This window comes from Perca flavescens, chromosome 10 (genome assembly GCF_004354835.1).
Source record: "Perca flavescens isolate YP-PL-M2 chromosome 10, PFLA_1.0, whole genome shotgun sequence".
NCBI classification, from domain to species: Eukaryota; Metazoa; Chordata; class Actinopteri; order Perciformes; family Percidae; genus Perca; species Perca flavescens.
Window position 1 is genome coordinate 23,678,101 of NC_041340.1, and position 112,594 is coordinate 23,790,694.

At 42.1% G+C, this 112,594-nt stretch overlaps 5 protein-coding genes across 10 annotated transcripts; 1 reads left to right on the top strand and 4 right to left on the bottom strand.

Annotated features, from left to right (window-relative positions):
• Positions 1-47,381: 47,381 nt before the first annotated feature.
• On the bottom strand, positions 47,382-57,507 carry LOC114562740 (uncharacterized). 3 transcript variants are annotated; one of them, XM_028589318.1, is made up of 2 exons: positions 57,104-57,507; positions 47,382-56,538 (listed from the first exon to the last, which is right to left on the bottom strand). In XM_028589318.1, the coding sequence occupies exon 2, from the start codon at positions 56,457-56,459 to the stop codon at positions 48,243-48,245; it is 8,217 nt and encodes a 2,738-aa protein (XP_028445119.1). In that variant the 5' UTR covers positions 56,460-56,538; positions 57,104-57,507; the 3' UTR covers positions 47,382-48,242. The 3 variants fall into 3 exon arrangements, with proteins under 3 accessions (XP_028445119.1, XP_028445120.1, XP_028445121.1); XM_028589319.1 differs by having other exon boundaries at positions 47,382-56,559; XM_028589320.1 differs by having other exon boundaries at positions 47,382-56,600.
• A 3,011-nt stretch (positions 57,508-60,518) lies between these two features.
• Positions 60,519-66,892, top strand: rmnd5b (required for meiotic nuclear division 5 homolog B). 2 transcript variants are annotated; one of them, XM_028590081.1, is made up of 10 exons: positions 60,519-60,689; positions 62,368-62,544; positions 62,739-62,881; positions 62,961-63,098; positions 63,304-63,404; positions 63,650-63,816; positions 64,032-64,197; positions 64,444-64,546; positions 64,627-64,781; positions 65,858-66,892. In XM_028590081.1, exons 2-10 carry the CDS (start codon positions 62,406-62,408, stop codon positions 65,919-65,921), a joined length of 1,176 nt encoding a protein of 391 aa, XP_028445882.1. In that variant the 5' UTR covers positions 60,519-60,689; positions 62,368-62,405; the 3' UTR covers positions 65,922-66,892. The 2 variants fall into 2 exon arrangements, with proteins under 2 accessions (XP_028445882.1, XP_028445881.1); XM_028590080.1 differs by having other exon boundaries at positions 60,627-60,733.
• A 2,159-nt stretch (positions 66,893-69,051) lies between these two features.
• n4bp3 (NEDD4 binding protein 3) lies at positions 69,052-93,703 on the bottom strand. Of its 3 annotated transcripts, none has more exons than XM_028590236.1 (10): positions 93,395-93,703; positions 74,160-74,431; positions 73,852-74,023; positions 73,055-73,264; positions 72,813-72,934; positions 72,468-72,663; positions 72,281-72,373; positions 71,924-72,175; positions 71,563-71,821; positions 69,052-70,812 (listed from the first exon to the last, which is right to left on the bottom strand). In XM_028590236.1, exons 2-10 carry the CDS (start codon positions 74,396-74,398, stop codon positions 70,421-70,423), a joined length of 1,935 nt encoding a protein of 644 aa, XP_028446037.1. In that variant the 5' UTR covers positions 74,399-74,431; positions 93,395-93,703; the 3' UTR covers positions 69,052-70,420. The 3 variants fall into 3 exon arrangements, with proteins under 3 accessions (XP_028446037.1, XP_028446038.1, XP_028446039.1); XM_028590237.1 differs by lacking the exon at positions 93,395-93,703 and adding an exon at positions 85,854-85,931; XM_028590238.1 differs by lacking the exon at positions 93,395-93,703 and adding an exon at positions 83,664-83,834.
• Positions 93,704-94,713: 1,010 nt separating this feature from the next.
• Positions 94,714-98,695, bottom strand: LOC114563067 (platelet-derived growth factor receptor-like protein). Its single transcript, XM_028589846.1, has 7 exons — positions 98,499-98,695; positions 98,123-98,280; positions 97,874-98,016; positions 97,016-97,167; positions 96,611-96,904; positions 95,523-95,662; positions 94,714-95,244 (listed from the first exon to the last, which is right to left on the bottom strand). The coding sequence occupies exons 1-7, from the start codon at positions 98,578-98,580 to the stop codon at positions 95,038-95,040; spliced, it is 1,176 nt and encodes a 391-aa protein (XP_028445647.1). The 5' UTR covers positions 98,581-98,695; the 3' UTR covers positions 94,714-95,037.
• A 1,158-nt stretch (positions 98,696-99,853) lies between these two features.
• LOC114562517 (cationic amino acid transporter 2) lies at positions 99,854-111,067 on the bottom strand. The gene is made up of 11 exons (XM_028588929.1): positions 110,698-111,067; positions 110,056-110,211; positions 109,806-109,971; positions 109,556-109,692; positions 105,298-105,520; positions 101,824-101,960; positions 101,627-101,729; positions 101,400-101,533; positions 100,596-100,762; positions 100,377-100,485; positions 99,854-100,285 (listed from the first exon to the last, which is right to left on the bottom strand). The coding sequence occupies exons 1-11, from the start codon at positions 111,065-111,067 to the stop codon at positions 100,155-100,157; spliced, it is 1,833 nt and encodes a 610-aa protein (XP_028444730.1). The 3' UTR covers positions 99,854-100,154.
• Positions 111,068-112,594: the final 1,527 nt, after the last annotated feature.

A 112,594-nucleotide genomic window follows, 5' to 3' on the forward strand; every position in this document is an offset into this window, starting at 1 on the left:
CTGAAACATAAAAGACTTTTATTATTTTCCAACACATTTTGTGATACACATTATAATTAGTAACAATAAACAGTTTTAAATTATAGTTATAATGTTTTAAAGATATAACTTTTGAGAAATAAAGTATACATTATGTGTGTTGGAGATTGTTTGCCTCATGCCAACCACCAACGTCAAGCTGTTACAGTTGAATCAGCTGCTTTGCTGATTACAGATTTTGTATCAGTGCAGCTTATGGGTAAACTGATAATGTTGCATAGTTGCAGCCGCCTAATATTTCTCTCTAAAGCTTTTATGAAAAGATCCATTAGCAGTAAGTAAACAACTCTGTTGTCCTGATACATTGCCAAATACACTTGAGTAATCAGATGCTACAGTGGTTGTATTGGATTGAATCAGTGTGAGGAGAGTGAGTTTGTTGTGAAAGGTGCTTCCTGCCCTGCTGAGGAGCAACAATGGGTAGTTTCCATACTGATATGGAAGTGCGCACGCCAACAGTTGGAAATATAATTATTTTGTGACCGGATATATATCATCAACAGGAACACATTATTACCGGAAGTGAATGAGTGTGTGTATGAGTGTCAGAATCTGCTTTAGATGTTAAAGTACAAAATTTGTTATTCTGGCAAAATCAAATGTGTTTGAATGATGCTAATCCCAACTGCTCATGTAAAGTCGAAATGAAGGGCCGGCACAGCCTCAATGTGTCACTCAGGCCTGATTGATGAAGTGATAACAGCAACATATTTATTACCGCATGACAAAAAGAGGCTGCAATGCCATCAGTGTATTGTGCAGTACAGCCTGTGTTGTCCTGTTTACACGGTGAGGACAGCCAAAGAGGAGGAGGGCGACGAAGATGACAGGAATGAAGAGAAGGAGTGAGAGATAAGGTCGACGTGGCAACATGAGAGGGGGGAGCGAGAGACGAAGAGAGGATAGAGAATGGGTCAAGGTGAGAACTTCTACTTAAGAGGGTGCAGACTTGTCTTCGCCCGCGTGTGGGTAAAAAGATTAAGGAGTTAGAGGGGAGTTGTCACTCTGTCACTGCCTATTATAGCTCTCACTCTTCCTATTCTGGTCCTTTGCTTGATTTACCCTTCAGTTCCCGTGAACTATGCCTTCTGTATTTTCTTTATTCCTGTCCTCATTACACCCCTATTCCCTCCACCATTTCCTCATCCTTTTCCTGTCTCCTTTTTCTTCCTCTTCCTTCAACCCCTAAAACTGACACGTGCTCAGAGTCAGTCCCGCTGTTAGTGCAAAGGAAGCCACATAGGTCCCTGCAGCCTGCAAATGGAAAAAAATCTTAAGTAATGAAACCTAATTTTTCATTAATTTAGAAGATATTTACTTACTGACCAACACCCCTCATTTGTTAGATAAAAAATGGCTCATTCTTGAGTCATGCTCACTCTCTCCACTACTTCATCAGGCTCAGCTCTTAACGTCAAACATTTTTCTTTACCACTGCACCGCTACAACGGAAAAAAATATTGACTACTGATAATTTATCAGTTTATATTTTTTCCCTGACTCAGAGGGCTGCCAGGAACACCTTACTGTATCTTATCAGTCAGCCTTTATATCTATACCCTGCCTGCTTGGACGCACCATTAATATAATACTTTGACATTTTGGAAAATACACTTATTCGCCTTTTTGCCAAGAGTTAGATAAGAGAAGATTGGTACACCTCTCATGTCTATGGGCCTTAACAATGGAGCTAGTGCTGGGAATGAATTATCTTAGTTTAGCATAAAGACTGTAAGCAGGGGGAGATAGTTAGCCTAACTCACTCAAAAGTAAAGAAAATCAGCTTAAGCACCTCTAAAGCTCACTTGTCAGTCATGGTTACTTTGACGTTACTTTGGTTAGTGGTGGTGGTAACATGGTTTTAATAATACACAATTCCTTTCAAAATGACACATGAAAAAAACATCATGTTTCACGTTGTCTACTGCAGTGGTTCCTAAAGTGGGGTCCTTGAGGGAGTTCCAGGGGGGTCCCCAGCAAAAAGGGGAATAATTACTTTCACTATAATATTCCATCCATAAGTAACAAAAGTTTAGGAACCGCTAGTCTACTGAACCACGTCTGGTTTGCGCATGCATTAGTCACTGTAATCTGCTGCTGTGTGGGTAAGCGATTTGAATCCAGACGACTGTAATGTATTAGCATTTTAGAATGTATATTCACTGAATGCTAGCCGTATCGCAAACGCTTTTTTTTCAGATAATTAAAACCTTAAGGATTATAACTTAAAGGGAAGATTTGATTGAAAAAAGGTTGGGTTCCCAATTTGCTTAGGAACCCTGGTCTGCCCCTGCTCAACACTGCTGCTTTCTATGTTAGTAGTGCAGCGCAGCTCAGTGCTGTCCCTATTCCACTTGCTCCTGATGCCAGCAGGAGTTGGGCGGGGATACCAGCAGATTCCCCTCTGCTGATGTCACCCTTCTGGACAGACACTTGTTATGTATCATGGTCACACTATTAAATTCTCACTGAGGTCTATTTAGGCCCCAAGGAGGCTGATCGCTGGTGGCATCGCATTACTTACTGGGTAAGAGGAGAAGAGAGAGTTAGAGCCATGAGAGAGAGAGAGAGAGAGAGAGAGAGAGAGAGAGAGAGAGAGAGACTGGGGTTGGGTTAAGAGGGGATGAGGTTAAGAGGCAGGAAGAGAAAGGAAGGAAGAAAAGAAAAGAAGAGGCAAGGGAAGAAACTGGATGTAACTGACCATTCCCCTAATCACCATCACCACTACCACTACCACACATACACATAAGCTATAAAAAAATAATAACACACAAACAACAGCATGCCGGCAAACAGACAGGAAGACTGGATGACTGCATGCTTGACTCATTTGTTTTCTCTACCCACTTACATTATGCCCTGCAGTTCTCTGAAATAAAAAAAGAAAAATCCTCCCATATCCGCCCAGAGTGTGTGTGTGTGTGTGTGCAGAAGCACCTAATGGTGGCTTTAGAGGATCAGCCTAACGCGTGCTGGCCAGTTGAGCTGGCTGACATCACAGCTTATGACAAAGGAGAGGCAGACGGATGTCACTTACCGCAAGGAGTGGGCTCCAGGCATTCTTCTTCACTGTGTTTCCTTTGTGGTCGGCTGCTGTTGAAACACCACACCCCCCCCCCCACACACACACACACACACCACACACACACACACACACCACCACCACCACCACCTCTCACCCTCAAGGCAAACACTTTAATCTTTATTGTTCCAGTTTCATCCTGAAATGATTGTTAGGAAAGAGTGGATGAATTTCCTATGTGGAGAAATACCTAAGATATGTGTATTTGATAGGCAGGTGAGGAATGCGCCTATCCCTCCAAAGAACCACTAACACTGGAGGATTTTCAAATCTGAACTGATTTTTAAACAAAAGACATAATGACAGCTGTAACCACTTTTTAATATTTTAAGAACGCACACACCAGAAGATCCAGTCAAGACAACAGGGACCACACACTTGGAGTTCTCCTAAAAGATTTCAGAGTGGCAATTCCAGGGACCTGGGATCTTACAGAAACTTGCGTCATCAAATATGACTTAACAAAAACAACAAAACATGGAGGCGGACTGTTGTTGTCTGATAGTTGCACAAAAAAATGGATGACAATAAACAAGCACTTATACTGTTGCCTTGAACACTGTGGGCGAATCGGACCCAAAATTTGCCCAATTATCGTGTGTGGCCAGCATAAAACAAGAATTACATTTTCTATCTCTCATGAAACGTGTCAGATATATACACATATTCACAGAAGACTGATTTGATTGTCGCATAACCTCTCACTTTACCAAATGTCATGGCAATCCTTCCGATAGTTATTAGTAAACCTCAAATGCCAACCTATTTCAGTCTAGACCAAAGTGGTGGAGTGACCAACGGACCACGCTGCTAGTGTTTGAATGTGTTGGACTGTCTACATGTACAGTCCTTTGATAGGCTGGCAAGGTGTCCAGGGTGACACCCTGCCCTCTGCTCAGTGCAGGATGGAACGCCCATGACCAAGAACCGGAAAACTGAAAGCAAATGAAGGGATGATTTTCCCCTCTTTTGAATTTCTTCATTCATCTGCCTCATCTCTCTGACTCCTCAACAAATTTACATTCCCACCCCCCCCCCCCGCGTTAGGCCCCCTAAGCAGCCCACAGACTATTAGTGGGGTCCCGTGACCTCAGCGAGACTTTCCCCTCTGCTGCTCACCGTCTGTCCGTCCACCCACTGGGACTCTGTGTGTTCCCTGTCTCCTGCCGCAGCCTTGAGACAGTGTGGGAGCTGTTCAGAGAGCAGGAATGCAGAGGGAGCGCTCCAAGCGTAGCTGCTGGAGGAGAGACGAGGGAGGAGAGGAAGGCAGGAGAGGGGGATTTTTCCTTGGATGAGGTCATGGATGATGGCTTCTCTCAGAGCATAAGCTGAGCTCGTGGCAGACGCGCCCCTGACCTCCCTCTGCCAGCACGCACACGCGTGCACACACGCACGCACACACACACACACACACACACACACACACACACACACACACACACACACACACACACACACAGACAGAGGGCTGAGCCCATGGAAGCACTTGGTGGGCAGAGAGATGACATCTAGTTTTCATCTTTGCCCATTACACCACAGTTAATCTCCCAATCCAGATTGCTCTGTCTTTATCAACACACCACACGCGACAGCCAGCTTTGCACAAGGCACTACAGTCAATTCCCGGCGGGGCCATGTAAAAAGCCCTGCTAAAATCTGCCCCATTACTAGCTGAGAGATGGATGATTACTAGCACACTACAATTAGCGTGCTCAGCACACACATACGCACCAGCACAGCTGATTCAAAAGCAATATTGTCTCATCTTGACGAGTGATCTGATTGTGTGTTAGTGTACAGATTGGGGGAGGAGTCCCGGTTAGTAGCAACTGTCGAGACGGCAGGATGATGGTGGTTATTATTGTGATTACTCAGCCCTTTTCCTCCCCATGTGTGAGTCACGGAGGCCGACGCTCTGTGGCTTTGTGTCTCGGTGTGAAAAATATCTCTCCTTAACCGAGCCCCCTTTCCCAGGGCGGATTTCGGGAATGTGAAAGCACCAAAGCTTTGTCGGGGCACAATAGGGCCCCCATCTGAATGTGACACATCCCTGTGGAAGCAGTTGTTTTTATACGTCCTCTGATCCTCTTCCTGTGAGCTGGATTAGTTGGAGTCACTCTTACAACCCAAACCAAACTGCCACAGTCTCGGTGTAAGACAACAACTTTCAACACTAGTGTCAAAAATCTGAGAGCCCTGACACATCAAGCTAACAGTGGACTGTGAGATGATGTTGGGCTGTTGTTGTTGAGTGTCTGCGGCTGACAGTTTTTGCACCGTGTCTGGCACTTTTGCCTTGTCCATTTCCGACTGCTGTTTGGCTGATTGAGTCAAATTGGCAAGGCCAGCAGCTGATGGAGTTCTCTAGGTGAAGATTTAAGAGCTGCAGTGTTCATTTTGTATGGGACTCATTTTTATCATATAAATGTAAATGTATCATAATAGCATGTTAACATTTGCTAATCAGCAAAAAACAGTACAGAAAAAAAGTACAGACGGGACTACTGGGAACTTCATTTGCTTATTCATAAAATGCTGGCTTACACTTAGCACACTTTCAGCAACAAGCAAGAAGTGACAAAGGCAGTTTTGTGAAGCTACCTATTCATCAAAAAACAACTGGCTGACAATGCCAGTGTGAAAAGCCAGTGCAAGCAGCATTTTTTTTAACAGGGATATTCCCAACTGGTTTTACAAGAAGGAAAAAAAGACTATTAAATAGTTATTGCCTCTGTGTCAAGTGCAACTTTAACAGAAGACGTGGGGCATGAGGGGGCAACACAAAGCATTTGACAGGTCAACCTTTGTTGCATTGGTTCTTTGAGGTTGGCTTGTGTGTCAGGGTTCAAAGTGAAATTTACCCCTTGAACTCTGATTGGTCTGAGTGTAATGTGTCAGCTGCTCAGCAAGGTCTAGTGTCTTTGAATGGCATTGAATACTTCTTTCAGTTCGTTTATAAAGGCTGTGCAACCAATTGACGTCTACAGGACTGTTTGAGATCACTAAAACAGATCAACAACTTTCAGGTTGCCCTTGGAACCACACAGTTTTTTGTGTGTTTGCAATGCTATTTTTGTATCTAACTATTCAGAGCTGTCAACTCTGGAATTCAATCACAGTCCACCACACCTGTTTTCATTTTCTCTTTATCACACACACACACACACACACACACACACACACACACACACACACACACACACACACACACACACACACACACAAGCTGCCTCCCCATGAGGCCTCTGTTCTCTTTTCTAAGACAGTGGTGTCATTGTTCGAGGCTGCAGGTGTGTTTGTGACTCTGGGAGTTCCTTCATGCTAATTACAGACTCTTCACTGAGATCTTTTTTGACATTGAATCCGTTCCTCCTCAAACACACCCTCCATATCTATGTTTTTTTTTTTGACCTTACATTCAGGTCAGGAGCTGCCGAGCGATTACATCTCAGTGCTGCAGAAGCCTGCGGAGAAAATGAGTTTGGTAAACCATGCAGCCGCACTGTGACCGACCACAACGTCCTCCTGCTTCTGGGCTCATTACTGTAACAGACCTCTTTCCTCTCTGGTCTCTTCCGACCTACATCCATCCCAGTGGGGTATCACCTCGCCCCCCTCGTCCACCAACAGAGGCCCCACATCAAACAGAGTTAGGTCTGCCAGGAACTGACATCCCTGCACTGTAAGTCATTGTTTGAGTAGTTTGATTCTCCATGGACTCACTTCTCATTCCCTGCTGAGTAAGAAGGTACCGGCTACTGTCCAGGACTGACATTCCTGTCACTCCTGTGTGTGAGTGAGTGTGTGTAGGATCTCATTATAACACCTTATATAGAGAAAACAGGGAGTGTAAACCAGCGGTAGAGCGTCAAGTGAAGTAAGTAATGGTGAAAGATGTTTTTGTCCGCTAATATGACCACTGAATTGGACACCATTCTCTAGAGTCAGTAGCAGCCTTTGCCGTCCATCTCTATAGTTACTGAAAGCAATGCAGAGCCTGGAAAAATAACACCATAAAATAAAATTGTTGTTGCGTTATACAGTCATTATTGGATTCTATAGCTGGGTGGGTGGGAGTAATTGATTGCAGATGTTTCTCTCTTTCTGAGACTGAGAGAAATGTTTTGTGTGATCATGTGTCACAGTAGCCTTACAGTAGACAGTCAGGGTGAGGTTAGCGTTTTCCTGATCAAGGTTAGTCAGTCATCTTTAGGAGCTCCCACTCCCTTTCAATAGGGTGTCTGTCTCTTATCGTTTTCTATTTTTTGAAAGCTAGGAGATAATATTTTCTTTATCCTGCTTTGTTGCCTTTGTCATTTTCTGTGAGTCAAGGTGGGAGTCTAAATGTGCTGAACAGCAAAATGTCCAAAGATATAACAAACTGCAGAGCAGCCAGATATTCATTTCCAAGATGCATTTGGTTTAACATTTTTATATGAACAATGGATCACATGTAATGTAATGCTCGATGGTGTTTTAAGCCCCCAACATAAACTTCAAGGCAGCGCTGCGACCGTCGACTTCAAGGCACCTAACCCTAACCTTAACCCTAAACCTAACCCTAACCATTGCCTAATCCTAGTGCCTTCCAGGCAGCGCTGCGTGGAAGACGACGTTGGGGGCTTAAAACACCAAACACCGTAATGTAAAATGTGACAGACTTATAGAATCATAACCCAACTCTGCTCAGCTCTACTGAGCTTGGAGGAGAGATAAAAACAGAGACTATTAGACTGTCTATTAACTGTCTGCTGGATGTCTAAACAGGCATATGTTTGCTAAAGCGTTAGCCACATCAACTTTTACAGGCCATAAGATGTCAAATGTATGTGATTTTTAGCTTGTTGGCGTTCCGCCCCCAAGAGGCCCAAAAAGTAATGAATGTATCTATAAATAGTCATTGTCTGTGACTGACAGCACCACATTTTCCTTGAAGTCTTAAAGGCAATATTAATAATTAAAAAGCAAACAAAAAGGTAGCTCCCAAAAAGCAAAACACAAGTTTTGTCAACTGTTTTCTCTTTAAATTTGATGGACAGGGATTAGCACTTGACTTGAAAACATTTCACTACATCTAGTTTTCTGATGCTGTACATAAATCACAACCGCTATTGAAAAAAGAGACAGATTCTACATTTATAGTTCTAATTTGTTACAGTAATGGGAGACTACCTCAAATGTACATGGATTGAGCCCTTACTCAGTAAACAGCATAGGAATGATTTTCAACAACAACAACAACAACCCTTGGTACAACTTGGCATTAAAGCTAAAACAGGAATTTTATTTTGTTTTTGTTTTACCGATATTTCTCTCACCCCACCCTAACTCTTGCCCTGCACATTTCTGTCCTCTGTGACACGGTTTTCCATTCTCTTATCTTCCTACGAAGGTTGCTTCACAGTTGATAAAAATAACCCTTCTGTCAAGATCATTGTGTCTACTTACATAGCAAACAGTGGGAAACTATTGTCTCACTTGCCTATTCCGTTTGATGACATTTGATGACTTTTCTTTTTCTTTTTCCTGGTATTTTTTATGCTTCTGTTACACTACACATTGTTGTCTGTAGTCTGTCAAATGGGGCCATGCATGCATGTGTTTATTGTGTGAGAAAACTGGTGGATCCTCAGGCCAGGGGAGATACGCTGTCTGCACTTGGACAGGTTCTTCCTCCTGGCTGATTAATGCACAGTCATAAGCACCACAAACGGAAACACAGACAGGCAGACACACACACACACACACGCACGCACGCACACACACACACACACACACGCACACACACACACACACACACACACTGACGACACAGTGCTGACCCTACACACCCAAGAAAAGGCCGGTCTTGCATAAACACAAAGATTGTTCTTTGTTTTCTTCTTCTTTTTTTTCCCCCAGTCGCTTACCAAGTTGCGTTTTATTCCATCTGTCTGTCAGTGGTGTTATTTAGAGAAGCTTTCTTTAGAAGTGGGTGTAAGTAGCCTAAAGTAATGGTGAATGCACTAAAAATACTAAATTCAAAATGACCTAAAAATAAACAAAAGAGGGAAGCAGGGGAAGAAGAGGATGTGGAGGGATAAAAAACTAATGTCTGAACATTAAGTTTGTTTATGTGCACAGCTGTCATCTGCCTTTATATGTACAGAAATACACAAACAGATACACACAGTATGCCAATCTATGTGACTAAATGCTTCATTCAAGCTAGCAGTTGTTTCCTAGTTTAAAAAAAGGCTAGCAGGTTGGTGAATTTACAAAAAATAAAAACACAATACATTTTGAGTGATTAATGCTTGGCTACTGGTGTTTACTCATTTAACCTTTTATTATGAGTCGCCGAGTATCGTCGCTGTCAATAGATAACGAATAGTGTTGCTGACACCTTGCTGAACTGGCTTCTTTCAGATCTTCTACACTGGAATCGCTGACCAGTGATGAGTAAACAAACTCAAGATAAACTGATGCTGTGTTACTCGAGCTGTAGTAATAGCAAGGCTCTTTTGTTATCTTTGTTAAACATTCCACTGTTTTCATCACCACAACTCAATGTCAAGAAATTCATACTTTAAAACTATAACATGTATAATTTGTATGTGATGATAACATTTGTTTAATGATTCTGACGCCATAGGTTTTTGTTTATAGAGGAATGAGACAATTCCGGTGAAAATCAGTGCAGTCATTCAGTTGATTCATCACCACATTTGTGTCAGCAACAGTGTCTCTTTCAATGCTACCATTTGGGGCACCGAAGTATGAACATTTAAGATTCCACTTATAACTATAACTGATTCCAACTCCAAAGGTGATCATTTTTGGACTCTGTTTAAACACTCTTGGTGTTGTTAAACAGTAATGATCTCTCATACACACTGCAACAGACTGAATAAGGCTTGTTGCATGCTTTTTGCCCTGGTCTCGGCAAACACGCACCCCCACGTGCAAACCTCAGCAATTACATAATTGGGACTGGTGTGTGCCCCTGACCCAACTTGCTTTTCCACCTCCTTTTAAAACACACCGGCAATCTGGTAACCCCTGTATTTATTGAGGGGAGGGGCGTGCTGTAAAAGTTTGAACATATCAGAATCTTTAAGTACTCTTTAATCTTTAATCATCTTTAAAGGCCAGAATCAGCTTTAAACTATGAACACATACAGGGAATATGACTCCGGCTTTTTGTTGTTCTCAAAGTACATACCAGTCCTTCCAAAAAAGTTTTTTTTGTGATTGTCGCGGGCAAAAATCCTTGATTATGCGGCATGTTTTCTTAAAAAATTGCGATGGAATATGCGGGACATTTATGCAATTTTATGCGAGGAAATTGTGAGAACTTGCAAAAATTGCAGGAACTTGCAAAAATTGCAGGAACTTGCAAAAATTGCAGGAACTTGCAAAAATTGCAAGAACTTGCAAAAACTGCGGTTTGATGAAAAAGAGAAAAAAAAGTGATTCCCCCAACACCCTGCATTTCAATGATGTTCACATCGCGTAATTACATCACTTCATAACGTCACTTCATAACGTCACTTCATAATGTCACTTCATAACGCCACTTCATAACGTCACTTCATAACGTCACTTCATAACGTCACTTCATAACGTCACTTCATAACGTCACTTCATAACGTCACTTCATAACGTCACTTCATAACGTCACTTCATAACGTCACTTCATAACGCCACTTCATAACGTCACTTCATAACGTCACTTCATAACGTCACTTCATAACGTCACTTCATAACGTCACTTCATAACGTCACTTCATAACGTTCCCATGGCAACGGGAAAATGGCTGCTCTTGTGTGAAGTAAACGCAACATTTTTCAACTTTCTGCTAAGATATATGTGCAACATTTTTCAACTTTATGCTAAGATATATGTGACTTTTTTGCAACAAAAATGCGGGGATTATGAAATCATGCAAGCCCTGCATATTTTGCGCAGAAATCTGCAATTTATGCAGCGAAAGTGCAGCGTATTTGAAAAATAAATAAATAAATATGCGGACGTTGGCTGATTATGCATTGAATTATGCAATCGCATAATCACGTTTTTCTGGAGGGACTGACATACACAGTAAAAGACATACGGCTAAAAACAAGGTAAACATAAAAATTTGACTATGCACAGATGTTTGCATACACAAAATGGGCAAAGACAAAGATCTATCACATGTGCCTTTCCCTGCTTTCTTTTTTTTCTCTTCCTTTCTGAGGGTTTATTGTTCTCTCCACAGCAGAGATCTATGGCAACTCCAGCACCGTATGAATATGTAGCTACATAATATTTGTTGATGGCAGAGAGTATGCTGAGAGCTTTAAATACAAATCATCTTTAATTTCAGCCATGCCCCAGAATGGATGCGTACACTCAACCTTTTGGAAACATGGAGCAGCTGCCATGGAAATGTTTTTTGCATAATATAGGCCAGGGCTTATAGTGTGGTTGGAGACTGAGAGAAAGTGGTTGGTCACGCAGTTGTTGCTATTGTTGTTGGTTTCCACACCTCCGCAGAGTAGGCAGAGTAGACATGGGGGAAAAGGCATTACTGCTATAGCTGCTGGTTAATCAGTTTCTATGATGGCCCCAAAGCCTTTGGTTTGTTGCAGTTTGTGGGCTTTAATAGTTTCATAGAAAGTGTTAAGAAAGTTCAGGGTCCTCTATATGTACCGCTTTGCTTTGTTCTTCCCCTGAGAGTCATGAGATCACAATGTGACCGAAATCCATTTCGGAAATATTCAGACATGCTCAGATTAGGCATTCTGGTGTGATGAGATGATTAACTGTAAGACACGTGGTGGTCACACCACGTGTCTTACAGTGTAAGACACACCAGGTACTGTATCACAAAACCATTACTCATCATTTATTACTCTCTAAAGAAGAAAAATCAAAACACTTTTGATTTTGCTGAGGAATAAATCTCACAAAAGTGTCATTTCGGTTTTTGGCCCTTTGTTTGCCCTCAAACCATAAGTGGAGTCTTGAGTCACTGTAAAAAGCAGCACAAACACACAAGCTCATACACCTGCATGCACTGTGTGTCTGACCTTTTATTCTGTAGAAAAATGACAGCTGGACATGTAGGAGGCAACACACAAACCACTTCCTTGGTTTATTTGAACCATTGTGGTTACATTAGCGTCTTCACTTCCTTCATACAATCATGCCACCCTCTGTAAGTGTGGTTTTCTCTTTAATACGCGTTAATGCTTTGAGTCAGAAAGTCCCAGCACCTCATTGACACCTCATTGTATCTCTCCCTACTAAACCCTACATCTTTCCACCTCCTTCTCTTTAAATCCTGTTGTGTGGGTGCTCCGTTGGTGTCATGCTGCTGTGCCACCACATTCCTCCCTGACCAGTTCCTGTGCTTTCTCAAAACAGTACTGACAAGGGACAGGGAAAAACAGAAGAACAGAGCGGGGGGGCAAGACTGGCAGCAATGACAAACAGAGAGACGTCAAACGAGAGGGTGGCCCAGTTAGATCACTGCTGCTGTGATGCCATGGAAATGCTGGTGGCCTCGACCCACGATCATTTCGAGCTTAAAATGTATAAACCTAACATGGCTGATGTTTATAGAGTGTTTGAGCTAATAGTAGAGTACAATTTTAAAAGGATATGGCCTCACTAGCTCTCCATAAACACAAAGAAGCTGAAATAACAGTGTTTGAAGTGAGGAAGTAGGATTGTTGTGAGGATAAAAGGAGAGAGGGAGGGGGTTTTCAGCCAGCGTTTTGTCCGCTGGCCTCATCGAAGAAATCTTTGTGTGTTTTACAGCAGAACTCTTGACCTTCAAATGAATAAATGGAGAGAAAAAAAGAAGCACTGCCTGGGCATTTGAAGACAGACACACAAACCTACACACAATGCCACAATGGGGAGGTGGTAGCACTTTCCCATAACCCCCTTGCGTATCGGCACAAGCGGTGGGAAGCTGCTATTTCAGTTTTATGTCAGTATTTTTACACATACAGTAGGAGTCAAAAACACACTTCCTGGTTGTTCCTAAGGAATGTGTGTAAAATTCTGCGAGGGCCTTACTATATTCTAAAGTATGCTCCCAATTCAGCCAACGCACTTCAGGCATGCTGAACATTACTTAGCAACATTACTATGTAACATTGTTATGTTAGGAGACGTCCGGGCACCAGGGCTTTTAAAACCTGGAAATATTATGCATTAACGGTGAATGTGTTGGGCATTTATACTCTGAGATAAGATCATTTCAAAGACTCACCTATGGAAAAATTAGTTTAATGGAAGCTATTAAGCATTGCCAGTATGGAATTGATATTGCTATTTGTTTCATGGCTTTAGTTTATTGCTTTATTTTAATATTCATCATAAATTATTCAATTAATCATTATTTAACAGTGTATAAGTGGTAATATACACTGTTACCAAATCTGTATTTTACTGACTAATCTTTTAGTAATTCACCTTCTACTTTAAGTTTAACTTTAAGTATACTTGCTACAGTTAATATGAATATCAATATGACTGTTGGTTAGGCTACGGAAATTTAAGGTTAGATTTAAGTATAAAATTAGGTTTAGGAACATAAAGAAATGCAGTTAGGGTTAGGGTTAGGGTTGGGGTTAGGTATGAAAGAAAGCATGGTTGATTACAACTTGGGTTTCATCTTTTTGTTGCTATTAGTTCTGTCAGTAACGATAACACTGTTACCCAAGTATTTGCTAAGATCTTGAAATTGTTACAATGGGACAACACACTCAAATGCTTAGATGATCAGACAGGTTCTAAACAAGCCAACAGTTTAGCCAGATTTGAAGGTAAAAATGAAAAGTGAGCATGCATGTAATGTCACTAATCTCGCACAGGAAAGTCGTGAGTGAGCACTAAGGTAGGTGTGGAAGGTCAAAGTTGAACCAGGACATTTATCTGTAACCTGATGGATGTTTAAAACAGACAGCTTGGGTAATAATTTTGAGCTTATTTAATTCTCTCTGTACTAATGCTCTTGACACTGTTGCACCTTTGAGATTTAAACGGCAGAAAAATAAATCTGAGACTTGGTTGAATAGCAACACTCGCCACCTAAGACAACTTTGCAGAAGAGCGGAGCGCAGATGGAAAAAGGACAGGCTGCAGGTGTCCTATGAGATTTTACGGGAATCCTTGATGACATACCAAAAAGCTGTGAAAACAGCTAAGTCTCAATATTTTTCAGATATTTTAGCTAAAAACTCAAATAATCCTAAAATCCTGTTTAAGGTCTTAAACTCTGTTTTCAACCCTGTAAGTAATAATCATCTCACTGACTCTGCTTCTACGTGTGAGAATTTTCGAAATTTTATCGTGGAGAAATTAGCAACAATTAGACTATAGTCTATAATGCCCTTGAATACTCACCCTGTAGATACTCCCTTGGCCATCAGGTTCTTAAACTCTTTTGAGCCAATTACCATAACTAGTCTAACAGATATAGTCGCTAAGTTGAAGCCTACTGTCTCATCTCTTGATATTGTTCCTACATGGTTCTTCAAACAGATTTTTTATAATGTGCGGCATTGGGTTTTGTCTATTATAAACAGATGCCTTCTGTCAGGTTTTGTCCCTGCTATCTGCAAACATGCCATAGTGAAACCTATATTGAAAAAGCCAAATGTGGACATTACTGATTTATCAAATTTTAGACCCATCTCAAATTTATCTTTTATATCTAAGATTCTTGAGAAAGCTGTGTTATTGCAGTTACAGAGTTTCCTTGAAGAAAATAGTATCATAGAAAAATTCCAGTCTGGTTTTAGGACTAATCACAGTACTGAATCTGGTTTATTGAGAGTTTTAAATGATATTTTGTTGTCTCTTGATTCTGGGGACTCTGTCATTTTAATTCTCCTTGATCTGAGCGCAGCGTTTGACACTGTTGACCACAAGATTTTACTTAAACGCCTTGAAAAGTTTGTGGGCAATGCTCTTAACTGGTTTAAGTCCTATCTTACAAATAGGACCTTTTCAGTTGGTATTGGAGATTCTGTTTCGTCCGTAGCTCCACTTACATATGGCGTTCCACAGGGTTCCATTTTGGCTTCTACTTTGTTTTCTTTATATATGCTACCGTTAGGATCAATCTTTAGGAAACACAGAGTGTCTTTTCACTTATACGCAGATGACACACAAATCTATCTGCCTTTTAAGCGTACTGACACAAAAAGACTTAAAATCCTGAATATCCTTGAATTTTTTACATTTAAACGAGAGTAAAACCGAAGCTATTGTGTTTGGCCCTGTTCTGGGAGATGGAAAAAATACTTTTAATACTGCAGACCTGTACTGTGACATTAAACCTACTGTCAGGAGTCTGGGAGTTGTTTTGGATTCCACTTTAAAGCTAGATAAACACATAAACACAGTGGTGAAATCAAGTTTTTATCATTTGAAGCTGTTATTCAGAGTTAAGCATTTTCTATCACCAATAGAGCTTGAAAAAGTGATCCACGCTTTCGTTCTATCCCGTCTGGATTATTGTAATTCTTTATATGCAGGACTGCCCCAGTTCTCTATTACAAGGCTTCAAATGGTCCAAAATGCTGCCGCCAGATTCCTGACTGGGGTTCGCAAACATGAACATATCACTCCCATTTTATTGTCTCTTAACTGGCTGCCGGTGCGCTACAGAGTTGATATGAAAATAATGCTGTTTGTCTTTAAATCTTTAAATGGTCTTGCACCAGCTTATTTTTCTGAACTGTTAGATCTGAATGTACCTGGTAGGTGTCTACGGTCCACGAGCAACTATAATCTGTCCCAGCCACGCTCGCGACTAAAGTCAAGAGGGGACCGTGCTTTCGCTGTTGTTGGTCCTAAGCTGTGGAATAGCCTCCCCGTCTCCTTGAGATCGCTGTCCTCTTTATATGAATTTAAGCTCAAACTAAAGTTTTATCTCTTGGAGCATGCATTTCTTTACATTTTTATTTTTTATCTATGTCTTTTTGTTGTCTGTAGGATGTTTTATTCTATTTTCTTATCTGACTCTTGTTATGTGAAGCACAGTGGTCAACTTCTGTTGTGTTTACTAGTGCTATATAAATAAATTGAAATGAAAAAAAAAGATAAAATATGAGAATAAAATTTACAGTGCAGTATAAGAAATTAACAATTATTTAAAGAAAGAACTGTAAAGGTAAGACATGAATGGAACTCAATTTACACAAGGACTGACTCACAGAGATTACACTGTTTCATGCAGCTGTTTTGTTGTCCTTTCTCTCTCTCTCTCTCTCTCTCTCTCTCTCGCTCTCTGGCCCAGTATGTGCAGGCCTTCGGAGCCAGCTGTAGTAACCTGAGTATGCGTGTGACGAGGCAGCGGCACTCAGGTAACTTCAAAGCTCATTTTTCAGCAAACATATCACATTTCTCTGCTGGAATGTTCCACTGCCTCTGAAACGCTTTCAGCCGGAGGCCGTGTTTAATCGCTTTTGTTTGACACCAAGGAGAATCAGCGGTGAAGCCTTTGATCACTATGAACACAGATCTTGCTCTCCAGGGTGGCAAAAACCAGATGAAGAGCTTGTTGTGGTCATGTAGGGTTTACTGAAATGTGATCTCACACTGACACACCTGGTGAATATAGAGGAAGACCAATATGGCAGAACAAGATGTTCACATGTCTTTACTATGACAGAGAGCGTCATGAATGTCTTGAACGAGGATGGAATACTTAGAGGTTTACAGCATTCCTCTAAATGCTTAGCAGAACAATCCATGGATTGTCTAAAGTGTTTGTCTCATGCCTTGCAAATGCATGTCAGGTATGTTGTCACATATACTGAAACTACAGTGGAGCACCTGACAAACCTGAACAGGGTTCCTGGTGGCGTGGACAAACAGCTAGTGACTCACTCGGTCATTGCATCACATCAGGAGGGGGATGTGATGCAACGCAGTGAAAATCGAGAAAGTGACATGTGGCACAATTCAGACAGATATTGCATTGATTGGATACAGAGGCAGAGAGACACAGCATGGGTAAGTATTATGGTCAAAGTAATAGTAATCATACAGGATAACCATATTTTTACCCATAAGCCTCAGCCACTGATTTCTGAGGAAAAGAATGTAAATCAGAGCTGAAGCAAATTGAGAACTCAGAAAGCCATCGGATCAAAACACTGCACCAGAGTTACAGCATGCATCTAACATTAGCCCATAATAATGGATTTAAACTGCTAAATCATCTTTTAAAAATCCATAGCTTCTACTCGTTAATTATAAGATCAGTGATTGTTTCTTAAAGAGAGATGCCTTCTTAACTTACATTTTTTATATACTCAAGCTTGTAAATTGTGTTACAACACATAAAACAACTGATTTTATATACTCAAGCTTGTAAATTGTGTTACAACACATAAAACAACTGACATTTTGTAATGCAGTTCCTCACCTTTGGCAATGATGATTCAACCGGGAGAGTTTCATACTCATCCAAGCTCTGGAAGTGCTCCAACTACAAGTCACCTAACATTGTCTATGCAGAAAATGAGCCACTCAAGTCCATGTTGAATGTTAAGGCGCTGTAAATTCCTAGCTATTTTTTATTTATTTTTTATCAGTGAGTGAAGGCCAAAGGGGAATATTCATATGGCCTACCGCAAAACTGGTCTGGGCTTTAACGGTTGGCTGCTAACTAGATAAAACCACCCTCACCCCATCTGCTGTCAGTTTACAGATTAGGGTTGGGCTAAGCTGAGCAGGCTGACCCAGTGATTCAGGTAGGCTGAATAGATTCAGACACACCTAGGAAGCACCGCTGGTCATAACTGTAAAGCCTCCACTATTCCTGAGTTGCAAAACTCAATCGTGTTACACTTGTTTGATTGGGGCATTGGTCAATGGCAGGGCACATAGAAACAAGTTCATTGATATCAAATGTACAAAAAAAAAACCCCGACAGAAATGGGAGTGATCAGAAGTTAATAGCCTTTGTGTGGATAAACAATATTTTGTGTCGATATCAGATCTCAGTGATCACACTGAAACGGAAAGTGTAAAGTGCAGCTGAAGTGCAGCTTAGTGACAAAGATCGATACTGTTCGCTCATCAGCTCTCTTTTTTGGGGGGGGGGCATTTCTGCCTTTATTAGGGAGGAAAGCTGAGATATGAAAGAGGAGGGGGGAGACATGCAGGAAAACCATCTGCGTCAAGGAACAAACCTCTGCACATGTGCGCCCGCTCTACCAACTGAGCTAACCGTCCACATCTGGAAATATTTAATCTGGAAATATACAGAGGGTCATTTACTAAAAAATGCATCATAAAATAAAGCATCATAGCACAGAGACGGCACTGGTGAAAATTACTAACGACCTTCTAACAGCTGCAGACAAAGGATTTGTCTCCATTCTTGTTTTATTAGATCTTAGTGCTGCATTTGACACTATTGACCATACTATCCTGTTACAGAGACTGGAACACTTAGTTGGCATTAAAGGAATTGCACTAAGCTGGTTTAAGTCCTATTTCTCTGAACGATCCCAATTTGTTAATGTTAATGATAAACCCTCCAAGCACGCTAAAGTTAGCCATGGCGTTCCTCAAGGCTCAGTGCTTGGACCAATTCTATTTTCCTTATATATGCTTCCTCTAGGTAATATTATTAGGAAACACTCAATTAACTATCACTGTTACGCAGACGATACCCAATTATATCTGTCAATTAAGCCAGATGAAAGTGGTCAGTTAGCAAGACTTCAAACGTGTATTGAGGATATAAAATCCTGGATGACCCACAATTTCCTGATGTTAAACTCAGACAAAACTGAAGTTATTGTGATAGGACCAACGCACCGCCGAACTTCGTTTTCGAAAGATATAGTTACTCTGGATGGTATTACCCTGGCCTCCAGCACTGCTGTCAGAATTATTCAGTTATTTTTGATCAGGATATATCCTTCAACGCCCACTTAAAACAAACCTCAAGAATAGCCTTTTTCCATCTTCGTAACATTGCCAAAATTAGGAATATCCTGTCTCAAAACGATGCTGAAAAACTAGTCCATGCATTCGTTACTTCTAGACTAGATTACTGCAATCCCTTATTATCAGGTTGCCCAAATAAGTCCCTTAAGACTCTCCAACTGATCCAGAATGCTGCAGCACGTGTTCTGACGAGAACTAAGAGAAGAGATCATATTTCTCCTGTATTAGCTTCTCTGCATTGGCTTCCAGTGAAATCTAGGATCGAATTTAAAATCCTCCTCCTGACTTACAAAGCTCTAAATGGTCAAGCACCATCATACTTAGAAGAGCTCATAGTACCTTATTGTCCCACTGCGCTCCCGGAATGCGGGGCTACTTGTGGTTCCTAGAGTCTCTGGAAGTAGACTGGGGGCCAGGGCCTTCAGCCATCAGGCTCCAGTATTGTGGAACCAGCTCCCAGTCTGGGTTCGAGAGGCAGACACCGTCACCACATTTAAGAATAAACTGAAAACCCTCCTCTTTGATAAAGCTTATAGTTAGGGAACGAGGAGTTGAAGCGTCCACCTAACCCGGCCCACTGCTTCTCCTTGTAGTCATCAGTTTTATATACTGTATAATTAATAATCTAGCGAGAGTAGAGGGAGGCAGGCCAGTACAGCTCGATCCGGTTGGGGAGAGTTCTAGCCCGACCAGGCACCTCTCTTTAACCTGCCTCTCTTAAGTTATGCTATTACAATTCTAGACTGCCGGGGAGGCTGTTCCTCTCTAAGACACACTGAGCTGCTCTCTCATCTCTACTTGTTACTTTTGTATGCATCCTGTCCCAGAAATCCTTGTTACTAATCTAGCTCTGGGGAGTTTACTCCCCGGAGTCCTTATGTTTTCCCGGCCGCATCCTGCTGCGTCCTGCTGCATCCGCAGCATCCACCCGTGCTCTGCAGCGCCACGTTACATCCCGCAACACCCTGCTGTGATGTTCCTATGCACAGAGTAGTCAGGATCCGGTATAGGAGACTGCACTACTCAGTATGACACGATGTGCCCTGCTATGACATGACCTTCCACGATAACCTTCGAAGTCACTGTGACTTCTAATGTGACTATTATCACCACTGTTCATCACGCCCCCAACCGGCCCGTCAGACACCGCCTACCAAGAGTCTGGGTCTGCTGAGGTTTCTTCCTAAAAGGGAGTTTTTTCTTGCCACTGTTGCAATAGCCACTGCTAATGCTTGCTCTTGAGGGAGTTACTTTAATTGTTGGGGTTTTGGAATTTATAGTGTGGTCTAGACCTACTCTATCTGTAAAGTGTCTCGAGATAACTTTTGTTATGATTTGATACTATAAATAAAATTGAATTGAATTGAATTGAATTCATGATAGACCTAGAAAGGAATGTAGGGGGAAGAAATACAGGGAGAACGAAAAAGAGGAAGATCCAGAGAGAAAGAAAGTGAAAAGGGCAGGGTGTGGTTCTCCTTTGACTTGTTTTGTAACATATTTTCTCTATCATGGTCTTTCCTGTGGTTTAATTTCGCAAAATCATCATCTTTCTCACCCCCCTTAACATTACGATATTGGTTAAGAGATTTTTTTTTTGAATCCAAATTACAAACAACACATTTTCTCACTTCCCTACTGGTATCTAGCTACGCAGATACTTTTATGTCCAGGATTTGACAAATCCTGTGTTAAACTTTATTTCTTTAAAGATGTTCAAAGTTCACTCATTATGAAACAAACCTACAAACCTAGCAGTCTTGGTTACATGGTGGACTTTGCAGCTTTCTGATGTCTATGGAGTTATATTCCTATCTTTATTCAAGAGCGCATTCTTTCAATTTGAGAGCATTTCTCACTGATATTACGTTCAGATTTTGTAATAATTTCCCTCAAAATCTTGCTCTCACACTCAAATGGTCATGCTCGCGCTTGGATTTGCTCTGCTTGTGCTCAAACTTTGTGCTCGGACTCAGATATGTTGTTCTGTGGACAGATTTCCTGCTCTCAGCTTTGAACCTTCTCCTCGCACTCAGCCTGATTCTGCGCGCTTGCAAATCTGCTGCTCTCGGATCTCTCCTGCGCGCTTGGATTTTTCTGTGTTACAACACTATCAAAATTCCACAACCAATAGAATGCCAGGTGTAGTGTTGACCAATGAAATGATCCCTGCCCCGTTGAGGGTGCGTTTGTTTTATGTGAGAACATCCGTTTCGGCCGGCTCCTATGTAACCATGGGTCTGTAACCCAAGTTTATTTAACCCCGCCGTCCATCGCTTTATTATTAGTATATGTCAATAATGTGCACAGAATGGTCAACGGTCTTTCACCTGCACCCATCAGGAAACGGGAGAAAGCTTTGAAGTGGGACATATCAAGTTACGTAGCTACACAACTATGAGACTGCGGTCAAGCCAGCCGACACTCGGATCTCCGTGGTCAAATCAGCCGACACTAAATTTGTAATGCGCTCTTATAACGGTACGCGTGGTAAATGCATTCAAACGGCCCAGCTCGAGTAGCGAAGTTAGGGAGATGATACACATGGGAATACTTCCGGTTTTCAAAATAAGGTGTTAATACAACATACATTTAAAACTAGATTAATGGATTATATTCACCTTAAATAAAATATATGTAACCTGTGCCTGCCCTTTATACAAAACAAATAAGTAAATTGTGAAAGGAATGTATATTTTGAGTTTTACAAGAATACAACATTTATCAAGGAATAATTCCAGACAATGATTTTTGTCAGGTGAAACCTCTGACTGCACCCATATTTAAAATCAAGCAATTAAACGGTATCAATTTGGAAATTTTAGGAAGTAAAAGTCCCATATTTCTAGGGTAAAATGACGTCAAATCTGAAACTTAAGGTGCCATAAAAAGACGTTGGTCCATAGTTCCAGGTAATGACTGACATATTTGAGTGGAGGACATCTTTGACTACACCCATGCTGAAAATCAAATATTTTTACTGTATAATTTTGGAGATTTTTGGAAGCAAAGTCCCATACTTGTGCTGTAAAACGAGTCAAAATAGGAAATTTGAGGTGCCATAAAAACACTTTGGTCCATAGTTCCAGGCAATGACTGATATATTTGAGTACAGGGCATCACTTAATACTATCATACTGAAAATGAAACATTTTTACTGTATAAATATGGAGATTTTTGGCAGCAAAGTCCCATACTTCTGCAGTAAAATTAGTCAAAATATGAAATTTGAGGTGCCATAAAAAGACTTTGGTCCATAGTTCCTGGAAATGACTGACATATTTGAGTGGAGGACATCTATGACTACACCCATACTGAAAATCAAACATTTTTACTGTATAATGTTGGAGATTTTTGGAAGCAAAGTCCCATACTTCTGTTGTAAATGAGTCAAAATATGAAATTGGAGGTGCAATAAAAAGACTTTGGTCCATAGTTTCAGGCAATGACTGATATATTTGAGTACAGGGCATCACTTAATACTATCGTACAGAAAATGAAACAATTTTACTGTATAAATATGGAGATTTTTGGAAGCAAAGTCCCATACTTCTGCAGTAAAATGAGTCAAAATAGGAAATTTGAGGTGCCATAAAAAGGCTTTGGTCCATAGTTCCAGGCAATGACTGATATATTTGAGTACAGGGCATCACTTAATACTAACAAACTGAAAATCATACAATTTTACTGTATAATTTTGGAGATTTTTGGCAGCAAAGTCCCATACTTGTGCTATAAAAGGAGTCAAAATATGAAATTTGAGGTGCCATAAAAACACTTTGGTCCATAGTTCCAGGCAATGACTGATATATTTGAGTACAGGGCATCACTTAATACTATCATACTGAAAATCATACAATTTCACTGTATAAATATGGTGATTTTTGGCAGCAAAGTCCCATACTTCTGCAGTAAAATGAGTCAAAATATGAAATTTGAGGTGCCATAAAAATACTTTGGTCCATAGTTTCTGGAAATGACTGACATATTTGAGTAGAGGACATCTTTGACTACACCCATACTGAAAATCAAACATTTTTACTGTATAATTTTGGAGACTTTTGGCAGCAAAGTCCCATACTTGTGCTATAAAAGGAGTCAAAATAGGAAATTTGAGGTGCCATAAAAAGACTTTGGTCCATAGTTCCCGGCAATGACTGATATATTTGAGTACAGGGCATCACTTAATACTATCATACTGAAAATCATACAATTTCACTGTATAAATATGGAGATTTTTGGAAGCAAAGTCCCATACGTCTGCAGTAAAATGAGTCAAAATATGAAATTTGAGGTGCCATAAAAAGACTTTGGTCCATAGTTCCAGGCAATGACTGATATATTTGAGTACAGGGCATCACTGAAAACTATCAAACTGAAAATCATACACTTTTACTGTATAATTTTGGAGATTTTTGGCAGCAAAGTCCAATACTTGTGCTGTAAAATGAGTCAAAATAGGAAATTTGAGGTGCCATAAACACACTTTGGTCCATAGTTTCAGGCAATGATTGATATATTTGAGTACAGGGCATCACTTAATACTATCATCCTGAAAATGAAACATGTTTACTGTATAAATTTGGAGATATTTATCAAAATATGAAATTTGAGGTGCCATAAAAAGACTTTGGTCCATAGTTCCAGGCAATGATTGATATATTTGAGTACAGGGCATCACTTAATACTATCATACTGAAAATCATACAATTTCAATGTATAAATATGGAGATTTTTGGCAGCAAAGTCCCATACTTCTGCAGTAAAATGAGTCAAAATATGAAATTTGAGGTGCCATAAAAAGACTTTGGTCCATAGTTCCTGGAAATGACTGGCATATTTGAGTAGAGGACATCTTTGACTACACCCATACTGAAAATCAAACACTTTTACTGTATAATTTTGGAGATTTTTGGAAGCAAAGTCCCATACTTCTGCAGTAAAATGAGTCAAAATATGAAATTTGAGGTGCCATAAAAAGACTTTGGTTTGATAGTTTTAAGTGATGCCGTGTACTCAAATATATCAGTCATTGCCTGGAACTATGGACCAAAGTATTTTTATGGCACCTCAAATTTCCTATTTTGACTCCTTTTATAGCACAAGTATGGGACTTTGCTGCCAAAAGTCTCAAAAATTATACAGTAAAAATGTTTGATTTTCAGTATGGGTGTAGTCAAAGATGTCCTCTACTCAAATATGTCAGTCATTTCCAGGAACTATGGACCAAAGTGTTTTTATGGCACCTCAAATTTCATATTTTGACTCCTTTTATAGCACAAGTATGGGACTTTGCTGCCAAAAATCTCCAAAATTATACAGTAAAATTGTATGATTTTCAGTTTGATAGTATTAAGTGATGCCCTGTACTCAAATATATCAGTCATTGCCTGGAACTATTGACCAAAGTGTTTTTATGGCACCTCAAATTTCCTATTTTGACTCATTTTATAGCACAAGTATGGGACTTTGCTGCCAAAAGTCTCAAAAATTATACAGTAAAAATGTTTGATTTTCAGTATGGGTGTAGTCAAAGATGTCCTCTACTCAAATATGTCAGTCATTTCCAGGAACTATGGACCAAAGTGTTTTTATGGCACCTCAAATTTCATATTTTGACTCCTTTTATAGCACAAGTATGGGACTTTGCTGCCAAAAATCTCCAAAATTATACAGTAAAATTGTATGATTTTCAGTTTGATAGTATTAAGTGATGCCCTGTACTCAAATATATTAGTCATTGCCTGGAACTATTGACCAAAGTGTTTTTATGGCACCTCCAATTTCATATTTTGACTCATTTTACAGCACAAGTATGGGACTTTGCTTCCAAAAATCTCCATATTTATACAGTAAAATTGTATGATTTTCAGTATGATAGTATTAAGTGATGCCCTGTACTCAAATATATCAGTCATTGCCTGGAACTATGGACCAAAGTGTTTTTATGGCACCTGCAATTTCATATTTTGATTCGTTTTACACCACAAGTATGGGACTTAGCTTCCAAAAATCTCCAAAATTATACAGTAAAATGTTTTTAATTTCAGTATGGGTGTAGTCATAGATGTCCTCTACTCAAATATGTCAGTAATTACCAGGAACTATGGACCAAAGTCTTTTTATGGCACCTCAAATTTCCTATTTTGACTCATTTTACTGCAGAAGTATGGGACTTTGCTTCCAAAAATCTCCATATTTATACAATAAAATTGTTTCGTTTTCTGTATGATAGTATTAAGTGATGCCCTGTACTCAAATATATAAGTCATTACCTGGAACTATTGACCAAAGTCTTTTTATGGCACCTCCAATTTCATATTATGACTCGTTTTACAACTTAAGTATGGGACTTTGCTTCCAAAAATCTCCATATTCATACAGTAAAATTGTTTCATTTTCAGTATGATAGTATTAAGTGATGCCCTGTACTCAAATATATCAGGCATTGCCTGGAACTATGGACCAAAGTGTTTTTATGGCACCTCCAATTTCATATTTTGACTCGTTTTACAGCACAAGTATGGGACTTTGCTTCCAAAAATCTCCAAAATTATACAGTAAAATTGTATGGGTTTCAGTATGGGTGTAGTCAAAGATGTCCTCTACTCAAATATGTCAGTCATTTCCAGGTACTATGGACCAAAGTGTTTTTATGGCACCTCCAATTTCATATTTTGACTCGTTTTACAGCACAAGTATGGGACTTTGCTTCCAAAAATCTCCAAAATTATACAGTAAAATTGTATGATTTTCAGTATGATAGTATTAAGTGATGCCCTGTACTCAAATATATCAGTCATTGCCTGGAACTATGGACCAAAGTCTTTTTATGGCGCCTCCAATTTCATATTTTGACTCATTTACAAAAGAAGTATGGGACTTTGCTTCCAAAAATCTCCAAAAGTATACAGTAAAAATGTTTCATTTTCAGTATGGGTGTAGTCATAGATGTCCTCTACTGAAATATGTCAGTCATTTCCAGGAACTATGGACCAAAGTCTTTTTATGGCACCTCAAATTTCATATTTTGACTCATTTTACTGCAGAAGTATGGGACTTTGCTGCCAAAAATCTCCATATTTATACAGTAAAATTGTATGATTTTCAGTATGATAGTATTAAGTGATGCCCTGTACTCAAATATATCAATCATTGCCTGGAACTATGGACCAAAGTGTTTTTATGGCACCTCCAATTTCATATTTTGACTCCTTTTATAGCACAAGTATGGGACTTTGCTGCCAAAAATCTCCAAAATTATAGAGTGAAATTGTATGATTTTCAGTTTGATAGTATTAAGTGATGCCCTGTACTCAAATATATCAGTCATTGCCTGGAACTATGGACCAAAGTCTTTTTATGGCACCTCAAATTTCCTATTTTGACTCGTTTTACAGCACAAGTATGGGACCTTGCTTCCAAAAATCTCCAAAATTATACAGTAAAAATGTTTCATTTTCAGTATGGGTGTAGTCATAGATGTCCTCTACTAAAATATTTCAGTCATTTCCAGGAACTATGGACCAAAGTCTTTTTATGGCACCTCAAATTTCATATTATGACTCGTTTTACAACAGAAGTATGGGACTTTGCTTCCAAAAATCTCCAAAATTATACAGTAAAAATGTTTGATTTTCAGCATGGGTGTAGTCAAAGATGTCCTCCACTCAAATATGTCAGTCATTACCTGGAACTATGGACCAACGTCTTTTTATGGCACTTTAAGTTTCAGATTTGACGTCATTTTACCCTAGAAATATGGGACGTTTACTTCCTAAAATTTCCAAATTGATACCGTTTAATTGCTTGATTTTAAATATGGGTGCAGTCAGAGGTTTCACCTGACAAAAATCATTGTCTGGAATTATTCCTTGATAAATGTTGTATTCTTGTAAAACTCAAAATATACATTCCTTTCACAATTTACTTATTTGTTTTGTATAAAGGGCAGGCACAGGTTACATATATTTTACTTAAGGTGAATATAATCCATTAATCTAGTTTTAAATGTATGTTGTATTAACACCTTATTTTGAAAACCGGAAGTATTCCCATGTGTATCATCTCCCTAACTTCGCTACTCGAGCTGGGCCGTTTGAATGCATTTACCACGCGTACCGTTATAAGAGCGCATTACAAATTTAGTGTCGGCTGATTTGACCACGGAGATCCGAGTGTCGGCTGGCTTGACCGCAGTCTCATAGTTGTGTAGCTACGTAACTTGATATGTCCCACTTCAAAGCTTTCTCCCGTTTCCTGATGGGTGCAGGTGAAAGACCGTCGACCATTCTGTGCACATTATTGACATATACTAATAATAAAGCGATGGACGGCGGGGTTAAATAAACTTGGGTTACAGACCCATGGTTACATAGGAGCCGGCCGAAACGGATGTTCTCACATAAAACAAACGCACCCTCAACGGGGCAGGGATCATTTCATTGGTCAACACTACACCTGGCATTCTATTGGTTGTGGAATTTTGATAGTGTTGTAACACAGAAAAATCCAAGCGCGCAGGAGAGATCCGAGAGCAGCAGATTTGCAAGCGCGCAGAATCAGGCTGAGTGCGAGGAGAAGGTCCAAAGCTGAGAGCAGGAAATCTGTCCACAGAACAACATATCTGAGTCCGAGCACAAAGTTTGAGCACAAGCAGAGCAAATCCAAGCGCGAGCATAACTATTTGAGTGTGAGAGCAAGGTTTTGAGGGAAATTATTACAAAATCTGAACGTAATATCAGTGAGAAATGCTCTCAAATTGAAAGAATGCGCTCTTGAATAAAGATAGGAATATAACTCCATAGATGTCATGTTGTATAAATTCACTGAACTGACAGCATCATCAGGATTAGCTTATACTGCAGTGTCGGCAAGTTAAGTTATAAGTTTGGGAAACGATAACCAACCCCCATTTCCATTAATATTTGATATAGAACTGGTATCGGGACAAAAACTTGTTTATGGAGCATGTGTGGTCTTTTTTGTGAAGACATCCTTTGAAGATGGCCGACAGCCGCCTGTGGCGTCCCCTCTCGTCGGCCCTCGTCGCCTTTGTCTGTGCCAAAAATTAGCACTGGAACACACCGCACAGACAACCTGTTCTAACTCCAAACTTGGAAAATATGGACGTTTGGGCAGTGGCTGTCAGCGTCAGATACAACGAAAAAAGCGCCCTTCAGCGTGTGTGTAGAATGCACTGGGGAGAGCAGCAGCTACACGGCGCTTGAAGATGACGTAACATTAAGAGCGACTACGGTAGCGAGAAGTATGAAAGCCCAAAAATCTGCAGAGGGAGGTTGGTTGGGTTGGGGGATGGGTCAAACAACACAACCCAGGAGAGCGGGGATTGTGTCCCGCGTTTCACATTTCCTAAACCCAACCGTTACTTTCTTCTTTTATTAAACCCAAACGTCCCATTATTTATTTCCTAAACCCAACCGTCCTGTTCTTCTTTTCCTGAACCCAACCGTCCCGTTCTTCTTTTCCTGAACCCAACCGTTACTTTCTTCTTTTATTAAACCCAACCGTCCCATTATTCATTTCCTGAACCCAACCGTCCTGTTCTTCTTTTCCTGAACCCAACCGTCCTGTTTTTCTTTTCCTGAACCCAACCGTCCTGTTCTTCTTTTCTTAAACCCAACCGTCCCGTTGTTGTCCCGTGTGTCATGGAAACGTAAGCCCACCCACAACCTTAACCTTAACCTAACTCTGTCAAAAGTGACGCCAATAGTCCCGATCAAACGCGTTTAGATATGACGCTAAAGGAGACTTTTAGTGTCAATAACAACGCAAAAGGCACCTGACCAAGCATCCGTATTTTACGCGATGGGAGTGAGAATGTGTTGGCACAGACTACAGCCGACTGCCAAGTACCATATACGTTTTGCGCACGTGTGCAATGAAATAACTCCCCATACCAGCAGGTGGCGGTAATCTATTCATCATTCAACATCAAAAGGTAAACCATATACTGTGTACCTTTGCTATGATATACCCACAACCAAACGTTTGCTCTAGCCAGCAGTGCAGCGGAGATGGCTAACTGGACAGTGCCTCTCCTGTTCTCTCAGCAAGTCTCCCTACAGTGGGAGCAGAGCGGAGCGACCGAATGGCCCGCTACTAGCTCGTTAGCTAACGTAAGCTTGCTAATTTCCTCCACCCAACATGCCTTCAACATACACTGGTTACCGTAAAATAAGACAAACAACCATGTCACTCATCTGGCGATAGCAATGTGCTTTGCTTAGATTTGACAACAGTGTGTGAATTAAAGGTCCCATGACATGGTGCTTTTTGGCTGCTTTTATATAGACCTTAGTGGTCCCCTAATACTGTATCTGAAGTCGCTTTCCCGAAATTGGTGCAGAATGACAGCCACAAGAGGCAGTCCCACAATGAGCTTTCTCAGTATTCGCCATTTCTGTGTCTGTAAATGCTATTAAGGAGAAGAGAGGGGGGGTCAAGCCTTGACCAACTGCCACTTTGCTCGTTTGAAAGCCATGATGTCTCTCTCTCATGGGTGGGCCAAATTCTCTGGGCGGGCAAAGCAGAGAAAGGGGAGGTAACCTTGCTCCTTATGACCTCATATGAGAAGATTCCAGATCGGCCCATCTGAGCTTTCATTTTCTCAAAGGCCGAGCAGGATACCCATACTCGGCTCACACCTATCACCATTTCTAGCCACTGGGGGAACTCATATTAATGTTAAAAAACCTCATAAAGTGACCTTTAAATATTAAGTTCTTACATTTTACTAATTTAGGGGCTGGCTGGTACGCTAGCTTGCTTGCATGCTATGCTTGTAATTTTTGACCCGCTCTTATGTGTATTGGATTAATCACATGAGATTAAAAAAATAAATAAAAGCAGCCTTGTGTGTGCCTGCCACAGTCGTTTCTTTGTTTTCCTCACTCTTGTTTCCAAGCTGAACAGCCAATCAGATGAATTGGATGTTCAGCCGACGGCCGACCGTTAGTTTGGTGTGTCAGGGCCTTTACTCACTCATCTTTGATCCGTCTGAAAGGCAGACAGTCATAATAAGATCAGAATCTCAGTAGTCACTGTCTCACTAATGCTCTCTGGCTTGTTCACACACACACACACACACACACACACACACACACACACACACACACACACACACACACACACACACACACACACACACACACACACACACACACACACACACACTCTCACACACACACACACACACACACACACACACACACACACACACACACACACACACACACACACACACACACACACACACACACACACACACACATAAAGCAAAGCTAATACACTCTATCCAGCTCTCCTCTGGTGCCTATGTAACAGGAGCTGGCTGCCCAGCCTTTCTCAAAGAATGGAGAATGTCACAACGATAGATCTCCATTCCACAGACTCTCCTGACCTTCACACAATGCTGCTTTTGAAAGACTAAATGTCTTTGTGCACGAGCCAGGCCGTTACTATGATGAGTGTGTGTGCGTCGTATGGGAATCCCTGAAACATATAGTGTTTTTTACAAGACCAGCAATTAAACAGTGCATTTTGCCAATATAAGCTAAATATATGCTCTATAGACTCTGCAGACTCTGCAGACTTTTTTCTTGGACAATGTGGTTTTTTTTACTCTTTCACAAGCCAGCATAAAATGGATATATGGAACAAAAGTGTGTTGATTTAGATAAAAAAAGGGAGAGAAAAACCATTTGTCACAAGTAAGAAACGTCTGTCTGCCTGGGTTTCCTCGACTGAGTGATGCCTCCCATGATGAAAAGCCTGGTTTGTTTCTTCTACCATGAACCACACTCACATCCTGCAGGGATGGAATACAGCGGCGGTCTCAGCTGCGCCTCATGGATTATGCGAAATAGGCAGAGGATGAGTGGGAGACAGACATATTCTGTTTGACGTGAATGATACTGGAAATAAAACCAATCCAAGCAGACAAACCGTCTGATGACTTGGCTGACACACAGGAGCTGGCCACTGCGATGAAATAGGGAAAGAGAGTTCACCCGCATCACAGATCATATCAGCGCTTGTATTTGTCACTCCAGACATGAGTGGAAATGTTATGGGTTTGACATTTTAGATATTGGGACATCATTTTGGTTCACACACCAATAACAAACAGCACACTTGTCACTATGCGTTTGATCATTTTGAACACCTGCAGCAACTCTCAATATTGACGTGCAACTCTACCAAGACGGTCTCACGGCAGTTTGTGAAATTATTTTTAATCTATTGATACGTGTTCACAGGGACGTTTTTGTCGTTTTTTTTCGTGGAGGCCAGCACGGAATGGTCTATACGGAGATTAACGGGGAAAGGACGCCTCACACGCCGGGACACGGCGGCAGGGGACGTGCGACAATAATGGGAACAATGGGGAAAGGACGCCTCACACGGCGGGAGACAGCCGCAAGGGAACGCGCGACAATAACGGGATGGTTAACGGGAAAACAAAATGCCACACACGGGACGCAATCCCCGGCCTCCGGGGTGAAAGTCCGGAATTGTTTGACCCATCCACCACCCCAACCAACGTCCTCACGCTGATTTTTGGCATTTCATACTACTCACTACCGTAGTCGTGCTGTGACCACGACATATGCTTCCCATTTAAATACATTAGTTTACATTTTCATGCTGGCCACCACGAAAAAAAAACGCCAAAAACGTTCCCGTGAACATGTATCAATAGATCACATAACGTGACCATTTCACAAACTGACATGAGACTTTGTTGACTCTACAACCATGCTAGCAGCTCTGGGAGGCTCTGCAGCTGTTCTCTGACTTAAACGCTAACACCAGTAGCCTATGCTAACATGCTTACAATGACAATGCTAACATGTTGATGTTTAGCAGTTATAAAGTTTACCATCGTCACCATCTGAGTTTAGTGGGTTAGCATGCTGACATAACACACTAACTTTTACCACCTCAACCAAGCGTAAAAACGTTTCAAAATAAAATTGTGCTTAAAAACAGGTTGACAGCACATACAGCCTTAACAAAACTAAGAGTCTACAGCTATGCTAGCGGCTCTGTGAGGCTGCACAAGCACAGTGTTCCATTAAGCTAAAGGCTAACATGCTCTCAATTACAATGCTAGCATGTTCACCTCATTTGCTTTATTAGCACGTAGGCTATCACTGAGGATGGGAAGAGCATTATGGTTTTGGCAGTCATGCATAGTATTTGATTAATTAAATATTTGACCTGATGATAGCGCTAGAGGAAAAGTCACTGCTGTTTTAGTGTATCTTCATTATTCATTTCTGTTGCTGTAATGTATCATGGACACAATGTTCTTATCAGACCACTGACGTGTAGAGCAAATAAAATTGTCCTGTCTGGTGAAGGTGTGTGGCCAGGTGTTGACATCGGTGCTCTGTCTGTACATGTTTGTGAGCGCAACCTATCAACCTGTCATGACATCACACTGACAGTGATTACTGTATTACTTATGACTCAGGAACGCAGCGCAGGCTTCCCCTGTCCTCCACATCTGAAAAGCACAGCTGGAGTAGTTTAGTAACACAAGAGGAATAACATATTTAACAAGAAACTTTGCTTGCCTCCTGTGTGTTCTTTTCCCTGTAGTTTTGTTTCTTGAGCCTGACACACTACTAATACCATCACACAAACACACACGTCACAGATTACAGCTATCAACACATGCACGATTTAGAGCACCTATACAGTATATCTGAGCCACTGTAATGTGTAATCTCTGTTCATAGCCCAGAGGTCGTAAAACAAAGTGCTCACTGGCTGAAGCAGCTGTGGCTCAAGTTTATTGCCAAGAAGACAATATTGGCTTTTAATGTTACATTCACAATTTCTACCTCAGTGCATCTAAAGAAATACACAACATGCAGTGCAGTTTAGCAACCGACAGTTTAAGAATAATACACACAGTAGGTGTTGTAAGTGGGAGTACAAAGATGACGGTAGGGTAACCAAACATAGCATACAGTATACTGGATGAGAATAGCCAGCATTCCCCCCAACCTTACTCGGTATTTAGCCCCCCCCAACGCTCTCAATAACATGGATCTGCAGACCATCATGATCTCACCATCCAGGAGGCTGATGCATTCACATGGTCAGGGGACGGCGGGTAGCAGGGGTGTTAATCTACATGATGTCATTAAACTGGACACATACACACACCCTTATCACAGCCCAAACTTGACCCTTACCTTGAACCCCATGCACTGCGTTTAAAGTGTGTACAGTATGCATGCAGCAGGGAAAGGGTGAAAAGGTGTTTCTGACTTTCACGATCCAAGGAATCTGCATGCAATAAAAACTTTTCTCAGCACTCATCAAAATAAAAACTTGGGGTGCTTGGGGTCATTGTTAGTCAGTAGTTGGATGAGAGTGTGTATATATGGGTGTGTTATTAATACCCCAGAGGCGGTCAGTTAGGGGGATTTGAGAGGCTTCTTTGGTTTCAGTGTTTCTGAGCTCACAGACAAATGTCCCTACATGGCGGGTTTCTTCTCCACTCCAATGTGCTAACGACTTGGCCCCACACTGAAAATGCCAGCCCATCGGACCCCATGCTGCAGGGCATTGGTGCAACCTATACGATCTGATACCTGAGCAAGCACGCGTGCACAACCACACATAGGGCAGAGTGCGAGTTGGATGCAAACTGGGCATCTTGTGACTGGAGGGTCACAGGTTTGCTTTGAATGTGATTCAAATCCCCTGAGGGCCTGGGGAAATCTGTGTGGGATGGATGACAACCACTGTCATCTACCTCAACAATGGTTATTGTGGTAAACAAGGTACTTAAGCCCCAACTGCTCCGCTGGGACTGTTCAGTGGTCAGCAGCAGGAGACTGTGGACTGGGCAGCTCCCAGATAGAGCATATATGCACAGTCAGCGTCTCTTGACTATGTAAAGGCAAAGCAACAACACAAGCAATAAAAACATATGCACAAAAACTACAGTTGAGGTTGAATTCTGTTGAATTTGAAATATATTGTTCTCCTTTCTCTGTGCTGTAGTCATTTTTTATATTGATTAATTTCTTGGTATTTTTCTTATTCAACCATTATGCTCTGTAATTGGCACAAAATGTATTAAAAAATCATGCAAAAAAAAAACGTATGTATTAAATACATTTATATATGAGAACCATCATGCATCCTTGGAATTCTCCACATAATTACACTCATGCTTTGGGTCAAACACATAATGCAGGAATGCCAGTCTCTGTCTCAAAAAGTGATACAGCATGTTTGTACACTTGTCTGTCAGTCATTCCCTGACCTTGTGCCTGTCCGTCTGTCTGTCTGTCTGTCTGTCTGTCTGCTCTAATACTATCTGTCATTGCAGGCTGTCTGTCTGGCCATCTATTTGCAGTATCAGACAGTCTATCCCGTTTGTATTTCACAGTCGATGTGTTATTTTGTCTGTGCCACTGAGTGATGTCATTCAGGTGCAGTGTGCCAAGGCAGAAAGCCCAGGTGTCACCATCAGCTTTTTTTTCCCCCTCTTGCCCTTTCTTCTGTCACAGGACACCTTCCAGTCTGGGTTTCCTGAGGATGCATGCACATGTGCATGCCAAAAAAAACATGCACATGTGCATATTAGATGGCATGGTGTAAGGATACAGATGTTTAGTGCTGCTCTGTAGGTCCAGTAGTACAGCGTGACCTGTGGCACTGTTGTGGTCAAATTGTGAGGTGTTTTAAATAGGCAAGCCCTGGGATTGGACTGTGGTGACTGATGGGCCACACTTTCCCTTCCTCGCTCTCTGCCTGTCTGTGCTTTTGAGTTGCGATGATGGATGCCCAGCCCTCTGTAAATATAGCCCTGCCCCAGCTAGTTAGCATGGTTGGCATGATCTGGGCTAGTGGTCACAACCTAAATATATATCCAAAATAAATACTTCCAGATTCAATTCTCAACTGTTGTTTAGACAGGCTGTAGCATATAACTCTTATAGAATAAGAGTAAGAAAAACTTGTTGTAATAAAGCGATGACCATTGTGTAAACATTGCAGAATCAAAACGGCTAGAAACGATAGCTACCTTTTTTAGAGACCAGTAGAGGAAAACACTGTGGTTCTGCAACTGTCTACAGAAGCTTTGCCCAAAGCTGTGGTGCCTGTGGTGGCGAGTCACTGCTGTGGTTACAAGTCATTGCCATGGTTTCCATCCAAACTCTGATTTTGTGTTCAAATGCACTGATACTGTGGAATGGATGCTGTGGGTGGAGAAATGGAGTCAGCCAGCCAGCAGTGACCGCAGTTAGTGACGCAAGTGGAGAGGCTATGATGTTAGTGGGGTACTCAAAAGTTCATTCAGGTGTGATTATACCAAACAGCGGTGAACAACAACACCTGCTTCATGCAGTTGATACAGACAGAAGAACAATGTCACTTCCTACAGGTGAGCTGTCAATACAGATGCTTTATCAGATCAAACAGGCATCAATGTACGCATTCACAAGCCCAGAACACTGTGCCAACCATCAAATCTGTGAGCTGTTGTCTGAAAACAAGCCACAGAGGTATTCAAAAAGGGGAAATATTTTAGATCTGGCAGTAAAGGACAACAGAGTCTTTGAGAATGGTTCAGAAGAAGCTTATCAGAGTACTGCCACTGTGACCGCACTGGTAGGATGGAATCTGGCTGTGTGAGAGTTTCCATTCTGTCCACAACAATAGAAGGCCTTTTCCGCCCCTGCTGACTCGCTGCCCTACACCCAAAAATGTCTCCGGTTGTTTCCCTCCACTGCTGTTTAGACATGCACCCTACATCATCACCTATTAAGGCCTATGCATGAGAAAGTATAGACGTGCCAACATTTTACTAAACTTATAAGGTTTTCCTAAAAATTGATTGTACACACCTGGCTGCAATCATTCCCTGCAATAACACATTACTATCTAGTAATTCTATCTGTTTTGAGCATGACACACTGGAAAATTGGCATTTTAAAGTGGCACTGTGGAATTTTATTGTAAACTGAAAATATTCAGTGTTACTAACCAAAAAGCATTGTATGTATTCTTGAGGTCTACTAAACCCACTATGAAACAATGCATAAAACATTTACCAAGCCGATTTAAAAAATAATAATACATTGTCTACAACCATGTTTACTAGCTATAGTCTCCTGCTTAACTTCTTGTTCGCTGCCAACTGTTGATCAATAGCATGAACCAGCCGTCAGACAACTATGTCTGGACTTGTAGCTATATTGACATTCATTAGTGCAGGCTTTGCATAATTATAGTGTATTAAAGATTATGGCATAGTATCTATTCAATGTATAGAGGCATTAGTTGATGATGAACATGTCTAGAGGAGTAACTCCACAAAGAATGTGCTGGGAACTGAACTTAGACATTTTGACTTGTTTAAGTACAGGTGTTTTTAATAACGTTAACGATGGCTCCATTTATCACAGTAAACCATGGCAGTGTGACAGATAGGCAGCGGGCACAATACCAGGACCCAATTCAGCTATCATTAAAGCTGCACTGCTTAAGATTTGATTTTTTTTTGCGATTTGGCGGCCCTACAATTTCAAAGTGCTATTCACTTCTACACTGCGGTTGTAAATATAGACAGCTAAACACATGCATTTCTAATGAAACCATTACTTATGATCGAAAACTAGCGAATCCACAACTTTGCTAACACAGCCAAACATTAAGCAAATGCAGCCACACAAAACACAGCAAGCCAGCTAATATTACTTACTAATCCAACAGCAAGATGGCCAGCTCTCTGTCAGTCTTGCAATTTCGCGAAGCTCTCGCCAATGACTAAAAGCCATCCTGGGGTTTACTTTTGCTCAGTCACTCTCTCTTTTTCCATTCCTAGCTTCCTCCGTGTCCTCTTCGGTCTCTTTGCCTCTGCCATAATGTCTCTAGGGGCTGCTGAACTCGGTTCAGTTTGCTCGTCCGGCTACGGTTCTAGCACGTGTAGTATCTGGACTTATAACGGACCTTTTCTAAACTTTGTCTTAAGTTTTTGGTAACAAAGAAACACGTATGAACTTGGCTTGGTTCCAAAAGGATGATAGCCATTGGTCAAAGTATTGTTTCCTCCCCCATCTATGTTACACACATTATAGAATATATACCATGTTAAAACAAAGAAAGTCAGAGGACCACTGGAGAATTGGGAAAACAGGTCCTCTCCGAGCTCTGCAGGGCTTGTCAAATGATGCTGATTTCTTCGATGTAAATAAACCTTTATAATCAAGAAACAGTGTCGGCGGATTCCTCTCCACACAGCAACGCAGCATCGCTACCAATTACACCACACACGACACCAGCGCTCCCCGCCAGTATTCCCCCCAGCACCAGGCCCAAAAAAACTACCATTCCCAGTGGACCAAAGCTCCTGTGCTAGCGGTGTAGCTAAACATCAACACTCCCCCAGTGCTCTGCGCTCCCAGTCCGCACGACTAACTGAGCTAATTAGCTAGCTGATGGCAGCTACAGTTAGCAACAGTTAGCGGTTAGCCTTAGCACTAACCGCTTTAGCAACCAGTAGCCTACACTCTCTCTCCATTAGGAAACTCCTTAATCACAGAGAGTCAAGGCTGAGTCTTACAGCACTTCTCCCGGGAGATCGTACCCATTTGTATTACAGTACATAGTGACAGAACAGGCGCTTGGTTTGGGAATGACAGAGGCACCACCATTCTCCTTGTTACGAGTCACTGTAGCAGAAAATTATTTAAAGGTCCCATGGCATGAACATTTCACTTTTCTTTGTTTTTTAACATTAATATGAATTCCCCCAGCCTGCCTATGTTCCCCCAGTGGCTAGAAATGGTGATAAGTGTAAACCGAGCCCTGGGTATCCTGCCCTGGTTTTGAGAAAATGAAAGCTCAGATGGGCCGATCTGGAATCTCCTCCTTATGAGGTCATAAGGAGCAAGGTTACCTCCCCTTTCTCCAGGGCTTAATTTGAGGCGCAACATGGCAGAACATTCAGCACCTCCGATGTTGGATCCGGAACCTTTTTTATTGGATCCGGCACCTCCTGTGTCACCAGGAAAAATTAACTACTGTTTGTGTAGTGTTCAATGTTGTTATCTGTCCTGTTAGTCTTTATTCCCCATTGAAGTTCCACAAAACTCTTGTGTTTGTATTTTCGATGCATTTTGAGGTGAATTTTCAGGGTAAGACGGAGGGGGGAGAGAGACGGAGGGAGGGAAGACACTTCAACAGCGCGGCGCTGCACTTCTAGTGACACGAGCACTTGTGCTGGTTGAGATTGCTGTTATAGCCTCGTTTCATTAAGGGGAAAAATGTCAAAAAGACAACAAAGTTTGCTTAACTTTTTCATATACGCTGGCAGTCGGATCCCAAACAAGCAAAATATGTTTCTGCTGATCAAGAATGTGGAGACCACGGTGGGTTTTTTGGTTAATTTAATAGTCCGATGGATAATTGCTACTTGTGAAAACGATTGTTGCAGTGTATTTTATTTTTTTTTTTACATTTCGCACTGATGCAGTGCATGTTCTGAAATAAAAATAAAAATTGCCCTGATGTACACACAGTGTTGTTTAGGTTTTTTTAGTCAGAGAAGCTACATAGGCAGTGTAAGTAGTTTGCAGTTTTTTTTCCGTTACCTCCAACCCTTTTGAGTTGCCGGATCAACCCCCCCTCTACGCTCCGGGACCTCTCACTTTACAAATTAAGCACTGCCTTTCTCTGCTTTGCCCGCCCAGAGAATTTGGCCCACCCATGAGAGAGAGACATCATGGCTTTCAAACGAGCAAAGTGGCAGTTGGTCAAGGCCACACCCCTACACTCCACCTTGCCCCCCCCTCTCTCCTCCTTAATAGCTACAGACACAGAAACAGCACATCCTAAGGAAAGCTCATTGTGGGACCACTAAGGTCTATATAAAAGCATCCAAAGAGCACCATGTCATGGGACCTTTAAGGTAAAATAGTTACATAATGTTGCTTTAATTTTATTATCTACACCTGGGCTTTTCCTGCTGTGACATGTCAATATGTTTTCCACAAGAAGGGCCCATTGTTAGTTGCTTATTTTGTTCTGCAGGGATTACATACCAACCTGCCTAACATTTTCCAAAACAGCTTTATGACTGATGTTTATTTTCTCTTGGTTGGCACTGAATGTCCTGTCAATGTAATATCAAAAATAAATGTTAAGCCTTAGCAGTGCCGCTTAGTGCTAAAGGGAAGGTATGACAGAGAGCTCATTAACCTGTTATCACACTGTACCTCCACCCATCAACGCAATAACAAACTTGACACAAGGCTGACTTCAAAACCTGAAATGAGATGTTCTCCATTCTACCTTGTGGTTTTTGGGGGAAATCACAGTCACATGTCTCAAATGGAAGATTATGGGAAACTTTTTGAGATTAAAAGCATTAACAAACTGTGTTTTTGCTTTTCTTAGCACTTTGCTAATATGTTGCATACTGCCAGAAAAAACATTACTTTGGCTCAGGGATGGACGAAAACACATCCGATACTGACCTCAAACAATCCCGGGGCGAAAACCTGCATGACAGATTATTCAGTCAACAAAACTATTAAATTGAGTTCCATGCACGTATTGTTTGTTGCCACACTGGCTGCTTATCTTGGTAATGTGTTACTGTGACCACTGGGATATCATCGGGTATTAGGCCTCCGACACATTGGCTGCGCGGCGTCAGTGTGGCGTTTCTGTTGTGTGTCAGTTGCGTGGCGGCTGCGTAGCATTTTCTATGTCTTTGCACACCAGAAACGTGTCTGTGGCACTGCTGCTTCTAGCCTTGTCTGTACACATGTATGTTTCCCATTGATAAAATGAAATACCATGTTAAACATAAATATAAACTGACTTGATTACAGCAAAGACAACGTGGGCAGTATTAACGGCAAAATAGGCTACAGAATATTTAGTTCTGTATTGACAGATGCAATATTTGAAAATCGATAATTATTTATTATTATTTTTTTAAATGACATTTATATCTGCATTTATGTCAAAACCTAGAGACTTTCAAACATCAAAATGTCATTTATTAAATGTATTTGTGTCAAAATGACATATAAACATCTTTTCGTATTCTATTTTGCCTGGAAATGCTTCCACCGCGCTTGTGTATCGTATGAAAATAGGCGTCGGTCCTATTTCTAGCATGCACGCACCTGAGACAGTGCAGTGTGCAAGCTCTAACCTGTTAACATGGGAGCCAAAATAAAAACGGACACGCCACGCAGTTGACACGCTCACGCCACGCAGCCAGTGTGGAGGAGGCCTTAGATCCAATCTAAAGGGTTCACCCCTGTAATTTATGTTCACTAGTCACTTAAAATTGGAATCTGTCAGTGTGTCAGACCCCCTCAGTTCTTTTATTTTAAAGATTATTTTTTAGGCATTTTAGGCCCTTTCCATCATTCACTAGCCACGATCACACCATTTACAAGATACGTTTAAGAATTTATTAAAGTGAACACATGATTAATAATAGTTGAGATTTGAGCTTGAAGAAGTGTGTTCGCTTTGCTTAATGCATTTGGGGGAAACTTTGATGGGAATCCGCCGTGGCACTCGGGCACAACGAACTCCTCAGGATTCTAAGAAGAGGGAGAAAGAGGAAAAAAAGGGTTGGAGGGGGGGATGCAGAATACAATGGCGGAACAGGATGAGTCGGTTAAACTGGTATTTATGGAAACGCAGGATATGACTAGGTTGATGGCAAGGACTATTTTCTTCTCCGGAGTTGCCCAGGGTGTGAGGCGCCGGGCGGGTGTGGGGATACTCACAAGCCCCCGGCTGAGCACCGCTACGTTGGAGTTTACCCCGGGTGGACGAGAGGGTCGCCTCCCTACACCTGTGGGTTGTGTGGGGGAAAACTCTGACTGTTGTTTGTGCATATGCACCAAACAAGAGTTTGGAGTATTCAGCCTTCTTGGAGACCTTGACTGGAGTCCTGCATGGGGCGCCAGTGGGGGACTCCATTGTTCTGCTGGGGGACTCCAACGCGCACGTGGGCAATGATGGAGACACATGGAGAGGCGTGATTGGGAGGAACGACCTCCCTAAACCAGAGTGGTTGTTTGTTGTTGGACTTCTGTGCTAGTCATGGATTGTCTATAACAAACACCATGTTCGAACAAAGGGATGCTCATAAGTGTACGTGGTACCAGAGCACCCTAGGCCAAAGGTCAATGATCGATTTCATAATCGTTTCATCTGATCTGAGGCCGTATGTTTTGGACACTCGGGTGAAGAGAGGGGCGGAGCTGTCAGCTGATCACCATCTGGTGGTGAGTTGGGTCAGGGGGTGGGGGAAGACTCTGGACAGACCTGGTAAGCCCAAACGGGTAGTGCGGGTAAATTGGGAACGTCTGGAGGAGGCCCCTGTCTGACAGACTTTCAACTCACACCTCCGGGCGGGCTTTTTCGGCATCCCTGTGGAGGCTGGGGGCATTGAACCCGAGTGGACAATGTTCAAAGTTTCCCTTGCTGAAGCTGCGGCAAGGAGCTGTGGTCTTAGGGTCTTAGGTGCCTCAAGGGGCGGTAACCCACGAACACCGTGGTGGACACCGGTGGTCAGGGAAGCCGTCCGACTGAAGAAGGAGTCTTTCCGGGATATGTTATCCCAAAGTGAGAGCTGTGTCCGGGTTCTTGGCAGTAAGTCGGACTCGTTTCAGGTGAGGGTTGGTCTCTGCCAGGGCTGCGCTTTGTCACCAATCCTGTTTGTAACATTTATGGACAGGATATCGAGGCGTAGTCGGGGTGGGGAGGGGTTGCGGTTCGGTGGGCTGGGGATCTCATTGCTGCTCTTTGCGGATGATGTGGTCCTGATGGCATCATCGGCCTGCGACCTTCAGCACTCACTGGATCGGTTCGCAGCCGAGAGTGAAGCAGTTGGGATGAAGATCAGCACCTCTAAATCTGAGGCCATGGTTCTCAGCAGGAAACCAATGGAGTGCCTACTCCAGGTAGGGAATGAGTCCTTACCCCAAGTGAAGGAGTTCAAGTACCTTGGGGTTTTGTTGGCGAGTGGGGGGACAATGGAGCGGGAGATTGGTCGGAGAATCGGCGCAGCGGGTGCGGTATTACATTCAATATATCACACCATTGTGACGAAAAGAGAGCTGAGCCAGAAGGCAAAGCTCTCGATCTACCGGTCAGTTTTCGTTCCTACCCTCACCTATGGTCATAAAGGCTGGGTCATGACAGAAAGAACGAGATCCAGGGTACAAGTGGCTGAAATGGGTTTCCTCAGGAGGGTGGCTGGCGTCTCCCTTAGAGATAGGGTGAGGAGCTCAGTCATCCGTGAGGAGTTCGGAGTAGAGCCGCTGCTCTTTTGCGTCGAAAGGAGCCAGTTGAGGTGGTTTGGGCATCTGGTAAGGATGCCCCCTGGGCGCCTCCCTAGGGAGGTGTTCCAGGCACGTCCAGCTGGGAGGAGGCCTCGGGGAAGACCCAGGACTAGGTGGAGGGATTATATCTCCAACCTGGCCTGGGAACGCCTCGGGATCCCCCAGTTGGAGCTGGTTAATGTTGCTCGGGAAAGGGAAGTTTGGGGTCCCCTGCTGGAGCTGCTCCCCCCGCGACCCGACACCGGATAAGCGGACGAGGATGGATGGATAGATGCATCCAAGTAACCAAAAGAATCTGTCCAAGCATGTCAATGCATGTTGACCATTTTATGCTCCTGTTACAGTTCTGAGTTAATTAAAGGAGCATGACAAGTTCACACTCAAGCAGGCTTGACTACTGTATTTTCAACTAAATGTCCTCTACAACAGGGCAGTTAATGTCTAATATTAAGTGTTCAAATAACACTGATGGGGAACTGTTTCAGGAATGATTTATTCTTTCCAAAATGTCTCCAATCCATTATTTCTACTATTCTAATAAAACGGTGGGATCATAAATTAGTTGCTGACTTCTTCTTTGCTGGTAACTTAGATATTTCACAAAATTAGATTCATGAAGAACTTCTACTTGTCAACTTTTACCCACTTAATAAATGAATAGACTTGATGAACGGCGCAAGCGTGACGTCCACCTCTTTCCCTATCATTGACTGATAATTTGGCACCCTCTATCTAGCTTGCACCCACCTCTCTACCAAATGTTTGGCACCATGGTGTTAACTTGTGGTAACACTGCATAGTTTCATGCATATTGTTGTGCTGCAGTTTCTTAAGTCCTCTAAAGCATTCCATGGAGATTCTTAAGTGAGAGAAGGATCTCATATATATATATATATATATATATATATATATATATATATATATATATATATATATATATATAATGTTTCCCAAGAAAACTGATGCATTACTGTTATTGGTTTCTGCTCTAATGTCTAATAGTTGCATTATTATATGTCTATGGCCGGGGCCACCCTTGAATGACTCATTACTTTTACCTCATGCTCGAGGAATCCAGTGACCCACACACACCAGCCAATAACGGACCTGACCACTGAACGAGACCAAAGGCCGATTCCCAGGAGATTCCCTCACGTTAATAACAAGCCAGACCTCTCTGCAGTTGGCTGCAGCCCATGTGGGCTAACATCGCTGTCCAACTCAATATGCAGAGCTTTAAGAAACAGTGTAGTGAATAGCTGACATGGTATCAATAAGAATTTAGACATGTCATCAGCTCTGAGTGATTCAGGAAGGAGGCAGCAAACAGCTTGTTCCTGTCAATAACTCACCTCTCTCTCTCTCTCTCTCTCTCACCAGCCACTTACACACACATGCACCAAGTATCTCTCTTCTCATTCCTTCCATTCCTCATTGATCTGCCATCCAGGTCCTGGGAGGAAGAGGAGGAGGAGGACGGGTAAAGTGATCAGGCTATTACATCATGTTTTGGCTACCTCATCCTCAACAAGTGTGTTCATGTGTATGGTGTGTGAATGTGTGAGTGTGCCCCAGTCTCGGAGACGAGGCTAGACTCAAACTATAAGTAACAATTTCCTCCCTAGACATGAGGGGTCCTGGGACACCAAAGAGACTAGACTAGTCTAGACTAATGAATTCCACTATAAAGGAAAACATTCTTACAGAGTCCATTATTAGTTATCTGTTGCAGATCATATAACAGTAATCTCAGGCTAGAGCTTCTCTGTGTATATTAGCACTTGGCCAAAATCAATAATTAGAAACAAATGTTGTAGTTACCGTACAGGTGAGTCATGTGAAGCTTAATAATTTCTGGCTGATTAATATTATTAAAGGAGTTTGAGCTGAAGCAATCACAGAACATGACGTGAAATCAGACAGGTAGGCACCCCATCTGGTGGAGAGAGAGGGACGTCTGTATGACACACAACACACAGTCATCATTATTATGCTCTGTGTTTGTTAGGCAACAAGGTGAATGCCGGAAGGCATGGTTTCAGGTCTCACATTATGCCCCTCCTTTCTCTTATCTCTGCTCTTCTTGCCTCACTCACCTTCTGTCACAATCAGCACATGCTCATGCATGGACACGTTGCCCGTAAGCCCTCCCACTTCCTCCTAGAAAAAGCCTTTCATGGGCATTGACCCGGGCGTAGCCTGCAGGTAGGGCAACCTTTGAGATAAAAACGGCCTTCTACTTTTTATGGACTGTCGTAACCAATTAGTTTGCCTTTGTGACACAGCAGTGTCAGGCAATGGAAGGTTCCCAGTATTTTTAGCTAGGATTGACCTCTCTATGTTCACACTAAAGGTTTCCAGCCAGACACAGGTTACTAATATCAATGTCTGACAGAGACCAGACATTTACCTCATGATCTGGTTTCCTCCCTTTGATCGATACATCACATACACACAGACAGTCATCGACAGACTGACCGTCACACAAAACGCTCCTTAATTTCTCTCTGAGTCTGCGATACAGTCATTACTTTGAATTTCACTTTTTATAAACTGTTATCTCTGGTCGCACAAGCAGAGGGCACCTGCTGGAAAATGTCAGGAAGCACTTTGCACATTTTATTCCAAACAACTTACTTATCATCACTTAAAACTGCCTTTTATCTAGCTGCCTGCCCATGCCACCCACTCTTTTCTACATTCCTGATATCAAGACAATGTAGAGAGGACTTTTCCAGTGACCAATCAGCCCCCCAGTCAGTCCACATAAATCGGGCTCCAAGGGTCAATCCCACCCACCCACCCACTCACTCCTGGGTGCGGCATGGATGATGGGACTCTTACACAGTGTGTGTGTGTGTGTGTGTGTGTGTATGTGTGTCCTCACATTGTGGGGTAGGAAAGTGGTCACAGAACCATAACAGATAACAATGGAAAGAGCCCAGAGCCCTCCAAATTATGTCATAGTGTCTGTTTAGTGTGTATGTATGATTGAAATTCACTGTAGTCACACACACACAAGATAGGGAGGATATGTCTATGTGTCTGGAATGTTGATTATTGTTAAATGATTATTAGGATGAAACTACATTATTAAAATAATTTCTGTTATTTTTCAAATTTAAAGCAAAAACCCTTGTTATAGCCAATTGTTATAGCCTTGTTATAGTGGTTATAGCACAAGTAAGTTAAAGCAATGCTGTCATCACTGTCCTGAGGGTATCAAGTAGTCTCTCTTAATAGACAGAGACTGCCTTTACAATACATAAAATAAAGCCACACTGTGCTGGGATCTGTTTTAAGAAGCAGGTTTGCTGGATTATCTAAAACATGTTGCAGAACAGGTCTTTTTACATTAGATATGTGCGGGTTCTGGGTTTTACTCAGAAAAGCTGCCTGCCTCTTGGAACAGGCCCAAGGTGTGTGGAAGTGTGTGTATTTGTCTGGAAGTGATTTATAATAGGTGTGCCAGTACATTAGGTTTATACAGATAAGTGTGTGTTCCTAAGGTATGTCTCTAATTGTTTTCCAGGTTGTGACAATGGAGGATCAAGGTAATGAATGTGACTAGCTAAACATTGCATTCCATTGACCAGGAGGAAGTTGAAGAGAGATGGATTGAAGTTCATTTTCTACAAACTATTAATAAACATGGGGTAATTTTGAGATTATTTTTAACCTGTATGCTATTGCTAGCTATTACGTGCTGTTGCTGTGCAATGATTACTTTTTAACTGATTAACTTGGTGGCCACCTCTCTTCTCAATAATATGACCTGCCATAAATAATTACACAGGTCAAGTATCCGCCTTAGTTACACGTTGGCTGTTGTGGGGATTCTGTCTCTTTCTAATCAGTAGGACATCACAGAATCTGTATTCTGATTCAGTAGGCATTCCGAATGATAAAGAGTTGTGGATAGGTTTCCAGGACTGACAATTACCCACATACAGACACCACACATTTTGCCAGGTGCTTTCAGTGTTATATCCCCATCCAGATGTGTTCCTGTAGGGCTTTGAGTTGCTTCTTTCAGATGAAACTGTTTTGTTCAATCATACACACAGCCACACAACCACGCACATAAGGCCCTCTCAGCTTCTGGTCAGACCTCTCATTAATTTTACTGCCATCCACATCAAAGAAAGGGGATACCCATTTTGTCCCTCTGGACTAACAAATTGGGCTCTGGTTTCAGTTAACAAGGCCAGGTTTTGATTAGGAAATCATTAAACTGTGTTTTACAGTGACTGGGTCTTCTCACGAGAGGTTGGTAGGTTTAGATGTACCTTCAGGATGGGACTTCCTGTGCTGCTCTGGTGGTCTGTGGCACCCTCCACTGGTCACGGTAGTACAATGTGCTGCTACAAATTCACAACAGCATGTAGGGGATACCTCACTCTGAATATGAATGCTTTCTCTTACAAAAAGTCCTGGGGAGTTATAATTGTTTTTCAATAACGTCCATGTCCTATGACCTAATGATTCCAAATCAGGACCAAAACCACTGGTTGATAAATTAATATTATAAACAGAGGTTAATTTCTGCTTTTGGTTTGTTGCTGTAATAGTGACAGTGCCCTCTAAAGGCAAAACAAGAAAGAGCTCAGAGGCACTTTCTTTCTTCTTTTTCTTCTTCTTCTTCTTCTTTTGTTCTGCTTCTTTTTGCAGAGCTGGTTTCAAAGCAGCAGCCAGGCAACATTTGATGCATTATAGTGGACATGTCTGGCAATAACTTCCTTTTACACACTTTATCAGCAAAGTCTCTGTATATTTTGTTTAATGGACTATTAAAAATAATATTTGGTTTAATATACCCCACATTGTAGCCTTTTTTACATTGTATTTATGTATAAATTTGGTGCATTTAGTTTGCCAATACCAGTGTCTATGCACACGCTCCATGTGAAAAAAAAAGAGTCACTTAAAATGAAGTCTTTACATTCACTCCCTGTTTTTATTGTCCATTGGTTTAACATTTGATTATTAAAACCACTGACTTTATAATATTTGACAAAGCATTACAATATTTTCCTGAAAACATGCATTAGACATTGCATAGTTTTTTTTCTGAAATCAATGCATCTCTAATGAGGTTACTGATTAAACTAACATTTTATAGGAGGGATATTAGCTTGAAAGCTGCAGTATGTATCACCTTACATGACCTGGCTAGTAAATAAATGCAGAGATAGTGAACTATTGAAATAATCTGTAGAAAAACAATTGACGGCCTGACAGAGCAGAGCAACCCAATATGTGACATATTTTATTGTCATTGTAGTTGCAGACATCATGTGCACAAAATCACTCATCCAATAATATAGAAACACAATAATAAAATAAATATGAGGTTCTTTCAAAACAGAATTTTCAAGTCTTTTTGGAGACATTTGTTGTTAAAGTACACACATCAGTAAATCAGTAAACCTATTGATTTGTGGTGCCTGTGCATTACTGGTGAACTTACAGTATGATGTAAAGTGACAAAAGTTGTAATAGATCATGTTCGATTTAAGTAATAATCTTAAGAACACCTCATAAAAAAAGCCTTACTGTCTTGTGTTTTCAAAACTATTAACTCAAGAATCATATACTGTATATATTGTGCTTTTAAAGCAACCTATAGCACAGAACAAGCAGCAGCAAATAAACAACAACCAAAGAATTGCTCTCTTAAGTTGCAATGTGAAAACTCAAATAACATTACAGGCTAACATTAGACACCCCCTTCATACACTGTGTATTTAAAACCCAACAGGCTCCAGGAAGGCGGCCTCTGTCCTCTATTTCAGGACCTTTTCCCTCCTGTTGGGGGTAGGTTGGGGAGATGTTTGTGGTAATAGTCTGGTGGGGTGGGATTGGGGCTCGCATTCATCCCTGTAGGGACATAATACATACTCTCCAGGTAGCTCTGGTCCAGTGGTGGATGGTTCTGGGGCTCTGGCTTGGACCCCTGACCAGAGGTATTCCTGTAGCTGACCCCAGGCCCACCTGGGTGCATTGTTGCTGCAGCAGAGGCCTCGGGATATCGGGGTGGCTGAGCCTGGGGGTGGGCTTGGGGAGGATGAGCTGCATAGGGCATGTACTGCGGAGCAGGAGCGTACATGTTGGGGTTGTGGAGAGATGTGTAGGGGGCTGCTGAAGGAGGATACAGGCCTGAATGTGACATTGCTTGCTGTGGGATGAGCACTTCCACATATTGCCCAGTCTCTGGGTCAAACAACATTTTCCTAAGGGGCTGTACAGGCACCTCAATGTAAAAATACTTCCCTGTCTCAGGATCCAGGAGCACTCTGCGAGGTGTCTGTCCATAGCTACTCTCTGAGTACAAACTGGAGCTGTCACCCCCATATTCAGAGCCATAGGACGGCCCCAGGCTTTGAGGGCCACACAGGTACTGGGGATCCATAGGAGGAAGGCCAGGAGAGTGGCCGTGGCCAGGATCGCTGTAAGGAGCCCCAGCCATGCCTGGCGGCTGATGCTGAGGAGATCTGTGGGCAGGGGGTCGTCGAGGGTCAATATGCTGAGGTAGCTGCAATTGGCGGTCAGGAGGACAGACCTGCATTAGTGAGGGGTGGGGAGGGCAGGGAGTAGGGTGGTGGAGAAGCTGGTACATGGCCGGTGGCTGGCTTGGACCAAGAGGACTTGATTTGGGAGAGCCAGGCTGGTAGCTCATTGGCTGAGGGTCAGGTCTGCACTGGTGGGGACGGAGAGGGGGGGGCTGGGCCACCGGGTAAGGTAGTGCCTGGCCTGGAGAGTGTGGAGGGGCAGGAGGGGTGAGGTTATGGGGGCTGTGGTGATGGTGAGGAGGGGTGAGACCAGGGTGGGAAGGGCAGCCAGCTGTGCAGGAGCAGGGAGGAGGGCGGGAGGAGGGTTGATAACGATTTGACCTCCTGGAAGTCAGATCTGGGAGCACAAGGGGACTGAAGCTCTCTCTTTCATCGTAGCTCGGAGGGTCATCTGAGGCATAAAAACGCAGGTCCTCTGTCCTTTGGGAGCGCTCGCTGGAGAGTGATCTGCAATATGGTTGGTGTGTGTATCCTGGCACTTGCGTTGTCGAAACAGCTGCAGGTTGTTTTGCATTGTTTGACGTTACTGGCATAGCTTGTTCATGAGGGTATGCCATCCTGCGATACTGTGGTTGGCTGTCTGGATCCATAACAGCTGGCTGGCTCGGCTGGTTGGCTCCAGCTGAGTCAGGTCCAGTGACAGGCTTTGCTTTTGGGTCAGACACTGGACCTGGAGCTGAGGTTGAACCTGGCCCAGTAGCTGATATTGGAGCTGCAGCTAAGGTTCTGGATCTTTGTGTATATCTAGAGCTCTGAGGAGAGGCCCCTGGCCTTTGCTGCTGACCTCTGTCATGAGATGCCTCGGTCTCTGATGGCGCTGTTGACTGGTTTGACAGATTGGAGACGGTGGTTGCTGTTGTTTTACAAGGTGGAGGTTTGAGGCTGGATACTGCAGACACAGCTAGTTTTCTTGTATAGTTTGATGTTGATGTGGACTCATTGGAGATCTTTCTATAGATTGTCGGTGAGGACACTACAATTGTTTGAGGCCTTTCCTCCCCTTGTGGGTTTACAGTCGATGTTATTGCTGATGGTCTCTGCCCTTCATTTGGCATTGCTCCTAAATCTGCAGGTTTAAATTTGCAGCTTGGTTTTGGAGGCACCACTGGTTTTTGAGAATTTTTAGCTATAGATTTGACTTCAATGGTTTGGGGCCTGCTGTTACCTGTAGAGTTTGTGGGTGTCTCTTGTTTTTGTGTTTCTTTAGACAGTGACTTAACCTCAATTGGCTGTGGTCTGAATCTCCTTACTGCAGGGGACTTTGGGGGGAAAGTTGGATCCTGTCTTTTCATTGCATCAAAATCTCCAAGTTCTTTCTGTTTGGTGAGAGGTGGTGTTTGCTCCTGTGTATTCCTTAGCGGAGAGGCACTTTTTTGATTTGCTGTGTCCTTTACTGTAGGCTTACTGCTAAGTCCCTCGTCTTCTCTGGTCTTTGTAAGAGTGTCTGTGTTGTCAGACGCCGCTGAGGGGCCAGACGTGGTGGATGAGGAGGAGAATGTCCTCTCTCTATGAGACTCAATCCGAACTCCATCTGAAGGAGTGGTTGTCTGCAGTGGGATCTGTAGGCAATTCACATGCTTCCGGGGTACGCCTTTACCTCCTGCTGCATTCTGGTTGGCCCCCACCACTGCTCCAATGTCAGCTTGGTAACCCTTTTCCTTTAATAACATGGAAACTGAGTGGCCACTGCTACCACGGGTACCACCAGGGATAGTGGGCCCAGGTGAAGGTGAAGCAGCTGGGTCTTGGAGTGAGGTGGGAATCTCTTCCTGGGCTGGAGATGCAGATGTCTTGGTCTTGCTTGATCCATCCCTTATTAACACTATAGCAGTGGACACCTCCCTTTCCTTATTGGGCAGTTTGGGGAAGCTCCCGAGCATCGGAGGTTTTCGGTCTGTTCTCACCACCACAGGTTTGTCCTCGTCTGACACTTTATGCATTTCTGTCATAGTCTCTTGTGTTTCTGCTGCCCTGTTTAGATCATGTTTACATGGCTTTGCAATTGCATTGTCTCCTGTTGTGTAATTCACTGTGTTTGCATTCAGTGGTGATTCTCTGCCTACCTGTTTGGAGAGCTTTGGAGAGGCCTGGTCACCTGGGTTCTCTAAGTCTTTCTTGCTGCATGACATTTTATTTTTGTCTTCTTTCCAGCAAACAGCCTTGTATTCTATTTGTATTGGCTGTGGACGAGATGGAGGACTTCCTTTGCTCTGAAGAGGTGGAGAAAAATGTAGCAGCTTTGAGTCTTTTACCTCCTCTTTCCACTCCTCTCCCCTCTCCTCCCTCCTCATCTCTTGCCTTGCCTCCCTCTCCTCCTGTGCTATGACCTCTTCCCTCCTTTCCTCTTTTATTTCTTCCCTCCTTCCCTCATTAATAATGTCCATCCTTTCTTCATCCACATTTGATGGCATTACAGCACTAGTTGCCTTGAAGGACAGATTATATGTATTTTTCACAAGCCGCCTCACATCTCTAACTTTGTGAATGGGGACCTTCATTTTATTATTCCAATTTCCTTCTTCTTCCTCTGTTTTCTCATCTACACCGGCCTCTAGCCTTTCCTCCTTTGCATCTGGCGAAGAAGCCTCAGGTTTATTTTCCGCTTCAGGTGTGAGACAGACATTTAGAGAGGCTTTCTTTTTCTCCACGGCTTTAAGTGTAATCTCCTGTGTTTGTGACATGAAGGCGCCCTTGGCACCCTGTTGCAGTTGTTTATGGTCCTTTGTGTTTTCACATTCCTGGTCTCTGTTTGTCACCCAGGCCTGCGTGCTGCTGGCTTTAGGGGCAGAAGAAGCTCCAGTGTTCCCTGCAGTGGCATTTGCTGAGTCACCACCTTCCCCTCCGTCCCATGTTTCACTGTCATCGGCTCGTTGTACTCCAGTTCCTGACTGTTTACTATCAAATGGCACTTTCAATTCTGATCTCATTTCAGATCTTGATGAGGTTGCATTCCTGCTCTGAGAATCAGCTTCTTCACTCTCAGTCTGTGAAAAGTTAACACTTCGGCTGCTGCTGGATGAACTTGGCCTGTTACTGGATCTCACTCCAAAGCTTTTTGGTGGTTTGGCTTCATCCTTTGTGCTTGGTTCTGATCTCACGGGGAGACCCTCAGATGAAACACTATAATCTGACTGAAGACTGGAACTGAGATTATATGGGTCAAGTTTTGGGGACTCTTTCAGTGGTGCCGCTGCACTCATTGTTGGTGGGCTGTTATCCTCCAAAGCAGCACTTTCTTCTTCTCCTGCATGCTCAACAGGTTGTTTATCAACACTCTGCATCTTCTTGGACAACACACTCTTGATGAGACAAGTGGCCATCTTGGTTTTAGTGCTTGTTTCATCCAGAGAAGCAGATTTCTGGAGTTTAGATTTTCTTTCCTTTTGTTGACTGGGCTCAGGGCTGCGCTCAGAAGGGTAACATTCTTGCATTGCTGCTGGTGTACTGTGTTGTCTAATGAATGTCTCTCTGGAGTGATTCTCTAGAGACGGGCTTTCCACCATCCCAGGACTACTATTTTCACTGCTTTCATCCTGCTTCCTTTCAGCATCACTCTTTCTTTTCAGCTGGATCTGTCTCTTTGGCACTCCTCTCCTCACTCTCCTGGAGTCCTCTCTTTCCACGGCCACATCTACACACTCAAAGCTGCCCATCTCGTGGCGCCTTGATGGATCTAGGCCATTTGAGTAGTATGCAGATGGTTGCTGGAAGGAGAGTTCATCATTGTCCAGCTTTGGAGCAGAACCCCTGAAGTCAGCATAGGCCGGCCAGGCAGCACTGACCGCAGCTGGGCTCTCCTGGGTAGATGGTTGAGAAATGTTGGTGGATGAACGGTGGCTGGAGTTGTACATGTCAAGGTAATCTACCTCAGGGCTTGACAGGCTGCGGAAAGCAAAGTCTGTAAACCACTTCACCTCATCGTCTGCCTCATCAAGCTCACTTCCCATGCTGGAGCTGGAACTCCGGCAGGGCCTGTTTGCAGCCACGCGTCCAGGAACACTGTTCTTGTTGTGGGGTGCAGGAGGTTGAAGCCGTCTGCCAGGACCACCACCCCTGGTGTCTTGTTGGGAAGCAAGTCTAAGCAGACTATGTTGTTGCTGTCTGGTCGCAAGCAAGCTCTCTGAATAGGAATGCACTGTTGGCAGTCCCTGACGGGTCTCTCTGCTTGTGGGAGCTGTACTGCGACTCACAGGCCCTTTTCTATTCCTGGCATTGAATGACAGCTCAACCTGTTCCCCTCTGTAACTGACATCCCCCTGCCAACCCTTCCCCTTTTCAGAAACCCGCTCCTCCCTCTTTCTCTCTCTCTCCATCTCCCTTTGCCTCTCCCTTCCTGCCTCCCTATCCTCCTCCAGCTGCATTTCCCTGTCCATCTCGAATTGCCTTCCTTGCTTGACCCAGTGGTCCTGGTTATTATTGTCAACATAAGCAACATTGGGGCTTTCCCTATTTGTCACCGCTTTCTTAAAATTACCACTCGGTGGGGCTGCTACAACCTGAGAGGGGCTACGGCTTCTGTTCTGCCACTGTCTGTATGGTTTCTCAGGGGCTATGATGTGGACAGGTGTAAACCTGGTGAGTGGCGGAGAGGGAGTCCGCCTCCTGTTTACATGGTGGGCCATGTCCTCTGTTATATTCTCTCTGTTTCCACGTTTAACTTTGGTTGACAGCTGTCTTCTCGCCGGCTCAGGTGTACAAGCTGAGCTTTTAGATTTTAATGAGTTGCTGCTTTCAGAAGTAAGGGGATGAATAGTGAATTGAGGCTGTGGGTTTTCCAGTCTCTGCACAGGTGAGTTAGATGTAGCCCTGTGGACAGGTGAAATGTTTGAACTCCTGTCTTTAGAGATAAGGAGATTAGGGGAGGGAGACTTGGTTTCAATGGGGGGATTATTATAAGTGTCTTTCTGAACAAAAGTGGGGCTAATGCTTTGTTTTTCCTCTGGGAGAGAGACTAAACTCAAGTTATCTTGAAGGTTGGCTTCCTTTGGTGTTGCGTTTGTCTCTGTGCGTTGTTGTTTCAGTGAGCTCTCTACCTTTTCCTCGGCTAAGAAAGGTGAAGTAGATACAGGTGACTGAACTGCCACCACTGGTGAACTGCTTTTGATTTCAGCTACAACAGATTTTTCTGCCCTGTCTAATTCAAATGAGGGTGACACAATGTCTTCTGCCAAATGTGTGGGGTATTGTGTTTCTGTAATATCAGCTAAAGTGGAATCCTCCTCAACCTCAGGTGTATTTCTTAAAGAAGGAGTGGGCTGTTTATACTGAGGGTTGTACTCAGTGGAGAGGGTTGCTGGTGAACGCTGCTGATACCTCTGCTCAGGAGATGGGGCCACAGGTGATGGCTCTCTACTTTTTTGCTGAGGTGACGGACTTTGATATTTGTCCGATGAAGGGGTTTGATACCTTGGCTCAGGTGAGGGAGTGTGATGCTTTGGCTGAGGTGAAGGTGTTTGATACCTAGGTTGGTGCGACAGAGTTATGTCAGGCTGCAGGACAGAGCTTATAGACAGAGCTGATATATGAGGTGAGTCTCTTGGTGAACCAGTGGACTCTGCTATACTGCTCTGTATACTGTCCCTGCTTGGGGTAGGGCTCCTTGCTTCAGGGGACACAAGTGTCCTATCAGGCTCAGGGGTGGAGAGACGAGAGAACTCGGGAAATGGGGGAGTGTCCCTGTCCTCGGGCTGAACAATGGAGTAAGAAATCCCTGTGATGTGAGGGGACGAAGTGAGGCTTCTTGATGAGACAGGGTCAGAGTCAGGGTGAAGCTCTAGGAAAGGAGACACTGATGGTGTCTCCACTTCAGAAGACCACTCTCGCCTTCTGACCACAGGTGAGGATGCTGTAATCCGGATTTCAGGTGAGGGAGCAGTATGTCTGTGCTCTATGGGAGAGCTGTTGTTCGTAACTTCAGGTGATGGAGATAAACTATAACTTACCACAGGTGAAGACACCTGGGTCCTGCTTTCAGAAGGTGTTGAAATGTGTCTTATTTTATGTGAGGGGCTGGGAGGGGGAGTTCTTGTGCCAGTCTTAGCCAGAGAAGAAGCGCTGAGCAGGCCAGGTGAAGGAGCTGTGTGTCTTAAGTCAGGTGAGGCACTACTCTCCACAAGCTCAGGAGATGTTGCTATTGAAATGACAGGTGAGGGGGGGGTGTATCGTGGGGCAGGTGTAGACCCAGTACTGACAGGTTCAGCTGATAACCTTGTATCTTGGCTCTCAGGAGTAGTCGTGGTGTCTTTTCCTGCAGTGGAAGGATCAGAAATCAGCTCAGAGGTGTGGGTACAATCCCTGCTGTCAGGTGTGGAGCCTCTGCTGAGGAGATCAAGCAGGGAGACCCTCTCTCTTTGCTCAGCAAAAGGAGATGATGCTTGAGAATTAGGAGAGTAGGGCCTATTCTTCAGCTCAGGGGAGGCCAGTGTTTCTCTCGACTGGGATGATGACTCTCTACTACTGTGTGAAGGTAAAGGAGATGAAAGGGTGGATCTCGATTCAAAGCCTGATTCTGTTAAATCGAGAGAAAAATCTTTGGATGTGGCCTTAGGTGAGGGACTTTTGTGTGGATTTAAGTAGCTACTCTCTGGCTTAGGCGAGCCGTTTGCGACCCTTAACTCAGGTGACGATTGGGTGTTCAATAATTCAGAGGAGGAGCGGAAACAGTTCCTAGGCTCAGGAGAGGGACTTGGAGATAAAGACTGATGCGAGGGGCTGTAATGTCTAACTTTGACAGTGGGAGTGGTTCTCCTTGGTTCAGTGTCTGAATGAGCTTGTCTAGGACTAGTTGAGGATGGAGAACATCTTTTTTCAACTGAGGAAGAAGACAAGGATGACGCCCTTCCCTCTGTGCTGAGGGTATAGGGGCTGTTATATCCAGAGGGGGTGCTCTCACCAGTGTTAAGGACTTCAGATGATGGGCTAGCTGTACTTAGCTGAGGTACTTGTGATTTGCTTTTTGTCTCTAAATTTGGGCTACCGTCCTCAGAAACCTCTGGATGCCCTGAGCTCAGTCCCTCGCCCTCTGTCTGCCTCCTCTCTGAAGACTCACTCTGCAACAGGGGGCTGTGAAGCCTTTCTCTTGAATCTTCAAAGCCCTCCTCTCCTTCACTGGAGCCAGGTGCAGTGTGGTAAGAGCCCGAGTCGTTCAGATCATCCACCAGAGGTGATGCAGCAGCTGTCCCATCCACCTCCCTCTGGGAAGGGACAAAAGCCCCTACAGCAGGGCTGCTTGAGAGGGAGGGCGACTCACAGTCGTCTCCAAAAATGTCACAAAGGCAGGTGGTCTCGGAAATGGCACTGCGCTGACTAGGGACGTTGATGATGTCGAAGATTTCAACGTGGTTGGGGGTGCCGTCACGATGGCACAGGGAATAGGTGTGGCGGGGTGCACTGCGCAGGAAGGAGTAGCTGTCCCCCTGGAGAGTCCAGCTGTCCATCGCTCGTCCACAAGCTCCAAATTCTCACTGCGGCCAGTCCAGTCTCCTCCTCTACTTTGCTCTGGGCTCTGTTCCTGGACTGGAAATCAGATATGGTCATCTGGAAGATGTGTAGCTCATTCATTTATATCACCAGTAACACTAATGAATATCATTGAGAGGCAAAAGCTTATTAATAGCAAATATCAGATTCTAAACTGTGCATTGTTTGTTTTGTTAGCTTGCCAACCGCAAATTTAGCTTTTAACCCTCACATGTTCTGAAAATACCAGCAGTACACAGAGATAATTGTAAACTTCCAAAAGGGGTTTAGAACGTAAATGTAACTGTCACTATGCCCTTAAGAGCAAGAAAAAAGCGGTAGCAAGCAACATGAAATTAACACAACACAATACGAAAGTTGAAACCATAAATTCTCTACATGTGCTTAAAAGCTCACACTATTTCATTTAGACATTATAACATTTTTTGAATTACAAAGACTAAGATTTATTCATCTTACATATGGAAACTGACAATGGTTAAATTAGCTCTGCCAAATACATGCCTTTATCTAAACCTTTCACATTGCCTTGGTGTAGGACTGACTATAGAGAGCCTGCTCCTCGTGTAAGCAGAGAAAGACAGATTGATTGGTACTGTACCTTTGGCCAAAGATGAGGCTTTCCCAAGTGCATGGAGTTCCTCTGTGTTGCAATATCTGCCCCTCATTCACCAAACTGTCTCTCAAAATCCACAGCACATTCCTCGTTTACAAGACCTCTGCGAATTTGCTGATCCAGGACTGAGCAGCTCTGCACAGTCTGGCAGAGCCACACTGGCTAGACAACTTCAGGATGTAAAAGGCACTGCCATGTTAGACTTGAATAGAAAAAGCAATGAGGGGCATCTCACTCAGACCCATTACATCCTCTAATGCTCCCATCTCTATTTCTGCCCCTCCCCTCCAAGCTGGCCCGAGGGAAACTGCTTACAGAGTAACCTAGATCTTCTTTCTTCTCCAGACTGGGGTTTGGTTGGACATTGGCTTTCCTGTGTGAGCTGGGCTAGGGGGCGGCGCTGGGCGTGAGTGGGTTTATAGTTAGCAGCAGGTGCTGATTCGGCCAGGACAGATGAGTGTGCCTGGAATCTGACACTTAGAGCCAGATCAGTCACAGGGCCCCTCTATATATAGACCCATACTGTCAGGGCCTGATAGCCATAGCTTTAGCTGTTTGCCTGGGAATGCTGGTGTGGAAAGAAAGGGGAAATACAAAGCTTGAAGTACAGCCCACATTGTCCACTTAACCTCTACATATGAGGTTATACTTAACATGAAGGGTGTGGTTAATGCTTATATGTGTGTGTGTGTGTGTGTGTGTGTGTGTGTGTGTGTGTGTGTGTGTGTGTGTGTGTGTGTGTGTGTGTGTGTGTGTGTGTGTGTGTGTGTGTGTGAATGCTACTGTAAAGTGTATCTGTGGTACAACAGGTCAAAGATTAACACAGACCACCCAACTCTGACAGCTCACATGCAGAACTCCTGCACTGCATGTTAACTGATAACATCTTTTAGTTCAAGTTTTTCCTTTTCTTGTCTGAATATTTTATGTTTCAGGATCACAACAGCCAATTATTATTTTTTGTTTCAAATTCACATTTGAGTTTTCCTGTCAACACATGCCAAACGTTTGATCAAAAGGGATCATGGTATTTTACTGTACTTATTGTTGCTACAATAGCAGTACCCTTTGAGCCACATTGTGGCTGTCTGGGCATGTTTAATGGTGGGGAGCTTGGATAAGCCCTCTGTCCCTAACCTAATACCTCATGAGATTACCATTCATTCTCAGTCATTAAGTCACTCAGGGCAAGCCAATGGAAAATCTTTGATTGCAGCCTGACTGAATGTTGCATAAAGCTGAGGGTATATTATATCTGTTATATCAAGCTCTTAACACTGAAAAGTCAACAATCCATTATATGTATGGCATCATACATACGTAATTTGGCCCCCTTTTCTGTCTGAAGTATCATTGCCTCAAGTGCACACATTATAGGTGTGTCTAGCCAAAATGGGAACTGATGCAATGACCTTGGTGGATGGCTCTATTCACAGAGCTATAAGATTAATTTTTTTTTTTTTACATAATTAACTGTTTAAACGCATTATTGTTTATAGACCTTTCAGAGATATCTTGTAAATGGTTTCATATTTCACTAATGGCTCTAATGACATGACAAACATTATCATCCCTCTGAACTCTTATGAGGCAATAAAGAGAGGATGGATGATATGATTAGAACTCATAGACAGACAACATGCATGTATGTGTGTGCTGGATATGAGATAGTGTGAACTAAAGTGCATTCACATGCTGATAAATTTGAACCTATGTGGCTATGGCAGCATAGTAGACTGGAGGAGGAGTCAGAGGAAAAGAATGATGAGCACCTCAGCAATGGGGAGCTTTAGTCTACATCACTGATAGATTAGTCACGCCAGCTTGCTCAAGTCCAAAGACCTCACCCACCCTCAGCAATGCAACACATACCATTAAGCTGTGCATAAACAATATGCTGTATGGGCATCTATAAGCGGACAAACATATACTAACCTTCTAAATCAAGGGGCTTGGCAGAGAGGCTGATGCTCAGCATCCACATGTGGAGCACTGTTATTCCAAATTAGTTGACTTTACTAGAAATGTGTGTGAAAACCTGTTGCCTTAAACCATCTAAGTTTTTACAAAAGGTGAACCTTATCAGGTCAAGTTGTATTAACCCAGAGCGGTAAATGGATGCAGTAGACAAATCAAGTTGACATTCGTAGCCATTACTAAAAATCATTAGTAAACATAAATAATTTTTTTTCTGGAGTCATATTGTCTAAAATAAGCATGTTAAGTTAAAGCTTTAATGCCTAACTTTTTAACATCTGTTACATTCAAGCCATTGCCCAACTGATACAAAGCTAATTAAGACTATCAGCTCCACAACACTGTCTCTGTATTTCTCAGTATGGCTGTGTTCAGAAACTGGTGTCATCCGGCAACTATTGCGGGCAGAAAATCAAGTGAAGATAATTACCTCTTCTGAAGAGTCCATCATGTTTTTTTAATCCTCCATGTCCTCCTTGGCTACTAGCAACTGCGTGGAGGAAGGGTGTGGGTGGTGCGCGATCACGGAAGGCTTGTATCAGGTTCGCTGACAGTTTTGTTGTCATTACTAGAATTCCTCATGGTGGGGAGACAGAAACTACAACTTTAAACAAATATAAAACATTAGGATACTTATCACTACTAACAAATTAATTTGTTTATATAAATATTGTTCATTTTCCTTTATGACAGTATGACTTTAAGAACAATGTATTCAATACATTTATTCTTTATTCATATTGAAAATAACCATTAGCGTCAGCCCTATTAAAAAAATATCAGCTCCATCTCAACCAATTACAAGAATAAAATGCTGCTTAAACATGAATGCATGAGTAATAATAATAATCTAATGCTATATAATAGTACTTATTATTATACTAGGCTATTATTATCTATACATATTTTATTTATCATATTATATTATGGTATGACATTAATACCATATACACTCATAGGGGCAATTTAATACTTTTACTTTTGATCCTTTAAGCACATTTTCCTGAGAATACATTTTCTTGAGTGACATTTCAATGCAGACTTTTTACTTTATGGAGTATTTCTACTTAAGTAAATTATCTGAATACTTCCTCTACCACTGCTAATATTAGCAATAGTTATACTGTATATTTTCAGTCCACTACATTTTATAATGAAACATGTATCTTTTACTACACTAAATAGAGTTGACTGCTATTACTTACTAGTTATTTTGCGGATCAAGACTTTACATACATTTATAGGATTGGCTTAAACAATATAATGCATTGCTAGAGATGGAACTACCCAATACAGTATATAAAATAGTTACAACTGGCTCTACATTGACCATAACATTAGAATGTTGTTTACATGATGACGCATAAGTATCCATACTCTGCCAACCTTTAAAGTATAGCTACGTTGTGACAGCTTCAAAACACCTGTGTGCAAGAGAGAAATCTGATTCAAGTGAAAATCATAATGTATGCTAAGAGGTGCAATTGTTTGATGTCGCAGAGAAAATTACTTTTATTGTGAAATGTCCAGTTAAGGCAGAATGCGACACAGGAAGATCCGCATTACGACTGCTGGTGAAGTGTTGCCATAACAGGCAAGTGGCTAACGCTAATGTTTGCTAACTAATTAGCAGGATAGGTGAGTGGCGTTTATTCAAACATATCGTATAATTCAGTTAAGGGGCGATAGATGTTTTAAGTGTTGGGGTAATGCAAAATAATGTAGACGAGCGGGTTGTCATTCTCTCCTGAAATTATTCCGGCCATGTCAGTCAGCAGCTGGCTAACATCAACTAGCTAAATAGATGCTAGCAATAGCGAGCTTCTGTAGCTAGCCAGCCACTGTGGTACCGTTTGTTTATGTTAGCTGTGCGACACCTTGATTTAATAAATTACCGCATCGAATCAAAATACATTGTTAGCTAGTAGTTTTAGACACCTCGTATTTATAATTTTTCGAAAGTGATAAAAATATGAAATCTGGTATTTCACTATTGGAATATAGCTAGCTAAATGTTGTTTGCGTTTATGTTGGTTAACGTTAGCTAGCTAGCTGTATTGCGGTAACGTTAACTGCTAGGTGGACATTTTCTGTATCCAGCTTATAAGCAATGAGTTACAGCAAAGCTCTACCTATCAATAATTTGATGTTGTTCTAACAAGAAACTAATACTATCTGAATGCAGACCAGCTGCTCAAACAAAATTCCTGATCCACATTTTCTGTCGTTGCCTGATTCTTAAATTACCTTCGTATTGTTGAGACTCTAGTGGCGACCAACGTTAGCTAGTAAACACCAGGCCGCAGAGTGCACTGTGCGCCTACGTTTAACGTTGTTAAGGCCTTGCTAGTTGTTGGAAGTGTTAACACCAGGCCAAACTTTTAATCAGGGCAGTACTGGGACTGTTTGCCTTTTTCTTCTCTTGATTAAAAAGAAATAATTAATGTCTTGTCGACCAGCAGTCAAAGGTCCTTTTTAAAACATTGTACCTCATCGCTTGGGCTGTCAGCTGTGTCATAATCATGGGGCTGTCAGTATGATAACAGTTTTGTCAAATGCTGCAGGTATGTGATATTGAAATAATGGAATGGAACATCTTACTGTAGGTTCACAATCCAGATTTGTAGGATTTTATGTTGTGTTGAATACACTGCAGCAAACTACAGAGAAAACAAAAACATGAATTGTGTAAGACTGACTAATACATCACCTGGGCTAATATATCAATATTGACATGCCTGTTGGCCGGTTGCTAGTTTAGAAACGGTTTTGCCATTACATTGCCCTGACAAGTTTTATTTTTCAACATCAAGGGGGTCCTGTCTAATACATTTTGGTCACAATTCTACTAATTTAAAGGGATTGTTATAAAAAAGTATATGCTTTTTGTATTTAGGTTAAAAAAAAGAACTGAATCGATTAGTTGATTGACATAACCTAGTTACAGCTTCTCAGATGTGAGGACTTGCTGTTTTGTCTGTGTTTTTTGTAATCGTAAACTGCATTATCTTTGGGTTTTGTGCTGCTGGTCGGACAAGAAAAGCAAAAAAAAAAAAAGCCGTCACCTTGGTCTTTAGGAAATTGAGAACAACATTTTTCAACATTCTTTGATCTTTGATGAAACGACTGAGAAAATAATTGGCACATTAATCTGCAATGAAAATATGTTAGTTGCAGCACTAAAAAAAATAAAAAAAAACACGTTTTATTGTTGTATTACTAGTTCACTGACTTTGACTTCTATCTTTCTCTGCTTTTATTCTTAAATCTAGGTGTTGTTGTTTTGTGTGTGAGTGTTCCAGTCCAAACCATGGAACAGTGCGCGTGTGTTGAGCGGGAGCTGGAGAAAGTGCTTCATCGCTTTGTAATGTATGGCCACCAGTCTGAGGAGAGGCTAGACGAGCTCCTGCACAGTGTCTGTGAGATACGAGGACAGCTAGTGGCTTTTGGTAAGAAAAAAACGATGTACACAAAGACTGAACACTATGAAGACATAATATGTATTATTATTTTAAGTGAATTGGATTTCATGTTCATAACCGTTTTCATTTCTTTGTATTTAAATTAAAATGATGCTTTGTTAGTTTGCTTTATCCGTGCTGTATCATAATTGATCATCATCAATTCTTTTTCCCTCTTGCAGGAGTACAAGATGCAGACTTATCAGTCCTATCCCAGACTATGGCACAGTGTTGTAAGAATATCAAAGAAACAGTTCAGATGCTAGCCTCCCGACATAAGGACATCCATGGCAGTGTGTCAAAAGTGGGCAAAGCCATTGACAGGGTAAGGACAGGTGGCAACGTTCTTCAACATTTTATCATTTGGCCTACATATACTTAACCTCTGATATGCTTCTCTGCAGAATTTTGATGCAGAGATCAGTGCCGTGGTGGCAGAGACGGTGTGGGACACCCCAGAGAGACAGAAATACCTGAGTGAGACCATTGTGGAACACCTGTACAGACAAGGGATGCTCAGTGTAGCAGAGGACCTTTGTCAGGTAAGTAACTGTGAAGCCTTCACAATGTTTTTGGTGTGAACGCAACCTAACCCTAACCTAAAGATCACTTTCTGAAATGTAGCAATGCGAATGAATTAAAGCAACATTATGGGACTTTAAATCTAGCGTAATCCTTGTTTTGTTTTGTCAGGACAATTAATGTGAGCCCTCTTGATAACTAAAAATACCTGTGTCTGTTTTCTAGGAGTCTGGTGTAGTTATAGATATGAGTATGAAGCAGCCTTTCCTGGAGCTGAACAGAATCCTTGAAGCTCTGAGGATGCAGGACCTCAGGCCAGCACTAGAGTATGTAGACCGTCATCGTCTTTGTAAAGAGAATAAAATTACTATTTTCACACATTGACATTTTAGCTTTACGTTAAAATTCACTACATCCTATCAATCCAACGTAGCACGGGAAACATGAGCATACACGAGAAAGTTGTTTCATAGTTGCAAAAATACAAAAAGAACTCCCTCTTGGGTGTTGATCACTATATTATAAGTGTCAATGTAGTTGTCTGTACTTATTCGTGTCTGTGCCTTCTTAGGTGGGCTGTGACGAATCGGCAGCGCCTTTTGGACCTGAACAGCAGTCTAGAGTTCAAGTTGCACCGCTTGTACTTCATCAGCCTGCTCAGTGGGGGAATCGGCAACCAAATGGAGGCCCTGCAGTATGCCAGGCACTTCCAGCCCTTCGCCTCTCAGCACCAGAGAGGTAGGCAGTATACAGTGGCATCATTGTGACATTCCTGACACAAACGCACAAAGATGCTAAGATGCATTTTCTTTCAATTTGGAATAATTTGAGGCTCTCGCAACAATTTAGTTATTGTATAATAACAACCAAGCAGGAATGAAAGTGTTCTTAAGGCAAATGGGTGGTTATTCTGAGGCTGACCTGTTCCACACCTGTACTTTTTGTCCCTGCAGATATTCAGATTCTGATGGGTAGTCTGGTGTACCTGCGTCATGGCATTGATAACTCTCCGTACCGCAGTCTGCTGGAGACAAATCAGTGGGCCGAGATCTGTAACATCTTCACCAGGGACGCCTGCGCTTTACTGGGTCTCTCTGTAGAGTCTCCACTCAGTGTTAGGTTAGAAAACCATGGACAACACACCAAACATCTTCTCGGAGTTCCTTTTTAAAATTCTTTACGTTTATACCAAAGTTAAGACTAAAGTTAAAACAATGTATTAGTATATTTGTTTTTCAGTTCAGGATGAAGTTTAAACTGTGCCATTGCATTGTCATCACCTTGTTGTCTTATTTAAGCCTGCATGCTTAAAAATTTCAACTACAGTCAAACTCGATCAAGGCTGCCATGTCTATTTCTCTGCAGTTTTGCATCAGGCTGTATGGCCTTGCCAGTGCTGATGAACATCAAGCAGGTGATCGAGCAGAGACAGTGCAGCGGAGTCTGGACGCACAAAGATGAGCTGCCTGTAAGTCCCTCTGAATTTCCAGACAATGTCTATCCCTCCTTTCCATTCTTATAATCATGTCATCATGTCTGTTCCTGTAGATTGAAATCGACCTCGGGAAGAAGTGCTGGTATCACTCTGTGTTCGCCTGCCCGATCCTCAGGCAGCAGACCTCAGAGAGCAATCCTCCCATGAAGCTCATCTGTGGCCACGTCATCTCCAGAGATGCCCTCAACAAACTGACTAATGCTGGAAAGTAAGTCAGCACTACAGGCCAGTTGATTGATATATATATGTGCAGGATAAGGTTGTGTATATTGTTAGAAAATCACACTTTATAGGAATGGATAGCAAAACATTTAATTTTTTTACTGAACCAGGTAGGCCGTTGAGAACAGGTTCTCATTTACAATGGCGACCTGGTCAAGAAAAGCGTAACATTCAACATAGTACAAGAAAACAAAATACAATAGGCTATAAAGGTATAGATTAAGTAGGCAGTTCAAGCCGACACAAAGCGAGGTGTAAATAAGTTGATGGATATGCGAAAGTGGTATGGTGATAACATAATATACATGAAATAGACAATCTACAACATTGCTGAGAATGTAGTAAAGAGTCAGAATACATTTAGTCCAAAATGAGATTGTGGTCAAGGTAGTGATGTGGATCCAGTGATCAGTTATAATGCAGTGTATATATAAATAGTCTATATGAATGCTAGTTAATAGTAATGCTGTTAGTGCAAGATGTAGGCAAGTTAGTGATGTGGATCAGTAATAACACGGTAAACATGGTCTCTCAAAATGCTGAATATAGTAAAGAGTTAAAATACAGTTAGTGCAAATATTTGTCTAGGTAGTGAGGTAGAAACATGAATAACACAGTATACATGAAAAGTTAAATGCAGAGGTGAAGTAGAGAGTCAATGTACAGTATGTGCAAAGTGTCGACCAGATAGTGATGTTGAACAAGCGTAGCACAATATATATGAATAGACAGAAATATTTAAATGCTGAAATGTAGTAAATTGTCAACATATAGATAGTGCAGGTTGTGGTCTGAATAGCGAAGTAGGTGTAGAAATGAGTAGTAGATGTGCAAAAAAGAAAAAGATTGTGTGACAACAAGGATGTTGCAACAGTGGTGTTGCAACATGGATGTCGTAAAACGATTATCTGGTGGTTTCTCACATTTAAAAAAAAATGTAATGTTCAGCCGAGCGACTTCACAGTTTCTAGGAAGGGACACTTTTCGAGTGCTGATATGGTCTATTAAACTAACAAACCACACAGTGTAACATCCTGCTCCCCTCCCCTGTCTTGTCCTCAGGTTGAAATGTCCGTACTGCCCCATGGAGCAGAATCCGTCACATGCCAAGCAGATCTACTTTTGATACCGCACACTTTCTTCATGAGTAAGGATGAAGTTCCCTGGAGCTCTTTGCATTTCCAGGACCATTTGCTCTGGCCCTTTTTCCTCTGTCCCTGGCCTCTTGGCCTGTTATTATAAGCATTAAGGTTTTATCCCAGTGCTCCTTTGGACAGCCTTGGCCATCCCGTAACCCACCTCGGACCCTCCAACTTTGCGTAGTATACAGAGTCCAGCGAGGATGGTCCAACTACAGCCTGTAGTAGAGTGAGGAGTCTGTCAGTAATGAGAACATCCTCACGAAGAAGCACCTCTTAAAAAGGTTCATTCATTGAAACTCATTTGCAAATGCCTGCAGAGTTATAGGCGTATCTTTTTAAAGTAAGTAATACTTTATAGTGTTTGTTTTTCTCTGCTTTATCGACTGAGTTGGATGACTGCTTCTTTTTCTTTTTCTTTTTTTTTTTTTTTTTTTTTTGTGACTGAAGCAGTTGAATGATTATGGATGGGTGAGTGTGGGTAAATGGTATAGATAGGCAGTTTCTGATTTCAGAATGGTAATAAACTTCTATTATACATGAGGAAAAACCACAGGAAAACAAACTGTGTTGAAGGTTTATTTGCTGGTGAAGGGAACTGTGGAGGTCTCTCTTGAATTGAACTCTTGATTGTGACCCATTGCTCCTCCATAATGTAATAAAGGCCTCACGTAGCTTGAAAGTCACTGTTGGCTGATGTATCTGTTTGACCAGTAAAACAATTAACTCACAATGGTGGAACAGCATTTTTATTTCCTCTTTATTTTTTTTTTGGGACTGACTGCACCAGCAAGATTTTCCTCATTGTAGAAGCCATTTGTCTTGTTCTATGTATGTATTTAACAAACAGTGACAAAAAGGAAACAAAAAATATATACTACTGTGAAATGTGCTTTGTTTCTATTTTTCATTGCAACCGCCACAACGGCTCATGTAAAATAAAGTGAATTAAACTGAACGGCAACGTGCATAATCAACACTACTGCGTAACTAACAGAACTATCGACTCAACAGTTCACAACGCATCACGGTGGTGCCATCGCCACACTCTGCCCCTGCATTGTGTATCCTAAGCTTGCAAGCCATGTGATTTGGAGATGTAAAGTGGTGTGATGGTAGCTGTATGGTCTGACTTGCAGTGATTAGGCTTGTGATTCAGCTTTACTCGTCGTGGGTGGGGACGTCCTCTCTGGTCATTGTGGCTGTATAATATATATACTGAAGAAAAATGCCTCTGCTGCGTAGCTTTTATTTGAGATGGAGTCAGAACAGAAACATATAAAAAAAAAACTAAAAAACAACATACATTTCCTCAGGGCTCATTGTAACAGTTCATACCACACTTTGCAGTTAGTATTAAAGTTGTACATTTATATAAGGAGTCTTGAACAAAGATATTTCACTGGTGAGGCTGATAGTTTGGGTGTGATTAAAGTTTGTATGTATTGCTGAGCTGGTGATGTGTAAGCATCCTCCGGGGGAGGGGGGGAGGGGGCGTGTCACGAGGTCCAAGGCGTTTGGATGTACATCACAGTATGTTTAGATGATTGATACTATTCGTGCAAGTTCCCATGTCCTCTTGAAAATGGTGATGTCACCTCACACTCCTAGTGAGGCTAATTGGGTCAGCAAGCACCGCACCAGCATAGCTCACACTGACAATGCAACATTACACATAGTTTTAAGTCAGAGTTTAAGATACACATCTTTTATTTTTTTGAATCTTGGGTTTTATTTTGGAAATGGGTTAAAGCACATGTTTTGTGTGGACTTTCACTGAATTCCCTCTGTTTTTCTTTCTTTGGTTGACAATCATTCATTGCTTCTTTGGGTGATCCTTCAGATAGACTGCTTAGCGCTCTGTACTTCTGTCGTAATGATTTTTGTTGAAGGTTTGCATTTCCTGCTTTCTGTGTGTTATGCAACTTTTATTGTAAATATTTATCCTCTTAACATGTTTCATATACTTGCATCTGAAATGAAAATAAAAATTTATACTCCAAGTCAATTTTGGAGGTGTGGTGATGGCGTTTGGTGGTGGCCTGCTCCTAACCATAACTCGCTTATTATTTGTCTTCATGGTTTTACAGCTGCTCGGCCCTCCTTTCATCACCACTTGGTGGCGCTATTGCTGTAGTAGCCATACTCCGGACTAAATAGCCTTCAAATCTATTAGATCTCAGGCTAGAGGTTTTAATTTGAAATGAGTTTCACACAAATATCCAGTTGTCCCCCTACATGAATTATACACTGTTTAATAATCATGGGAACTCATCAGATAAATAGTACTGATGGCATTCAGCGCTGCAGCCCTCCTACAGAGTGGTAACGTGAGGTAAGAATCCTTCCTCATCCCACTACAGTACACCACTCCTGACCCGTGCAGTTATATTCAGCCCCAGTTTATATAATGTTTAAATGCCAAGGTAAGGGCCTTGTGAGTCAGCCACAGCTCATAGCTATTCAGATTATGATCGTGTATAAAAAAAATAAACCTACGTTATGGACTTGCATGTGCCATCCCTCACTTTTCACACTCTTTTATAGATATGCTTTATTCCGTTAACATAACGCAGGAATTTAAAAAGAGCCATGCGTTAAACTAATCTCGGCCATTATATCCTCGGCACCCATGTTCTAGTTTGGTGGTTTCCATATTAAATGCTTATTTTCTTGAGCAAACAGGGATCGTCCTGTGTTTCCATCTCAGCCGACCTTCCAGCTCCCCGCTGTCTGTACTGCAGGAGATGGTATGTGATTACTGGCTGGGGTAGAGCAGGAGGGCCTTAGGGAGAGGCTAGGAGATAAGGATTCAAGGCTCAACCTCTAAAAGCCACATTAGTCCCAAAAGCCTCCACCGCTCAGTTGTTTCATTCTGTCATAAATCTCCTGTCCTTGGGTTTTATTGGCACGCTCTGTGGAGATTTTAAGCCCCTTCAGAGCAGACAGGCGTCTGAGCCCTCTGGTGAATGTCATCAGTTACCCGCTAACATTTAGACGAGTGATTTCTGGGGAGTTTAATTCTGACAACAGTGGACAGAAAAGCCTATTATAAAGCATTTTGCAGCCTTGATTTACACCAGAAAATGGCAAAAGGGCAAGCACCAACTAAACAGCTTTTAAACCGCTTCATAAGGTTTATTATGAATCCAAAACAAACATATATTTATACTGTACAGTTTTAATTCCAGTAAATAGACAAGAGTCACAGTATGTTGAAATGTCGGTTGAGAGCTGGCTTCTGAATGTTCATATATTACTAATAAACAATACAAGAGAACAACTTCACCTATGTCATGCATTGGATTGCTGTTGGCTGGGTATGTGCACCAATAAGCAGGGCAGTTATGTTCACTATCCTAATCTGCTGATTGCTTCCACTGCAATCAAAAGATGTGGAAATATGCCCATTTAAGACAACAGTGTGCTTGAAATACAATGACAAAAGGCCAGTCAAATCAAAATGACATTATGTACAAAATATATTGATATCACCTGACAGGAGCTGGAAAAAGTCCAACATTTCTAGTTTCTTAAGTATGGTACACAGTTTTCCTGATGGCAAAGAAATAGCAATTAGTACCTTGGCACCATGATCGCTTTAATCCCAGATACCTGTACTTAACCCAGAGATGCAGCTTTCCTCACAGAACCCAGGTGAACCCTGAATCCACAGAACCACAGACTGAACAGCTGCTGAGATGTTACCGGGCCACACTAAATCCCTTTGAATCCTTTGGTTACTGTCAAGCAGTCCAAACCATAAAATAACTACCAGACGAACACAAAATAGTAACTATCAGGATATCAATTGTCTCTGTGTTTGGCTGTATTTTTTTTTTTACAGAGTTGACTCGATTCTTCTGCCATGGACAGATGAGGCTCAGACAGTATTTCTTAGTGTGTTCTGTGGGGGTTGTTGGTCCCGTCTTTGCAGGATCAGGGCATTAAACAATCAACGAGGGTGCATGGGCAGAGAATGGCAAACGGACAGGAAACTATGGAAGCCCATGTTTTTGCCGGCAGAAGAAGAAAAATAGATGAAGAGTTATGCATGATAAAAATACGAATACTCATCAAAGTCAAAATGATGAGCTAATTATTAGTCAAACTTTTGAGATACTACGATCTCAGTCTTGACTTAATGTCTCATCATTTTGACTGAGTAGCTCATCATTTTTACATAGAAGATCAAAATTTGGACTCAGGACCTCCTCATTTTGTTGAAGAGATGTGTTCAATAAAGCATTTTTGACTTAGTAATTGAAAATGTAAATTATTTAGTCATAATTACTAACGTGGTATCTTTAATCATTTCTGACTTAGGTCAAAACTTAGATCTTAAAATGTTTAGTAAGTCTTAGTAAGTCAAAATGTTTACTTATCTCATCATTTTAACTTAGTTAGTCTATTTTTGGACTTCTGTAGAAAACATACTTCCTGGATAAAACCGTTTGCCTGGCAAATGCTGTTAAGTCTGTCACATTCAAATTTCAGATGATTCTATTCTCTCTATCCACGGCAAACCAGAGGAAGGTCTGTCCTCTTGTTTTTCACCCGCTCTCTCACTCCTCAGCTCTGGTACTTCTCTTTCCAATGTCCCATTTCTGCTGCCGCTGCCTCCTCCTCCTCCTCCTCCTCCTCCTCCTCTCTCTCTGCCTGCCCTCAGCTGGTGCAGTTCCATCTCCAGCGCTTCATTGCGGTGATACATCTCTAAGTAGCTGGCCTGCAGCTCCTTCTGGTAGCGAATAACCTTGTCCTTTTCTGCCTGCCATGTCTGCCTCTCTTCCTCGAAAGCCGTGGCCTGTGCCTCGCTCTGGCGTCGCTCCAGCAGGAGCTCTGCGCGCAGGCGCTCCTCCGTAGTGCCCCCACACCCTCCTGCAACACAAAGGTTCACAAGGCTTCAACTACAGTCCAAGCAGAGCCGCAGGGGACACATAATGAAAGACATTGGCTGCTTTGAAATGTGCACAGAACTCTGCTCTTGACCCGGTTAGTCACATAACCTGATTTCGGGTCCAAGCGTATTGTAACTCAAAATAACCCAAGACAAGATCCAGCTGCGTTGATAAGAAACACAGTTTGGATGCTTCACTTGCTGGGATAGTAGACAGTCATCTGTGGCGTATAATTATCTTGCTTTTTAAAAACTTTTCCCCTGTTATGTACAGTATGTCAGCTTGGCATTTGCAGGCTTAAATAGGTTTGAAATACTTATGTAAATTGTTTTGGTGGTTGAATGTTGATCAGTTAGATGGTTACTTTTATGTTTTTGGTAAAGTGCTGTGTCAACAAATGAGCTTCAACTCTTATCTGCGCTTGTGTCGCCTCAGCATGACTAAAGTAAGGCGTGTTCATTTTAACCATCAAAGCACGTAGTTTAAACACGGCCAGTGGCAATATGTACACACAGGCAGGGTTCAAAATTTACTTTTTCGTCCACCAGCCAAATTTCTTGTGAATGTTCAAATTCTACTAGCCACTTAATAGATTACCATTTTTTTTTTTTGGCTGGTTAGTAAATAAAAAGTACCGGCAACGTGCGTTTTTTTTTCACCAGCATTTGGCTTGTAAATTGTACTAATTTTGAACCCTGCACACGGGTAAGAGACAGATACATAAATCTACCTATTGCCCCAGCTGAAGGACTCTCTTCTGCTTCTTTTCCATCCTCATGTACAGTCTGAGAGGGGCACCTGCGACGCTGTGTCCCCTGCACGACTAGCTTCAGTGCATCTATCTGGCCCTCCCTGTTGCGCAGATCTGTGCGGGTCTCCCTGAGCTGCGTCTTCAGCTGGAAGATCTCACTCAGCTTCTGGGTCACCTCCGCCTGGGAGTCCCTCAGCTGCTGCTTCAACAGGGAGATCTCCCCTGACTTCTGGCAAACCTGAGAGGAAAATAAGGGATAGGAGCAGAACATTTTTTTTTTACTGACTCTACGGACCTTGTCGGATCATTTTAACAGGACAAACGAGAAAGGAATTCATACCTCCCACTGCGTCTCCTCCAGAGTGGGACTGGTTCGCTTCGCCATGGCTTCAGCCTCCTGACTCCTTTCCCTACTCAGGCTGTTGAGCTCCTCTTGCAGTCGGTTCTTCTCCTGCTGGGCCTTGAACAGCTGCAACTGCAGGCTGCGCTGGGAGCGCTGGGCATGCTGGGAAACCTGACGCAGCTTGGCGGCATACAGGAGTTTCAGCTCCTCCACCTCCTTCTCCCACAGACGCTGTTTCCCTTCAAACACCTGCATGTGGTGAGCAGATCGGGTGGTGGGGGGGGTCAAACTTCAAAAGAAAGGCAGTTATATGGATGAATAGATTGATGGTGAAGAACAGACAAAGAGATTCACCTGAGCGATGGCACCCTCACTCTCATCCAGGTTTCTTCTCATCTGTTTCAGCTCATGTTCTTTCTCCACCAGGCGCTCCTCCAGATCCCGGACCTGGAAAAGACAACATGAATGACTTACCAGTCTGTAAATCATTCTGACCGGCTCATTCATCCATCCATCCTCCATCCATCCATCCATCGCTCACCACTTCTTCAACAGACAGGGAGAGCGTCCATTCATAAGGAGGTGGAGCCTCCCCTCCACATGGAGCCAGACGGCTCAGCGTTGCCATGCTCCGACACGCCATCTCCCCTATGACCCCGCCCCCTGGCCCTACAGCCTTCGGGCCCAGAGCGGTGCGGTCCAGGGAGCCGATGGTGTTGATGTGGCCCATAGATGCACTAGGGTAAAAAAAAAGAAACCCCCATGGCCATTAAAGTCTCTTCTATTATCACCACCCACACAGTCATTATGTCTAAAAAAAAATAAATAAAAAATCAATTATAGCAACACTCTTCAATAAAAAGTAGAAAATAATGCCGCAGAAGACCTGATGTGAGACAGGTGTGGGCGGAAGGGAGGCCGGTATGGCGGCAGGCTGCTCATGGAGTTATGGCCCGAGTCTGACAGGTTATCATCCTCCTGGCTCATCCCACGCACCGAGGAGTGGGCCTACACAGTCATAATTATACAGTTATTCATCACTGTAACATTAATAGGTTGAGAAAAGATTAATTTTAGTCCTAAATAATGGCAATCAAGGCTTAAAGTTACGATCATGTGTTGAGATACCTTGTTACCACTGGATGTCGGCACTCCATGACGGGAAGGTGTGGAAGAGGAGGAAGAGGTGGAGACAGCTTTGGGAACGTGGGCGTATGCTCTGTGCAGCCCGTTTGAAAGGCCATGTTTCACATCCTCCGACTTGGAAGATGGATAGAGGTTTTGCATGGAGCTGAAATTTTTGGGGGTGACGGGCTTGAAGGCAGACCTTAAACGAGCCTGGGGGGGAAAAAGAGGATGCAAAAATAGTAGAAAGTAATAGAGTGAAGGCTAAAGATGAGAGAGAGACCTTACAGCAAACGGGGCTGAGCTAAGGAACAATAAATTACAATGTTTCTATTAAATCAATGCTGTCCCACCCTCTGTGTTCTTAGAGTTGATCAATTCAAGCAAAAAACGGTGAGATTTGATTGCTGCAACAAATTCAGCAACACAGCAAGTGGCAGATTCTCAATCTATGCTGGTGAGCACGAGGTGATTTAAGGTTGATTTATGCTGGTAACAGGCTATGTTGCACCACGCCCCAGCAGCCACTCGCTGGCTGTATATCATTCATAAAAAGAACACAATGGTGCATCTGTGCCTGAATTGGTGAACAATACTCAGTCCTTCTCATACCTACTGCTTTAGAGGATGCTTTGTAGTACCTTAAAATGTAATACTTTCAAGATTGCCCTGATTCATTTAAGTTATCTATTTTACTCAAATAGTAATAGAGTTTGAGAATCGAACAAAATCGTGTTTCTTTGACAACACATCAGATTGAATCATCAAAAATAAGATAGTCCTTTTGCAACAATATTCACCTTTTCATACTTGCCCCCACTTGGCAGTGAGTTCTTTGTCAAATCTACTTCGGTGCCGTCTTTATGGTACACCTTGGCGTATAAGTTTTCCTCCTCGCGGCCACTGGCAGAGCTGAGGCCAGGGATAACGTCCTTCTTACCGTCCCTGCTTGCGTTTGCTTTAGGCTCTTTTCTGTTTGGAAGCACAGTAGGTCAACTGGGGCCAAGTCCTGTCACATTTTATAGTACCTGGCAGAATACTTTGCCTTCAGAGTTGCAACATGTGAAATGTTGTACAAAAGCATCGGCTTCTATAGAGCAGCACTCACCTGGTGATGTTGAGGTAGTTGAGTAGCTCTCTTTGGGTGAAGCCTTTTTTCAGGAGGCCGTTGGTCTGTTTGGGTCTCACCTGGGGCACTGCATGGCTGCCTTTAGTCGGAGACACATCTGGCCTCTCCACCAGACTGCCTACACTTCCCATGCCGCAACGGGACGAGAGGGGCAATGGGTTACGGAAGTTTTTGTTGGGGCCACGGGTCAGAGGAAGAGTCTGGACTGAGGTTGCCATTAGTTACAGGGCTCTGTGTGGGGGTAAGGTGCTCTGTGAAAAAAGAGAAAAAGTCAAAGGTGAAGTATGTAGACCTGTTTAGTAGATAATAAGCTAATGACCAAGATGACCATGCTCTGGTCAACGTATCATTATAGGCGTATACTGTTTAAGATATTCCCCGCTTCTTGGCAAACTGTGTAGCATATTTTACATTTTAAATGTCAGCTAACTGTTCCTTCTGGGCTTTTTAGGGCTGCAAATTATGTCCATTATGGATTGATCTGGTAATTATTTTCTCAATTAATTGATTGGTTGTTTGTCTCTTAAATCACAAATTCTCAACACCCAAGGTGACAATGGTCCAAAACCCAAAGACCTTCAGTCTATGGTCATATAGGACCAAGGAAGCCAGAAAATTAACACATTTGATAGGATGGACCCAGAGAATTTTGGCATTCTTTCTTTAAAAAATGACTCAAAACCATAAATTGATTATCAAAATAGTTGCCGATTAATTTTCTGTGGCTCAACTGATCGAGACCAACTCTATCTGTAAAGTAGGGCTGCTCCCTCTTAGTCGATTAGTCGACTAATCGGTCGTTTTGGTCTTAGTCAACTTAGATTACTTTAGTCGATTAGTCATGTTTTATACTTTTTTCATGCTGAATGACTTATTTCCATGAAACGTATGAGCACATCTCTGGTAAACACAAGAATTAAAGTGGTGCTTTTGCATGACTCTTTGCAGAGAAACTCAGATTTACAGATCTGTCGATTAAATCAACTAACCAATTGATACAATTGAATGAGTGTTAGTCGACTAAGAATTTCTTCAATCGAGCACAGCCCTACTGTAAAGTGTCTTGATTATGATTTGATACTATAAATAAAATTTAAGTCACTAAAAACACGAAATGTCAACCACACAGTGGCGCTAGATGAAAAGTCAAGGGCTCAACAAAGTCATTACACTTTAACCTCTAGGGACCATGGATATTTGTACAATCCATCGTTTTTGGAATAGTTGTTGAGCTATTTCGGTCTGGACCAAAGTGAAGCTCTGCGTCTTTCCTCCTTTACTGAAATAAACTCCACCTCTTGCCCCATTACGACCCTGGGTTGATGTTGATCTCTGGAGGAAGAGCATGAAGTGACGGACGTTTCATCAGCTGTGTTTCTCTGTACAGACAGCTGTCTCAGAGCACAGCTAGAACAACTCAGCTTCTCACAGCATCACAGCGTAGCTTTTCACTATGAAACAAACACACAAGCTGACCGTCACCAAAACCCTATAGGAGAACAATGAATGTAAAAGGATGTCTTTACAAAGAGGATAAATCCCAAGTGAAAATTTCATAATGCAGTTGTTACAGCATATGTTGTGCCTCTCAGAAGCTCATGTTACCTTTTCACAACAGGCAGGCACAGCAAAAGACTACAGTGTCATGTGAATCAGGGAGGTGGTTTTTCTGCGGTAGGGCAGCATCACATCACAATCCTGCTACGAAACTTATTTGGTTTGCAAATGTTCTTGTCTCTCATGAAAAGCATGTGAATCCAAATGTTTTTTGTTTGGAGGCCACAGTTCAGAGACAAAAGGGTTTTAAAGGGAACATACAGTGTGTCTTTATATGTCTAGCATGGCCTGATTATGTTGCCCACAGATATGATGGCTGTCTGTGTGAGATTTAGTTTCCTGTCAGTCAACATTTTGTAGAGAAAAGAAACAATATAATGACTAACATTTTCTCTCGATTTTGACAGAACTAAACCAGTTGCCAAGCTACCTCAACACCTACCTTAGAGACACTACTGTTTTGTCAATTTGAGTTTGAGCCTCTTCAGCTCTACGCCGCAAATCTTTTCTCAGCATTGTCTGTCAAATCACCCACATATCCTCTTTCTTCCTTCTTTTCAGACAACTTCATTACGACTCACTATTGATTTCACCCTTTGACCCTCTCTCTTCCCGTGCATAAACACCCCCAGCAGCCATAAAACATTCTCCAGACCATAAAACACACAAACACGCCGCAGTCCCTCTGACTATAAACAGGACCAGAGGGAGGCAATCTAATCTTTTGTGCTCAGCCAGCTCATGTAGTATTGGACATTTACTTGTTTCAGCCCATTAACTACCAATCTTGAATACTTAACATTACTGCTAACCATGTTTCAAACCAGAAAACAAATATTAAGATTAATTTCCTAACTTGTACCTAACTTTCCTTCCTTCGTCCATTCAAAGACATCGGATATTTGAGATATGGCTGCCAAAAGCTACTCTACTGTAAAGGTATGTTGTCACAAGATCCAACCTGAAGGATCACCAATAAGTAAAATGAATGCTGTTTTTGTTCTTGCATAAGAAATGGTGATGTTTGACAGGTGACTCTTAAGCCTCAGATATCAGAGCAGGCATCTGCATTTAATATGAAGCAATAATAGAACTTAACGGAAAAATAAAGCAGAAAATGGTGGATTAATGATGGATTGATGATGGATTGATCATCAAGCAAGTTTCAGGTCGCTGCAAGTTAGTTTTTTTTTATAAAATAGTAAAATGAGTTGATCCAAGTGCCTAGAAATTATGAAATCAAGCTTTGGAAACTCGTTTTACGTAAAATGTTGACTATGAACAGGATTTTCTTTAATGAAACATGCACATAGAGTATGGTGGTTGCTCTACAGTGCTTTGGCAGGGGGCATGGCTGCTTGGGGGATCAAATTTAGGCTCATCCAGATTAATGACTGGGCCATCATGCTGCCTGACCATCAGTTCTCACTCAGTTCACAGTCATGACACCCTCGTATACCTTTAAGCAATTTCTCTCTCTCGCTGTCACACAGGAATATACTATGTATGAGCACGTACACCCGCAGTGACACTCTGGGATCTCCTCTTGCTTCTAATACAATCCACATTTATCAAGTGCTTTGCATAGTTAGAACAATTATGCAAATGGTTAAAACAGGCAGAGAGAGCTGTGCAACGGCAGCTCCAGCCCACTCCACTCGGGGCTCTCAGCCAGTCCCAGATCAAAGCAGCCCAAGCTGCTCATGTTTATATTCATGAGGTACGATTTTTTCCCAATGTAAAACTTTCCACTAAAGCATCCAGCTCCTAATAAGCCAACATAACAATACATGAACTCAAGCTGAGGAAAGAAACCTGATAATCAATTATGATGAATATAATCAAGTATAATGCGACAACTAGGTACTTCTCTGGTGCCGTCCAACCAGGAAGTCTTTCTGTGTCTTGGGTCAGAGTAAGACATGATGGATTTGAGTCATTGCAGGTCATGCTGAGTGTGTATGTGTCTCACACCATTATGAATAAATCATGAGTGTGCCAAACCTAATGGCCACTAGCCAAGGTCTGACACAGTATTTTTAGGTACGGTATTTTACTCTGTTTGTGTCTTGTATCTGCCAAAGACATGAGAGGCCAATCGATGCTTGACGGGAAGCTGGGGGATGAGGTGAGGCAAAGCAATTCCTCTAGGGTAGATAGGAAGGTAAAAATCCTTTTAGGCTGCAACCACAAATCTGGCAGGACTGAAGAAATCTTGCATCCAGTTGTTTTCCATAATTGCCTTCTAGTTTATGGGCCCAAGTACACCAGGAGACACAGAAAGATTTACAGCCCAGCCCCAACTAACCATGGGGCCCAGAAATGCGACACACACACACACACACACACACACACACACACACACACACACACACACACACACACACACACACACACACACACACACACACACACACACACACACACACACACACACACACACACACACACACACACACACACACACACACGGATCAAAGCAGTGCTCTCTGACAGCCTTGAACAGTTATGGTCTAATTGAAAAGTGCTCTGTTCTTGATTTATGCATCTTTCAAAGCAGTGATGGGCTTTTTCAAAAGCTGCTAACTTTGATCAAAAGCTAAATCAGTGTATCAAAGTCTCTCTATCCCTCTGATGCTGCTCACCTTTACCTGCATCTGCTGCTGCTGCTGCGCTTGTTTCTAGTGGCCTCCTTCAAAAAATGAAATGCTGTAAACCGGAGCTCTAAAGTAAAATTAGTACATGAATGAAACTCATTTACTGACCATATCTGGTCAGCACACATTGTCAGTCTGCTGAATGTAGCTGAGCTGAGCATTAGTATAATTACTATGTGGGACTGCACAGCTTATCTTGAAACAGGAAAAGGGTGATACTGAATACTGCAATTCGCTGAGGTATACGATCACATTATTTTTTGTCGATACTGTACAGTCCTTGTGATATAGAGCAGTGCATACTAAAGAGGAAAGATGTGAACATGCTGCTGAGAGGTGTGAGTCTCTAATGCCTTTCAGTGAGGTTTTGGCTCAAGTTTTCTCAGGGTGATACCCTAACTCTTCAAGAAAACCATACAACTGCCACTTCACTATAATCACAAAGAAAACAAAACATGCAGCCTTCAAGAGGAAGGTTTCAAGGACATTCTCTCCTAAAATATTGTAATCAGGTGTCCTGAGGGGAAAACAAAGCTTGCATTGAAATGCTTGAGCGTGAAGAGGGGACATTTCAAACCCTGAGAGACACAAGGGTCAGCACTGAGACTGAGACAGAGAAGAGAAGGACGAGGAAGCCAAATTCCAAAAATGCTTTACACAACACAAGCTCGGGCTCGTCAGCTTTTGATGCACAAAGTGCTCACTCCCACGGACGCTCACTCACACATTTGTGTGTGCGCAGGTCACTCAACACTGCCCCGAAAAAAGCATATGCACGGCTCGCAGCTCCAGATCTTCTGCCCTCTTCCCTCAGCACTCTCTCTCCCCTGATCTATGATCAAAGTTTGTTTACCTTCGTGGGGTAACTTTGCAGGTTACATGTAAAACTCCCACACAGCGCACACTGTTACATTATATAAGTTCTATTAAAGCGTTGCTTGTTAGTTTTCACAGCTGTTGGTTGTGTAAAACACAATAGAGTGATTACCAAATCAGCTACTGGCCTTATTTCATTTATTCTAAAGAGAAGTGGAGTGTTATATTTAAATCCTACTCTGCCATGAGGATATCATGGTGGTTTGTTGCATTGTCAAAGGTTTGATGTATCATGCTAAGAGAGATGCTTTTGCCACATTTGAAGAGATATTTTGCTGTTTAAGATCTAGCTCTGTGTCATCTTTGTGTGGGCAGTGTGTTTAGATAAACGTTGTTTGGCTTGATGCGTTTTGCGTCATCTGGCAGATCTCGGCAGACCGCCACTGTTCGGCTCTGCTGGGTTCTTTGTGCACTGGCGTCAAGTAGGGAAGCAAAACACCATTCTTCTAAACACGTTGCCCACACAAAGATGACACAGAGCTGGTTTAAAATTGACAAAGTATGCCTTTCACAACCAAGACAGGCTAATTATGCACATTACCTGCTCAGTGATCTCTGGGCATCTGTGGGAACAGTGGCACAAAGAAGCCAGAAGAGTAACTTTTTCATACTAAACATGTTGCCGAAATCAAATAAGTAAACACCAGTTCTTACAATCAAAGCCAACCAATGCAACTTTTCTACATGTTGGGAGAAAAACAAGGATCTCATCAATTACCCCCCCAAAAATTGGATATTCTGGATGATGCGTTTCTACCACTGAGAGCACAAAATGAAATTCATGTAAATTCAAGTGTGACTTATATCGGTTTTGACTTTATAAATCTGTCAGCCAGCAGCAGCAGGGTGAACTATGCCGGAGGCCAACTAGGAAGGAACTATCTTACACGTGAAGCAAAGGAGTGCTTCACTCTCTGATTGACTATTACATACTAGCGTCTAATGAGTGAGTGTGAGAGTGTCTCTGGCTCTGGGGCATGACAGCAGAGGATTGCTCAGCAGTAGCCTCTAATTGTTAGCAGGTTATTCATTATGGATGGGAGACAATCCTGCAGACAGACCTCGTTCCTGTCCCCAGACCCTCAGGCCTTTTAGAGGAGCCAAGACGTTGAAAAGCAGGGTCGTGCAATGTTCCTTCTTCTGTGCGTCTGAAGGCAGTTTATATGTCATGTAGTGTCATACATCTTTAAAATATGGCAAGCTACACACATTCATAGAAATGTAGTCAAATGCCTCAAACTAAACTGCCTCGAGGTGATTCTTGTCTTCGGTTTTCTGAATGAGAGGGCAGACAGAACTTTGAGTTAAAATGTCGACTTTCATTTCATGACACTCAAGATGATGAGCAGTCTCTGTGAAACAGCCATAATTCACTGGTGGTTAGATGTGGTGGTGCTTAAGCTGAAGGCCCAGTGTTCAGTCTCACACTGTCTCTATTGATGAGCCACACTTGAGTCTTTACATAGGTCAACGGGTCGTATTTGGTCATGGCTGTAGATACAAGGCGCTATTGAGCACACAGACAGTTTAGAGCAGACGTTTTATTCTGATTTCTGACAGGGTAGCACTAACGCATTTTAGGGAACACTGGAGCAGCTTGTATACCATACTACAACACCAAACTATTTTTTCTGGCAGTGTGTGTTGCACTATGTCTTTTAAGCAATATTATAATCACACAATTTAATAAGAGTCTTAGTACAAATGCAGTTGCTAAACAACCTTACATACATGTGCATATAATCTTGAATTTAACACAGTGTCCACACAACAACAAAAACTGAAAAAAAGACTTGAAGTGTAAAAATACACTGTTGGTTGTAGTTATGAGTGAAAAGTGAGGCATAGACAGCTGTATTGATTAAAATACTGTTATTGTCAAATACTGACAGTTGCAGACATTTCAATACTTTTCTAAATGCTTTATGATCAATACTATAATAGTAATCACTTTTTAGAATACCTTTTTTATGGTTTTGGCATTTTAAACACCATTTGCGAAATCACATGAGGCCGTGCTCATGTGATTTTGGAGCACATCCCCAACCTTTTATGTTGCACATTTTCATTGTCCCTTAGTCTCTATTTCAATTTAATTTTGTGGACAAATCTTAAGGTTTATCCCTAAATATGACTGAAAATGTAAAGGCAGTCTGTCCAGTAAGTATATTGGAACAATTGAAAGATAGATCCTTTCTCATCCGTCTTATTATTTCAACATACTATCTATATTTAACATTTTAGTGGTTTAATGAATCTGAGCTGGCTCCCTCTTCAAATTGCTCTCTGTGCCGAGTAGATAGATGAAACAAAATGCTATCAGACTCTCATTAATAACTTCCCCAGCAGCCTCTATTATTACCGATCCAGAAGAGAAAACCTTGAACAGTTAAAATTTGGGACAAATTGGGAAAACAATGGCTTCCTGAGAGGATATGCAGTTACGCTATTTTTATGAGCTCCACATCTCTGTTTAAAAGTCTCACCATCCTGATCATGACTGGCTGGCTTTGACCTGGACAAACTCAATGAAACCAGCTATCAGGACCTCCTCTGAGGCGGACCAGCTGAGGTGGGTAGCTTGCTTGCTTTGCATCTGTAAGTGTAGTGATGGCGGTCTGCCATGCGTTGGCCTTTACTGCCTCTGCTGACGTTACAGTATTGTGTTTCTGCCCAGAATTCAAATACTGGCTCTGACTACTCTAGCATTGTTAGGGTTATCTAGGGTGACTGGTTGGACTGGTGTTTCATGGAACATTTTTGATCTGGATCTGATCGATGTTACATAATGCTGCTTCAGTGTGAGGAGATGGCACCCGAGGGAGTGTGCTCACACAGGACCACCTTTTACCTCCAAATGCATTATTAGTGTAATGTATGGGGACTTTATGTATTCAACAACAACAACAACAACAACAACAACAACAACAACAAACTATGTTCTGGTTCTCTTCCAACAGTACAAAGAGTCTGTTTTGTTAAAATATCAAAGAGTCTTCAATAGTAATGTGAAAAAGGCTTGGTTGCATAATCCCTTATTTTGTTTAGATGAATGCCTGTGTTGATCCCCCCAGTGAGGTTACAAGTTCAACATCTATTGATGAGTGTGTGTCTGTGTGTGTGTGTGTGTGTGTGTGTGTGTGTGTGTGTGTCTGTGTGTTAAAGAGAGATTAGTAATAGAAGCATAAGGATAAGTACCTGACCTCAGTGTTGTTTTAAGTGACATCCACTTGACCTTCACTGATCCCCCCCCCCCCCCACACACACGCGTAAACACTAATCTATCAATCACCTCGAGTGGTAAAAACAACATGCTAACTAAGGCTGCCACCTCTTAGTCGATTAGTCGACTAATCGGTCGTTTTGGTCTTAGTCGACTAAGATTTCTTTAGTCGATTAGTCATTTTTTATGCTTATTCATGCTTAATTACTTATTTCCAAGAAACTTCTGAGCACATTTATGGTAAACACAAGATTTAAAGTGGTGCTTTTGCAGGATTAATTGTGGAGAAACTCAGTTTTACAGATGGTTAATTAACTACATTTATATTGTGCTTTTCTAGTCTTAACCACCTCTCAAAGCGCACAGCTCTGTCAATTAAATCAACTAATCGATTAGTCGACAAAATCGTATGAGTGTTAGTCGACTGAGAATTTCTTTAGTCGAGGACAGCCCTAATGCTAACCAAATCAAATACATCTGATACTAAAGGTAAATCTGATAGAAGGCAAATATAATTTAAAAACACACTGTGTTCCTTCACTTAAATAGAATTTCTAATGTTATATGTATCCAGCAGCAGCTGCATGTCTCACACTATCCACCTGCTCCACCATCACAAGAAATAGTGAGTCATCATGCATTAGTTACTGTTGTTGCTAGCCCAAACTCATCTAGACATTACCAGAAGGAGCTGCACGTGAGAGAACGCAAATGTCTGAATCAGTTGGACGGGACATTAAACGGACTTTAGCCTGCCAGCTTCCTAGTACAAAGTCTGTTGAAGTTTCTATCATGTAAAGAGGAAAGGTTCATTTACACAAAGACGCCAGAAACAGCAAGAGACTCAAGCACCGACTACGTGACCGCAAGAAATCTGCGTCATGTCCTGCGTTACTTGCTAGCTAGCTAACTAGGGCTGGGTATCGTTAAAAAAAAAATGCTGTGACTAACATGATACCGGTTTTTGAACGTTACTTTTTTCAATTCCAATTTCATAAAATCCATTTTAACAAAAAAGAAATAACATTACATTACGGCGCAAATCTTTTCATTTATTTTTTAAGTTCCTACTACTATATGGAGTTTTTCCCTGCATGCATACGACGTGTAACGTTAGACAGCCTATCACCAGCATTTTTAGATCTTGGTAGCAGCATGCTGCATACTTACTGGCTCAATGACGCTGATGAGATTTACTCCTTAGGTATTGAAATTTGGTATTGAATGACGAGGCATTTTTCAATACCAGCCAGCTAACTAACTGAACTAAACACAGATTTCCAGTCTTTCCATGATGTCATCAAAGAGGTCAACAACTATGAAAATAAACAGCACCATACAGAAATACTTCCTCACTAACTTCATTGGAATTTGTGAGAAAGCACACAACAGTGGCATGCTATTTATTTCCCCTTATCTTGAATCCAGTACAAGTTCTCTGGTTTCTGTTCAGCCTGTTAACAAGCAAAGCCTGTACAGTGTTTGCCAACTGCTGCTATCAGCAGTGTGTTCACCGCAGAGCTCAAGTTCAGAGTGAAGAATGTAAAGGGAGAGAGCCATGTGAGGAAACAAACTCACATTCCTTACATTTCTCACCAGGTAATTATTAATGCGCCTTCACATCAGCACTGAAATGGGGGACGTAGACAGGGGCCCGTTTCTCTGCTTGGGGCCCTGAAGTGTTGTGGGTTATTTAAAAAAATAAAATAAAATGTCTATTATCCAAAGCACCTTGGTTCCCATGAGAGCTAAGTTGGTAATATCAGACATTTAATGACTGATAATTCTACCACATAATCAGAGCGGGGGAGCCATACAGTGTTAAATTGAGCTGATAGAGACAAAAGCATGAGAGATAGCTTATTAAATTCATTAGAGTGAGGATAGGGGGGACATGAGCAGAGATTCTATTTTCTCTGTGTGGCTTCTTTGTTTCCTGGAGCGGTTCATGTAGGAGTCACCGTTCTGTGATTACAGAGATAGAAATCGAGTGGTTCCCACATCGACCCACACCTGAACCAGTTCCACTTAACAGCCGCAGCGACCGTGCGTGCATCCATCCACACACACACACACACACACACACACACACACACACACACACACACACACACACACACACACACACACACACACACACACACACACACACACACACACACACACACACACACACAATGTTAGACCACACACTCAGCACAAACACAAACAGGGAGATGTGTGGACTGCACCTGAAAATTCGATTCAGAGGAATACACAGATATGGATTTACCCACAGTTTGACTGCTTTAATGTTAATGCTTTGCTATCCAAGCCTAAATAAACCACAAAAAGATAAAAAGCTTTACTGATCATATCCCTGCAAACTTTTTTCTTTGATCCATCTGCACTTAACACCAGGGGACGAGCCGAGCAGGATGCGTGTCAGGTAGTAAACACTCATGCTGACGCATGCTGATGCACAGTCAGAGGATCAGCACTGTAGGGATCAACACTGTAAATAAAGGCGTTTGTTGTTTGTTAGTGGTAAGAAGCAGCACAGTGGGAACTACTGAAAATCCGCTGGCTAAGCCGACATGGGACACAACTTTACTGTTAACAATGACAACAAAGCAACAGGAAACGTGAGGAGAATTGCACCTTTGACATAATAATAATACAAGTCAGTCCAATGCAATCTTGTTACACAGCTTGGGTACACCATTGAGACACGGATATTCCTCAGGGGGAATTCCAGGGACACAAATAGACCATCAGACCGACAATCATCAAAAACACACACAGAAAAAGTAATCAAGGTGCACAACTCAGCGGAGCAGATAATCCTATATATTGTTCTTTCAGCACCATGTGGCTCCATTTTGGGACGTTAAATAATTAACAGTTAATTAGCATATTTGTTCTGTGCTGGAAGTGAATGGGGAGGCTGAGGCTGCTGCTCAGTGTGACGTCATTCACCCAGGAGAGAAGATTTAGTTAAAAAGTTAGCCAATTCCAATTCATTTCTGCTGCAAACAAGCATGCCTCGAGGGATGACTAATTAACAATCAGGCTGCTTTCCTCTTCTCTCTGCAGCATACTCTTTTCTTCTGACAAAACAGCCTTAAATCACAGTGAGTTCATAGCATGTTGAGCCTGCTGGCATGCAAATAAGTCCAACTTTCCCGGAAGCAAGCTCAGGATTGTATAAATATATATATATATATACACACACACACAGGTTAGGCGAGTTCTTGCTGTTATCTGAAACCTAATATGACACAGTAGACTTTCAGTATTAGAAGACTGACTTTTATAAGCATATAAAAACCCAAATAATAGAGATGAAAACAAAATGTAGGAAAAAAGTCACCTATTTACCTCGTCTGTTTGTCCACCTGAAAATTCACTTCTCTGCTCCTGATAAAATGCTCACTCTATTTCTCTCTCTTTCTGTCTCATGCTCGCGCTACTGATTATCTTGCCACATGACTTCCTGTTTCTAGTCTGTGATGGCAGTTGGGAGGTGTTCGGATGGGAGGGAGCTGTCTGGACCTAACCACTGACCTGCAGGCCACGACAAGATGACTTTGCTCTGATCTAAATAGAAGACTAAGTTGATCTTAAGCTGTACATGAGGGTAGGTTCAATACACACAGCAGCATCACTGGAGATGTACCTGTGTACGTGTGTGTTTTATATATGAAACTGGGAGTAATCACTAGGTCAATCTCTGCAGCAGCTATAAGTCAGTTTCGACTCCCGTGAGAGAACCTGGTACTTTCCCGCTCACCCTACACCCTCTCACTTTTCCCTCCTCCTACCCTCCTCACCTGCTCATCTCTTTGTGCTCTTCCAGCCCTCTCAGATGCCAGTGTGGTTGGACTGGTTCTCCCAGTTTCACAAACAAAAGCCCTGCATGTGACCCAGCTTTGAGGCGGTCATTCCAGACCCTGTATTGACATTCAAGAGCCAGCTTCACCGGACAAATACCAACAATACAATGTGTCTTGTTTGCTCACAGATAATAAGACAATACTGAAGGATTGGACTTGCGTTAACAGACGCAAGACAGCAGGAACACAGAGAAAGAGGGATGAGGGTCGGAAAAAATAAGAGAGCGTAGATGAGGAAGGAATGGAAAATGAGAGCATGTGGGGGTTGTCTCAGCGTGGACTGTCTGGACAATAGTCTGTCAATAGTAAGTCCCCCTTACTAATGCTGGGTTACTGGACGGTTTCTGCATCGTATCAAGTTACATAACTCAAACTGGAGACGCTCGCATCTGAGGGAGGGGGAAAAAAAGAGGACATTGTTCACTTCCTTTACCAGGAGAGATCCACTCCTTTCTTTGCCATGTGATGCAGGCCGCAGAGCCGAGGGGAGCGAAGGAGGTATCTGGACTTCCTAAAGCTGGCACCAATAGGTAGGCACACAGGAATCCCAGCTAATAAAGCACCTTGCCAACCAGCGATGCACAATGTAGCAATGTAACAATTAAGGGCATTCCAAAGCAAGAATGTGATGTTTTGTGGTGCCCTTTAGCCTGCTAAATGCAATTTGAAGACAATCTGCTGGAAAATGAAAGGCGGGGATAACCCCATCAAAGCTAGGCAGCCCAGTCTAACACTTGAGCAGGTGCCGCTGGCTTTGCCCCTGTCATTACCTTTGGGCCCCGCAGGCATATCCAGTCTCAGATTCCACAGATTCTCAGTTGTAAGTCTCTGAGCTGGCCGGCAGAGCAGCGCCAACAAGAATGATCTGGGAACCTGGAGGAGGTGTAAAGATGGTGCATGTGTGTGTGTGTGTGTGTGTGTGTGTGTGTGTGTGTGTGTGTATGGATGGAAAAATGGCTGCAGCAGCAAAAGGTGAGGACAGGACAAAACGAGAATAGGAATGTGGAGATCCATAGATGGAAACACAAGCAGAAACAACAAAGAGGGACGAGTCAAGGCCTGCTTGCGATACTGTACCTGTCTGACCAGTCAACTAGACGAGACAACAACCCAAGCTAGACTCATTTCCTCTGCCTAAGCTCTCTGGACAATACCATTACCGGAACCAGCTATGGGAGGCATGCGGGATGTCTGGCTCTTGAGAAATAACATAATCCTTGGTAAGACACGCCCCTGAGCTCGGTGTGTCGGTCATTTCTTTTAGAAAGACATGATATTTTCAAATTCTGTCAGTTGGGATCCATTCTTAAAGGAATAGGTCGACATTTGGCGTAAGTTAGATGAGAACATTGATGCCTCTCTCATGTCTCATGTATGGTAAATCTAAAGCTAGAACCAGCATACGTTTAGCTTATCTTAGCTTAGCTAAGCACAAATATTGGAAACATAATGAAACAGCTAACCTGGCTCTAAGCTGTAAGTACAAAAATCCACCTACCAGCACCTCTAAAGCTCATTAACAACCCAAAGTTAAAAAAGACAAGGCATATTTTGTTGCTATTGGACACAGCCAGGCTACCTGTTTCCCCCTGTTTCCAGTCTTTGTGATAAGCTAAGCTAACCAGCTGCTGGCTGTATATTCATACTTACAGAACAAATACAAAGAGATATATCAATGTTCTCATTGAACTCTCAGCAAGAAAACAAATACGTGTATTTTCCAAAAGGTCAAACTATTTCTTAAAAAAAAAAGTAAACAAGACAGGTTAAATTACAGTGCCAGTGAGTCCACTGTTCCACTTTACTCCCTGTGTGACCTGAGTGAGGTGCAGGTCACGGTAACCGAACGTAACCTTTAAATCCACCGTATTGATTTCATGTAAAAGAACAGGATGTGACAGCAAACTGAAATGCTGTCGAAGAGAACAGAGCTGCGGCTGCCTTGACGACTGCTACTTGTAAACGCAGCTATAAATAAACAACAATGCCCACTCGCAGAGGAGGGCTTCGACTTTATGGCTTTTTGTTCTGCAACGCTACAACTCTTCAGACTAAATAAAATAGACAAGGGCCAAGTGCTCTGCATGCACACAATTCATCCCAACACACACAGACACAGACACACACACACACACACACACACACACACACACACACACACACACACACACACACACACACACACACACACACAGAGTAACCACTGCTGCTGATCTGTGTAGAAGGCAGGTGAGCGCGGGCGCTTCTCCTCACTGGGAGATAAGCCCGATCAATAAAAACACGAAGAAACGATAAGGCTGGCCTGACTCACAGGGTATAGAGGCTACATTCGTTAACGAGACAATAGCCCCAGGATGAGATGCTGCCACAGTTAGCGGCTATTTCCGTGTTCCCTCGGAGTTGGTGACATTTATAGACAAAGGCCACAGCATGGGGTCTGCCCACCCTCCTACACTCTCAGACCTCTCACCTCTGAAGGTCAGGGGGTCCCGCTTGTCCCATGACAATTAAACTATTGTTCAGCAGTCAGGTGGCGGCTCAACCAACCACGCAGTCAGTAATAACCCAGGAAATACAGGACACAGAGTACTTTGCCATGCTTAAATTTGAAAATTTATGCCAAGTTCATCTGGCAGCAGAAGAGACTTTGATTGATAGAAATAAGCATGTGGGCCACCAAGCAAGCTCCTCATTATGCCAAATCCACCCATGCATACTCACACTTATATCTCATCAATCTGTGATGTTCTGTGCTTTCTTTAAGTGTTTTCTGGCAGATAATGTGGCTTCATCTAAAAATGAATGTAGAAAACAAAAGGTATGGCTACACAATCACAATGCTTATGTAATTGATGTAGACAGCAGGTATGGTTGCAGAAAGTGGACAGAGGCTTTATATTTAAAGTGTCTCCAGAAAGCTCTGACCTCTTTGGATTAGACAAGGAAAGCAGAGAAAATATACTTTTGCTAAGATGCCTGCATGCTGTCCCATATCAGGGATCTGTGATGTTTGCATTTCAGGTGTTATTTTGTGATCGTAGTACTTTAGTAGATTTGGTTTTCCTGCCTTAAACTGCCTTATCTACTGCTTCTTTAGACATTGACACCCATCTAACTTGACAATATCTATATTTGACCCACAGGTATTACATTTATTTTGGCCACTTGGGGCCATCGGAACAAGTTGCAAACACAAACACTAACATATTATTGTTATGGCTAAGGTGTTTAACAACTTCTGAGGGAAATAAATGCTAAAAGCTGCACTAATTTGTTAGTCACTAACTTTGTGTCTGGCATTGGGAGCTGGGCAGGTAGAGTACAGTGACTGTTTTGATGAAAACAGTGCCTGCCAAAACCAAAGCTGTAAAGTTGTGGGGGTGGGCTTGTGGCCTTGACCAACTGCCACTTTGCTTGTTTGAAAGCCATGATGTCTCTCTCTCTCATGGGTGGAACTAATTCTCTGGGCGGGCAAAGCAGAGAAAGGGGAGGTAACCTTGCTCCTTATGACCTCATAAGGAGCAAGATTCCAGATCGGCCCATCTGAGCTTTCATTTTCTCAAAGGCAGAGCAGGATACCCAGGGCTCGGTTTACACCGATCACCATTTCTAGCAACTGGAGGACCATAGGCAGGCTGGGGAACGCATATTAATGTTAAAAAACCTCAGAAAGTGACAGTTTCATGCCATGGGACCTTTAATATAAAATATTGATTAGCTTTTCGGTGTCTTTTTGGTGTCTCTAGGATAAGTAGTTGTAGTTTTATTATATTTTAGTTTTAAATATGTCAAGAGGAAATGTCAGGAATGGCAACATAGAGAAAGCTGAAAGGAAACTCCTGCCATTTGGGGATAATGATTAACTTGGATGGGTGCTCTGTATTGGCACTTGAAAAATAATCATCTAGTGCAGGATTACATAAGAAGTATATTTCTGGCAGTCCCTAACACAGACAAACACTTTCTTTTGATTATACTGAAATGAATGCCATGCCAACTATTGCAATTTACTGTGATAGCTTTGAGCTAAAGAGCCTTATATCAAACAGGTGCAGAATCTAGACAAGCAGCCGTTCATAACCTGGCCAAGCCCCACAGTGATTTTCTTAACCCGGCTAGGCTTTAATCACAGCGACAGACGGCCCAGAGTGCAGATCAGGCTAGCCACAGGCAGAGGGATGACCAAGGAGTGAAAGCTCTAAGTGATGAGCATGACACTTTCTCTTCAGAGCGATCAGGCATGGCCTTGTCTATAAAGAGTCTATGAGATAAGGGCAGACAGGAGGGACAGAATAGGGTAATAGGATGAGCCCAAGATTAAGAGCAAACAATGAGAAAATGGGGAGCAAGGGGAGGAGAATCTGAGGAAAACTGAGTTGAGTAGGGGAGACAGACCGAACTCAGTGTGCAGAAGAAGGGCTGATTAGTGTTTGATTAGCAGGCTGGCCTGAGGGGAAATCTCTGTCAACCAACACAGTGCCATTATGGCTAAGCTCTCCCTGCTACACCATCTGCTAGACTGTAGTATGCATGACTGACCTGCTATGCACTTACACACAAACTTACTGTGCTTGATGGAGAGGAGTTTGTATCCTCCGCTCTTTGGGTTAGGCAACAAGAAGCAAATGGTCAGCAGGCATCTGACCGTTCAGCAGAATTAGTGCTTCATCAGCTGCCAGTACTTTAAGGAGACACATGCACACGCGCGTGCACACACACACACACACACACACACACACACACACACACACACACACACACACACACACACACACACACACACACACACACACACACACACACACACACACACACACACACACACACACACACACACACACACGGGAGTGTCAGCCCCCTGGGAGCTCAAACAGCTGAACGAAGACATCACATCAGCTGTCTGGCTGATTCTACTGAGAGAAGAGCAGCAGAGAGACAGACTGTGCTAATAGGTTGTCGTCAAAAATCTCCCGATGAGCTTTTAACTAACAGATGGGCTTTGCAATATTGATAAAATCAAGCATCATGCTACGTTTGATCGAATATCCCAAAGTTGATAATGTGGCAATAATCATTGTCTTTTAAAGATTAACAAATATATTTAGATTTTTCTTTTAAAGCTACAGCTGGGAACTTTCTTTAAAAAAATAATATTTGCTGAAATGGTCACTTTATTCTGACAGTAGTTTATGAATCAGATCATCTATGAGAGAAATCACGTTCCTCAGCCTCCTCTTGGTGCTCCTAATGGCATAAGGAAAACAACCAATCAGAGCCGAGGAGTCTCTATCGCAGTGTCAATGACTGCTGATGAACTCCGATCAAATTGTCATACTATGCTGCGCTGATCAAACATGAATCAAGATTTGTTACTGCATTGCCAATTTTGTGTTTTCAGAAGCATACTTTAGTGTTCTGTTTAGCTGTGAAATTATACATTTAACTTCCGGCCGGTTGGCCAGTGGGCGGTGCGTGGTTTTGGCTCGACTTATCGCTGTATTTGCTTGATAAATTACCTAAACAATCAGTTGATGCTCAAAATGATCGGAAATTAGTTTTCTGTAGATTCACTGATCGAGTACTCGGCTAAGCAGGTAGATGCCAAAACTGCTACAACACTTTATTTTAATGCAGCCTTTAAGGGTCAGTTAACCCAAATCACAGAAACAACCACATTTAGTCACATAACCGTAGTGTTATCTAGCCATGAGTAGTTTTTGCTGTTGAGTCAAATGTCAATTTCTTTAGCAGCAGAAATTTAATTCCACTTATCTCTATTTTCTTGGGTTGGTGGCAGAAGTTCCAGACACTAGTAACTCAAAACGTCCTGATCCTAAAGCTATCTGCGTGGATAGATACCACTGAGGTAAAAACAAACTGTGTGGGATTTGGGAGAACTGACCCTCAAAACTGTAATCTCGCAGTCAATCCTGACCTCACACAACACTAGCTAACACTGCACTTTTAGATTTGTTTTTGCAGTTGATGATAATGGAGAACTGATTGCAAAATCTCATCCCTCAGTCAGCTCTGTGTCATAAAGAAGTGAGCTGGCGGAGATGGAGAAATGCATTTTTGGGCGATGACTTGAACCCTAAACAATACTTAAGCTGTCTCAGTGATTGTCATGCAGTGATCAGTCATTCACACCAGCAGTTTATCACCCACTATCACCTCTTTGAAATTATCCTATAATCCATTCCTTAATGACAGGAACGGTTTCCACGTAGTCTCCAACAACAGATCACACACCTATTGTCTCTCTATTGTCAGAACTACTCCTTCACTTACGTCAGTACGCACCCACAGCCACCACATTCAAAAGGACTCGTCCTGCAACGCTCCATGAGTCCTCAGGTCAGAGGTCACCTGTGGCCTCTGGTCTCCACGACAACAGCCTGGCAGTCCCTTTAGACTGGGCCGGTGTCTCCCCCTCCACCCCACAAACGCTCACTCAGTCACTCACTCAGACTCTCTCACACACAGAAACAGCTTTTGTCCCCCAAACTCCTGTGCATCAAAAGAGACTCTGGGACTGTGAGCTTCAACCCAAACATTTACAGCCGTGCAGGCCAAAGACTATTCAATACATTGCAGTGGAGACCACCATAGCTGCAACGTCACAGGAAATAAATGGCAAAAAAAAAAAGAAAAATCATTGTTCAATGTTCATACATCCGTCTCCTTCTTCTCCTCTTTTGTCTCTCACACACAGACACAAATACACTGCCAGTTGCCAGTCAACAGTGAAAACAAACTGTAAGGATTAACCCTGATTTAGGGACTAAAACTCCTTGAGAGCAGCACTGTGTCTATACTTTACAGGCTTTAATCTACACAGTCAAGCATATCTTCAAGTTGATTTATTCAAGTATGGGCAGGAGAAAGTTTTACACATGCATGCCATCATAATGGACCACAATAAACCATGCCCTAATACTGACACAGATTCGGGCTGCAGTGCTGCATGGGGGGGGGTGTGGGGGGGGTAGCGGATAACGAAAAGATTAGAAAATTGGCGCTCACCATATTCTGCTTGCAGGACATCTCCTGGACCAGCACTGGAACTCTGCTGCAGTTTTGTCTCTCGCTGGTTATATAATGAAAGAAACGGCGTTTACGTGGCTCCACAGGATATTTTCCAGGACTTAGTGCGGAGCAGCAGACAGCGATCAGCCTGCTGGCGGCGTGCAGAGAGAGGAGCGCAGACTGGGACGGTCTCTTTTCCCTCTCGGAGGTTTGAACAGAGTGAGAGGAAACATGAGAGGCAGGGAAACATGTGCCTGGTGGCTGGAAAACAGACACACTTCCAGTTGTGAAGGGGGGCGACGCCCTCTAGCGACCAGGCAAGCAGGTGCATGTGCCACATATCACTTGTCGATTGGTTTTGGTAATTTTATTGATCAAGTTACGGAAAGGGCCACGTGAAAATGTTATTTGAGTTCTAAATGTAATCTCAGATTTCTGAGATTATTACTTAAAACAATTATAAAAAAAATAATAAAATCTAACTTTAAACTCAGAACTCAAGTATCCTACATTTTTCACATGTGGACCTAATCCTCTTCCGTAAATATCAACTATAGGTCAGGTCCTGCATTATTAGCTAATGTTGTCAGCCTGTCTTCGAGAGGGGCCCTGTGTCAAAATGTTTTAAGACTAGTTCTTATTCTGCTCATATGGTGCAAATTCCTAAATAATGTTTTACCACAAACTAATTGAGATAATAATGAAGCTGCCATGTGTAGACTACTACCCTACTAACCCTAACAGACTAATACAGCCATTTACCAGGAAAACTTGTTTAACTAACTAACTAACTATTATTTTCAATATTGATTTATTTTTAATTTAATTCTTTAGTCACAAAATAGTGAAAAATGTACACCACAATTTCCTAAAGCTCAACATGTCATCAAATGTCTTGTTTTGACTGACCAACAGTGAGAAACCCAAAGATATTCATATTACTAAAACTAATGAAATGACAAAAATGGAAAGAGGAAATGTTTAACATTTTTGCTTAAAAATTACAAAGGATTATTTAATATTTTAAATAATTAGTATTGTTTCAGGTCATTTTTGTTGTTGATTTAGTCCACTAGCTGACTTACATTTTTGTCAAGATCAAAAATATTCACTCATCATTTTTTCTCTGTTTCTTTGTATAACATAATTTCTCTTTTATTGCAATGTCAAAATTCTGCAATTAAGATTAATAATGATCGTTATTTTGGAAAATAATTACTTAATATATCACAATATTGAGACATTAAATGTCAAGCTATGTATTTATTGATACAATACCTCACTCAAAGAAAAATAAACAATTTTCCTTATAATAATAATATCATCACAACAGTTTATTTTATTTTCTATGCCCTCATGTTAGGCGGGGGCATGCACAATAAGAGATACATAGAAAAAGACAGGCAACAATAAAGCTTTGAATACACAAATCTAATGCACAACAATTCACATACATTCATCTAAACATCATCTCTGTTATCATTGTGATGCTGCAGTGTGTTTCCACTACTCATAGCTACAGAAGAAGATCTTTTGTTATTTTTATATTTTCATATGTGACTGATAAAATACTGTTTAATACTGTGACGGTGTTGCACCTGATCTCCACCACTCCAGTGATATCATCCAGTTTTGATGATTCATGGTTTCTTAGGTTTGGCTTTGGGGACCACTGCAACAGTGGTGGACACAGATGTGGCTCCTAGCAGGTTGTGGGCGGTGCAGGTGTATGTTCCCTGGTCCACGTCCCTCACCTCTTCCACCAGGAGGACAGACTGAGACTGCTGTCGAGCCGCGCCTCCGACGACTGGAGTGATGCTCTCCTGTGTGTTCAGAGGCCTCCCGATCTGCAACCAGTACAGGCGCTCAGTTCAGTTTGCATTAAACACATACAGCATGGGATAAAGGGACCCCTTTATAATAAGTTAATATCTTAATAAATCATTAATAGATGGTTATAGGCCTGGATGCTCTGCAGTCCATAGGTTAGATGCCTCTTAACTAATAACAGACTAGCTAAAAAGACATGGTAAAATGGACACAGATCCTTCACTTACTTTGTCTCACAACCAACCTCAAATGTGTAGTTTAGTAGTACTTTAGTAAGTATGCCATATTGTCTGACCTGCTGTCCTGGGTATTCCCAGTTGAACTCTACGAGCACGTCCTGTTCCCCCGCCGCAGAGCAGGTGACACGCAGATCCCCCCCCACAGTCACCGAGCCTGACGAGGCCTGGATCACTGGAGCAGGAGGAGCCATGGGGTCTGATGGCAAATGTTTCAGAATTTCAGTGACTGTTTAAGTGATAAGTAAGCAAAGAAATAATTGAACAGTGACTTGCATTAGTCAGCATGATGAAAGTTTGTCTGTGACCGGCAATTTTTTTGTGTGGAGTTTGCATGTTATGCCTGTTTAGTCTGGTTTTGTCCTGCAATCTTAAAAATGCACATAGATATGGAGGTCTACAATGCCCTCCTCGAGCAGTAACAAGAGTACTAATACATATATTCACTTCTAGTGCTGCAATTAACAAGAATGTCTGAGGAACATTTGCTGCTGAAAGTTTGCTGTTGAAATGTTTAAAAAATTTAAATACTGAAACAGCAAAGAATTATCCATTTTAAAATCTAAGTGCTGAATGAAATTAGTATCAATTGAAGTGTAAGCGCTGAGTGGAGTTGAATGCTGAAATGAAGATGCAGAAAATAGTTGAAATGTCAGTGGAAGTGTAAAAAAATGACTTGGAAGTGTCAGTTGAAGTAAAAGTCTTGAGATAAATGATTGCCAGTTCAAATGTATCAACTGATGTCGGCGTGAAGTGAAGGGAAAACACTGAAAACAGGTGAAGTAAATTGAGAATGGGCAGTGGAGGTTGTGGGGGTCAGAGGATCTGGAGAAAATACTTTTTTGGGTAGTTGTTCAAAATGTGAAGATCTGAGACCTGAAAGAGTTTGTCAGTCGATGTGGAAGGTTTGAAAGGATTTGAGATGTCAGTTGGTTGTTTTGACCAGTCAACAGTCAAAACCCCAAAGTACGTAAAGTACACAAAAAAAAAGAACATTTGTCAGCCCTGTGCTGATTTGTCTACTTGTACATAGCATTTCTCTGGCCTCCTGTCTGATGCATGCTGGGAGACGCTTTGTCCCCGATCAGTAATAGGCGACAGATTAATTTGCAATTAAAGGAAAGGATGACTTGGTGGCAGCACTCACAGTTAACATAGATGAGCATGTACTTGGTGGAGCTCTGCCTCAGGTTGCCCAGGCTGGCGACACAGTACAAAGGTCCAGCATGATAAGGCCGGGGTCGATGAATGGTGAAGCCCCTCTTGACGTTAAAGGAGATCTCAGTCCCGTCCACCGCCACCTCCGCTGGTGGAAACTCGCGGTGCAGAGTCACTTTAGCCTCAGGCGACGTCACCTGGCAGGGGAGGAGCGTCGGCCAGTTGGTTCTCAGCTGAATCACCTTGTAGTATTCAGACGACGGAACAAATAGCTCCTGTGGGTCTGATTGGTACAGTGAGAAGATATGGCAAGACTGACGATAAGATAACGTGAGTATGAAAAAAGGCTTTGAGAATTGCACATGTAAGCATCAATAAAGTTGATTCACCGCACCGGGAAAGAAGACGAAGACTTTTACAGCTTTGTCATACTCCTTCCTGCAGTCTGTGTCTTCACAGTACATAGGGTAACAGCTGTATTCCCCTGTGTCCGCACCAGTAGTGTTGACTAATGTCAGAAGGCCATAGCGCTCATGTTGCACAGTCCTGCACAGCCGAAACAGGAAACAGCCAAAGAACACACCGACTCTTCAACAGATTGTATGATTCCAGTGTTTCCTCAATGTTGATTTGACCGTGGCGGCCCCCCACGGCAACATTTCTGTCCCCCACGGTATCAGAAATAGGGCTGCACTGTTAGAGTGCGTGTCGGAGAATAGCGCGGTCACTCGGCAGAAAAAGGGAGAAAGGAAAAAGAGACGCTGTCCGGATGATAAGCCAGTTGAGATTGTGTGTTTACGTCCTTGAGAACTGTAAGTCGTATAACTTTTGTTGTCAGTTCATTTAAGCCTGGTCTTGCAAATTTAAATTAAGTTAACTGGTGATTTTCGTTGTTTGTGTTCTTCACCTGCTAGCTAAATTGCACGTGGCTGTTGATTGGATATAATAGCGATAGCTCAACGCCCTTGCTCACGTTTGTATTTTAGGTGCATTATGTACCTGCTGAAGTAGTTACACTGCATTAAGATAATGTAATTAATAGTGGGTTTATTGTTATTTGCTACAGAATGCTTAGCCTATATGTCAAGATCAAAGTTGGCCTATATAATAACTAAAAAAATACAGGGGGGGGGGGTTCGGACCTGCACTCACTGCTAAAGAAAATCCTAAAGGAAACACTGGATTCTATATTTAGAAGATTAAATTGTACATCAAGCATTATAAAGATGTATCGACAGCTTATAGAGCTTACCTGAGCCTCCCGTCATCATCCTCCTCCAGGTACGTGGGGACGCTCCACTGCACAGGTTTGCCCCTGCACCTCAGTTCCAGAGTGTCTCCTGTCTGCACACTTATAGTTTCTCCCACCTTCTTAAACTTCCCTTTGTTAAACACCTGTATGTGTCAGATATAAAAGCACACAGTTATTCACTGATGCAGTCATTGTTCTGTGCTTAATGAATGTTCCTTGAGCAAGCTTCTTGTGTCCTAGATGAAATACCTGTGTGAGGAAGGTCCGTGCAGACGTAGCTTTGATTTTGGGTTTGGCTGGTACAGCTCTGGGCCCTTTATTTGTTGATTTCCCAAGTTTGGGATGGCTTGGCTTGGGCTTCCTCCCTGGAGTAGTCCTCTGTTCTTGGGCGTCTTTTTGACAATGAGCTACACAGCATAAAGAGCACATGATGTATTAATAGTTCATAAGATGCAGGCAAATATTTGACGATATGAATTGACTAATACGTAGTTAATAACTAAGAAAAAGTTGGCCATGGTATCATGGTAAGCAGCATGAAATCTGAAACAGAAGTCTCCCCTCTTTAGTGATTCTAGGAACACATGTTCACAGAACTGCTCAGCAAGTGAATAAAGTCACTTACCTAACTCGAAGATTACGGCACAAAAAAGGAGAACGCTAAGCACAAGCCTCCCCTTTGATCCAGACAAGTTCACCAAAGGCATGATTGATCAGTGGAATAAAATTAAAGTCTGTGCATTGTTAGTTCATGTAGTTGAACACAGAGAACGTACTGCAGAAACCAGAGAGAAGAGGAGGAGGGCAGAGCCTGCAAAGTGAGCGGTCAGCTGTTTACCAGAATCACACAAATTCCTCCTCCTGAGAGTGGCATTAGTACCCCAAATTCCTTCTGATTGGCTCAATGGAGGCTTTCAAGCCTGTCCGGACCAATGAGGGTCCAGTAACAGAAGCCCCTGCGTGTGGAATCACACAGCCTGTTTGCTTAGCTGCTGGAAGTGTCTGGCCTTCCAAAACACACCACGCAGCCCAGGCGAAGACTGTTCACACACTGACATTCACTGATTGTCTTTGCAGTGGTAAAACAAAGACAACTTATTTTATACATTTAAGTTATGATTCATCATTTTTACATCTATTTATCTTTTGCTTTTAATGAGTTGGTATGTTTGGTGTAATGCATAATTATTTTTATTTTATCATGAAAATCCCTCAACTTAAATCAATAACCTGCAGCACAGATTGTAATGTCCTCTGAGAAGAACATAAAATAAAAATAGAAATATTGATAATATTTTTATACTGAATAATTCTCATCTCTGAAAGTACATGTTTCTAAACAGGAAAATAAATTCAGGTTTTGTACATTTAATTAAATCCATAGCATGCTGAACCCAGTGAGAACAATGTAAACCCTTCCTTTTCAGTGACTAGCTAAGCCACCATCTTGACCACGACACACAGGTAAGCTTCTGTGAAAGGTCCTTTTGTTCTCAGTGAACTCTGGTTAGTGAGCCGGCTCTGGTGCTCTATTAAAGATTACGAGTGGAAAAGGACTTTTTATTAACATACCCTGCAGAAAATGAACTCCACATTGTAGTCATCTTAAAAACTGGATTCTTTCTTTTTAATTTAGGAATACATTTTCAATATATAATTATAAAACACGTACAGTTTCCGTATTTACACTTTGAACAATTAATAAAGTGAAACTTTAAACAGGCTAAGAGCAAAACAATGTGACATTTCACAAGATTTTCTGTATCTACATTGTACTTTTGTACAGTCTTACTCCATATTTTGATAGGTAAAAAACAATTCTCTTGTTATTCATAATCATAATTACAATTGTATAAAATTAAAATACATTTCTACATTTCACAATTGATATGAAAAGTGTAAAGTTGTTATTTAAAATAGAAATTAACAACAGAAAATAGCTCTAGGCCTTTTTTCTTTATAAACACAGGTGTCCAGGACAGAGCTCTGACATTGATACAGGCAACATATACAGGTCATAAAATATGTCAGGCATCAGTTTGAGGTTGGCATCGAGAATATTTAGAATATTTTAGATATACTACAAACTCTTCATCATAATGTGGAATAAAGTTAACAAGTCGGCCCACAAACTGCATTTCAACACTAAACACCCGTTCCACTCTCAGATGTTTGACGCCGAAGGAACAGATTAGCAACGGTCGGTGCATGTAAAACAGGTTACACACTTGCACTTCCTCAGTGTAACATCTCAATCTATTTCTCTCCACTCCAGCAGAGCTCAGAACTTTTCTTCTTTAACGATGTCCTTGTCTATTTTGTCGCTGACGGTTTGAATCTGTATCTGGTTGGCTTTGAGACGCTTCCTCTGAACACTGTAACGGATACCGTAGCCAAAATAGATCAGTAACCCTGGAGAGAGAAGAGGGAGGGGGGTTATTACAGTTCAGCAACTAACTCGATAAAAGCCCTGCAAACCTTTCAAGCAGAAATATGTTCTTACCCACTAGCATCCAAATAGCGTATCGCACCCATGTTTCCCCACCTAACTGGACCATTAGGTAGACGTTGATGAACGTACTCAGTAACGGCAGAGCAGGGAGTAAGGGCACCTGTGAATAGACAATAGAAGATGTGAAAGGATTTTCTTGTTGATGTTTATGAGAACATACACACAAAATGTGGCTCTACTTTCTCAGAAAAACCATGAAAACATTCTCACCATGAAAGATGCCTTGGTGCTGTTTTGTGGGTACCTCCAGATGAGGAACGTGATGAGCAGCACAATGAAGGCGAGGATGCAGACAACCGCCAGACTCCATGCTTCCATACGGGACAGAGCATCCATGGCTTGATTCAGGGTGACACACAATGCGACTATAAATGCAACTGCAGGAAAAGAAAAGATGTAAATTAGTGGTCAACAAATGGTGCTAGAGTGCTTAAAGGTCCCATGACATGCTGCTTTTTGGATGCTTTTATATAGGCCTTAGTGGTCCCCAAATACTGTATCTGAAGTCTCTTTCCCGAAATTCAGCCTTGGTGCAGAATTACAGCCACTAGAGCCAGTCCCACAATGAGCTTTCCTTATGACGTGCCATTTCTGTGTCTGCAGCTATTGAGGAGGAGACGGGTGGAGGGGGGGGGGGTCAAGGTAGTGGGGTTGTGGCCTTGACCAACTGCCACTTTGCTTGTTTGCAAGCCATGATGTCTCTCTCTTTCTCATGGGTGGGCCAAATTCTCTGGGCGGGCAAAGCAGAGAAAGGGGAGGTAACCTTGCTCCTTATGACTTCATAAGGAGCAAGATTCCCGATCGGCCCATCTGAGCTTTCCCTTTCTCAAAGGCAGAGCAGGATACCCAGGGCTCGGTTTACACCTATCACCATTTCTAGCCACTGGGGGACCATAGGCAGGCTGGGGGAACTCATATTAATGTTAAAAAAACTCATAAAGTGAAATTTTCATGCCATGGGACCTTTAAGAAATAAAAAGCCACAAGTACTTCAGTTATGTTTGCCTTGCGTACCAGTGATTATAGTCATTGTTGTGACTGTTCTTGAGGTGGATGAATTGGGAGATGACGGAGGCTTCAGGAAGCCAAACTTGGTGTTTGGTTCTCTGCTCTGTAGGTCTGTGTCTTTAGATGGACCTTCTTGGTACCTTGATTGAAAAAAAAAATGTGTCCCATACATTGAGTTTTGCACAGTATTCTAGGTAAAGCACAGGGGGAGAAGAAACATGAAATAAATATACCTCAGTATTAAGATGCATATGGCCACGAGTGTGTAAGCAAACAGAGTGCCGATGGACATCATTTCCACCAAGGCTTCCAGGTCAAACAGTAGAGCCATGATGGCTAAAGATGACAACCAGGGAACACAGAGTTACTTTATGTCCATAAACCTCAACACATGTACATAGAAGCTGATGAACAGCTGGAACATCTGTACCTGACACAGTTCCAGACGATATTGTAGCTATAGCAGGACTGCCCTTTGCGGTGACTTTGGTCAGGGGTTGGAAAAGCAGGCCGTCTCTTGCCATTGCGAAGAGCACACGGGGCATTGGGAACATTGAACCCAGCAGGCTGGAAAACAGGAAAACAAAAAGCAAACAGGTCAATGCACAGTATACGTTCTCTTTAATGTAGAATAACTTTTTAGATTTTTCCCTTCAACATTTCTATGCAGATTTGTTAATCCTACCCCAAAATGTCTTTGTTGGAATTCTGTCTCAATGACATAAAGACATTTAGGAAAGTAAGTAAGTAAGTAAGTAAAGTTTATTTCTACAGCACATTTAAAAAGAGCTTGCTCTGACTAAAGTGCTGTACATAGCGCATTAGCCACAGGGTGATAAAATAAAAATAAAACACACTTACAAATCAGTGATTTAGGCTAAAAACGACATTGAAAGACAAACACTTAATTACAAACATAGCAGGATAAGACAATTAAAATGCCGGGAAGGCCAAAGGTGAGTTTTGAGCCTGGCTTTGAATATCACAATTGAAGGGTTATTTCGGATGTCAGGTGGCAGTCGGTTCCACAGCTGAGGGCCAGCAACAGAAAAGGCTCTGTCACCTTTTTGCTTAAACCGGGACCGTGGGACATGGAGGAAGCCTTGGCTGGAGGATCAAAGTGTTTGCTAATGTACGGTTATATAAGGCCCTACCCTTTCCTGATTAATGAATACTTCCTATTAAAGACAAGTCAGCTTGTTTGACCCAATACAGTGACCTTAATGCCAAACTGATATTTGTGATTTGAAAGACAAAAAAGTCCAGGGTGCTCAGGAAGTTCAGTCAGATGTTTGAAGGTCGGGAATTCAATTAAGTGTAGAAAAAAAGGAAAATCTGTGGGTTGCTTCTCCCTATGTCTTTTACATTTCTTATTATGAAATAGCCAGTAAAATAAAGGCTTTTTAAATTATTTTGAAGAAGAGTGCCTTGGATTTTCCTTTTTTTCTACACTTAATTGATATTTGTGATTATTCACTCTTTTTATCATATATCTCTTGTCTTGTTTCACCCTGTGTGACAACCCCTCCACTCCACTAGGTGTGTCTGTTTGGCTGGCTGCTCTTCGTTTTGTAGGATCCGGGTCAAGGCAGAGGGGCGTTGTTAACTTCATGATCCACTCCTGGGCCCAGTGTGGTCGGACATAAACGCTTACCACCTTTCCACAGAGCGTTCTCTCTTCCCCTCGCCACAGCTGTGTTTTTGGTTTTAACTGTTACAGACATTTCAACACACCATGTGAGTTATGATTGATTACTTTTGATTCTTTGTTGCAGCATGGGAGCTGGGTTGCAACACCTTGTCAGACAAGGAAACCAAACTTGTGGCAGCCACGCTGGTGCTACACGCTCCAATTGTTAGAAACAAATGCTACAGCCGTTGCCAACAGAAGCTTTCGTTGGTGTCAGTCTAATCTGAGAAAACAGTAAAAACTCCGACCATGACAGAATTAGTTTTAAATCTGCCGGATGTATAGTTTATCAGTTTATAGTTAACAATAAATATTTTTCATTGAACTCACAGACTTTCTTTTACATTCTGTCAGACACGTTTTATAAGAATCATAGCTGATATTAGTCTTGGGCTACGCTAAGTTAGCAATCAAGTGACCTGGTGGCTCTGCACACCATGTAGCAGCCTTGAATGCTATTCAGATTATGTGTGAAGTTGATTTTCTGGGTAAATAGTGCTGCAGAGCACACTTTGATATTTCAGCAGAGTACATTGTAGAAGAGTATTACAGTAAGATTTTAAATGGATTCAGTTGATGTTCCACTGAAATGCATGGAATAAACCACATTGGCTTTGTATTAGTTTCATTAAGCAAAATCAGTGGCAGGTTTTTGCTTTTTTTTTGCTGATTGGAAAGTCATTAGTTTTGCAGGTATTAAAGACATACTATGTAACTTTTCCCTCTTCGGTCCCCCTACAGGTCTTATTGGAACTACAGCTGCGTGAGCTGTAGTTCCAATAAGACCTGTAGGGGGACCGAAGAGGGAAAAGTTACATAGTATGTCTTTAAAAGCAGGGTTGGTAATTCTTTTCAATATACACTTTTTTATATCTTGTTTGAAATGGTCTTTACACCCCAACAGCAATAAATAACTTATGGGCTTTGAAAAAGGAGCGAAAAAGACATCTGTAGATGCTCTAAGAAGGCCCACTAATCACTGTCTTGCGGTAAGTACGCCTAACAATCACTGCATCGCGGTCTCGCTTGGAAAGAACCAATGACATGCCTCCTTGCCACATTGTGCATACTCGACCGCTTTCTCCGCTCTGAAGCAGCGACGCGGCGGTGTTCGGGCACGTCTGTCTGTGTGTGTGTGTGTGGGTCGGAGCCCCGAGGGCAGGAGGAGGGATTAGACGGAGCCCCAAGAAGATGCTACATTTAAATCTTGCTAGCTTTTCAACATTACCAACCCTAGCTTTAAGTCTTAAACCTAAGTATTGGATAAATTGAAATTTTGATCCGATGACAATTCATCCTGAATGGAAAATAATGTTTATCACATTTTATGGCAATCTATTCTATCTAGTTACGTAGACATTTCACTCAAAACCACAAATGTCCGAAAGAATCAGGCGATTAACAAAGTCATTACGATACGTCGTCTGCTGACCATGAATGTCTGTACTAAAGTTAATGGCAATCCATCCAATAGTTGTTGAGATATTTCAGTCTGGACCAAGGTGTTGAAACGACCAAATGACCCTGCTGCTATGCAAAGACTTTGAAAGAGTCATACATGCATTTTTTACATCTCGATAAGACTACTATGACTCTTTATATGTTGGATTGGATCAGTCATACCTTCGTCGGTTAGGGTTAGTCCAGAACGCAGCAGTTCGACTTTTAACCGGGACCAAAAAGCGTGACCACATTGCACCTGTTTGGCCACGTTCCAATGGCTTCCTGTCCTGGCTTCAGAATTGATTTTAAAATTGTATTGCTTGTTTTTAAGATTTTAAATGGGTTGTTGCCTTCTTATTTATCAAAGCTTTTACTTGTCCACACACCTGTCAAAGCACTGAGGTCTTCCGATCGGATGCTCCTCGATGTGCCCAGATCCAAGTTAAAAAACAAAGTTGACTGAGCCTTTGCAATGGCTGCTCCAAACCTCTGGAATAGTTTACCTATTCATGTCAGAACAGCTCGGACCGTTGAAACATTCAAGTCCTTGCTGACACACTACTATTAGCCTAATTGGCTTTCAATTCAAGTTGAGCTTTGACACCTTGTCCTTTTCTTTTTCCCCTACTATTGGTTATTTTGTATGGTTCATTGTTTGCGTGTATTCAACTGCTGCTAGCGTGGCTAAAAGTTAAATATCTTTAGCCCACAGGTTTTCTCCAATGACAGTCACATCCCATGACCACAACTGTACTACCAGTGGTTTCTTACCTGGTGGACAGGGCACACAGTGATCCCACAGCCACAGCATATTTGGCAGGACCCCAGCCGATGTAATCAAAGGCCACTGGCAAGGGGCTTTTTTTATTGAGCAAGTAGTAGGGCATCATCAGGGTGAGAGCAGCAGAAACCGCAAAGTAGGCCAGGAAACAGATAAGTAGTGATGCCACAATGCCCAGAGGGATGGCCTTCTGGGGGTTCTTCACCTCCTCACCTATGATGGAAAAAAAACAAAAGTCAGTGACACTTTTAATGATATTCCTCTTTCAGCTGTTTAGGGTTACATGAAATAAGAGAGGAATATCCCACAAATGTGACAAAACCTGTAATCTAGTGTTAATTTGAGTTAAATTCCCAGTGTAAATTATTCCGAGTGAATGGGTGTTGATTTGTGTGTTATTTTAAAGCGCCCATATTATGCTCATTTTCAGGTTCATAACTGTATTTTAAGGTTGTACCAGAATAGGTTTACATGGTTTAATTTTCAAAAAACACCATATTTTTGTTGTACTGCACAGCTCTCTCTCACTGCTGCAGATCCTCTTTTCACCTGGTTTCTGTTTTAGCTACAGAGTGAGACCTCATTTCATCTTCTTCTTCTGTACTATCTTTGATTGCACTCGCACATGCTCAGTAGCTCAGATGTAGAGCATGTCAGCTAGCTAACTCTAGAGACAGTAAAATAAAGCCTGTTTCTCCAACTTTGGTCAGTTACAAGGCAGGATTAGTTGGGAGACTTCTAAATGAGGGCGCACATGTAAGTAGTTCTTTTGTAGATTATGGTGAATTTGTGTGTTGTAGCAGTGCTTTGCTATTGAGAACGACGTAGCATGCTAGCGTTAGCATTAGCGTTAGCATGCTTACGCTAACGCTACGAGCTAACGGTTGTGGTTAGTCAGCTCATTTCGGAATGGGACGTCATAGTCCGAGCCGATTTTGAACAGCTCACTAGGAGACTGAAGGCAGGACACATTCAGAAACCGGATCTCACTCAAAACAGCATGGATGGATTTTTTTCAAAGTTTGTATGTGTGTGGAAGCACCAGAGACACAAACACGCCAAATCCCAGAAAAAGTGTTATTTTCATAATATGGGAACTTTAACACTTACAGTGCTGAAAAAGCTCTGTGGGGGGCGTCATTTCAAGGAGTTAGGAGCATACACTCATTTTGAGTTACTTTCCACATCTGTTTTTTTCGCGCTCATTCATTGACGAGCAGGATATTTGTCTTCACTTACGGTGGCAGTGAACTCTGCTAGCTAGCTAAGCACCCAGAAGAAAACTGTGTGGGATTGGGATATTCTGTTTAAAAGGTAAGAACCACATTTATCAATTTATAAAGGCTGTTTGTTAAACCATGTTTTAACGTTAAGTGGGGTGTGATGCAGTCGATGTGCTTACATGTGGATTAATGGAATTTACTTGCTAGCTAACGTTAGCTAGCAAGTAATTTAGCATTTTTTCCTTATATTTATCAACTGTACGTTAACGTTAGAGGTAAAAATATACGTTGCGTGTTTAAATGTGATAAAAGTGCTTAACATTGTATTTACTATGGTTCTATTACGATAGCAGGGTTTTAGCTACACTAACTGAAAATGTGTATGTGGGGGGTGGGGGTGGGGTAATTTTATGTGGCGTCGTCGTCAGGTTCAAGATGATTTGTGCGCATCCGCATTTGTTTTTCGTCAGTGATGAAGGCCTGCACAAGGCTTTTGGCGTCTTCACACCATGGATGTATTAAGAGAACTGGATACAGTGATCGGCGGGAAGCCCCGTACGTTCCAATGAGAGTGCTCAAAAGCGCATTAAGACAACATGGAGCTCGGCTCTTCCGCATTCTTGGCCCATGACGTCACGATGGACACGCGCACTAACAACAATTTGTTTGTGTTGTCTTAGCAACATGCTCGTTCATGAGCGTCTCTCTGGCGAACTCAGGAACACGCCGTTTAACTAACGTTAAACACTGTGTGTTCGTTGTTCCCGGTCGTTTACATGCTTAGCTAAATAAACGATAGATGTATTTAGACAACCAAGGACATTTAATACTTATGTCGTGCTACTAGCTAGCTAGCAGTTAGCCTGCAGTTTCGTGAACAGAGCTCATCCATGGCTTCATCTCTCATCCACGTTACAAGCTTTACAGCATACAGCCCTCGGATGTATCATAAGAGAGAACTAGGGCGATGTAATCACTATGTCTGTAATAACGTTATGTAGGCATGATCTTAATACAGCCATGCTAGCTAAACCTGATGTTAGCATCTATTGGTTGGCAAACAATTTCTTGCAGCTTAATGAGGCTAAGACCGAAGTCCTTATTGTTGCTCCGGATACTACAGCCTCCAAAGTTATTAATCTTCTGGGGTCCCTTTCTTCAGTGGTACAGTCCAATCTTAGAAACCTTGGTGTTATATTTGATCTTGAACAACATGCCAGGTCTCTGTCCCGTACATGTTTCTTCTAACTGAGAAACATTGCTAAACTCAGGACCATGGTATCACAAGGGGAACTTGAGATGATCATTCATGGTTTTGTTTCATCACGACTTGATTATTGTAACTCTATTTTCACCTGTCTTAGCAAGTCATCCCAAGAACGTATTCAACTAGTGCAAAATTCTGCTGCTAGGCTGTTGACCAGGTCTAACAGAATGTCACACATCACTCCTGTGTTATCCATGTTACATTGGCTTCCAATAAAGTTCAGGATCCAATTTAAGGTTCTAGTTCTGACATATAAAGCATTGCATGGCCAGGCGCCTGTTTATATCTCTGACCTGCTCCAGCCGTACATCACTACCAGGTCACTCAGGTTCTCTAACCAGGGACTACTGATGGTCCCTCGCACTCGTTTAAAGACTAAAGGTGACCGTTCTTTCGAAGTGGTAGCTCCGACCTTGTGGAACGCTCTTCCTGTTAACTTACGTTCTGCAATCTCGGTTGACGCTTTTAGAAAGCATTTGAAAACATACTTGTTCCAAATGGCTTTTGTCTCATGTTTGTAATTTTGGGGTTTTTTAAACCCTCACTCAAACTGCATTTATTGTTGCTTGTTTATTTTCTGTTTTGGATTTTAATGTTTTTTAATCAAATGTCTTTTGTGTGAAGCACTTTGTGACTCTGTCTGTGAAAGGTGCTATGTCAAATAAATTACTTACTTACTTACTTATTGGAAAATGTGCAGTATCCGGTTGCATAAAACCACTTTGAATACGGCTGCCCTTAAATTTTCATCTATGGATCCCTTAGAAAGAAATGACTTGCGTAAAATCACCATAAGGATTTCCTTAGGATGTTGTAAGGGAAAAAATAACCTTTTGATCTTAAGTGTTTGCCCCAATACTTAAGGTGCTTAGTAACTATTTTCCTGAGAATTTTTTTAAGGGACCCATACCAGTCTCTTAAAAGTGAAAGAAAATTGTGAAACATAAGACAATTGCTGAATTTATGGTTATTGAAGAGGAGGAAATCAACACGCATTTTGCATTTTACAGGAAAAACCCACTGGACACTGAACAATGCGCAACTTGTTCTAGAGAATATATTTTACCATCAGTCTATCTTCAAAATCTCTACAAAACTTGAACCAGACCTTAAGTTAAATTTACTTTGGATTATGTGCTTGTGCCTACCATAATTTTCAACATTCTCATATTCAGTTCAGTTATAGCTAGCCAACACCGACTGTAACGCTGTCAAGTAACATAAAAGGATGGTGATGTAAGTGAAGCTAAACCATGGTAACTGAAGCGCACATGTGCTGTATTATGACAGTAAATCCTATATGCTGAGTTTAGGTAAATATTTAGCATAAGGGACAAACTCAGGTTTGGAATTTAAGGCAATTGATGCAACTGGCACTTTTAGCCACATCATTAAAAAAGCTGATTGGGTAACATTTTACTGTGTTACTGTCAAATAAAAATTGATTAATTGATTGATAACCGTCATCCGATGGAATTTGTATCATAGATGGTTCAGTTGTTATCAGGTCACATGATAACAGCTGAACCATCTCCGAGATAAGTGAGCAAACTCCATCAGATGATGGCCACAAGATATGGATCAAAGCTCTAGAAAAGGAATCGTAAAATCTTTACAATTGTATCATATTTCAGCAACAGTACAGCTAACCTGTTGAAATCTGTTGCTACACTGCAACGTTTGGCACACATTTCTGCTTTGTCACTGTACATACAGTATTACAATGTGACAGTTGTATTTGATCTTCGACCCTCTTACCTGTTGTAGCGATGCAGTCAAATCCAACAAAAGCGTAGAAACATGTTGCAGCTCCGGCCACCGTTCCGCTTAAGCCATAAGGGAAAAATCCACCCACTCCATACACACTTGTCACATTGGCAGTAGAGCTCAAGTTTCTGCAGTGGGGAGAGAGCATTATTTGGGGTTTATTTACAGTGAGATAATCAGGAGAACAATGCTACTGCACACACCCAAACACAGACAGGCTTATATTACTCTTTAACCTTACTGGAATTCTGCTGTGGCATTTATCAGAGCCTCTTCACTGATTCTCCAGTTGGAAATGTCCCCCTTGATAAAGCCAGAGATGGCCACAAACAGCAGCACCACGATATTGACTGCTGTGAAGATTTTGTTGATTGTTGTTGACTCTTTCACTCCAAATGCCAGCACACCTTAATGGGAAACATGGTGAATGTTATTTTTGTTTGTATGCATTTCTGCCGCCAGCAAAACGACACCAATTTCATCATTTTTACCTGACAGTATCATGACGAGAGCAGCAGCAAAGACATCTGGGTAAGGTGCGAGGCCAGGTAGGCCCATGGCTGCGTGTTCTTCTAAGTATTTGGATATGTGGCCCCCTATAAGGTCATCAAATGTCCCACTCCATGCCAGTGCAACACTAGATGTCCCTGAGCAGATAGTGGGAGAAAGATGCAATAAATTAATTTAGCCACAATTTAACTGTAGTCATAAACCGAAAATAAAAATGGTAATAGTTGCTCTCTGCGTCTTTTACACTTCATGACTCAGTTATTTCAAGCCATAATGCTGGTGTATGGCCATAAATAATTTAAGAAAAGCCTGTGGAACATGTGAAAGGTCACAGAGTGTTTAAGAGTCTCATGTTGATGGTTGATCATTTATGGGTTCTCAGTGAGCCAAACATGTTTCATAAGAGGGAAATATCTGTTTAGGAGAGGAAAAATCACAAATTTGAGCCAGGGATTAATAGAAAGACAGAGATTCACTTAAAGTTAGTTGTTTTCTGTACATTGTTGGCAACCTTTTCATAACAACTATTATAAGAGGAGAAAAAACCTACATCACTGAATAATATACATGATCATATATTGTAATTGATAATGTATGAAACAAATCCTGTGTATCACACTTGCCTATGATGTAGGAGAGTAATAGATTCCAGCCAGTGATAAAAGCCAGCAGCTCTCCAACAGTCACATAGCTGTAGAGGTATGCTGAGCCTGTTTTGGGAACCCGCGAGCCAAACTCTGCATAGCACAGCCCGGCGAATATGGATGCCATGGCGGCGATGAAGAAGGAGATGATGATGCTGGGTCCAGCAGTGTCTCTGGCCACCTCTCCGGAGAGGACGTAGACCCCGGCCCCCAGGGTGCTGCCCACACCAAGGGCCACCAGGTCCAGAGTGGTCAGGCATCGGTTAAACGTGGACTGCTCCCCATCTGGCTCCAGGGGCTTCCTCCGAGACAGGCTCACCAGAAAGGACTTCACCACACCGCACGGCATGCTTCTATGGGTTTGAATCAGGATGGAAAGCTGTGGGAATGATAAAGGAACAGGCAGGTGGGAGTGCAGTTTGATGTTGTGGAGAACGAGGGAGGAGAGAGGAAAGGGGGAGAAAGGGTGAACTTATCAGTAAATAATTGTCAGGTCAGCCTCACAGTAGAACATTTCCTCTTAAAAGAAACATTATTATCATGTCTATTGTTAATGTAACAGTGGCAAAAGGAACTATTTATTAAGGCATCAAAGAAGACCAGTAACTATAGAGACTTCAACATATTCCATTTTTTATTAAATCTGAATTGGGATTACATGATAAAATGTAACTCAAATGCTCAATTAATATTTTACTGAATTCATATTAATGTGTAATCCCTGTGTTTAGGAGAGTCAATTACGTTAATAGGATCTGTCATTCCTCTAAATCATATTATTCTTTTATATATGCCCTTCTTTATCACCCCCCTGAAATGATAGTGCTGATGTCTGGAGTTTTCATTGCCGCCCACGCTACAAAAGCACAGCCCCTTTTACTCAACCTTCAATTACTTACACAATTACTTCCTTGAACATGTCTTGCTTAGGTTCTTCCCCTGGCAAAAAAAAAAAAAAAAAAAGCAGTATCATAGATACGCAGAGATAATCCCTCTCCTTGTTTACAGTACCTGTGTCTACATGATTGTTTTGTATGAAAAAAAGCCTTCTTTTTTTTTCTTTACTTATTATATATGATTACACCTGCTGGACACTTTGTAAAAAGCTGTTTTCATTACTGCTTTTAAGCATCTAAACCAGAAGTAATTTGTTTATTTAACCCATGTTTACAATATCTGATGCAAAATAAATGAAAAGAAGGAAAAGAACAAACCTCTAAGAAAATGAAACAGGGACAGTGTTACGTTTGTCTGTTGTTTCTTGTTCTTTTTTTAAAGTATGAATCTTTTGCGTGTTCTTTTTTGCTTCTCGTGCTTGTAATGTAAGAGAGAGCTGTGGCTTTGTTAATCTTTTCATGATTATGCTTTCAAGATAATCAAAAGGCATTAAGGCACACATTCGTCTATGACTTTGGATTTTGTCCTTCGCAAACAAGAACCAATAATAAAAAAATCGTCTGAATGTGGCCACAGTTAAAACTGAGTAAAACTTGGTCTAAATTTCCAGTTTCTGGCACTCATCAATAAAACATGGTTATTTATTAAAAATGTATGCAGTGTTATTGCTTTTCAGACGGTAGGCCACGTCATTGCCCACAAAACTACACTGTATGTTCTCAAAGTGTGTTTATATGCACGTGTTGCTTAGAAACAGCCTGTGACCGTAACACTGCATTTACTGCTTATACGAGTCACGTCCCCATCTCTACCTGGAGGTGTGAGCCGGCCAGACTAACGGCCCTGAGAGTTAATGAAACAGAGGAGGACAAAGCAGCTTTCATGGCTTATGCATGCAGCAGGCAGGCTGCAGACTTACTCTTTGAAAGGTAGCTTTCGCCTTCTCATCGCCCATCAGGGGATTTCAGATCACCTAATC

Coding starts and splice junctions, on each gene's coding strand:
- n4bp3 (XM_028590236.1), bottom strand. CDS start 74,398: ATGGCAACCTCAGTCCAGACTCTTCCTCTGACCCGTGGCCCCAACAAA. Junction 72,935..73,054: donor CGACATCCAGTGGTAACAAG/GTATCTCAACAC, acceptor ATGACTGTGTAG/GCCCACTCCTCGGTGCGTGG. Junction 72,374..72,467: donor CCCTGTCTGTTGAAGAAGTG/GTGAGCGATGGA, acceptor TGTCTTTTCCAG/GTCCGGGATCTGGAGGAGCG.
- LOC114563067 (XM_028589846.1), bottom strand. CDS start 98,580: ATGCCTTTGGTGAACTTGTCTGGATCAAAGGGGAGGCTTGTGCTTAGC. Junction 96,905..97,015: donor AGTCTTCGTCTTCTTTCCCG/GTGCGGTGAATC, acceptor TGTACCAATCAG/ACCCACAGGAGCTATTTGTT. Junction 95,245..95,522: donor GGGAATACCCAGGACAGCAG/GTCAGACAATAT, acceptor TACTGGTTGCAG/ATCGGGAGGCCTCTGAACAC.
- LOC114562517 (XM_028588929.1), bottom strand. CDS start 111,067: ATGCCGTGCGGTGTGGTGAAGTCCTTTCTGGTGAGCCTGTCTCGGAGG. Junction 109,972..110,055: donor TCTCGTCATGATACTGTCAG/GTAAAAATGATG, acceptor TTTCCCATTAAG/GTGTGCTGGCATTTGGAGTG. Junction 100,763..101,399: donor AACAATGACTATAATCACTG/GTACGCAAGGCA, acceptor CTTTTCCTGCAG/TTGCATTTATAGTCGCATTG.
- LOC114562740 (XM_028589318.1), bottom strand. CDS start 56,459: ATGGACAGCTGGACTCTCCAGGGGGACAGCTACTCCTTCCTGCGCAGT.
- rmnd5b (XM_028590081.1), top strand. CDS start 62,406: ATGGAACAGTGCGCGTGTGTTGAGCGGGAGCTGGAGAAAGTGCTTCAT. Junction 62,882..62,960: donor TGGGCAAAGCCATTGACAGG/GTAAGGACAGGT, acceptor GCTTCTCTGCAG/AATTTTGATGCAGAGATCAG. Junction 63,099..63,303: donor TAGCAGAGGACCTTTGTCAG/GTAAGTAACTGT, acceptor TCTGTTTTCTAG/GAGTCTGGTGTAGTTATAGA.